General features: G+C 34.6%; 8 protein-coding genes and 1 long non-coding RNA gene across 14 annotated transcripts; 2 read left to right on the top strand and 7 right to left on the bottom strand.

The window, feature by feature from the left end:
* Positions 1-14024: 14024 nt before the first annotated feature.
* Positions 14025-16271, bottom strand: LOC104882132 (hydroxymethylglutaryl-CoA synthase). Its single transcript, XM_010664163.1, has 4 exons — positions 16260-16271; positions 15426-15532; positions 14751-14883; positions 14025-14162 (listed from the first exon to the last, which is right to left on the bottom strand). Exons 1-4 carry the CDS (start codon positions 16269-16271, stop codon positions 14025-14027), a joined length of 390 nt encoding a protein of 129 aa, XP_010662465.1.
* Positions 16272-32848: 16577 nt separating this feature from the next.
* LOC109124225 (uncharacterized) lies at positions 32849-33831 on the bottom strand. Its single transcript, XM_019226059.2, has one exon. It carries the CDS (start codon positions 33829-33831, stop codon positions 32932-32934), a length of 900 nt encoding a protein of 299 aa, XP_019081604.2. The 3' UTR covers positions 32849-32931.
* A 1779-nt stretch (positions 33832-35610) lies between these two features.
* Positions 35611-36584, bottom strand: LOC132255299 (secreted RxLR effector protein 161-like). Its single transcript, XM_059743375.1, has 2 exons — positions 36152-36584; positions 35611-35654 (listed from the first exon to the last, which is right to left on the bottom strand). The coding sequence occupies exons 1-2, from the start codon at positions 36582-36584 to the stop codon at positions 35611-35613; spliced, it is 477 nt and encodes a 158-aa protein (XP_059599358.1).
* Positions 36585-38881: 2297 nt separating this feature from the next.
* LOC104882107 (uncharacterized) lies at positions 38882-40437 on the bottom strand. The gene is made up of 2 exons (XM_010664091.3): positions 39147-40437; positions 38882-39039 (listed from the first exon to the last, which is right to left on the bottom strand). The coding sequence occupies exons 1-2, from the start codon at positions 39901-39903 to the stop codon at positions 39011-39013; spliced, it is 786 nt and encodes a 261-aa protein (XP_010662393.1). The 5' UTR covers positions 39904-40437; the 3' UTR covers positions 38882-39010.
* Positions 40438-43453: 3016 nt separating this feature from the next.
* On the bottom strand, positions 43454-44633 carry LOC109124199 (uncharacterized). Its single transcript, XR_002032113.2, has 4 exons — positions 44594-44633; positions 44394-44468; positions 44087-44187; positions 43454-43828 (listed from the first exon to the last, which is right to left on the bottom strand). It is a non-coding gene; the product is annotated as an uncharacterized LOC109124199 (long non-coding RNA).
* A 1189-nt stretch (positions 44634-45822) lies between these two features.
* LOC100267954 (receptor-like protein EIX2) lies at positions 45823-47205 on the top strand. The gene is made up of 3 exons (XM_059743374.1): positions 45823-46483; positions 46586-46834; positions 46892-47205. Exons 1-3 carry the CDS (start codon positions 45823-45825, stop codon positions 47203-47205), a joined length of 1224 nt encoding a protein of 407 aa, XP_059599357.1.
* Positions 47206-48503: 1298 nt separating this feature from the next.
* LOC100262804 (mitochondrial intermediate peptidase, mitochondrial) lies at positions 48504-76902 on the bottom strand. Its single transcript, XM_002265551.4, has 17 exons — positions 76520-76902; positions 74628-74709; positions 74453-74505; positions 74251-74305; positions 71521-71659; positions 71384-71438; positions 69911-70133; positions 68750-68845; positions 61258-61377; positions 60964-61089; positions 60603-60758; positions 59572-59688; positions 51809-51934; positions 51661-51728; positions 50158-50293; positions 49880-50045; positions 48504-49170 (listed from the first exon to the last, which is right to left on the bottom strand). Exons 1-17 carry the CDS (start codon positions 76846-76848, stop codon positions 48902-48904), a joined length of 2316 nt encoding a protein of 771 aa, XP_002265587.3. The 5' UTR covers positions 76849-76902; the 3' UTR covers positions 48504-48901.
* A 3395-nt stretch (positions 76903-80297) lies between these two features.
* Positions 80298-102688, bottom strand: LOC100249204 (uncharacterized). 4 transcript variants are annotated; one of them, XM_010664092.2, is made up of 6 exons: positions 102521-102661; positions 102305-102397; positions 92548-92651; positions 90266-90629; positions 82574-82762; positions 80298-80659 (listed from the first exon to the last, which is right to left on the bottom strand). In XM_010664092.2, exons 4-6 carry the CDS (start codon positions 90509-90511, stop codon positions 80576-80578), a joined length of 519 nt encoding a protein of 172 aa, XP_010662394.1. In that variant the 5' UTR covers positions 90512-90629; positions 92548-92651; positions 102305-102397; positions 102521-102661; the 3' UTR covers positions 80298-80575. The 4 variants fall into 4 exon arrangements, with proteins under 4 accessions (XP_010662394.1, XP_019081832.1, XP_002265767.1 ...); XM_019226287.1 differs by having other exon boundaries at positions 102305-102384; XM_002265731.4 differs by lacking the exon at positions 102305-102397 and having other exon boundaries at positions 102521-102688.
* A 265-nt stretch (positions 102689-102953) lies between these two features.
* On the top strand, positions 102954-124546 carry LOC100252544 (probable serine/threonine protein kinase IRE). 3 transcript variants are annotated; one of them, XM_059733762.1, is made up of 17 exons: positions 102958-103546; positions 104019-104086; positions 104189-104365; positions 104473-105840; positions 109423-109595; positions 109815-110088; positions 112798-112890; positions 112981-113121; positions 113229-113321; positions 116955-117150; positions 117251-117336; positions 120761-120849; positions 122413-122464; positions 122550-122606; positions 122692-122865; positions 123552-123632; positions 123983-124546. In XM_059733762.1, exons 1-17 carry the CDS (start codon positions 103162-103164, stop codon positions 124070-124072), a joined length of 3597 nt encoding a protein of 1198 aa, XP_059589745.1. In that variant the 5' UTR covers positions 102958-103161; the 3' UTR covers positions 124073-124546. The 3 variants fall into 3 exon arrangements, 2 of the variants coding, with proteins under 2 accessions (XP_059589745.1, XP_010662396.1); XM_010664094.3 differs by having other exon boundaries at positions 102959-103546; positions 109839-110088; XR_009464475.1 differs by lacking the exons at positions 120761-120849; positions 122413-122464; positions 122550-122606; ... (1 more) ...; positions 123552-123632; positions 123983-124546 and having other exon boundaries at positions 102954-103546; positions 116962-117150.
* The last annotated feature ends 2493 nt before the right edge of the window (positions 124547-127039 follow it).

The following is a 127039-nucleotide window of genomic DNA, read 5'->3' as shown; positions in this document are numbered from 1 at the left end:
GTTGGAGTTCTGAAAAGCCTCATATTTTTTTATTAATGTATGGAAGCATGATTTTCTCTTTTTTAAGTATAATAACCAAAAAGTAAAACAAACCTTAACTAATAATATTATTTCTTTTTACCAAAATAAGAGAAATCAACTATTGGAGTAACGTTATTTGGATAAATGCCCTCATAACTAGACCACAATATTCGTATCTCTCTATTAAATGTCATCAAATGCGATATTAAATGGGGTGGATAGAATTTGGAGAAACAGTTGGATAGAGGTCTTGACTTAGATATAAGCATGAATTTTGAGAGTGACACTTTCAATGGTTACTATCACTAAAGAAATATCTTATGATATGTGGATAGAATTTGAAGAAAAAGTTGGATAGATGTCTTGACTTAGACTTGAGCATGAATTTTGAGAGTGATACTTTTAATGGTTTCCGTCATTGAAGAAATATCATAAAATATCTTACGATATGTTGAGTTAGACTTGAGCACGAATTTTGAGAATGATACTTTCAATGGTTACTGTCATTGAAGAAATACTTATGGTATTTTCAATTTACTTTTAAATTTTTCTAAGAGAAAATGTGAAATGTCTTGATTGCCTTTTATTTATTTAATGAACGACTATGGGAAGCTTATTTAGTAAAGAGGCAATAAAACTATGGTTTTATGCAATGTTTTGAAAATTGGATTAGATGAAACATCCGGCTTTCCTTGAATTGGTCAACCATTGATCGACCAAAAATGCTTGGTCTATGGATTCATTTGGTCCAATTCTCCAAGCCCACTATGAACCCTACATTTTCCACTAAATGTGCAAGGATTTTATAAAGAGATGTGTTTTAAACCTTGTATGATGGAGCTATAAGGCAAAATTGTAAAATTGTAAAATCTTACAACAAATATCTATATATCCTCTTTTCAAAATATATATTAATTTCTTAAATTTATTTTAAATTTTAATAAAATATAAATTATATATTTATGACATCATCAGTTCAACTGTGGATCAATCATAAATTGGACCATTGAATTGTGAACAAGTAACTTTCATGTTCAATGACTAATCCAAAAAAACATTAAATTTACTATACTAAAATTCCAAATTAGAAAATTAATTAATTTTGAAAAACAAAAAGACTATGATTTATTGTTCTTCTTCAAATTAAGAATCTAAACATCAATAAAATAATCTCAACAACTAAATACATATTTCAATCACAAATTCATAGATCCAAAATTACATCCCATGGAAATCATTGAATGATCAATGAAACTTAATATAGAAAATTTCTAGCAATCAAATATAATTAATAAAGATTATAGCTACTACCTAATTAAAAATTTCATAGCTAATTAGCTAGAAAACTAACTATTTGTTTTTATTAATATAATCTAGTATATTTATTAGAGCCTTTTGAGAGTAAGGAAGTGTCTGATTAAAAAAGCTAATCACTTACAAGTGAAAAGATATAAATATATATCTTTTTTTAGTTATTTAATATAATAGAATCAAATTTTCAAATAAACTCTATTTAATTTATTTATAAGAACTAATTTTTCATTAAGGGTTATTAAAAAAACTAAAAATCACAATTATATTTCTTTAAAATAATTTTGATAAAAAAGCTAAAAATGATGATGAAATAAATTAAATAATACATTGTCTTTATTTACTATAAACTATTATTTTAGATAAGACTTTTTTTTCCATTTTTACTATATAATTTATGTTTATTGATTTTCTTATTATATACTATTTAAAAACATTTAGTTAAAAAATAGAAAAAAGAAAATGGTGAACAATTTTATTTTTACTTTTATTCATAAACGTTGTGAGTGAAATAAATTTAATTTGTTAACAAATGTACTTTCTCAAACTTCTCTTAATTTAAAAAAAAAAATATTTTAGAATTTGTTCAAAAGCTTTTGAATTCAGAATGAAAAAGGAGACTCAATTGTAGAGTTAGCACTAATAGGAGAGAATTTGATGATGTTAATTTTGAGACTCATGGCATGAAACATTCTTTATTCATATGACTATTTTAACAAAATGGAGTTACTAAAAGGAAAAGATGGAGTACTCACTCTAATAGATGACTTGTGTCATCTACTCACTTTTGGGCAAAATCCCTGAACATTGTTTGTTATGTTATGATCTCGTGAGAAACCGAGGGGCAAGTATTTTAAGGTTTTAAGAAGTGTTATGTCCTTGGAGATAGTTAAAACGTAGGAAAGTTTGATTCAAAATCTAATATTGGAATTTTCCTAGGTTATTCTTCCAAAAGCAATACCGAAGTAGTCTATGCAACTTAGAATGAGATCATACATTATTTTGGGACCTACTTCTAGGTATCCTAGTGATGATGATGTTGTCAACTTGAATATTTAGGATGAGAAAAGATACTTAGATAAATTAGATGATATTTCACTTCAGTGTAAACAGGACTTCTTTTGATTTTTTTTTCTGGGGCATGACAGGTTAAGAAATCACATTAACGGCCTCTACTCATGTGCTAAGAGCTACATTTGCCTCAATCAAATCCCTACAACAATGAGATCTGTTTTCATCATAATAAAGAATAGAAATGCTCTCTTCTTTGTTTTTCAGTGACTTAGGATCAGCTTTACAAGTTCCCAATTGGCAAAATCAGACCTGCTTGCCAATAAATAAAATAAACAAATAAATCCCAAGTAATATATTTTCCCAAAAATGCAGGCAGCAGTCCTCTGCTCTGTCCCCACTACCATATAGCATACCAATCAAACTACATTCTAAAAATTTACTCAAGATGTTAGCAGACCTTCTGCAGTTCCTGCTTCTTTCCGAGCTGCAACTGCTCCTCACTTCAGATTTGTATTTGTGCTTTCTCCCAACAGAAGTGGCTGTTCTTTCTCCCTAATCCTGTTATTCTCTTTTTCCCACCTGTTTCAATTGGTTACAAGACGACATGTAACGCCCAAGTTTTCTTTAAAGGGTAATTTAGGAAATTCTTAATAATGATATTTAATTAATTAATTAATTAATTTAATAAAATGGATGAGGGGTGAAAAGGTAATTTTACGAATAATACCCTAGGTATAAATAGAAAATTCTCTTCTTCCTGTTCTTTTTTGAATCGTATTCCTGTTCGTAGAGAGTTTTTAGAGAACGTGAAGTTGAGGTCAGATTTCAAGATTTGAAGAACAAACTTCTATAGGTAAGTTTCTAACCCCTAGATTATTATTTTAGATTCATTAGTTAATTTCAAGCACATTAGATATATTTTGTTTGGAAAACCCCAAATCTAGATTAGGGTTAGATTATTTTTTTTAATTCATTTTAATATCAAATAGTGAAAATTTAAGATTTTGATTTATTGTTGGAATTGGGGAGATCTTAAGTTTTTTTTTTATTAGAAAAAAAAAATTCCTGTGAAGATTTCGATTTAGATTAGGGTTATTTTATTATTATTATTATTATTATTATTTCGTTTTAATATCAAAATAGTGAAAATTTAAGATTTTGATTTATTGTTGGAAATTGGAAATTCTTAAGCTTTTAGAAAAAAAAAAAACTGAAAGACGCATGTGCACACTGTGGAATTGGAGAATGGCTTAAGGATAAATAAAATAAAAAATAGAGGACGCGTGTGCACACTTGGAGAATGAAAATATATATATGTGTTTGGGTGTGTGTACGGATGGAGGGATGAATGGGGTTTGGTAGTTAATGTATATATATGTATATATATTATTATATTGACAATAATGGATAAAGTTTATGTTTGAAAAAAAAAAAAAGAGAGAATAGAAGTCTTAAATAAAAGAAAGTAAAGTTTTTTTTTGGTATTATAATTATACTAATGATGAGTATAAGTTAATAAATAACATAGAAATTAATTAGTGAAATAAATTATAGTTTAATTAAATTAAGTTGTGTCCCAAAAAAAAAAAATTATTATGAATAGATTAAATTGTCTTTCATAATTAAAAATAATAATTGGAATACCTAAAATTTTAGGATTGTCAAACCTATAATTTTAGGTAAATAGTAATAATTGTTCCTCTTATGTTTTATTAGGTGAAGAGTAGATTTTCAGGATTATTTTTCTTCAAAGTTTTTGAGAACTTCTTTTGAGGTAAGGGAAGTTAATGCAATATTTATAAAATTAAATTATTTTATATGTTATTTTGAATTGTGGAAAAGAAAATGATATTTTGTTACCATGCATGGATCAAACTGTTTTGTACTAAATATTATGTTGGAATATTTTGTTTTATTTATGACACAAAATATGGAGATATTATGTTGTGTAAATTTGAATACTTGAACAAAAACATCACTCTGGTTTATTTGGCCCTTGTCAAAGGGATATAATAGTTGACTATTCGGCCCTGTCAATGGGATATAATAGTTGACCTTTACATTTCATGGTGGGAATGTAATTGATTTGGACCCCAGCTTCTAGGGGTTTGGTTAGAGGTTACTAGTACTAGTAGTGTTTGGTTCCGTCCACCAGGAACAATTTGAGGCTAGCTACCCATTTGAAAAGTCCCACCTAACTGGGCATTTGATATTTGATAACCAGAGTAATGAAACTTGAATGGATTTGATTGAATTTTATGTGAAAGTGTTTGAATTTGATATGAAATTGGTTGGTTGAAATTTGAATGTATTGGTATTTTTGAAACTCTGATATTTGATGAGAAAAAAAAAATGATATCTCCTATTTGAAATGAAAATATTTGATCCATGAACTACATTAATATTCCTTATTGGGTTGTGAGCTCATTCCCAATTGTTGAAAATTTTTCAGGTACTCTTAGTTCGGGTGAGGAGTGATGGCTAGGCTGATGAATGGTCATCATTAGGATTTGACTTAGGATTTTATGTTGGATTTTGTTTAACTGTTAGTTATGTTCATTTGGATCATTTGGTATTTGGAAGTTATTTGGAAATTGAATTTTGAGGATTTTAGATTTTGTTCCGCTACTCTGAACAGGTATTTGGTAATTGGTAACATCCAGTTACAATATGATTGTTTGGGTCAGATTATACTTTAAGCCTTCGGGTTTGAGGTGTGAAATGACCGTCACGCCCTTGGAGTGGGTCTTGGGGCGTGACAGAGTGGTATCAGAGCACTAGGTTTTGATCTTGATGGGAATTTGAATTGGTTTAGATTGGGGATAGATGAGTGACGCATTTGTTTAAGTTTTAGTTTCATTTAGTATAAATTCCAATTCTTTCTTTATTTGTAAATTTTCTAATTGGTTCTTTAGTGACTAATTTAGTTATGCCTTATTATTTTAGGACATCATGCCACCAAGAAGAGCAACTTCTTCACAAAACAGTCAGCCTAATGATGATGTACCTCCAGTTGAGGGTTTGTCTCCCGTGAGTGCAGAAAGGATCTATAGGTATCTTGGGACACTAGCTGGTTTAGTTGAACGCCAAGCTTGAGCTGTTGGGACTAATGTTCAGGGACAGTCTTCATCTTCTAGGGGTAGCTCTTTTGATGACTTCAAGAAATTGGGTCCTCCTTACTTTTCTGGTGCTACAGATCCCACAGAGGCAGAGGCTTGGATCCTTAAGATGGAGAAATTCTTTGGTGTAATAGATTGCTTTGAGGAGCAAAAAGCCTCTTATGCAGCTTTTATGTTAAATAAAGAGGCAGATCATTGGTGGCGTATGACTAGGAGACTTTTGGAGGATCAGGGACCCATAACATGGAGACAATTTAGGGAGGCTTTCTACAAGAAGTATTTCCCTGACAGTGTTAGGCGGCAGAAAGTGGGAGAGTTTATTCGTTTGGAACAGGGGGATATGACTGTGGCTCAGTATGAGGCCAAATTTACAGAGTTATCACGTTTTTCCCCACAGTTGATTGCTACAGAGGAGGAAAAGGCATTAAAGTTTCAGGATGGATTGAAGCCTTATTTGAAGAACAAGATATCTATTCTGAAGCTTGGTGTCTATTCAGAGGTTATTGACAGAGCCCTTATAGCAGAGAAAGATAATGAGGAGCTTCATCAATATAGGGAACAGCAAAGGAAACGAAATAGGAGTGATGGTGCTCATGGTAATCAAGCACAGCGAAGGTCTACATTAGGAAGAAATCAGAATAAAGGGAAGGCAGCGCAAAATTTAGATGGGGCTTGTCCTACTTGTGGTAAGAAGCATGGGGGTAGGCCATGCTATAGAGAGACTGGAGCTTGCTTTGGTTGTGGGAAGCAAGGACATTTGATCAGAGATTGTCCAGAGAATAGGAAGTTCATCACTGGGAAGCCTAAAGAGGAAAATAAGGAGGATAAACAGAAACCCAAAGCCCAAGGACAGGTGTTTGCTATGACTCATCGAGATGCTCAAGTCACTTCTGATGTGGTGACAGGTACTCTCCGAATCCACACCTTATTTGCTAGAGTCTTGATTGATCCTGGATCAACACACTCTTTTGTTTCAGTATCTTTTGCTGGTTGGTTGGGTTTGCCTGTTGCTAGCATGGACTTTGATTTGATTGTTGCTACTCCTGTGGGAGATTATGTTGTGGCCAGTAGAATGCTTAGAAATTGTATTGTGATGATTGGTTATAGGGAAATGCCAGTTGACTTAGTACTCCTTGACCTTTAGGATTTTGATGTGATTTTAGGGATGGATTGGTTAGCTTCCTACCATGCCTCTGTTGACTGTTTTGAGAAAAGGGTGACGTTTAGTATTCTTGGTCAGCCTAAGTTTAGCTTTGAAGGGAAGCATGTGGACAGACCACTGCGTATGATCTCAGCCTTGCGAGCTAGTAGCTTGCTTAAGAAGGGTTGCCAAGGATTTTTGGCTAGTGTGATGAGTAATGAAAGTGATTTGAAGTTGGAAGACATACCCATAGTAAGGGAGTATCCTGATGTCTTTCCAGAGGATTTGCCTGGCTTGCCACCAGAGAGAGAGGTGGAGTTCACCATCGATTTGGTACCAGGAACAGGTTCTATGTCTAAGGCCCCATACAGGATGGCACCTATGGAGCTTAAGGAGTTGAAAGTTCAGCTTCAGGAGTTATTAGACAAGGGTTTTATCAAGCCCAGTGTTTCACCTTGGGGAGCTCCTGTTTTATTTGTAAAAAGAAGGATGGCTCAATGAGACTTTGCATTGACTATAGGGAGTTGAATAAGGTGATAGTGAGGAACAAGTATCCCCTTCCTCGGATTGATGATTTGTTTGATCAGCTACAAGGTGCTTGTGTGTTCTCTAAGATTGATCTTCGGTCTGGTTATCATCAGTTAAGGGTTAGAAGTGAAGATGTACCCAAGACTGCTTTTCAAACTAGATACGGGCATTATGAGTTTTTGGTTATGCCTTTTGGTTTGACTAATGCACCTGCTGCTTTTATGGACTTAATGAATAGGGCATTCAAGCCTTATCTAGATCAGTTTGTGGTGGTTTTTATAGATGACATCTTGGTATACTCAAGAAGTAAAGAGGAGCATGAGGGCCATTTGAGTATTGTATTACAGACCCTCAGAGATAAGCAGTTGTATGCTAAACTGAAGAACTGTGAGTTTTGGTTAGACCGAATTTCTTTCCTTGGGCATGTGGTAAGCAATGATGGCATCTCAGTTGACCCTGGAAAGGTAGGTGCTGTAGCTAATTGGAGAAGACCTAGTACTGTGACTGAGATTCGAAGTTTCTTGGGACTTGCTGGTTACTATAGGCGGTTTATAGAAGGGTTCTCTAAGATTGCCCTACCTTTAACTAAGTTGACATAGAAGGGAGTTAAGTTTGAGTGGTCTGATGATTATGAATGTAGCTTCCAAGAGTTGAAGAATAGATTAGTGTCAGCTCCTATTTTGACTGTCCCTTCAAGTTCAAGAGGATTTGTGGTGTATAGTGATGCCTCTCATCAGGGTTTAGGTTGTGTTCTTATGTAGCATGGGAGAGTTGTAGCTTATGCTTCTAGACAGTTGTAGCCTTATGAAAGGAACTACCCTACTCATGATTTGGAGTTAGCTGTTGTGGTTTTTGCACTTTAGATCTGGAGACATTTTCTTTTTGGTGAAACTTGTGAGATATTCACAGATTATAAGAGTTTGAAGTATTTATTTTCCCAAAAGGAATTGAACATGAGACAGAGGAGGTGGATTGAACTACTTAAGGACTATGATTGTATTATTCAGTATCATCCTGGGAAGGCGAATGTTGTAGCTGATGCCTTGAGTAGGAAGTCAGTTGGTTCTCTAGCAGCTATTAGAGGCTGTCAAAGGCAGTTACTTGAAGAGTTGAGGAGTTTACAAGTCCACTTTCGAGTTATGGGCTTAGGAGCACTTGTAGCAAATTTCAGAGTACAACCAGACTTAGTTGAGAGAATTAAGACCCTACAAAAGAATGATTCCCAATTAGTGCAAGTTATGGAGGAAGTTAAGAGAGGTAGTAATCCTGATTTTGTTTTGTTAGATGATGAGATCTTGAGATTTGGGACTAGACTTTGTGTCCCAAATGATGAAGACTTAAGGAGAGAGCTTTTAGAGGAAGCTCATTGTTCCAAGTTTGCAATCCACCCAGGAGGGACAAAGATGTACAAGGATTTGAGGCAAAACTATTGGTGGTCAGGTATGAAGCGTGATATTGCACAATTTGTGGCTCATTGTTTAGTGTGTCAACAGGTGAAGGTTGAACATCAGCGACCAGTAGGGTCTTTGCAGCCACTTGCTATTCCTGAGTGGAAGTGGGAGCATATTACCATGGATTTTGTGATAGGATTGCCAAGAACCTTAGGGGGTAATAATGCTATTTGGGTGATTGTTGATCGGTTGACAAAGTCTGCTCACTTTTTGCCTATGAAAGTCAACTTTTCTTTAGATCGTTTAGCTTCTCTTCATGTGAAGGAGATTGTGAGAATGCATGGAGTACCAGTTTCTATAGTGTCTGACAGAGATCCTCATTTCACTTCTAGATTCTGGCATAGTCTACAAAAAGCTTTGGGCACTAAGTTGAGTTTTAGTACTGCTTTCCATCCTCAAACTGATGGCCAATCAGAAAGGGTAATTCAGGTTTTGGAAGACTTGTTGAGAGCTTGTATTTTGGACCTGCAAGGTAATTGGGATGATCATTTACCTTTAGTAGAGTTTGCCTATAACAATAGTTTTCAAGCTAGCATTGGGATGGCACCTTTTGAGGCATTGTATGGTAGGAAATGTCGATCTTCTATATGTTGGAATGATGTTGGAGAAAGGAAACTTTTGGGGCCTGAACTTGTGCAGTTGACTGTTGAAAAAGTTGCTTTGATTAAAGAAAGATTAAAAGCAGCTCAAAGTAGACATAAGAGTTATGCTGATCATCGTAGGCAAGATTTGGAGTTTGAGGTGGGTGATCATGTGTTCTTGAAAGTTTCACCTATGAAGTCTGTGATGAGATTTGGGAGAAAAGGAAAACTTAGTCCTTGTTTTGTGGGTTCGTTTGAAATATTAGAAAGAGTAGGCACTTTGGTATATAAAGTAGCCTTGCCCCCAAGCCTGTCTAAGGTTCATAATGTGTTTCATGTTTCGACTCTAAGGAAGTATATTTATGATCCCTCTCATGTTGTGGAGTTGGAGCCTATTCAAATTTTTGAGGACTTGACCTATGAAGAGGTACCCGTTCAAATTGTGGATGTGATGGATAAGGTACTACGACATACTGTTGTCAAGTTGGTAAAGGTCCAATGGAGCAATCATAGTATCCAAGAGGCCACTTGGGAGTTAGAAGAAGAGATGAGAGAAAAGCATCCTCAATTCTTTCAAGATTCAGGTATGTCAAGTTTAGAGGACTAAACTTTTGTTAAGAAATGGAGGATGTAACGCCCAAGTTTTCTTTTAAAGGGTAATTTAGGAAATTCTTAATAATGATATTAAATTAATTAATTAATTAATTAATTAATTAATTAATTTAATAAAATGGATGAGGGGTGAAAAGGTAATTTTACGAATAATACCCTAGGTATAAATAGAAAATTCTCTTCTTCCTGTTCTTTTTTGAATCGTATTCCTATTCGCAGAGAGTTTCTAGAGAACGTGAAGTTGAGGTCCGATTTCAAGGTTTGAAGAACAAACCTCTATAGGTAAGTTTCTAACCCCCTAGATTATTATTTTAGATTCATTAGTTAATTTCAAGCACATTAGATATATTTTGTTTGGAAAACCCCAAATCTAGATTAGGGTTAGATTATTTTTTTTAATTCGTTTTAATATCAAATAGTGAAAATTTAAGATTTTGATTTATTATTGGAATTGGGGAGATCTTAAGTTTTTTTTTATTAGAAAAAAAAAAATTTTCTGTGAAGATTTCGATTTAGATTAGGGTTAGTTTATTATTATTATTATTATTATTATTGTTATTATTATTATTTCGTTTTAATATCAAAATAGTGAAAATTTAAGATTTTGATTTATTGTTGGAAATTGGAAATTCTTAAGCTTTTAGAAAAAAAAAACTGGAAGACGCGTGTGCACACTTGGAGAATGAAAATATATATATATGGGGTGTGGGTGTGTGTACGGATGGAGGGATGAATGGGGTTTGGTAGTTAATGTATATATATGTATATATATTATTATATTGACAATAATGGATAAAGTTTATGTTTGAAAAAAAAAAAAAGAGAGAATAGAAGTTTTAAATAAAAGAAAGTAAAGTTTTTTTTTGGTATTATAATTATACTAATGATGAGTATAAGTTAATAAATAACATAGAAATTAATTAGTGAAATAAATTATAGTTTAATTAAATTAAGTTGTGTCTCCAAAAAAAAAATATATATTATGAATAGATTAAATTGTCTTTCATAATTAAAAATAATAATTTGAATACCTAAAATTTTAGGATTGTCAAACCTATAATTTTAGGTAAATAGTAATAATTGTTCCTCTTATGTTTTATTAGGTGAAGAGTAGATTTTCAGGATTATTTTTCTTCAAAGTTTTTGAGGACTTCTTTTGAGGTAAGGGAAGTTAATGCAATATTTATAAAATTAAATTATTTTATATGTTATTTTGAATTGTGGAAAAGAAAATGATATTTTGTTACCATGCATGGATCAAACTGTTTTGTACTAAATATTATGTTGGAATATTTTGTTTTATTTATAACACAAAATATGGAGATATTATGTTATGTAAATTTGAATACTTGAACAAAAACATCACTCTGGTTTATTTGGCCCTTGTCAACGGGATATAATAGTTGACTATTCGGCCCTGTCAATGGGATATAATAGTTGACCTTTACATTTCATGGTGGGAATGTAATTGATTTGGACCCCAGCCTTTGGTTAGAGGTTACTAGTACTAGTAGTGTTTGGTTCCGTCCACTAGGAACAATTTGAGGCTAGCCACCCATTTGAAAAGTCCCAACTAACTAGGCATTTGATATTTGATAACCAGAGTAATGAAACTTGAATGGATTTGATTGAATTTTATGTGAAAGTGTTTGAATTTGATATGAAATTGGTTGGTTGAAATTTGAATGTATTGGTATTTTTGAAACTCTGATATTTGATGAGAAAAAAAAAATGATATCTCCTATTTGAAATGAAAATATTTGATCCATGAACTACATTAATATTCCTTATTGGGCTGTGAGCTCATTCCCAATTGTTGAAAATTTTTCAGGTACTCTTAGTTCGGGTGAGGAGTGATGGCTAGGCTGATGAATGGTCATCATTAGGATTTGACTTAGGATTTTATGTTGGATTTTGTTTAACTGTTAGTTATGTTCATTTGGATCATTTGGTATTTGGAAGTTATTTGGAAATTGAATTTTGAGGATTTTAGATTTTGTTCCGCTACTCTGAACAGGTATTTGGTAATTGGTAACATCCGGTTACAATATGATTGTTTGGGTCAAATTATACTTTAAGCCTTCGGGTTTGAGGTGTGAAATGACCGTCACGCCCTTGGAGTGGGTCTTGGGGCGTGACACGACATGCTCTTGCCCACACTCCTCAAGCTTCATTTCATCACAAAGGCTAGTGAGGTTAGGGACTATCCCTCCATCATGGGACTGGAGAATCCCATCCCAACTAGATCAGTCAATAAATCAGCAGGGTCTTTGGCTCCCCCATGCTCGAAGAATTTTGTCCGAAGAGCTGTTCCTGTGGCTAAGGATAGTGGATACTCCTGGCATAGCTTTTGCCATATGGTGGCAGCAAAACATTTGGCATACAAGTAACTATAGTAACCTACACACGAAACATGGGTTATCTTACTAAAAGCAATGGACGAATAAATGCAACTCTGAAGTTTATTTTTAAGAAAAGGGAAATACAAACCATATTGCATATATATAATGTCGAAATGGTGAGAAGTAGGTTACATGTAATGTTTTAAATACCAGCACATGCTGGGATAAAGTCATTGCTCATTGGAGGTTATTGGCCAGAACTAAATAAAAAACAGTCTTACCAGGTCAATGCACAATATTCTAGGGGACAAAAATGATGTTTATACATTTCTTGCTTAATTTTTTTTCACGGGTTCTGTGGAAGGGGAGAGGAAGAGGAAGTTTGAAGGAAAATGTGAGGGAAAGAAAATAAAGAATAAAAGTAAAAGGAAAGGAAAAAAAATGATGAAATAAATAAATAAATAAATTTAAAGTCAATAAATTATTTTTATATACTACCTCAAACCCTTGTCATTAATTAAACCTTTCTATATAAAGATTAAATAATTTTAAAATATATGTTTCTTACTAATTTTAAATTATATTTGACTTTTTTTTTTATATTTTTCATAATAAAACCAAACATTAAAAAATGATTTTTCTTAGCATTTTATTTTTAATTAGTACTTTTTGGGAATCAAACATAAGAGAAATATATAACCTTTTATGGTTTTCTAAGCATAATGGGAAGAATACCTGCACCATAATTAAGCAGGTGATTGAATCAGGTTTGCCAATGAGTACCCTCCACATGCTTCCAACTAGTATATTGTCTTTTCAGATTTGCAACAGACGTGGTATCCCTCTGTCAAGATAGTTGTTCCTCTAAAAGTGTCTAATCAATGAAGGCATAAAAGATATAATAAATGATAAACAATCAAGAAAGGCATTGGTCAATACTAATGCTTCATGTAAAAAAAATGACCAACTAAAGAGATTATTTGCTGGCAAGGAGGTTTGGGGATCCCGCGGTCCTCTCAAAACTTGCTTTTTTGCTTGAGAAACAAACCTCAAAACTTGCTTTTTTGCTTGAGAAACTGTTTGGGGGAAGATTTTAACTATAGATACTTTAATAAAGAGGGGATGACAAATGGTCAATAAATGTAATCTTTGTAAAGATTGTAAAGAATTGGCTTATCACATTTTGATTCATTGTGCTTAGACAAGAGAGCCCTTTTTGGAGTGATCTAAGTATTTTCAGATTCAATGAGAAATCTCCTCCTTCAATGGAAAGTTAAGGGGCTTCAAAAGAAGAATATAACAATTTGGCTTTTGACTCCTATTTGCTTATTTTGGTGTATTTGAAAGGAGCACGATCAAAGGACCTTCAAAGATGAAGGGCTCTTCGACCAAAGTTTATAGAATCACTTCAATCGGACACTTTTTGAGTGGTCTAGGGACTCTTTAGAGTTGGATTTTCCCTCTATGTTGAATTTCCTTGATGCTCTTTTTTTTCGTTAACTTTGCTTTGTTTCTTAGTGTGGATCATCTTTGTATTAGGTGTGATTTGGCTTTTTTCTGTGTATATAGTCTATACATGTAGGGCACACCCCCTCCTTTTTGGCTTTTTTTAATGCATGTTCTTTTAAAAGGTAAATTTTTAAGAACCATCCAATCATAATAGTTTAAGAATAGACAATCTTCTAGGGCGGGCTCATCATAAGGCCTAGCAAACAAAACATGCCCCACTGTCCAGTTACAGGGTTTGATAATATGTTTGGGGTCAGAGCCGCACATACAAATTCCCTCCATGACATTTCATAGAAAGCCAGCTTTTTTAGAAGCCATTTGCTTCTCTACTTCCAACAACTAAACCTTTTAAATAAACAACAAATGAAGAAAGTCCAGGCCCATTAAGAAAGAGGTCATACCGCATTGTCGGTGCACACAAGAAGTCCATAACGCCCATCCCATGAACTACTCTCCACCCAATTGATACAAGCAGTCCCACCATAGCATGCATTTGTTGAATCCACTCCTTTAATGTCAGTATTACCAGATTCCTGTTTGTTTACATGAGTAAAGTAGAATATTCTCAAAATTGTAAAATAAAAATTTAAGAATTACAATGTATCATAGATGCGCAAAGAAAAATATTTTGTAGAATATGTAAGGTACATATATGACATGTCATGTCAATAAATTCTCTCTTACACAGAAAGGAGGAGTTCAAAATCAGTCTGACTGCAAACCTGTGGAAGACCAAATGCCTGCATCCTTGCTTAATTGAGTGACACTTAAGTCTCCATGGAATCACAGGCTTTTACCTACTGAAGTTAATGTTAGTTTCTATAGGCTGACCCAGAGTTTTTATGACCCTAAGGCTGCTCACAGCCAACTAAGGTCCAAGTTTTGAGGCAGTGTTGGTGCTATCATGACCATAGTTATAGTACCACATATCCCTTAGCTGATGTCAAATTCTTAAATTTATGGGTTATCCAACTTCATTCCTTGAGCATAAGCCTCAAGGGTCCACAACTATGAGGAGACAACTCTTGAATACCGAAGAGGGAAGTATCTTTGAACCATTTTAAAAAAATCAAAAGGAAAAGAAAAGGATACTCTCAATCCAAAAAAAAAAAAAGGATTACCTCAAAATTTTGCATTAGGAAGGTCTTAATGGACTTGCTTTTGTCTATCACGGTTTCACTGCCAATTTCCAGCCATCCAATTTGCTTTGGATCAATCTCATATTTCTCAAGGAGGGAAGCAACAGCAGTCAAACTGAAAGCCAAATGAAATACAGGAACAAGTATAAGGGGAAGCTATTTTTAAAACTCTTAAGATCATCAACAGATTAATTAACAAACAAGTAAACAATTAAGAGCCGAACGAACGATACAAAGTGCCATCACAACCACCAAAACTGATGCTTTAAAAAACTGTGGTAACATGTCTAGTTCAAGCAAAATTGATGGTTTCAAATACTTTGCTATCCTTGGGCAAAGATTTGAAGGATCACATATTTAAGATTTCTTTTTCTTTTTCAACCATTTCTTAGCATATTAAGAATGGTTATCGATGAGAATCTTCAAAGCCTAATTCCTTTTTTCCCTTGGATTTTGCCTCTTTTAATGCCAATAGATTGCAGATGCTGGGGACACTACTCCTCAGAGCTCTCCCTAGTGATTTTACCACTGTAACATAAACAGCTATGGGGCCAAAATCAGACCCAACAAGGAGCTGCTTCTTCCATTTCCAAAATTAACTATTAAGAATAAATTGCAGTACGTAAAGAAGTAGGAGACTAAGTGATGACTGAGAACCTCATAGAGATGACATCTTCCACCTCTGTACAAAATGCCATGCAATCTTGTCCAAGCCCAATAGTGTATTTTCCTTTGGTGGCACCATCATGAGCCTCCAAGGTTTCCTATATGTCCATCAAGATCATTATAGGAACAAATGACAAAGTCCATAATAGGAAATTAAATTTGAATGCATGCACAGTATATCTATAGTTTTAGTTCCTCAGACCAATATGATATAACATGAAACTCCGTTATGGCTTCCAATAAAGGTAGGAAAAATGAAGAAATTAAAGTTCTGCATCTTAAAATTTTTTCAATTATTTGAACTTTGGAAAAACTAAAACCTCCACTCAAAATACGTATGCTATCAAGCAATTTCAAGTGATTCAGATGTCCAGTTATCTTGAAACTACAGATGTTTTTTCCGCTAAATTTGAAAACTCTGAATTTTCAGAAGTTTCAAATTATTCAGTCATATTTCACCAAATTCCAGAATAATTTCAAATATTCAATCAAATTAGCCAATAAGAATTCAATCCAGGTGTTCCTTCCCAATTTTAAAAATCTGAAAGTAAAGCGACCAGAGTGTAAACAGAGAGATATTTTGGGAAGCTCAAAAGAATAAATTAATGAGTTTGAGGAAACATCTATATATAACATCTAGTTACAACAGAGTAAACAACTTAACCAATCTCTAACTAATCAAGAACCTGTTAAATTAATTAACTAATTCTTGAACTATTTGTTATTCTCTCAAAATATCTGACTTCCTCGACCTTCCAACCAATCAAGATCCTGTTAAACTAATTAACTAATTCTTTAACTATTTGTTATTCCAAAATAACTGACCAGCTTGACCATTTTGTTATTTCATTTCTAAGTTACTCTGGTAAAATGTTTGTAGAGTTGAATTGTTGATATCTTCTTTTGTTATCTGAATTTTATTTTCTTTTGATTTCCTCATGTTTCATGGCACCAAATGCGGGATTACCATAAACTCCCAAAAATCAAAGCTGATCATCCAGCAGGTCAGAAATGTGACCTTCTTTCCCACTTCTTTTTGCCAAGAATAGCTTTGCATTCAATTGCACCAAAAAAAGACACCAATTTTCCCACAGTTTAAATCAAATTCAATAAAGACTCCAAAAAAGAGAAAAAAGAAATAAAAACTAAGCATGGCATTTACATCCTATTCTCTCATTTGTTGTTTTAAGGGTATAAAAATTAAGGAGTAGCCCAAAACACAAACAAAGAATAGAATGAACAACAAGAAAACCTATCGATGATAGCTGAGGCGTGCACTAGGATAAAATTGGTGTGTAGAGAGTGAGGGGTGACCTGCTTTTATAGGTAGGATTACAATAAACTACCAAAAAACAAAGTTGATCATCCACTAGGTCATAAATCTGACCTTCTTTCCCACTTCTTTTTGCCAAAAATAGCTTTGCATTCAATAGCACCAAAAAAAAGACTCCAATTTTCCCACAATTTAAATAAAATTCAATAAAGACTCCAAAAAGGAGAAAAAAAAAATCAAAACTAAACATGACATTTACATCATATTCTCTCATGTGTTGTTTTAAGGGTATGAAAAGAAGGAATAGCCCAAAACACACAAACAAAGAATAGAATGAATAACAAGAAAACCTATCGGTGATAGACTGAGGCGTGCACTAAGGTAAAATTGGTATGTAGAGAGTGAGGGGTGACCTGCTTTTATATGGTGGATTACAATAAACTACCAAAAATCAAAGTTGATCATCCAGCAGGTCAGAAATCTGACCTTCTTTCCCACTTCTTTTCGCCAAAAATAGCTTTGCATTCAATTGCACCAAAAAAAGACACCAATTTTCCCACAGTTGAAATCAAATTCAATAAAGACTCCAAAAAAGAGAAAAAAGAAATCGAAACTAAGCATGGCATTTACATCCTATTCTCTCATGTGTTGTTTTAAGGGTATGAAAATAAAGGACTAGCCCAAAACACACAAACAAAGAATAGAATGAATAACAAGAAAACCTATCGGTGATAGGCTGAGGCGTGCACTAGGGTAAAATTGGTGTGTAGAGAGTGAGCGTTGACCTCCTTTTCTAGGCATGATTACAATAAACTACCAAAAAACAAAGTTGATCATCCACTAGGTCAGAAATCTGACCTTCTTTCCCATTTGTTTTTGCCAAAAATAGCTTTGCATTCAATAGCACCAAAAAAAGACACCAATTTTCCCACAGTTTAAATCAAATTCAATAAAGACTCCAAAAAAGAGAAAAAAGAAATCAAAACTAAGCATGACATTTACATCCTATTCTCTCATGTGTTGTTTTAAGGGTATAAAAATTAAGGAGTAGCCCAAAACACAAACAAAGAATAGAATGAACAACAAGAAAACCTACCGATGATAGGTTGAGGCGTGCACTAGGATAAAATTGGTGTGTAGAGAGTGAAGGGTGACCTGCTTTTATAGGCAGGATTATAATAAACTACCAAAAAAACAAAGTTGATCATCCACTAGGTCAGAAATGTGACCTTCTTTCCCACTTCTTTTTGCCAAAAATAGCTTTGCATTCAATAGCACCAAAAAAAGACTCCAATTTTCCCACAGTTTAAATAAAATTCAATAAAGACTCCAAAAAGGAGAAAAAAAAATCAAAACTAAGCATGGCATTTACATCCTATTCTCTCATGTGTTGTTTTAAGGGTATGAAAAAAAAAGGAATAGCCCAAAACACACAAACAAAGAATAGAATGAATAACAAGAAAACCTATCGATGATAGGCTGAGGCGTGCACTAAGGTAAATTGTTGTGTAGAGAGTGAGGGGTGACCTGCTTTTATATGGTGGATTACAATAAACTACCAAAAATCAAAGTTGATCATCTAGCAGGTCAGAAATCTAACCTTCTTTCCCATTTATTTTTGCCAAAAATAACTTTGCATTCAATTGCACCAAAAAAAGACACCAATTTTCCAACAGTTTAAATCAAATTCAATAAAGACTCCAAAAAAGAGAAAAAAAAAAAAAGAAATCAAAACTAAGCATGGCATTTACATCCTATTCTCTCATGTGTAGTTTTAAGGGTATGAAAATAAAGTACTAGCCCAAAACACACAGACAAAGAATAGAATGAATAACAAGAAAACCTATCGGTGATAGGCTGAGGCATGCACTATGGTAAAATTGGTGTGTAGAGGGTGAGGGGTGTCCTGCTTTTATAGTCAGGATTACAATAAACTACCAAAAATCAAAGTTGATCATCCACCAGGTCAGAAATCTAACATTCTTTCCCATTTCTTTTTGCCAAAAATAGCTTTGCATTCAATTGCACCAAAAAAAGACACCAATTTTCCTACAGTTTAAATCAAATTCAATAAAGATTCCAAAAAAGAGAAAAAAAAAATCAAAACTAAGCATGGCATTTACATCTTATTCTCTCATGTGTTATTTTAAAAGTATGCAAATAAAGGACTAGCCAAAAACAGACAAACAAAAAATAGAATGAATAACAAGAAAACCTATCGGTGATAGGTTACGGCGTGCACTAAGGTAAAATTGGTGTGTAGGGAGTGAGGGGTAACCTACTTTTATAGGCAGGATTACAATAAATTACCAAAAAGCAAAGTTCATCAACCAGGTCAGAAATCCGACATTTCCCACTTATTTTTTCCAAAAATAACTTTGCACTAATTTGCACCAAAAAAAGACACCAATTTTCCATCAGTTTAAATCAAATTCAATAAAGACTCCAAAAAAGATATAAAAAAAACCACAACTAAGCATGACATTTACATCCTATTCTCTCATGTGTTGTTTTAAGGGTATGAAAAATAAAGGACTAGCCCAAAACATACAACCAAAGAATAGAATGAATAACAAGAAAACCTATCGGTGATAGGCTGAGGCATGCACTAGGGTAAAATTGGTGTGTAGAGAGTGAGGGGTGACTTGCTTTTATAGGCAAGATTACAATAAACTACCAAAAATCAAAGCTGATCATCCACCAAGTCAAAAATCTGACCTTCTTTCCCACTTCATTTTGCCAAAAATAACTTTGTATTCAATTGCACCAAAAAAAGACACCAATTTCCCCACAGTTTAAATCAAATTCAATAAAGACTCCAAAAAAGAGAAAAAAAAAAATCAAAACTAAGCATGGCATATACATCATATTATCTCATGTGTTGTTTTAAGGGTATGAAAATAAAGGACTAACCCAAAACACATAAACAAAGAATAGAATGAATAACAAGAAAACTTATCGGTGATAGGCTGAGGCATGCACTAGGGTAAAATTGGTGTGTAGAGAGTGATAGTGACCTACTTTTATAGGTAGGATTACAATAAACTACCAAAAATCAAAGCTAATCATCCACCAGGTCAAAAATCTGACCTTCTTTCCCACTTCTTTTTGCCAAAAATAACTTTGCATTCAATTGCACCAAAAAAAGACTCCAATTTTCCCACAGTTTACATCAAATTCAATAAATACTCCACAAAAGAGAGAAAATAAATCAAAACTAAGCATGACACTTACATCCTATTCTCTCATGTATTGTTTTAAGGGTATGAAAATAAAGGACTAGCCCAAAACACACAAACAAAGAATAGAATGAATAACTAGAAAATCTATCGGTGATAGGTTGAAGCGTGCACTAGGGTAAAATTGGTGTGTAGAGAGTGATAGTGACCTGCTTTTATAGGTAGGATTACAATAAACTACCAAAAATCAAAGTTGATCATCCACCAGATCAGAAATCTGACCTTCTTTCCCACTCCTTTTTTTTTTTTCTTTCCAAAAATAGCTTTGCATTCAATTGCACCAAAAAAGACACCAGTTTTCCCACAGTTTAAATGAAATTCAATAAAGACTCCAAAAAAGAGAAAAAAAAATCAAAACTAAGCATGGCATTTACATCATATTCTCTCTTGTGTTGTTTTAAGAATATGAAAATAAAGGACTAGCCCAAAACACACAAACAAATGATAGAATGAATAACAAGAAAACCTATTGGTGATAGGTTGAGGCGTGCATTAAGGTAAAATTGGTGTGTAGAGAGTGAGGGGTGTCCTGCTTTTATAGGCAGGATTACAATAAACTACCAAAAATCAAACCTGATCATCCACCAGGTCAGAAATCTGACCTTCTTTTCCACTTATTTTTGCCAAAAATAACTTTTCATTTTATTTTACCAAAAAAAAATACCAATTTTCCCACAGTTTAAATCAAATTCAATAAAGACTCCAAAAAAGAGAAAAAAGAAATCAACACTAAGCATGACATTTACATCATATTCTCTCATGTGTAGTTTTGAGGGTGTGAAAATAAAGGACTAGCCCAAAACACACAAACAAAGAATAGAATGAATAACAAGAAAACCTATCGGTGATAGGCTGAGGCGTGCACTAGGGTAAAATTGGTGTGTAGAGAGTAAGGGGTGACCTGCTTTTATAGGCTCAACCAACCCAAAGCCCCACTCAAATGGGCTTTGGCCCTATGGGTGCGCAAGGCTCTCCCACACCTCTTCACAAGCCCATTAGGTTAAGGAAAATGGTCTAGCTAATAAACCTAATAAAGGTGTTCCTCTTTTTCCTATGTGGAACAAGCAAAAAAAACACTTAAAAGCGCTTTTTCACATTCACACTCTTCCAACATCATGTTCACTTCAATTAAACACAAAAAGGAACTCCATCAAAAACCTAATTCAAACAGCATTAACACCTAAGAAACAATAATTGATTCAACAAACCAATTGAAAACAAAACAAAGATTAAACAAGAAAAATAAAATAAAATAAAATAAAATAATAGAATCATCACTTGCTAAACACAAGTTCGAGGAAAATAGATCTCCATAGTGAGAATTCCAACGTTCTTGGGACTAGAAGCCATTCCTTCCCTCTCTAACACTCTGATCAAGACTTTGCCTCTCTCTAAATCGCTCACAGTCCCCGTTTGGTGAGCTAGAAAATGAAACTGGAAAGTGCAAGTAAGCGAAATATGATTTCTCTCCCTCTAGGGCTCTATTCCTCGTTCTTGCTTTAGAGAGAAAGCTATGAATCGTCCAGAGAGCCACTATATATACAAATATGAAGAGAGAGGGAGGGAACAACACTATTTGTAGTTGCAACTAAATAACTACAGAGGACTTGAAGTTCAGGGTTCAAAAAATCGACCGAGTCTGGTACTACTCGGTCGAGTCGTATCCGCCTCGACGTCGACCGCAACGAGTCCAATACCATATACAATTTATACCTAGACTCAACCTTGAATCGGTTGGACTCGGATGACTCAACCGATATTCCAAGTTAACTCAGTCAACTCGGAAAAAAAAAAAAAAAAAAAAAAAAAAAAAACAATCAACAGATTCCTTGCAAAAGAAACCCATCACAACAAGAATCAATTCTTTCAAAGAAATCAGAGATTCCTCTGCAAAAGAAAACCCTTGAAAATTTGAAACAAACCCGTGAAAATTTGAAACAAACCTGTGACCCTTTCAAAAGCCTTTAAAAAAAGCCTTAGTTGAAGAATAACTTACTTAACCCTAAATCCACCATTTCCAGCGTGTAGAATCTTCGTCTTTGGTGCGTTGCCGGTGGGAAGGTAGCAGATCGTGGTTGTATGGTAGCGGTGGGAAGGTCCGATAGTCTGAGAGGCTGCAGATCATGGTTTTTGTGGTGTGTTGGGAAAGAAGATAGCAAGGCTATAGATCGGTGTTCGTGGTGTATTGGGGAAGAAGATAGCAAGGCTGCAAATCGGTCTTCGTGGTGTTGGGGAAGAAGATAGAGGGCAAGGGTTTCAAACCAGCAGGTAATAACTAATAAAGGTAATTCCCCTTTTTTGCTATATAGTTGTGCTTAATGAAGCATGTGAATATATATATACTCCTCTGTATACGGTTTAACACTTTATTGTTGCTATATATAATCTATCATTCCTTTTCAAATATTGGATGGTTATAACAATTTTTTTTTTTTGAGGTGCCAATTAATTTGATTGACTTTCATCCATCACATAAATGAGAAAACATAAATGAATATCTTTAATATTTTAAAATTATTATCACCATTAAATTATACATTTTATCAATTTCTCAATACTCTTAATAAAATCAGTCATTATTTTTTATTTTATACAATGACAAGTGACATTAAATACTAATTTATTTATTAAGTGATTAATTAAAATTGATCTTAGCCCAGTTGGGTGATTGACCATCCTTGAGATGTGATCTATTAGTCTTTGGTTGAATGGTCTTTGATTTTTGTTTTATATTCTTCAACTATGGTATAATCTAATTTTCCATATATAAGCAAAAAAATTATAAGTACTCGTTTGTAATAGATACTAAACCTTCGTTTAGGTTATATTTGATTCCCAAAAAAATTATTAAGAAAATTTATTTATTTTTTTCACTATTTTTATCATAAAAAATATAAAAGAGAATCAGCTGCAATTAAAAATTAGCTAAACATTTATATATTTTTAAATTATATAATCTTTATATAGAAAAATAAATAAATAAAATGAATTAAAAGAGCCATACAAAAACAATTTATTAACCTTAAATTTGTTTAGCTTTCTTTTTTCTTTTTCTCTAATATTCATAAACCAAATATAGCATTAGTAAATGACTTATTTAATTAAAAAGGTTATTGAAAACCCAATTTTGGAAATCTAACCCTTCATTATTTTTTGGCATCATTTTAAAAAAACACTCATTTTTTTCTTATAAAAATAATTATTTATTTTAAAGCATTCATGTAAATACTTAAAATAATCAACGGTATTTATATATATAAAGAAAATGAGTTACTCTTCAAATATAAGGATTATTTTCATCATTTTTAACTAATTAGGTTTTAATAAATTGAGTAAATCTCAAGATAGTTTTAATACTCGATCTTTCGTTTGAATTAGAATTGCCAAGTAGTTACTCACTAACTATAATCACCAATGTTACAACATAATTTCAAAGCGTCTTATCATACAAGATATTAAAATAAATTAATTTTCTTTTCCTAGTTGTCCACTTTATTTTTTATGTTACTAATATTTTTTTAAAAAAAAATCAATAAGGAGAAAAACTGACATTTGACATATAATTAGTCAAATAGTATTGAGTAAAATTATCATCAAAATCTTTTATAATATTATTATTAAGTGATATCATGAGCTCCAAAATGTTACATTGCTTGGTTGAATAAATGTTTTATATTTTATATAACATTTTGTATAATGCTACAAAATATAATGTACAAGAAATTGTATTGAATACTTTAAAAATATCACTCAATTTTCTATTAGTATAAATAAATTTACATTATATTAGTGACAAAATTTCCCTATTACTCAATTACATTAATACTATATTGCAAAATTAAATTACATTAGAAAATTAATAATTATTTAAATTTTTTTTAAATAATCATAAATGATTTAATAATACGGAATGAAGGGTAGGCATTTACATGGTAAATTACATTTATATTTGAATCAATCTTACTTCATTATATCATGTAGATTTTTTATTTTATAATATTCTATAATTAAATTACAATAGGAAATCAATAATTATCAAAACAATAAATTGGTTCACTAAATTATTTTTGTATGGTATAGAAATATAAAGTACATTTATATGGTAAATTTTATATGGTATAGATATTGTATTTTTAATTTATGTTTTTATCTTATAATATTGCAAAATTAAATTACATTAGAAAATTAATAATTATTTAATTTTTTTTCAAATAATCATAAATGATTTAATAATACGGAATGAAGGGTATGCATTTACATGGTCAATTACATTTATATTTTAATCAATTTTACTTCATTATATCATGTAGATTTTTTATTTTATAATATTCTACAATTAAATTACAATAGGAAATCAATAATTATCAAAACAAACTTTTTTAAAAGAATTTTTTTTTTATAAAAATATTCATTTATTTAACTATTATTTATTTTAATTAAAAAACATATAAATAAGTGGAAAACAAAAGATGATGAACTTAGGTGAGATCGTGTTTATTGCTTTTTTAGTAGAATTTATTTTTATATGGTTACAATATGAAACATATAAGTGAGTGGAAAATTGAATATTATAATTCTTATATAAATGTGTTTATATATATTTAATTTGAAAAGTAAGTTGTTTTCCTTTTATACATGGTTAGGTTAAAATTTCAAAATGGCTTCAAAACATGATATTGGTTGGGAGCATGCAGAACCTGTTGGTAGTAGTAGAAGAACCACAAAGTGTAAATATTGTGGGAAAATTATACAAGGCAGTATAACAAGATTAAAGCAACACATTACACATATATCCGAACAAGTGGAAGGATGTCCACATGTATCGGTAGAAGTGTCACATAGTGTTAGACAACATATGTCTAATACTTCCAAAGAAAAAGCACAGTTAAAGAAAAAAAATGACTTTTGAGTTCCTTAAATAGAGAAAATCTCTATGAAATTGAGGACGTTGTTATGGCTAATTTTGAAAGAAGACAAATGAAACAAGCAATGAAAGAAAGTCGTCGAATTTTTTAAGAATGTGGACAAGAGCATCAGAAGGGTGGTAGTTCCTCACAACCTTCTAATGCTAGGATTAAGCGCGGACTGACACGTAGCTTCAGTGTAAGAAAATGAGCTAGCATACCTCCAAAAGGAATTGATCCCTACATGTTCCCATCAAAGCAGAAATCAATAAAAAGCTTGTTTTCTACTGAAAGCGTGAATAAAGTGGGTAAAGTTATTTCTAAATTCTTTCTCTTTAATGCAATACCCTTTAATGTAGCTAATAGTGGGCCTTACTATCAATCAATGATTGATACCATGGCAGAAGCAGGTCCAGGCATTAAGGGTCCCACGAGATACTAAATTGGAAATACATATTTAGAAGATGAGGTGCAAGAGCTTAAGGTATACATAACAACATTGAAGGCTAAATGGCCTATATATGGGTGCACAATCATGTGTGATGGTTGGAGTTCTAGGACTAGAAAGCCTATCATCAATTTCATGATTTCTTGTGATAGAAGTATGATATACCATTCTTCAGTTGACACTACCAACATACCTAAGACAGCAGACTACATCTTTTCCCTTATGGATAAAGTTGTAGAGGAGGTTGGGGAGGAAAATGTTGTTCAAGTAGTCACTGATAATGAGGCAAGTTTTAAAGCAGTCGCTATGTTGTTGATGGAGAAGCGGAAGCATTTGTTTTGGTCTCCTTGTGCAGCCCACTGTATTGATTTAATGCTTGAAGATATTGCAAGCATGAAGCGGATTAAGGAGACATTAGATCAAGCTAAGATGATCACAGGATTTATTTATAATAGCTTGAAAGTAGTGAATTTGATGAAAGTGTTCACCAATGATAGATATCTGTTAAGGCTAGGAATAACCCGTTTTGCCACTGAATTCATTTCACTTGAGAGTCTTATACGTTATGAGGTTGATTTGAAGAGAATGTGCACAACAAATGAGTGGTGTAAATTCAATAAAGATAGGAGTAGAAAAATTCTAAGAGATAAGGTATCCAACCTTATCTTAACTGATCGATTTTGGAAGAAGGCAAGGGAAGTTCAAACCATCATGGAACCTCTCGTCAAAGTATTGAAATTGGTTGATCAAAATAAAAAGCTCACACTATCAATCATTTATGAAGCAATGGATAGAGTTAAATTGGCTATCAAGGCATCGATCAAGCAATGGGAAAAGTATTGGGAAGTCATTAATAGAAGGTGGGAAGGTCAATTGCACAGGCATTTGCATGTTGTAGGTAATAAAAAAATTCTTTATATATTTTTTATTATTTTTTTCGAGTACAAATTATTATAAACTGATCATTATTTAACTTATGGCAGCATATTTTTTTAAATCCAATGTTCCAATATTCAAAGCATTTCTCCAACCATCCGAAAATTAAAGTTGGATTAAAGGAGGTTATCAAGAGATTAGAGCTAGATTTGGATAGACAAGCAAAAGCTATTAACAAGGTATAATAATAGTTTGTGACCTTTATATAATGCATTTTGTATATGTAATGTGCATTAATAAAAAAAAATGTTAATGATGTAGGTGAAATTATTTGTTGATGGCCAATGAGAATTTGGAAGTGCACTTACAAAGAAAGCAAGAAATCAATCTCTTCCAGGTACTCAATACATTTATGTCTCTTAGAAATAAGAAATTATCATCATTTTTTTTTAAATATATCATAGTGATTAATAACTATGCATTTTCTTTATTATAGCTGAATGGTGGAACAACTATGGCGACGAAGGTCCACATCTACAAAAGATTGTTATTAAAGTTTTAAGCCAAACTTGTTCTTCATCAGGTTGTGAAAGAAATTGGAGCACATGGTCATTGATTCACACAAAGTTGCGCAACCGTTTGGCAATGAAAAAGTTGCATAAGTTAGTTTATGTGCACTACAATGTGCGACTTCAAGTTAAGAATTTGATGCAAGAGCGAAGCAATGAAAATTTATAAAATCCAATTGATCGGAATCATATCTTTAATGATGATGATATATTAGATGAGTGGATATGAGAAGGAGAAGAGCCTATTTTATCATCTGATAATTTGGATTAGTTGAATAAAGGTCTTCCCACTAATGAAGAAGGTAGGAAAAGAGATGTTGATTCCCGTCGTAAAGGTAAGGCTTCTAAAACAATTTCTTCAAGTTCTAGTAGTGATGATGGTGACGATGCCCAGTAGGCGGGGTGGTGGCACTAATGGGGGCAATAGAGGAGTTGGTAGCACTAGTGAGGGTACTGGAGGAGATGGTAGCACTGGGGGCGGTTATGTTAGTCAAGTAGATCCTAGCATGTCATGGGCACAAGGAGGTGAAAATTACTATGCCACACAAGATACAGATCATGGATATCGACCAGGGATATGGGAACAACGAAAGCATTTGGAAAGACTAACCACATTTCCCAATGATAATGATTATTCTAATGGGCATGATTATCATAGATCAAATTATCACTGTATTGATGAGCACTTACAAAATTTGGGTATAAGATCAAAGTCGTATTTCAAAGGGGTAGATGATAGATCATACCACAACTTTAGAGACCATGATAGCTCTTCCAGTACTTTTAGTATAAATGATTTTGATCGATTTCTAATGATGCATCCAGAGGGATATTCAAATACTGGAACATGAGCTCGTGACTCATATGGATATGATCAATCTTCTAGTAGCAATAGCATTGCTTATCGAGGTTTTGAATACTATCAATATGGTGTTGATCCCGAATAGCCTTCGAAACCATATTTTCCTGATTATGGATCATCAAGCCAATCATCTCACCCAACATATTTGAGTTATGAACAACTCTTTCAACCATATCCTCACTACGGGAATTGCCACCCCAATTTGTATACTCGTCGTAGGACTGATTATGATGATTTTGAACCCCCTCGTCATTCAACATGGAATTGATTATTGTATTGTATGTTTGTTAGTAAAAATGTTATTATATTTGAAATAAAATAACTTTCTTTTATTAGCATTACTATAAACAACTTTGAGCAGATATTTTTATAACTATTTAAATAATGTTAAATGTGAGACAATTTTATTTTATTAATTTTTTGAGCTTATTTAATTGTATATATTTTTCTAATAATTTACATAATATTTTTATATTTTTTTGAATTTTTGAATTAGCTTATTTTACGTATCGCCTGATACCAAATTGATACACCGAGACCGATACGCCTCGAGACCCTCCAAGTCAGTGATCGATACCGCAACTTTGAACCGTGGTGAAGAGGCTCAAAGGCTGGCCGGTAAGATTTAGTTATAATTTATCACTGTTTCACGTGATTTTTACAGTCTCTGCCATTCTGGTCTCCACAAGGGGATTAGTTGGTTGAATTATTTCATTAAGCTATTTTTTTTAATATATGCTAACATATTTCAATAAACAAATATCTATTGTAGTATGACATTAAGGAGTTCTTCGGTTTTTTAACTTTTTAAGTTTTAAGACAACACAAATTTGTCTTAAAACAAATGATAAATTAAAAAATAAGTAATTTTAGAAATTACTTGAATTTTAGAGTAATTTGTCTTAAGACTTAAAGTTAAAACAAACAAATAATGGTACTTCTTATTATTTATATCACAAAATGATCGAGCTACAAGGCTGATTAAACTTTTAACATACGTAAATAATTTAATGTTAAATTATATAATGAGGTTAAGAGGGTGTTTGTTTTTTTAACTTTTTAATGAAAGTAATTTACTTTCAGACTTTAAGTTGTTTGTTTTTCTACTTTTTTATGACTTATTATAAACTTTTTATTGAATTAAAAAAAACCAAAATATTTAACTGTTTCCAAATAGAAAAAGTAACATGTTTATTTTTCTTTACTTTTTAATACTTAATAGAAATAAAATATTACAAAAACAAACAACTTAATATTTAACACTATTAAACGTTAAAATTCAATTTAGAATTAAGTAAAATAAATAAATACCGCTCAATCTTTTGATCAAAACAAATATCATACAACAAAACAAATTGTAAAATGTAGGGTTTTCCATTCAAACAAGTTGGTTTGAAGGGAATAAAGAAGTCACGGGTTTAAAACATACAAAACTTTACTCTAAGATACCAAAATATAGTGATTTTGATGAGGTCAAAGAAGAGACCTAAGGAAAATTTTAGGGCCCTTTGATTATGTTTCTTGAACTTGTTTTTAAAATTTATTTTTTATTTTTTAACTTAAAAACAGTTTTTAAAAACAAATTTAAGAAAATATGGCTAAATGAACCTATATTTTCCTTTTGTTTTTAAATACTAGTAAAAATAATTTCTAAGTCAACCATTAATATTTTTATTTCATCTCTATTATAATAATAATAAAAATAATTAGAAATTCTATATTATGGATAAAATTAAAATAATATATTGTGTAAAAAAAAAAAAACATGATTCCACCAAATATTTAGGATAGCTATTATAACGGGGAAATAGGGTTTCTAATTTGTGTTAGGAAAGGTTTCTAATTGGTAAGGATACATATAGAAGCATATGTGAACTGGAGCGCATCACCTCACAATCACAATTCTTTTTTAATAAGTTTTTTTTGTTCCTTTCCTCTTGTGAAGATATGAAGGGTTACAAAAATAATGACTACTCGGAAAGGAGAAAGCGCTTAGTGAGAGAGAAAGGTCTCAAGAGGCCCATTGTCGAAGAAGAAGAAGTGATTAATGGAAGGGATGAAGAAGACAAAGTACAAGAGGAATCCAAGGAAGAAGAAAGGCTTGTGGAAGAAGAACCTAAGAAATTGAGCATAGAGGAAGAAGAGAAGCCCCAGATACGGATGGAAATTAGCCATGAAGGAGAAAATGAGCAAAGTGGGAGAATTTTTATGGAAAGTATTACTGAAATTTTATCGGATGAGATGGAAATTCAACGGATGAAACAGATTTTAATTGATCTTCTTGAAGGTTTCAGGACTAGGATAAGAGAGATGAATGATAATATGAATATCGCTTTACTTCATATCAAAAGTGTTATTGCAATTTTATCCAATGAGTTGGAAATTCGGCGAAGACGAATGGTGCACAATGGAGTTGATTTTCCCAAAGATTTCAAAAATTGAAAATTGCAGTATGCTCTTATTAAGGCTAACCAGTGAAAGCACAACAAAGATGAAGAAGAAGAATGGAAACAGACGGATTATAACTTCATGCATATAGTCATTGATATTTTTTTTTTTGGAATTACAATCATATTGTCCTTCTATTCTATGGGCTGATAATAATTAATTACATAATTACTTTCATACTAGAAGTTATCTCCTTTACAAATATATCTCCTACTTTCTAGATATTAATTAATATATATCATTGCCTAAAAATTTAATTATTTTCCTTTAATTATTATTTTAATTCAAATATCAACCTTCAATTCATAGTAGTTTTATTTAGTGAAAATTATAATTTTATTTTTATTCTAAGTGAATTCAAGTATTAAAGCATTTATAATAACATCTCTTTTCTTTATAAGTTATTAAATTAACTAAAAATAAGATCATAACTTGTTTCATATTCTACCAAAATATTTTTTACAAATCTTTTTCGAAGAAAATGGCATTGGAAGAAAAAAAAATTAAATCATTTTTCACTAACTAATATACTATGTGAATTGATATATTTTAAAAATTATAATATAAGCATTGAAATATTAACCCAATATCTATTAGGGTAACCCTTTTACGGTTTGAAATATTAACCTAATTTAAATACGTTGGATATTAAGAATAAACAAAATGTTTAAAATCAAACAAGTATATAAAAGACTCATAATTAAAATCAAACAAGTATATAAAAGACTCATAATTTTTTACCAGGTAAACCTCACACTATTTGTGGAGATGAAAAATCACGGGATTTAGTAAATTTAAGTTCACTGTTTAAGATCCAATCACACAATTAGTGAACTTATTTTCAATAATTTTAGTTTAATTATACTGATTTATATGAATAGGTTACTTTTAGTTAAATAATAAAAAAAAATATTTTTGATTTTTTTTTATTCAAGTCAAAAAATAAACACCACCTAAATCAAATTTTGGAATTAAAATAAATAATTTTACATATTTAATATATATATATAATTTATCAAATAAAAGTGGGAAAAAATCACAATTATATGAATTCTTTTTAAATAGTTTTTTTTTTTTTTTTTTTTTGGTTTTTTGCTATTTGTGAAGATTTGTTACAGGTCTTGCACAGACTCATGTTTTGATTTTGAATGCATGGAAAAGAGACAGCGCTTAATGAGAGAGAAAGCTCTCAAGAGGCCTTTTCTGCAAGAAGATCAAGAAGAACCTGAGATGGAAGAAAGGGGCGAAGAAGACAAAGTACAGGAAGAAGAGAGGCCTGTGGAGGAAGAACCTGAGAATCTGAGCGTAGATAAAAAAGAGCCATGGAGACCGATAGAAATTTATACCGAAGATGAAGAAGACCGAGCACCTGAGAAATACGAGGTAGAAGAAATAGAGGAAGAAGAATGGCCCCTGAATAATATGCTCGATGTACTTTGTGTAGTCGTGAAGCCTGAATTGTGGTCCTTTCGGAACATGGATTCCAAGCTGTGCTTTGCTGTCGTTAGGGTTTAAGGAGGAAGGAGAAGAAGATGATGGCAGCACAAGCCTATAGCACTGCAAATACCAGCTAAGTAGATTTGATGCCATATATACCACCTTCAAGAACAATAATATTCTTAGAATTTTTCATGCAAATGTTCTTCATTCATTCAAAGGTTGTTCTTAGAGTTTCTGATTCTTGATGAATAAACAGTTTGTAGTTTTTCGTTAATTTTCTTGATTCTTGATCTTTGGCTTGTTCCCCAAACACCATCAATGATGTGGGTTCCAGTGATGTTGGCCAACTATGGCAGACCTTTATAAAATAAAAATTATATTGTATTATAAAAATTTTTATTTTAAAAAATATAAAAATATTCATGATTAAAATATTTAAACTTTATAAATAATTTTTTATATTATGTTATTTAAAATATATAAAAATTATTTATATATATTAAATAATACATATATTGATATTATTTTATAATATATTTTTATAAATTTTTGAGTTTTTTTTAACCATAAATTATATTTTATCATAAAAAAATTTATTTTACAAAATAATTAATATAAAAAAATAAAAATTGATAAAAAATAAATAAATTTATGATATATGGATATATATATATATATTATATATATTAAATAATACATATATTGATATTATAATATATTTTTATAAATTAAACTTATGATTTCTATATAAGTTTGTGTATGGTGTTTTTTTTTAATAAATAAATAAGGGTTTAATATAAAATTGAAATCCTACATAGAAGTGTTTTAAGACCATGTTTTGATTGGCGTGACACAACATGAGGTAAGATAAAGAAAGAAAAATACATCATATCCCATGTTTGATTGGTGATGAAATACAATAAGTTATTTCACCACTTATCTTATCATATGTTCAATCAAATATGAGATAAGATAAACGCTGAGATATATTATTTGCTTTATTTTTTATAAATATATTAATCTTAAATTAATCATAAAGGGCCTCTTGAGAGCTTTCTCTTATTAGGCGCTCTTTATTTTCCATGCATTCAAAATCAAAACAAGAGTCTGTCCAATCCTTCACCTGCAACAAATCTTCACAATAGCAAAAAACCAAAAAAACTATTTAAGAAGAATTCATATAATTGTGAAGTTTTTTTTCCCCACTTTAATTAAATCCATGCATTTAATTGATAAACCAACATGAAATTTATATATCCATGGAAAGAAATCCTTGATGAAAAACATGCATAACAAACAAACTCATAGTCTAAAGGTAATTGCATGAATAATAAACAAAAACCCTAATACTCTTATCAAAAACTCTATTAAAAAAGACAGGTCTTCAATGTCTTCAATGTTGCTCATCTTCAGCTTCTCCATTGCTGCTGTTGTGTTTTCATGGGTTAAGCCTAACAAGAGCAAACCACAATTCGGACCCAACCCGAAAGGACCATACTTGAATTCGAGTTCTTGCCTCAAGTGAATTGTCATGTACTATCAACTTCCATTCCCTCGTAAAAACGTAAAGATGACAACTTTCCTTCATCTTCCATTTCTTGAAGGTTACTGTAGTTTCTTCCAGAGATGGTTGTATTAGCTTTACTAGCATTCCTTCCACCACCCTCATCTTTTCGTCTTCACTCAAGAACTCCCTTCGGATTTGGTTCAAGGGCATGGATAATCTGTTTTCACCTTTGTTTATATCAGTCTTAAATAACTGCTTCTCTAAAACCAGAATCGGATGGGTGCCATTCATTTCTCTTATGCGAACTTTAAAATCCTCCGGAAGCTCTGGAGGAGGATCTTCACCTTCATCCATCTCCACCCTCGGAAGATCAAGGCCAACTCCAATATTCTGCTCCATCCTGAGATTCCACTGATTTTCCAAGTCATCGTGTAAATGTTCAATAATACCTTCGACAAAAATTTTCATCGGTCTCCAAGGATCTTCTTCTTCCTCTATGATTGGTTTCTCAGGTTCCTCTTCCACAGGCCTCTCGTCTTCCTTGTATGTCTCAGATACTTGGTCTTCTTCATCTTCAATATAAATTTCCATCTGTCTCCAAGGCTCTTCTTCTTCCTCTATGCTCAGTTTCTCAGGTACTCGGTCTTCTCCATTCCTTTCTTCAATCACTAACGTTCCATTCCTTGATTTTTTCCTCTTTCTGGGTTCTTCTTCCAGAAAAGGCCTCTTGAGAGTTTTCTCTCTCATTAAGCGCTTTGTTTTCTCTCTCATTAAGAGGCGCTTTCTCTTGCATTTAAAGCACTCCATGCGCTCTGGATGCTCCCCCTCCATATCTTCACTTGTTCCAAATCTTCACAAGAGCAGAGAACCAAACAAATTATTTTTGTGAAGCTTTTTTCTCCCCTTTCACTTAAGAGTACTTCCGTATTTAACCTAAGCAATTAGAAACCTTTCCCGACAGAAATTAGAAACCTTTCCTAACACAAATTAGAAATTAGAAACCTTCCCCTCTACTAGTTGTCCTAGATATCAAAATCTTACGTGGAAGTGTTTTAAGGAGCTGCATTTGAGTTAAATTAAACTTTCAAAAATATTTAAATTATTTTCAATTACTTTTTAAAATATAACTAAAGAAGAATCACCATTTGATATGGGATAGATATAAGAAATTCTATTATCCTATTTTTTGAGATGAGTCCTAAATCCTCTGCGTTATCATCTTTAAATAGGTTTATGCATGAATTTTTTTTAAAAAAAAATTAATTAATAAATAAGGGTTTAATTTATAGTTAAAAAAAATCCTCCATAGAAGTGCTTTAAGGAGGTACATTTGAGTTAAACTAAACTATTGTAAAATAATAATAATAATAATAATAATCAATCAAAAAAAAAAAACTTAACTTACTAAAAATAGGACAAATCAATTTTTTCTCGAAAAAACCTAAAAGAAGAAAGCCTAAGAACAACATCGATCCAGTTCTTGTTTGTGAATATATAGATGTAACCGTTGTTTTTCTTCCTTTTGTTGGCGGTTTTATGAGTGTGTTGAAGAGAATGGAGGGCTCTACGAGTCTACGACCTCCACTTCCATTCCTTCCTCCCAAAACATCTTCTCTTCTTCTATTAAAAACTCCATTTTTATTTGTTAATTGAAACTAGGAAGTGGCTCACTTCATCAATCTTGCACATCCTCCTCTAAGTCAAAGAGCTTTTCTGCAACTCTGTTCGACTGTATCTAGAAGTGATTTTAAAAAACATTTCTAACATTTTTAACACTTAAATGATAAAAAATTTTAAGTATTAGAAATAATAAAAGTATTTGTTAGTATTCAACCAAGATGAATACCCGATTTCATATATACTGGAATAGTTAACTGGGTGAATACCCTAACTACATATGTACTGGAATATTTAATAGGGTGAATACCCTAACTACATATGTACTGGAATATTTAACAGGGTGAATACCCTAACTACATATGTACTGAAATATTTAACAAGGTGAATACCTTAATTTATATATACACTGGAATCTCCTGATTAAAAACAATGAGTAGAAAAATAATAGCGGAAGCATACCTGAATCCATTGAAGGAGAAACCTTATAGAAAAAAAAACCCTTTGAGATGGTCTTCCAATTCTAGCCACTAGATTCTGTGTCAATTTCTCTCTGAGAGGATTTTCAGAAATTGGAATGCGTAGTCGTAGAATGGGGACCATAACCCTATTTATAAACTGCTAGGGCAGTTTTAATTTTATCACAATTATATTTCTGCCCCTCATAGAAATAATAATTGTCTAATGGTATCTACACAATAATCTCATGACAATTATACCCTTAAGCCAATTAATCAATTATTAATTAGATCACTATATTTAGGCTTAATTAAATGATAGCACACACATTTTAATTATTTACATGTGTGGCCCAAATTATAGATTAATTACAAAAATTAATCTAACAATCTCCCACTGGGCCACATGCATATGTAATCAAATAAATGTGCTTAACCTTATGAGCACAAAATTTGCTATCATGTCCTTAGGGTATATCCGAACAATCTCGTCCATTAACTATACTGACATAGGATCAAGGTGGCCTTTGTTACATCAATCGTTACTAGACCAATCAATGGTCACATATATCTGCACAGCTAAATGACATAGATCAATCATGAGTGCATAGCATGGAAATTACATGCAATGTGATCTATTCATGCCTATTTCCAACTGGTCCAACTTAACTTTATTGAGATCAAATCTTTAGCATAATTTAACAGAGTGCAATAAAATGAATACTTTATTTCTGCAGAACACAATCCAAATGTATAGATAAAGTCTAAACATAACATAGAGCAATATACAATGAATAATACAAACTCCCACTAAATTTGGATATCCTCAAATGAGACAACACCCATATGAGCAGTGTGCTCATGAAAGACCTTGGGTGGTAATCCCTTTGTAAGCGGATCCGCTATCATGGAGTTTGTTCCAATATGCTCTATGGATATCTGTCCACTCTGTACTTTTTCTTTTACAACTAGGAACTTGATATCAATGTATTTTGATTTTGTAGAACTCCTGTTGTTATTGGAATATAAAACTGCTGATTTATTGTCACAAAATATCTTCAGCGGTCTTTCAATACCATCCAGAACACGTAGCCCAGTGACAAAATTTCGTAGCCATATTCCTTGATTGGATGCCTCATAACATGCTACAAACTCTGCTTCCATGGTGGATGAAGTTACGAGTGTCTGTTTGGCAGACCTCCATGAAATTGCTCCACTAGCCAACAGATAAATATAGCCTGATGTGGATCTTCTGCTGTCTTGGCATCCAGCAAAGTCGGAGTCGGAATACCCAATCAACTCTAACTGATCCAATCTCCTATATGTAAGCATGTACTCTTTTGTTCTCTGTAAATATCTCATAACCCTCTTGGCTGCTCTCCAATGATCCATTCCAGGGTTACTTAGATATCTGCCTAACATGCCAACAATGTACGCAATATCCGGACGTGTACATACCTGAGCATACATTAGACTCCCCACAGCCGAAGCGTAAGGAATCTTCTGCATTTCTTGACTTTCTAAACTATTTTTAGGGCATTGATTAAGACTGAATTTGTCTCCTTTAGCGACAGGGGTATCACCTGGTTTGCTATTTTGCATGCCATACCTTTGGAGGACTTTATCAATATAGGTCCTTTGTGACAATCCTAAAATACCCCTAGAACGATCTCGGTGTATCTGGATTCCTAAGACAAAGGAGGCATCACCAAGATCTTTCATCTCAAAATGTTTTGATAAAAATCTCTTGGTGTCGTGCAATATGCTAATATCATTTGTGGCTAGCAATATGTCATCGACATATAAAACCAGGAAAATATACTTACTCTCACTGAATTTGTGATACACACATTCATCCATAAGATTTGCCTCAAAACCATATGAGACAATAATTTGATGAAACTTGAAGTACCACTGACGAGAAGCTTGCTTGAGCCCATAAATGGATTTAGTCAATTTACAAACCATATTCTTTGAGTCTTCGGACACAAAATTTTCTGGTTGTACCATATAAATTGTTTCATCAATGTCACCATTGAGAAACGCTGTTTTAACATCCATTTGATGTAACTCAAGATCATAATGTGCAACTAGTGCCATGATTATCCTGAAAGAGTCCTTCGTAGAAACTGGAGAGAAGGTCTCTTTGAAGTCAATTCCTTCTTTTTGAGTAAAGCCTTTAGCTACAAGACGTGCTTTATATCTTTCTACATTACCATTTCAATCCCGCTTGGTTTTAAATATCCATTTACAACCAATGGGTTTCGTACCAACTGGTAATGGGACAAGTTCCCAAACTTTATTGTCTTGCATAGATTTGTACTCTTCATTCATGGCTTCAATCCATTTCTGAGAGTTGGAACTTTTCATGGCTTGCTGGAAGTTGATTGGATCATCTTCCATCATTCCACTTTCTACCTCACGTTCCTGGAGATATACGATATAATCGTCCGAAATTGCATTTCTCCTCTCTCTAGTGGATCTCCTTAATGGCATATTTTCTTGAGGTTGTTGAGTTTGTTCTTCAGGAGCAATGTCCTCATTTGCAATTAAGGGTTGAACAATATTGTCTGTTGGTTGAGGATCCAAATTTACTTCTTGATCAATGATAGGTAGTGAAACCTGTACATTATCAAAAGCAATAGTAGATCCCTCTTCCTCCTCAAAGACAATATTCCTAGCCTGATTTCTCCCCCCAAACTCAACATCCTCAAAAAAATGTTGCAGTTCCCGTCTCAAAAATTGACCTAATAGCAGGATCATAAAATTTAAAACCCCTTGATCGCTCTGCATAGCCAATAAAGTAGCTGCTAACTGTTTTAGAGTCCAATTTCTTTTCATGAGACTTATAAGGTCTCGCTTCAGCTGGACATCCCCAAATATGAAAATGCTTTAAACTGGGCTTTCGACCCGTCCAAAGCTCATAAGGCGTTTTAGCAGCCGCTTTAGTTGGCACCCGATTGAGGATATAAGCTGCCGTTTTGAGTGCTTCACCCCAGAGTTTTTCGGGTAAAGTAGAATGACTAATCATACTCCTTACCATGTCCTTAAGGGTTCGGTTTCGTCTTTCTGCTACACCATTCATGCTAGGTGATCCTGGCATGGTGTATTGAGGGACGATCCCACATTCCTCTAGGTATTTAGCAAATGGTCCTGGATGTTGTTCACCTAATCCGTCATATCTACCATAGTATTCACCACCACGGTCAGATCTGACGCTCTTTATTCTTTTGTTGAGTTGTAACTCAACTTCTGCTTTAAATGTTTTGAACACGTCCAATGATTGTGATTTCTCATGTATAAGAAATAGGTAGCCATATCTTGAGTAGTCGTCTATGAATGTTATAAAGTACTGTTGACCATTCCAAGATGCCGTAGGGTATGGTCCACAGATATCTGTATGAATTAATTCTAAGACGTCTGTAGCTCTATTGGCACCTAATTTCTTTGTTTTGGTCTGTTTTCCTTTAATACACTCAACACAAATATCAAAATCTGAAAAGTTAAGTGAATCCAAAATCCCATCGGACACAAGTCGCTCAACTCTAGATTTAGAGATATGACCTAGGCGTTTTTGCCACAATGAGGCCAAATTATCTTTATTCAATTTACGTTTTGTACCTCGTGATTCCACATGCAAGGTTTCATTATAGGACGGAACAGTTTCCAACAAATATAGATTATCATAAACATTAAGTAAACCGGTTCCTACAGCATTTGAATTAATAGATAATGTAAATTTATTGTTTCCAAATGAACAACAATAACCTGATTTGTCCAAAACAGAAACTGAAATGAAATTCCGTCTGAAAGACGGTACAATAAAAGTATCTATTAAATCCAAAAAATAACCAGATTTCAATAATAATCTAAAGTGCCCTATTGCCTCTACTTCTACCGACTGACCGTCTCCGACATAGATGCATCTTTCAGCATCACTTGGTTTTCGGTAACTCAGGCAACCCTGCATAGAAACACAAATGTGAGTAGTAGCACCAGAATCTAACCACCATGTGTTTCTAGATACTGAAGCTAAATTAACTTCAGAACATACCAAAGTAAGAAACATACCTTTCTTAACACGCCAAGCAGCATACTTGGTACATTCCTTCTTAGTATGTCCAGGCTTATTACAGAAGAAACATGTTACCTCAACTTTCTGTTTCTTTTGTTCTGGACCATTAGAAGCAGCAACCTTATTATCCTTATTCTTTCGTTTGCCCTTATCCTTCGAAGTGCTAGCCAGATGAGCACTTTCGGTCTTGTCTTGCTTCAATCTCTCTTCCTCTTGCACACAGAATGAAATGAGCTCATTAAGAGTCCATTTATCCTTTTGACAGTTATAACTGACCTTGAATTGATTAAATTGTGCAGGAAGAGAGATGAGAACCAAATGCACGAGTAAATCATCAGATAACTCGAGTTTCAAAGCCTTAAGTTTTGAAGCAAGATGAGACATCTCCATGATGTACTCCCGAACATTACCCTTGCCTTTATACTTCATTGAAATCAAGCTTGCTAAAAGCGTGCTCGTTTCAGCCTTATCGTTTTTGGCAAAACGCTTCTGAATTTCCGCAAGGAAGTCACTGGCATTAGTAACCTCATCGGTTACCGCACCCCTGAAAGCTTCTGGAATGCCGCGCTTCATGATCATAAGACTTAGCCTATTTGAACGTTCCCACTTACCCCAATAAACATCATCCTCTTGAGTACTTTGCTCATTGAGTTCATCGGGTTTGGGCATTCTCAAGGCTAAGTCTATATCCATGCAGCCTAAGAGAATCATCATATTCTCTTTCCAGTCCTTAAAATTAGTCCCATTTAACATAGGGACATTATTGATGTTGGCAGATATAGAAGTGGTTGATATAAAAGCTGAATCGAGAACAAAATAAAATGAATCAAATAAACCATCATGCTCACATAAAATAAGCAATTAAACACATAATCTTTAAATTTAAAAGCAAATTATGACATTTCAAGATACCTAGCACAACATTAATATCAAGTCTTTGGACAGTAATATTAATTGTAAGTGGTACTCTTGTTGTAGTGATCAAACATTGATGATAAGTTATGTCAAATAATAAATCTATCTTTGGATTGATTTATTATTCACATTAAGTTACCTTTATAATCATCACATATTTATCACCACAAGTATGTATGCAATTTGACCAAATATTAACTTTCCTTTGGGCCAGTCAATACCCGCATGAATCACATACACACAAATATCTAACACCCCGAACAGACTAATCTACACGGAAGATGTCACTTTGGTGATTTTCCGCTTTAATTAGCCTATTTAAAAATGCTAGATCAATAACTTAAATATTAATATCATAAAATGCTATTAAATAACAATAATAATAATAATAATAATAATAATAGTAATAATAATAAAAAAAATTTATCAACTCAATATTTCATAAATCTTAATCCATTGACATATATATATTAAAATAATAACTCAAAGAATTAATCAAGGAGTAGGCTCTGATACCACTTGTTAGTATTCAACCAAGATGAATACCCTGATTTCATATATACTGGAATAGTTAACTGGGTGAATACCCTAACTACATATGTACTGGAATATTTAATAGGGTGAATACCCTAACTACATATGTACTGGAATATTTAACAGGGTGAATACCCTAACTACATATGTACTGAAATATTTAACAAGGTGAATACCTTAATTTATATATACACTGGAATCTCCTGATTAAAAACAATGAGTAGAAAAATAATAGCGGAAGCATACCTGAATCCATTGAAGGAGAAACCTTATAGAAAAAAAAACCCTTTGAGATGGTCTTCCAATTCTAGCCACTAGATTCTGTGTCAATTTCTCTCTGAGAGGATTTTCAGAAATTGGAATGCGTAGTCGTAGAATGGGGACCATAACCCTATTTATAAACTGCTAGGGCAGTTTTAATTTTATCACAATTATATTTCTGCCCCTCATAGAAATAATAATTGTCTAATGGTATCTACACAATAATCTCATGACAATTATACCCTTAAGCCAATTAATCAATTATTAATTAGATCACTATATTTAGGCTTAATTAAATGATAGCACACACATTTTAATTATTTACATGTGTGGCCCAAATTATAGATTAATTACAAAAATTAATCTAACAGTATTTTCTAAAATCACTATCAAACAGGCTCTTTATTAAAGTGTGTGTCAATGTTAATTTTTTTCCTTTTTCTTTTTATGCCCGGTTTCTCAATGGAATTTACAATTTAGGTGGATTTAACTTCATTTAATAAAGATTAAATTAATGTGATTATGTAGAGTTAAGAATTTAATATTTGTAAGTTGAATTAACAAAAATAATAAATGGCAATGTTGATATATTTTTCAACTTTAAATGATAAATTAAATTTAAGTAATTTATTTAATAATATAAAAGTTTAAAAAGGTAAAATTTAATTGAGGGGAATTATAAGCTTAAATAGGTGGATTTTAGGGATATGAAAATATGAAATAAATTATTTAGGGATATTATAAAATAATTGCTTGTAATGGACTTCAACATTTTTTCCTTTTCTCAAACTAGTTAAAAAATATTAAAATAAAAATTTTTTGTAGTATAGCACCTTCTTAAAGCACTTCCAAGTAAAAATTTAACTCTAAATTAAACTCCTGTTTATTTATTAAAAAAAAAAATCATGCATAAACCTACTCAAAGATGATAATGTTGAGGGTGTAGGACTCGTCTCAAAAAATAGGATACGAGAACTTTTTATATTTATCCCATCTCAAATGTTGATTTTTTTTTAGTTATATTTTAGGTTCAATTGGGCTCAATGATTTTTTCATTAATGATGATAAATATTTATTTACAAATAGATTTGAGTTCTATTATAATCTGAACTCTATCTCCTACTATAATTCAAACTAATAATAAATACATAAATATTAATAATTAAATTAAGGATAAATGTTGAAATTATTTATTTTCTTTATTAATAATTAGATATGTCATTTTTCAATCAAATATCTCCAACAGCTAGTAGAAGGGAAGGATTCTAATTGCTTAGGATAAATATGGAAGCCCACGTGAAGTGGAAAAAAGCTTCACTGGTCTCAAATAATTCTTTGCTTTTGTGAAGATTTGTTACACGTGAAGATACGGAGGAGGATTACCCAGACTGCATGGAGTGCTTTGAAGGCAAGGAAAAGAGAGAGCGCCTAATGAGAGAGAAAGCTCTCAAGAGGCCTTTTCTGGAGGAAGATCATCAACAACCCAGAAACATGAATAGGAGGAATGGAACGTTAGTGATTGAAGAAAGGGGTGAAGAAGACAAAGTACCGGAGAAATACGACGGAGAAGAACCTGATAAACTGAGCATAGAGGAAGAAGAAGAGCCTCGGAGGCGGAGGAAAAATGATCTCGAAACTCTTATGGAATTCTTACATGATGAGTTGGACATGCGGTGGAAACTCAGGATGGAGCAGATCGGAGTTCGCCATGAAGAACAGGAACACCAGAGTTTGGATCAGCGTGGAATCAGGGATGATGAAGAAGAGGAGCCATGGACATTGAATGAGGGAGATATTCTCGCAGATTTGAAGGAGATGGGTAAAAGCAATTCTGAGAGGAAACCAAGCAGCACGCAGATTGGAGAAGAGAAACCCTGGAGATCGAATAGGAGGAGACAGAGGTTGGCGATCGAAATCAGCGATGATCAAGAATTCGAGCCGAGGAACGATGAAGAGTTCAACCCGAGTGATGAAGACAAGAAACCCAAGAAGAAGAACAAAGTGAATAATAATAATAATGAGAAGCAGAAGGCGGTGGCTCCTCCGGCGGAGTGGCTCCGACTGTGGAGGTGGGGAAGGAGACCATGGTCTGTGTGGGAATAAAAACTACTTTTATTTACGAAAATTATTTTTGATAAAATTAAAATAATATAATGTAAGCATAAATTTCCTTGGGAGATTTGTTGAAGTATCAGTTTTTGTAGCGGGGCTGGCATTCATGCTCTTGGAGACCTTTGTCTTGGAGACCTTTGGCATGTTGATTGATTCTTGATGAATAATCAGTTTTTAATTTCCATGTTTTCAGTTTTTTTTTTTTTTTCCCTTCAATTAGTCAATTTTATTTTCCTGGGAAAAAGAAAGAAAATCTTTAATTGAACTACATATTCATCCATGGCTATTCATGTCTTTCCTGTTTGATGCATGCATAATGGTCTGTATGCACATAGCCGTGCAAGTTAGACAATATAATGCCTCTTAAAGCCCAAACATGAATCTGATTTGTCCAAGGCCCAGCCCAATATTCAACCCAGGAAGGCTGACCCAGTGCTTGGTCCATGCAAATGCCCAATCTCAAAAAGCTGGGAAGAAAATCTAAGAAAATAGAAAATGAGGTTAATATATTGAGAAGGATGTTGAAATCAATATATACACAAATGCCTGGAGACCAATCTATAGCTTTTATTAAAGCTTGAAAGATTATGAGAACAAAATGAAAGATAAAATACAGGCTCATTGTAGAGAGGAAAAAGAAAGAAGAAAGAAGAAAGCAGAATTAGCAAGACGACTGTGTATTAACTCCTTCGGAGAAGGCGATGATAGGAGGTTAGCGTTCCTTGCGGAGAAACAATGGAGTGTTGTGTGTGTGAATGTAAATACCTAATTCATGAATTTTCTGCAGTTTGGAGCTTTACACAAACAGGGGACCTTGCATTCGTCCGGCTCATCGGGATCAAACAAGTAGTCATACCTGCAAACACAACCCCATACATGGTTTATCACAGCACTCTAAACATGTTTATCTGAAGTCTGAATTTGTTTGAAATCTAAACAAGAATTGAGAAAAATCTCACCCAAGCTTCAAATTTGCTTTTTGTGTTCAAACAAAATATCTGCAAAAGGACTTCAAAACATACCATTTTTCTCTTGTTTAATTGTCTATGAAAATTCCATTAAATGACACAAAGCACATGCACTGAGAGAGACAGAGACAGAGATAGATGCATACGTTAGCTCATCGCCAGCAGCGACATTGGTCTTAGCAATAAGAACAATCCTGCTCTCATCGTCACCCACACTCATGATCCTCGCATAGCAATTGGGGGCACACTGTTTCATAGAAACATAATTTGGATTAATGAAAAATGCATATAAATTAAAGCAGCAAGGCAGATTCAGTTTAAGTCTGGGGAATCCATTGTCCTATTATTTTTTCAACTGTCAAGCTGCCAGGAAATGTTCAGGTAGTTGGAACTATTGGAGGAGGGACACAAACCTAAACAAAAAACTGTCTGATGTGGATAAGAATGACTTACTGAGTGGTTGATTAGGCGGGCAATGTTTCCTTTATCTGTAGCATCGACTACCACTTCTTCACTGATCTTAAAGAGCTGCAAACACAACAATATCAATTTATTTTAATGCTCTAAAGAAATAAGAGGAAATGCAAAAGTTTTGGTTGTTTTTGGTGGTCTTTTTAGAACACAAAGAAAGTCGAGAAGAGAAAGATTCTCACTTAGCAGTCTTTTCCTTCTAATTGGTAGCGCACCTCCCTTAGATCTGCAATACTGCGCCTCACTTGTTCACCTCGATATTCTTAATCTCTCTCGTGCAGGTTTTTACGGTCCCATTCCCCATCAGCTGGGAAATCTATCCCGCTTGCATTATCTTGACATTAGCGGTGGACGTAGAAGTGACCAGTGTGGAGGACCGTCTAGTTCTTATTCGAGTATCAAGGATATTGAATGGATTTCTGGCCTCACGTCGCTAAAATTCCTTGATATAAGTGGAGTTTCTCTAAGCGAGGCATCTAATTGGTCACAGGTACTGAATAAGCTCCATTCTTTGTCTGTGCTGCACTTGCATTCTTGTGAACTTTATACCATCGGTTCTCTTCCACATGTTAACTTTTCTTCTCTTACAATCCTTGATCTTTCATGTAACAATCTCATTTCTTCAAAGTTTGATTGGTTTTCAGATCTGTCTTCCCTTGTTACTCTTGATCTAAGTCACAACAAATTTCATGGTCCAATTCCCAGAGGTCTTGGCAACATGACTTCTCTCAGATTCCTAGATCTCTCTTTTAATGGATTTACTTCCGACATTCCACTTTGGCTGTATCATATACCAGCCATTGAAAGACTTGATCTTTCAGTCAACAATTTTCAAGGTAAAGTACCAAGTGGGATTGAAAACCTTACTTCACTCACAAGATTAGACTTATCAGATGATGCCCTCGAAGGAGAAATACTTCCATCCTTGGGAAGTCTTTGCAATTTCCAACTTCTAAATTCGTCATATAACAAACATGGGAGAAGTCTAGAGTTTTTATATTTAGGATGGAACAAATTTTCAGGTCATTTGCCAGATCAACTTGGCCAATGTAAAAGTTTATTTCATCTTTCCATTCCTGGAAATTCATTCTATGGTCCACTTCCTATGTCAATAGGAGGATTGTCATCCCTAAGTAATTTGGATATTTCTGGAAATTCTTTGGAGGGTGTTGTCACTGAATAGCATTTTGCCACTCTAACAAAACTACATGATTTAAGGGCATATTCCAACAGGTTGACTTTGCAAGTAGGCTCCAACTGGATTCCTCCCTTTCAACTCATGTCAGTAAACTTGAAATCTTGGCATCTAGGGCCTCAATTTCCTGCATGGCTTCAAACACAGAAGAATTTGGAATATGTAAATATATCCAACACAGGAATATCAGATTTCATCCCTGATTGGTTTGGGAACATGTGTGATGGCATGGACGCATTCCCCCCATTCAGTACGTGTGTTATAGATCTATCTCACAACCAACTTAAAGGCAGAATTCCAAGTTTACTCTTTGGAGAGTATATCTATCTTGGTTCAAACAGTTTGACAGGCCCACCACCCCAATTGTCTTCGAGTGCCATTGAAGTAGATCTTTCCAATAATTTATTGAAAGGATCGCTTTCACCCTTGATATGCAGAAGAATTGATGGAGAAAATTCATTGGTAATATTGGATCTATCAGGAAACCTTCTGTCAGGAGAACTTCCTGACTGTTGGGAGAATTGGAAAGGATTGGCATTGTTAAATTTGGGGGACAATGAGTTTACAGGACCTGTACCTACCTCCATGGGTTCTCTAAGGCACCTCTTCTCTTTGCACTTGCACAACAACTACCTCTCGGGAATGTTTCCATCTTTGGAAAATTGTACCCATTTAATGATTATAGACCTTAGTGAGAATGGATTCTCCGGAAGTGTGCCAATGTGGATAGGAAACAATCTATACAATCTTGTGGTTCTAGCCCTTAGTTCGAATAACTTCAATGGCAGCATTCCTTTAGAACTCTGCCACCTTGATTATCTTCAAATCTTAGACCTTGGAAACAATGGTCTCTCGGGCAATATACCAAGATGCTTTGGTAACTTTAGTGCCATGATCAAACAACCAAGTTCAACTAACACCTTCTCGTATTAGGGAAGGAATGGGACATTCATTACATTTGAAACATTCATACCCACAGCATGGTTGGCTGTAAAAAGGATAAGGAATGAGTATAACTATACTCTTGGCCTCCTAACTGGCATAGACCTCTCAAGCAATAAGTTATCTGGTGAGATTCCTGAAGAAGTAACAGCCCTCCACAGTTTGATATTCTTGAACCTCTCTGAAAATCATCTTGAAGGAAAAATTCCAATAGAGATTGGATCCATGAAATCATTGGAGTCTCTCGATCTCTCCATGAACAAGCTTTCTGGCGTTATTCCTCAAAGTATCTCAAGTATATCATTTTTGGGTTACTTAAACTTGTCTTTCAACAACTTGTCAGGCAAAATCCCATCAGGCACCCAAATCCAAGGCTTCAGTCCTCTTAGCTTCATTGGCAATCATGAGCTCTACGGGCCTCCACTTACCAATACTCGCAGTGAAGAAGTTATAGCAGAAGGGACACAAGACCAGACTGATGAAGACGACAGTGGATGGATTGATATTAAGTGGTTCTATGCCAGCATGCCATTGGGATTCGCTGTGGGTTTTTGGGCGGTTTTGGGGCCATTAGCAGTCAACAGAGCTTGGAACTATGCTTATTTTAAATTCATGGATGACATGATCATCAACAAATTTTTGGGATGGTGTTTGTAGTAGTAAATAATTGCAATATAATGAATAGTAGACTGTGTTTCCTCAATCCATTTTTAGCTATAATTCAAGCCATGTAGCTCCTGTTGAACTTAATCAAGACATCCTTCCACTTGTTTTTCTCTTCACAATTGTCTTACAGTTCCACTCAATGGGCTTTAAGTAGTAGAAATAATGCACTATAGGCTTGTTCCCAAGATCACACCCGATCCATATAGCATGGGGCCGAATGTGAGTGAGGGTAGTCAAGCCTCCGGGTGAAAAAAAAAAGGCTAATCATTTACAAGTGAAAATATATAAATATAGGTCTTCTTTTTAGGTATTTAATATAATAAAATTAAAAATTCACAATAAACTCTATTTAATTTACTTATAAGAACTATTATTTTATTAAAGGTTAATAAAAAAATAGATAAGATTTTTTTTTTTATTGAAATTTTTACTCTATAATTTATGTTTATTGATTTTTTTATTATATATTATTTAAAAATATTTGGCTAAAAAAATAGAAAAAAAATAGTGAACAAATCCATAAACATTTTGAGAGAAATAAATTTAATTTGTTAACAAATATACTTTCTCAAGCTTTTCTTAATTTTTTTTAGGAAATTATTTAAAATTTTCCTAAACACTATTCTTTTTCTTTTCTTTTTTATCACTTTCCTTGATGATAATGATTTTCCATAATATTTTTTCTCTTTTTCTAACATTTTTTGAGAACCTAACATACTCTAAATAATTTTTATTAAAAAAATATATTATAATGAAGCAGAATAAATAATTCACCATTTTTTTTATTATTATTTCCTATTTATGAGTTATTTTTAGGGTAAAGTTAAATTATGTTTGATCATACATCAACATATAATACATTTGCTATTTATAAGATTAAAAAAAAAAAAAAAAAACCCAAAGATTTCCTATGAGTTATGATATCGTAAGGAAGTGAGTGTCAAATATTTTAAGGCTTTTGGAAGTGTTGCATCCTTGAAGATAGTTTGATTCAAAATCTAATATTGGAATTTTCCTAGGTTATTCTTCCAAAAGCAATACTGAAGTAGTCTATGCAACTTTGAATGTGATCATACATTATTTTGGGACCTACTTCTAGGGATCCTGGTGATGATAATGTTGTCAACTTGAATATTTAGGTTGAGAAGAGATACTTAGATAAATTAGATGAGATTTCACTTCGGTGTAAACAGAACTTCTGATTTTTTTCTAGTGCATGACAGGTTAAGAAATCACATTAATGGCCTCTTCTCATGTGCTAAGAACTACATTTGCCTCAATCAAATCCCTACAACAATGAGAATGAGATCTGTTTCCATCATAATAAAGAATAGAAATGAGCTCTTCTTTGTTTTTCAGTGACTTAGGATCAGCTTTACAAGTTTCCAATTGGCAAAATCAGACCTGCTTACCAATAAATAAAATAAACAAATAAATCCCAAGTAATATATTTTCCCCAAAATGCAGACAGCAGTGGTCTGCTCTGTTCCCAATACCATCTAGCATACCAATAAAACTACATTCTAAAAATTTACTCAAGATGTTAGCAGACCTTCTGCAGTTCCTGCTTCTTTCCGAGCTGCAACTGCTCCTCACTTCAGATTTGTATTTATGCTTTCTCCCAACAGAAGTGGCTGTTCTTTCTCCCTAATCCTGTTATTCTCTTTTTCCCACCTGTTTCAATTGGTTACAAGACGACATGCTCTTGCCCACACTCCTCAAGCTTCAGTTCATCACAAAGGCTAGTGAGGTCAGGGACTATCCCTCCATCACGGGACTGGAGAATTCCATCCCCAACTAGATCAGTCAATAAATCAGCAGGGTCTTTGGCTCCCCCATGCTCCAAGAATTTTGTCCGAAGAGCTGTTCCTGTGGCTAAGGATAGTGGATCCTCCTGGCATAGCTTTTGCCATATGGTGGCAGCAAAACATTTGGCATACAAGTAACTATAGTAACCTACACACACGAAACATGGGTTATCTTACTAAAAGCAATGGACTAGTAAATGCAACTCTGAAGTTTTTTTTTTTTTAAAAAAAAGGGAAATACAAACCATATTGCATATATATAATGTCAAAATGGTGAGAAGTAGGTTACATGTAATGTTTTAAATACCAGCACTGGCTGGGATAAAGTCACTGCTCATTGGAGGTTATTCGCCAGAACTAAATAAAAAGCAGTCTTACCAGGTCAATGCACAATCTAGAGGACAAAGTGATGTTCATACAGTTCTTGCTTAATTTTTAAGCCTGGGTTTTGTGGAAGTGGAGAGGAAGATGAGTGCAGATCCTTAAGGTTATGTTTGGTTCTCGGAAAGTTTAAAGGAAAATGCAAAGGAAAGAAAATAGAAAGGAAAAGTAAAAGGAAAGAAAAATCAAGGAAAAATAATAAAATAAATTTAACATTAATAAATTATTTTTATATACTACTTCAAACCCTTGTCACTAATTAAACTCTTCTATATAAAGATCAAATAATTTAAAAATATATAAGTTTCTTACTAGTTTTAAATTATATTTGACTTTCTTTTATATTTTTCATGGCAAAACCAAATATTAGAAAATTATTTTTCTTAGCATTTCTTTTTGGGAACCAAACATAACCTAAGAGAAATATAGAACCTTTTACGGTTTTCTAAGCATAATGGTCATAGTGGGAAGGATACCTGCACCATAATTAAGCAGGTGATTGAATCGGGTTTGCCAATGAGTACCCTCCACATGCTTCCAACTAGTATATTGTCTTTTCAGATCTGCAACAACAGACGTGGTATCTCTTTGTCGAGATAGTTCTTCCCCAAAAAGTGTTTGATCAATCAAGGCATAAAAGATCTGATAAATGATAAACAATCAAGAAAGGCATTGGTCGATACTAATGCTCCATCTGAAAAAATGATTAACTAAAGAGATTATTTGCTAATTCATTCAAGGCCCAACTATATACCTGACGTTGCAAGTCTGTTGCAGCAAACATCTTTCTGGCACCCTGCATTGACTCTACCAATTTCTCAGGTATTACTTCACCAGTTGAATAGTGTCTGGCAAATTTCCTCAGGACACGATAGTCCCATGCATAGTACCTAAGAAAATCACCAATCAATATTAGGATGCCATGACTCTGAGATGTCGCTGAAGAGGAGGGGCTTAAGATGATAATGCAGGTAGTGAGGATGTAATACTCATGAAGTTGAGGTTCAGATTAGTATTAGTTCATGCATGTGTGTGGGTGTATGGGTGTGTGTCTGTGTGTGCCTATATTTGCATGTTTGCATGTGTTTCTCTCCATCAGTGGCTTCAGAATAGAAACTGAAGATCTGTAAAACATGAGGCTGACAATTCGTGAAAGAGATGATCATATTCCCACAATTTGATTAGATATGAAATCTACAGTCTCTTTTCACAGTTTTAGAAAAGGTTTTTTACCTTTGGTTTGAATCCTTCATTTCAAGGAATTGGTTGGTCATGCAACAAGTATTATATATTTAGTCTTTGATGGACACAACAAACAATAAAACAATCAGAACAATCAATCCATCAAAACATAAATCATACGCAGACATATATACATGTGTATGATTTCACTGAATTTGAATGTATTGAAATGGCTAAATCTCAGCAAAACAAGTGGGATTTTGTACACAATATATATTCATAGGACATGTCAGGTGGCATGTCTGAATCGATTTTAGTGCTCTAGCTTTTTTCAGTTATTGTACTAAACAGAAAAAGCAAATTGACTGGAAGGAAGTCAAGCCCAATGGCGATTGAACATAAAATATGTTGTAGAAAAGTGCCAAAGAGATGAAACCCCAGTAGATGAAGAGTATACACAGAACAACCAAAGCAAACTTAAAAAGAACCCAGAAAAGGACAAACCAAAGAAACACACAACCTTCAAACTCCTCCAAGGCCCATCCAATCAATGATGTCCATCCCTCCAATTTCTTTTTGTTCCAAATATATGAAGACACAATTCAAAGAACATTAGAACAATGTTCTCCAAATACTTTTCTATGTTTCTATTTTCCTGTGAACTGTTTTTTGGAAAAAGAACCAAACAAGCTAAGAACCTTTTTTATTTCCAAAAACCAAAGAGATTTTTCACAAAAGAAAGGTCTAAACTACGTACAGAAGAGTTAAGACAGACCAAACAAATAAAACAGCAGAAGCTACCAATATCACATGGTAAGTGAAAGCAAGAACTCAGGAAAAGAGAATCCAGCTATGGAGCCAGCAGAGAGGCACATAATCCAAGAGAACAAGGCTCCACAAAACCATATCAATTTAATCCATTCTCCAATTATTTTTAATCCATGACTATATCATAGGAGGACAGGACAATTAAGTGTGTAACTGCTCAAATAGCAGCTAAAACCTATTCATACATTCATGCAGGTAATCCCAGAGTCGAGGGGGAAATCCTTTAGTTATAGCAGAAGTTACTCACTCAAATAGGTTCGAAGGTGTTTCAGCCAAATCAAGAACCACCCTTGTACCTGAAAAATGTTGGTAATCCTACAACAACAAAATATAAACTAAGAGGAGAAAGAAACAGTAACTTAGTTTTGCTTAGTACAAGAGCATTAATAGAATACCGTTCTTGAAAGCAAAGAATGAAGAGCATGTCCAAACTCATGAAAAAGAGTTTCTACTTCCCAATGGTTCAGCTTTGCAGAAGATGAACTGCGTGAACCGGCAAAATTACAAACAAGGGCTACAACCTGCAGTACCACCAAAAGATGGTAAGTCCAAAAGAACTAGATGCATAACCCACAAAGAAGTTTGAGAACAGTCTAATTAGCACAGTTACATTAATACAAGTAAAATAAAGCACATCTCCAGAAACATATAATAAACACATCCACCTTGACAGCAATTCACTAGAGACCTCACTCATTACTTTTACTATTAAGACATGACCAAATTACTCCAATCACAAAGGATCTGTTACATTATGTCATTTTTGTGAATCAGCACCATGTAAGGCCATTCCATTTGTAAAATCATAGCCACCATATCATCTTTTCTGACATTTCAACTGTTCCTTTCAGCCTTTCTCTTTTAAACATATATAAGCAATTTCCACCAACCTAAATTTCTAACAGACGTCCTCAAATGGCAGTCATCCCCAACATGCACTTTTTGACAGTAAGATCAGCACTCTCTCGACTGTTCATGTATTTTAAACAAGCTATTAAGTATCAATATAATCAGTTGTTTTCCAAATCAAAATTTAAAATTTTCCACCCTACACCAAATGCCACATTATTGCCTTCCATAATGATTTTGATACTTTTTTCCCCCTTTGAAGTTATCCTCCATATCTGTCAACAAAACTTGTACTTGGAACTCAGATGCCCAAACAACTTTTGCATAAATTGAGAAGCCGTGGTAACCTTCTTACCAAGGCCCCTGCTTTAACAAGGTTTTCCAGAAAACCTTCGAGGATATTTTGCAAATGAAACAAGGAATGTCGAGAAAATAAAGAAGAAAACAACCAGATAATCACATAATCATCACCATCATCAATAATCTGTTCATGGGCAGGAAAAGGGGAAAAAAGGAATAAAGAAAGAAAAAAAAAACATTGAAGATTAGATAATTATTCTAAATAGAAACAAAAGCCGCTAATTGATAGAATGTTACAAGATTAATGGAGGTCAATTTTGCCTCCAAGAAAACCTACCAAAAAACTGTCAAGCCTCTGTTTCCAGACCTCAACAAAGTTTGGAACCATTATGACATTGCAACCATGATAATCAACAGAATAGTTAAATTTTTTTTTATAGACTTGGGTTATGCCATCTTAATTCCAAAAGTACGTATGTTAGCCTAATAAGTTCAAAAGTTGTTTAGGTAAATATTATATCAAGTAATCAACTTATGTGAAGCTATAACAGTATAGAGCAGAGTCTCATGGTATCATGCACATAATGCCCAAAAGCAGGCTTAGGTTGGCTTCATGCTTGACAAACATATGTCCAAACTCCGAAAACAGCCCAAATAGAATTTTGGGCCCAAGCCAGCCCATTAAAGTATTGGCAAGAGTCCATACCAGGATAGATCAACCTATAGTCCTCCAAAGGTTACTTTAGCCATGACAGTGGTTCAATTTCAATGACAATCTAAAGATGAGTGTATGATTGTAATACATTGAGTGAGCATTTAAGCGATTAAACTTCAATGCTATAAGATGTGCGTGTGAAGATAGCCTATAAAAGATATGCAAAGAATAGATTTCTACACCTTGGACATCATAGCAAACGTGATGCTATAGCGAAGGAATTGTTGACTTAACCATCAACAAAGAGAGGGTTGAACTTAGAGGTAGATAAAAATTACATGATCAAGTTCTTTTTTAACATCAATGGAACACCTCACTGAGGAGAGAGAGAGAGAGAGAGAGAGGTGAAGAACCAAGAGTTTCCCAACATTGGGAGCATGGGAGAGAGAGAGAGAAAGATAGAGATAGATGGAGAATCAAGATCCAAGAGGATCTCCTAATATAGGGAGGGAAGGAGGAAGCAGAGGGGGGAGAAATGAAGAACCAAGAGTCTCCCAACATTGGGAGTGTGAGGGGGAGAGAGAGAGAGAGAAGAAAGTGTTGAGCTGTAAATAAAATAGAAGAATTATTTTCCTATTATGTTAGTTTCTTATTTCTGTAAATAGATAGTTTTGTTAGTTTCTTATTTTTGTAAATAGATAGTTTTATGATTTATGAATAAGTTAGTTTCCTATTATATCTCTTGTTTCCTATTTCTTCTCTTGTAATCTCCTATATAAACTGTGTGTATAATCAATCTAATAGACAGAATTTATTATTTTTCATCCCATATTTCATATCATGGTATCAGAGTTGTAGGTTTTTAAGACCCCGGCATCATTTTGGCCTTCATTGCCATTTCTGACCTTCATAGCTGGATTTTTTTTTTATTCACGTGTTCTTTTACCAGCCTTCATTGTTGCTAATTTTTTTGTTTCGCGATCTGCCTTAATTCTAAGAGATCAGGTTTTTTCGTGGAAGATGTTGGAAAATTCAGGTACACCTTCACTCTCTTTTTGCATAAATGTCTCACACAGAGTTTATGATGACTCTAGGATAATAGACTCCGGTGCCACAGACCATATGACCTCCAAATCTCAACTTTTCAATACCTATACCCCAAGCCCAAGTAACAAGAAAATTGTAGTGGCCAATGGCTCTTTAGCTACCATTGCAGGTTTCAGAGATATATACATCACACCTACCCTTATTCTTAAAAATGTCCTAAGGGCTGGTGAGGTTGTTCTGTTTTTGCGTTTTTAGCTTTGTGGCTGCTTTGTATACTTCTTGTATGTTTTGTCGCCTTCCGGCCTTTTTTAATATATTTTGCGCTCATTTATCAAAAAAAAAAAATACATCACACCTACCCTTATTCTTAAAAATGTCCTCCATGTACCAAAATTGTCGGCCAACCTTGTTTCCATTCAAAAGCTTACCCATGATCTTAAATGTTATGCTATTTTTTTCCCTTCTTATTGTGTTCTTCAGGAACAAGGCTCGGGGAGGAGGATTGGACTTGCTAAGGAAAGGAGCGGTCTTTACCACCTTGAATCATCTCAGAAAACTAGTAATAATTTGTCGTTGTCTTTTCTCAATTCCTCAAATAAAGATGTCATTTGGTTGTATCACTTACGTCTAGGTCATCCATCTTTTAGGGTTTTAAAGATCATGTTTCCTCATTTGTTCCAAGGATTAAATATTTCTGAGTTTCATTGCGAAACTTATGAATTGGCAAAACATACTCGTGTATCTTTTCCTATTAGCAATAAAAGAAGTTCTCATCCTTTTCATTTGATTCATAGTGACATATGGGGTCCTTCGACTATACCTAATGTTTCTGGGGCTCGTTGGTTCGTATCCTTAATTGATGACTGCACTCGGGTTACATGGATCTTTCTTCTTAAACAAAAATATGATGTTAGCATTGTTATACCTAATTTCCACTCAATGGTTCAAAACCAATTTGGGATTAAAATAAAAAGCTTTAGGACAGACAATGCTAGAGATTACTTCAACCAGACTTTGTCAGCCTATTTTCAATCACAGGGCATTCTCCATGACTCATCATGTGTTAACATACCCCAACAAAATGGGGTAGTCGAGAGGAAAAATGGGCATTTACTCAACACAACTCGAGCCTTACTCTTTCAAGGGAATGTTCCTAAGTCCTATTGGGGGGAAGTTGTTCTTACTGCCACATACATGATAAATAGAATTCCCTCACAAGTGTTAGACAACAAAAGCCCCGTAGAGATACTTAAGAGTTTCTATCCACACTTCAAAACCTCAAATGGGCTCACTCCTAGGGTATTTGGGTGCACTGCATTTGTTCATGTCCACAGCCCACATAAAGATAAGCTAGACCCTCGAGCCATAAAATGTGTCTTCCTTAGTTACTCATCCACTCAAAAAGGATACAAGTGTTACAATCCCTCAGCCAGAAAATTTTACATCTCTGCAGATGTCACCTTCACAGAAAATAAACTTTTTTTCCCCAAGTCCTCTCATCAGGGGGATATTTCAATGATGGAAGATAGTCCTTATGAGTCCTTTGAACCTCTTGACCTTCCTCATGTCTCAACCCATGGTGATGAAGAACTTGAGTCATCCGAACCTGAGTCATCCGAGTCAATCACACTTGAGTCACCCAATTTTACCACTGAACCAGTGTCATCCCCTGTTCCAATCAGTGTCACTCGCAATTTTCCACAAGTTCCTAAGGTGTATTCAAGGGAAAAGGTCATTCCAGAACAAAAGCAGGTCCAAGAATCCAACTCAGACCCTGGGAATGAGATCACGGTAAGATCAAACCCACCTTTACATACACAACCTGGTGAAACTTCCACTGACTCAACAGACAACCTAGACCTAGACCTTCCTATTACTGTTAGAAAAGGCACCAAAGAATGCACTAACCGACCACTCTATCCACTATCACACTATGTGTCTCTTAAGCACCTATCACCAGCCCACAAGAATTTTATTGTGAGTCTAAACACCACTATCATCCCTAACACTGTTTCTGAGGCATTGACAAAAAGGGAATGGAAGGATGCTATGAGAGAGGAGATGAGTGCATTAGAAAAAAATATAACATGGGAGATTGTTGAAAGACCGAAAGGGAAAAACATTGTTGATTGCAAGTGGATTTTCACACTGAAATATAAGGTTGATGGATCTCTTGAGAGACATAAAGCAAGATTGGTAGCCAAAGGGTACACTCAAACTTATGGAGTTGATTATCAGGAGACTTTTGCTCCAGTTGCAAAAATGATTACTGTAAGAATCCTGCTGTCACTGGCTGCCCACTACAATTGGCAACTCCTACAGTATGATGTTAAGAATGCATTTCTTCATGGTGATTTAGATGAAGAGATTTACATGAACATCCCACTGGTATTTGAGGGAAACACAGGTAACAAGGTGTGCAAGCTGAAAAGAGGCTCTTTATGGGCTAAAACAATCTCCTAGGGCTTGGTTTGGAAGATTTGCAAAAGTCATGAAAGAGTTTAGGTACAAACAAAGTCAAGGTGACCACACTCTCTTCATTAAGCACTCAGCTTTAGGGGGAGTAACTGCTCTTCTAGTCTATGTTGACGACATTATAGTAACTGGAAATGATGAGAGAGAAAAGCATGAATTGAAGCAGAGATTAACAACAGAGTTTGAGATGAAGGAACTAGGGAAACTGAAGTACTTCCTCGGTATTGAGGTGGCATATTCCACACAAAGGATCTTCATCTCTCAACAAAAGTATGTGACTAATTTATTGGCAAAAACAGGGAAGATTGGGTGTAAACCAGTCTCTACCCCAATGGATCCAAACCACAAGTTGGGAGAAGCTAAAGAAGAACCAGTGGTGGATAAAAGAATGTACCAGAGGCTGGTTGGTAGGCTCATATACGTTGCTCACACTCGGCCAAACATCGCCTACTCGGTGAGCGTGATCAGTCAATTCATGCATGATCCAAGAGAACCTCATCTTCAAGCTGCTTACAGGGTGTTGCATTACTTGAAAGGCAATCCCGGGAAAGGAATTTTGTTCAAGAAGAACAATACTCTTGCTCTAGAAGCATACACCGACGCTGACTATGCAGGTTCCCTAGTGGATCGAAGATCAACTACAGGGTATTGTACTTTTCTTGGAGGTAATTTGATAACATAGAGAAGTAAAAAGCAGAATGTGGTAGCAAGGTCGTCTACAGAATCAGAGTTTAGGGTCATTGCTCAAGGGTTGTGTGAACTACTTTGGCTGAAAATTATTCTAGATGATTTGAGAATCAAGTGGGATGGTCCTATGAAGCACTATTGTGACAACAAGTCAACTATCAATATTGCTCATAACCCTATACAACACGATAAGACAAAACATATTGAGATTGATAGGCATTTTATCAAAAAAAAATTGGAGGAAGGAGTAGTGTGTATGTCTTATGTTCCATCAGAACATCAATTAGATGATATCCTAACAAAAGGGCAGAACAGTTCAATGTTTCACGATCTTGTATTCAAGCTGGGAATGAAAGACATCTATTCCTTAGCTTGAGGGGGAGTGTTGAGTTGTAAATAAAATAGGAGAATTATTTTCCTATTATGTTAATTTCCTATTTCTGTAAATAGATAGTTTTGTTAGTTTCCTATTTTTGTAAATAGATAGTTTTGTTAGTTTCCTATTTCTATAATAGATAGTTTTATGATTTAGGAATAAGTTAGTTTCCTATTATATCTCTTGTTTCCTATTTCTTCTCTTATAATCTCCTATATAAATTGTGTGTATAATCAATCTAATAGACAGAATTTATTATTTTTCATCCCATATTTCGTGTCAGAAAGAGATGGAGAATCAAGATCCAAGAGGATCTCCTAATAAAGGGAGGCAGGGAGGGAAGGCACAAGGAGCCAAGGGGGAGAGAGATGGAGAACCAAGAGGATCTCCCAACAAAGGGAGGCAGGGAGATAGAGAATGGAGAACCAAGAGACAAACACACACACAGATGGAGAACCATGAGAGAGAGAGAGAGAAAGATAGACAACCAAGAAGATCTCCTAACATCTATTACGTTCTTTGTCCAAAACAAGTTCAAATCCACACACTTCCAATGTTTTTGCATGCAAGGTAGGTTTAAGTTGGTTCAAAAATGATGATTCAAGTTGTGTTGCACCTACAATAACTAGTTTCAATGTAATCACCATGATCCAAGTCATGGAGCAAGTTTGGGTAGCTACAACAATGGTGATATACAATGTTATGGAATTGCAACAATTTCAAATTCACTAGTGGCAAAAGAATGCTATGATTTCACTAGGTTATCAGGAAGATCAAGTTAATCCTCTCTATTTGGTATCTATTCTTAATTAGTTGACTTTATCTCAGGCCAACTTTGGCATGGACAGATCTCTTGGCAAATGACCCACACAAAGCACTTGGATTGCAATTATGCGGTTGTTACTTCATTTTTTTTTCTTCTTTTTTTTATAAGCAAGTTCTTGTCCCCATTGGGACTTCAACTTGGAACCTCCCACAAACCTTCACCAACCCTTTACCACTTGAGCTAAGCCTCAAGGGCAGTCATGTGGTTGTTACTTTAATTTTCTCCAATTTTTTTTTCCTTGAACAATATTCCAGTTGCCATTAGAATAAAAGAAACAAATTGATTTATAGGAGAATCCAGAAAGAAATTTGATTTTCAATTTTAATTTCCTTATACAGGAGTTAAGTAGTGAGTTTCATTACTACAAGTACTCTCATGAAAGAACTTCAAAAATCAAGAAGTTGCAATAATCAAAATAAACATCTCATGCTCACCTTTTTTCAATCACCAAGAGAAACAACAGTTCACATTCATATCAAAATTACATAAAATAGATCTAATTGCCGCTTTCTTTATTCCAACTCCTTTTTATAAGTAGGATTGATTGGGCCCAATCAAAACAGTATCAAACATCAATACTATAACTTCTATAGGTACCTCCCAATGTTACAGTAAAGTATCTATTAGATCAGTACTCATCAGGTAAGCATGATGGCTTGGGAAATAGGAATGGAGCATACCCCTCCAACCAAGAGCCCTTGAGGGAAGCCATTAGGAAAGATCAGACCCAATTTACAGTCCAGTTTTCTTCTTATCTTATGAAAATGTTCATGCTAAACTAAAGGAAACATGTGCCACAAATAAAAATAATGGAAAAAAAATTGATTTTCAAATCTATTGAATTGCAGAAGGAAATTAAAAGCCAGCAAAGTAATCAAGTACCACACATTATCATAGTTGAAGTGCAAAGAAACACGAGTAGCACTGAAAATATATTACATACAGGAAGTTGGTATTCTGTTTCAGACAGCCGTCGCCCTCCTTTAATGGCAAAATGAGCACAACCTGGATACTTGTCCTTCCTTGAGCATAAATCAAGGTAAAGATACCCCAAATCACCCTGGAATAAAAGAATAATGCCTCAATCAAGGATGAATATTATTAAGGATAGTAGATCTAAATTAACGACAGCTGTCTAGGCATTAACTCAAGTCCATTTCTGGAATATAATTATATTTAAGAAGAAAGCGGTCACGTGTGAAGTTGGAATAGCAGAATTAGAGCTGTTATGACCAGGGCAGAAGTTGAAAATGACAAGTTATAAAGCACCATAAAAAATCAGAAGTGACAACATAAAATAGTGAACTCTTTCATTCTACAAATTATTTTTGGTAGGGCATAAAATCAGTAAGAAATTACCAACTTTGAATTCAAAGCAAAAACAACCAAAATACTGAAGCTTGAACTTCTTCCATTCTACAAATTATTTTGGTAAGGCATAGAATGCAGAACCAAATTACCAAATTTGAATTCCTAACAAAAACAACCAAAACACTGAAGCATTGTGTGGGTTTGTGCATCTATGAATTGATAACTAGGAAAATTAACTAGAAAAGCCAAAACACTGCAACAGGTAATAGATTACCACAGTAGCAATGGGAATGCTAGTAATTAGGCATTAGACTCCATTCATGGCCTTAATTACAGCCTTCAAGAAATGAAAACCAAGCCCTTGAGGCCTGGCTCAAGTGATAAAGGGTTGGAAACGGTTTGTGGAAGGTTCCAGGTTCAAGTCCCAATGGAGCAAAAAATTATCTGTAAAAAAAAACGGAGAAATCCAAGAAAAAATCAAGTGCTAAGTGTAGGGCCTATGTACAAACCTGAAAGTAAGTAAAAATGTGGGAATATAAAGGAAATTGTTTCTAATTTCAATGACCCACGAGTTTTCAAATATGCAACCAAGTCAGAATAAATATACACTTTTTGCATATCAACAAGAGCTATACATTTTCTGTTTTTTCAATAAATGTGTACCTCCTCAGGATGATGTAGTGACATTTTAAGCACATCTGGATGCCAGGATTCACCTGGTGCAAGAGGGATCGAACGAAAGGTGGCACCAAATAATGATTCCACCAGCACTTTCAAACCCTCAATACATTGATGCAAAGGAAAATATGATGCTACAACCTGCATACAAAATCAAGGAACAATGATTGGATTTGAAAGAAGGGAACAAATAAATGTCTTCAACAAACACAAGAGAACCATATCTAGTATATATTCAGTACAGCATTAGTGAGCATGCATTTACAATTAATAAAAACGCTAGAAACTAGGGGAAACTCTCTACATTATAAATGTCATGCAAAACAAAGAGAAATGGAAAACTTACCGAGGAGTCCAAGTTGTAGGCAGAAGACTTCATCATCCCTGTGAAGTATGCCTCATCCCATGGCTCTAAATCTTCACATATTTGACCAGTTCTCGCCTTCTTGAAATCCCTAATTGCCTTAAACTCCTATAATCAAGGTGATTACTCATTTAATAACAAAAAAACCTAAAGTAAAATCTACAGCTAGAAAAGAAAGTGGCACTACAACTTTTTTTTAATACAGGCAAATAAGGAATATTGATTAAAAGTGTCTAACAAAACGGAGCAAAGCCCATGTTAGCCGAAGGATAATACCTCATCAGCCTTGGGCCTGATCATCTTGCTCATCTCAAACAAAAAGGACATCACAACCTCTGGTGATGAAGCCATGTTTGGACGCACTGCAAATTCAGCATAAGATTTATACCCCATTATCTGCATTCATCTATAAGGAACATCAATGACTCATAATATAATAAAGACAGCTTTCCTACTAAATTATCTGTTTCTTTTATAAATTTAGATAAATTTTCAGGTAGCCTGTGATATAAGAAGAAAAAATGAGCTCATGACAGCTAATCTAATGGCAATCTATCAGTTACTATTTTTAGGATCCACTTTCTCATGCATTCAATTCATCCATTGAAAGAGGTTCATAAACCTAAAAAGCTAACATTACTTTTGTGTACAGCCACAAGACTGTTTAGTCCAGTTCACTCAAGATTGAATTTGTTTCAGGATCATGGTCCTGACTTCTAAGGGCAATATCTTTGAGTAGGTTACAAACCTTAAGCTTTTTCATTCACTATATTTGCATGAAAAATAGGAGGTGAACAATTTCCCAGATCACTTGAAGATATATGAAGGCTACTGCCCCTAAAAAACCAGTTCTTATCATCAGAAATATACCTATCCCATCATAAAGGACATGACTCTCAGTGTTAAAAAAGAAACTAAAATAAAAATCCAATTAGAGTACACTTGCATTTACATTGTTTAACTCAAACAAGTGCTCTAGGAAATTAAAATAGCATTCACTGAACAGACTTGCATCACACCTCCTCCCTTAAATACTCTCAACCATCATCACCTAATGCATACAAAAAAGGTCGAAGAAACACCCTCCAAGAAGAGAAGGAAAAGGACAATTACAAGTTAATGATTGATCATTTTCCTCTTGATATTTGAAAAAATGTTACGACATTAGGAAATCATATGCTTCCTGGTAATCAAATGATCTATCAACCAAAGTTTCCTTCAACATAAGCCTCACCTTCAACCTTCAAACTTAAGACACCCAAACATCTATAAATCTCTCAAAGAGCTAGGCATCACCAAATGCACTTTAAACATTATGAAGAACTATATTTTGGGTCTCTCTAGAAAAAAAATCATACTCTTCACCCTCTCTTCACTCCTTATTTAACTAAATTACATTTCATATAATCTGCCTTGCTCCTGCTTCATCTAAAACCTGATTCTGGAGAACCACTCCATGGTTCTCACTTAGAATTAACTGTAACTCCAGTTTCCTCGATTAAACCATACCATCAACAAACAGTATACACCATGAAATATCTTCATGAATTCTTCTAGAAAGTTCATTCATATCTTAGGGCAAAGGATATTGACTTGTAAGAGTTTATATGCTATTTTTTTATATTATGCTAAGACTTATTTTATTTATTAGCTATTGAGGTGTTATTCTTATCTTGATTAATATTATAAATAGATGAGAAGGTGCAGAGAAATCAAGTCAAACAAATCCAAACATTTTTGTACTTTCTTTTTCTCCCTTGTATTTCTTTTTCTTTTTCCTAACCTTAACCCAAATCTTACAAGTTCTTATTTCTAAGTTGGCACTAGATAATATATCCTAGTGTTTATTTTATACCAAGTAGATCATCCCCACTTTCCCCAACAAAAACAAACCAGAAAAAAAAAAACAAAACAAAAATGTCCGAAATTTCAATGGCTGCATAGACTGATTTTATGATTATGATGGTGCTATTTTCCAGTAATTCTAGTCCTCATGTTTCCATTCTAGAATTTGGGGCTGGCTTTTTTGGCTCTTGCTGGCTTTGATTCTTCCTATATAAAGCATCTAGCCTAGGGAAGAGTGATTTGCTGATTTTTTTAATATTGACATGCTTTCATGGCTTAAGAGGGGTTTGGTAGCTTGCTCTTGCTGGTTCATGTGTTGGTGAAAGTTTGGACAGATTTACTTTGGCATTTAGAAGATTGTTTTCTATGTTTTCTGTGTTATGTGAAGCTTCGACAGGTTGGCTTTGATGTTTTGCAGATTGTTTCTTTATTTTTATTTTTAACTTTTTTATTTTTTTGAATTTTTTGTTTCAGCTAATTCAAGTTTTCACAGTTTGGAGCTCTCATGTTCTTAAAACTAGAGATCATGATTACAAAATTTCCCTGTAGCTGAAAATAAATTAGAAGCCTCAAGAATGACAGCCTACTGAAGTCAATTACATCAAAGAAATCGCATGGTACTAATTACCTTGCTTTGGCCCATGTTTTCCAGATTTTTCCATGTGGACAGAGGAAATTAAAATACTCTACAGATAGCCCACCTTACATATTAAGGCTGAAGAGTATGAAGATTGGACGTGTGAGAACTGCATCATTCTTAGATGACCGTGGCATGGCTTGGAACCTCACATTTCAACAGTATCTGAATTCTTTGATACTACTAAGAAGACTTAGGGCTAAACTTTTTCACAACAAAGTAACGTCTCTCAGGGTTCTGAGCTCTGTGTGAAAATCTTCATCAGAAAGCAGTCTGGAAAACCACTATCTGAATATTAAAGCACCCTTAAAATCTTGTGGGATTAGTTACTGTTATATCAATCTTTCACAGCTAGCTTGGAGCAGTAAGAGTGTCATTAAGAAAGTTTAGGATTACTTCCTCGTTATCTAGTTTAGACTCTAATTTTTGTGGGTATAAAGATCATATTCTTGCTAGTGAGATTCTACTTACTGCAATAGCTATTAATCTCTGCTATTAAGGTCCAGTTTACGACAAGGCTCCATCGTGGGCCCTCTACAATCTTCTGCCTTAATCATTGACATTGGCAGTTGTTGTGGTTCTACTGGTGTCTCATGGCGATCATGGTTTTCATGATAGTGGAGATGGTTGTATTAGTGAACATGATTAAGAGAAGTGTAATTATTGTGGCAATACCAATGATACCGAGCTTTATTGTCGGGTGAAATATGGTGAGCCGGATTGCGTGCATCAAGTCACAACTATATAGCCTTTTGATACATCTGGACATGTGGTTTGTGACTCTAGCTCTCGTGATACATTCACTACTCAACTTAATGAGTTCATTCATATATTCCACATTCCATTTCCATCCTCTTTGGCTGCTACTTTAGCCAACTCAAGTAATAATACATCTGTAGCCCAATCTTTTCCTTCAAAGGTCATTGACTATGGAGTTAACTCTTAGGGTTTCTATGCTCTCCTAAGTTCTTACAGTTACTCTCTAGTCTATGTTCTTAATTTCCTTTTAGTTTGCTTTCTGTAAGTGATTGGCTAAAATCTTAAATTGTTTCTTAACCTTTTGTTCCACTTCATGCATTTCCCAAGACCTCAAGAAGAAGAGGATGATTGGTTCATGCCATTAGAAATATAACTATATTATTGAACCTTTTTTTTTTTTTTTCCTTTGAAAAGAGTGTATTACTGAACGCAAAATGCGTATAAAAGTACATGGGTCATATACAAAAACCAAGCAAAAAAAAGGGGGGGAAGGGGGGGGGACACAAAAATACTCCCTTGGTATGAAGTGTCACAGCCTTAACTCTTTAATGGCATTCTTCTTGTGTCCATATTTGAATGTGAAGCCTACCATATAGTCCATCGGAACATAATAGGTTCTCAAACTAGTAGTTTTGATACATTTCTTTATTTTTATTCAAACTAGTTGTACTAGTTGTCATGGTATCATTCAGATACTCGGCATGCTTTTATTCAAGGTAGACAGAGTTTGGATGCAATGCTCATTGCTAGTAAGGCAATTGATTCTAGGTTAAAGGGCAGCATTCCCAGTCTCCCTTTAAAGATATTTATAATGAGAAGGTTTATGATCACGTCAATTGGGATTTCCTACTGGCAGCCTTGACTAAAATGACTTTGGGCAAAGGTGGATAAGTCGGATAAAATGGTGCAATTCCACAACAAGCTTTTGCGTCCTCGTCAACTGAACCCCTTCCATCTTTTTTCATAACTCTAAGGGCTTGAGGCAAGGTGACCCATCATCCCCTTATCTGTTCATTCTGGCCATGGAGGCTCTTAGCCAATTGTTGTTTAGAGCGAGAAGTGGTGGTTGCATCTTTGAGTTTAAGGCGGGAAGAAGCAATAGAGAGGGAATGGATGTCCCATCTTTTGCACCTTAATCTTCTGCGAGGCCAATAGTGATCAGTTGAAATATCTGAGTTAGGTGTTTATGTGGTTTAAGGCAATCTCTAGGTTAAAAGTGAATATGGATAAAAGTGAGGTAATTCCTGTAAGGGGGTTGCAACAATGGAGGATGTTACTTCGGTGTTGGGTAATAGAGTTGGGAAGTTCCCACCTCCTACTTGGGTCTTCCTTTGGGTGCCTCTTTTAAATCTTCCACGGTGTTGGATGCAATGAAAGAGAGATTTAGAAAAAGATTAACAATGTGGAAGAGGCAATACCTTTCTAAGGACGGGAGGCTTACTTTGATCAAAAACTACTTATCAAGTCTCCCGATTTATTTCATTTCTTTATTTGTTATTCCTAGAAAGGTGAGTTCAAGACTCGAAAATATCCAAAGGGATTTTTTTGGGACAGAGACGCCCTAGAGAAAAAGCCTCATTTTGTGAATTGAAATTTAGTTCATGTAGATGAGGGAGGCCTTGGAATTTGTAGCCTTATTTCCCTAAACAAAGCCTTACTCAATAAGTGGAGTTAGAGATTTGCTTATGAGAGGGAAGCAAATCATTAATGGGAAGTTTAGAGAAGAAGAACGGGGATGGTATTCGAGAGGAGTGAGAGGAGGTTATGGTGTGGGGTTGTGGAAAACCATTAGAAATGAATGGAAGGGTGTAAGAAGTAAATCTCGCTTTATAGTTGGGAACGGGAAAAGGGTTAAGTTTTGAAAAGACTTGTAGTGCGAGGACCAAATTTTGAAAGAAGTTTTTCCTGACTTTTTTTTTTTTGGTAGTAAACAAAGACAATTGGGTTTCAAAGCCATGGGAGGAGGGTGAAGATTTGGGTATCTGGAGCCCTCACTTTTCAAGACATCTTAACAACTAGGAGTTGGGAGAAATGGAGATTTTGTTTCATAAACTACAACCCTTGGTTTTTAGAAGGGAAGTGGAGAACATTCTAAGCTGGAGAGAAAGCTAGAACGGCAAATTTTCAGTTAGATCTCTTTATTGCCCCTATACTAGGGCTTCTAGAGATTCTTTACCATTTAGTATTATTTGAAGGTCATGGGCTCCAATGAGGATCAATTTTTTTGCTTGGAAAGCATCTTGGAGTAGACTTCTCAACTCTTAATCAGTTGAAAATGAGGGGTTGGAATATCCCAAATAGGTTTTACTTGTGGAAAAAAGATGAGGAAACTACAAATCACCTACTATTTTTTTTGTGACAAGGCTAGAATGTTGTGGAACTTGGTTTACTCCCTTTTTGGTGTGCAGTGGGTTATGCATTCCTCGATTAGAAGGAATCTGTTAGGATGTTGTGGAACTCGGTTTACTCCCTTTTTGGTGTGCAGTGGGTTATGCATTCCTCAATTAGAAGGAATTTGTTAGGTTGGCACGACTCTTGTGTGGGTAAAAAACAAGAGAAAGCATGGAGGGCTGCCCCTTTATGCTTCTTATGGACTATTTGGAAGGAAATGAATAGAAGAGCTTTCAATGACATCAAGCAGTCCGACTAAGCAATTAAATCTATTTTCATGTATACTTTTGTGAATTGGGCAAGGGTGTATGTAGAAGATCACACGTTGTCTTTAATTGATTTTGTAGATTGGTTGTTTGTTAGGTAAGGAGAAGGCTTTTTTTTGTCTCCTCACTACCTAGCTTTTTTTGGGCTTTGTTTGTATACTTCATGTGTACTTGTTTCGCTGTCTTTTAGGCACTATTAATGTAAGCCCATTTTATTACCTATCAAAAAAAAATGGTGTTGCTATGGAAAAACATTGTCATTTACTAAATGTTGTTCATACCTTTTTCATATATAGGTATGAAAATGTACTATCATTTACTCTCACATCAAGGCACATCATTAATCATATACCATATGTTGTTATTAACAATCAGACCCCTTTTTGCTTTTTACATCCAGGCCTTTCTTTTTATAACTCGCTTCTCAGGTATTTGGTTGTGTTATCTTAGTGCATAATCTAGACCCTTGTTGCGACAAACCTTCTCTGCATTTTTTCTTTTTATGGGTAAATTTTTATCCCCATTGGGACTTGAACCTAGAACCTCCCACTAACCCTCCTTGACCGTTTACCACCTGAGCTAGGCCTCAAGGGTGAAAAACCTTCTCCTCATACTTACAATTGTGGTTTCTTGGATACTCATACTCAAAAAAGTAACCATTGTTACAATTCTAAGACAATAATAATTTTGTAAGTGATGATATCAGCTTTTTGGTGTTGATGTTACTTAGCGAGTACCAAGACAAAATTTGTCACTGGACCTTATATCCACTTGTTACGGGGAGTGCTTATGTTCTATTACTCTTTCAATTCCAATTGCTCCTTCACCTCCTAAATCACAAGTGCAAGTTCACTAGGATCTAGAAATGAACAATTTTATGCTTGGTTTAATCAATTCAGAGCTGCAGACATTGAGTTTAGCTTATCCATATACAATAATATGGCATTATTACAATCATGGTGAATAATATAAATTGATGAGAAGGTGTAAGGAATTCAGTTAGACAAACCTAAATTTTTCTATGCTTTCTTCTTCTTTTGCATAACCTGAACCCTAAAATTACAATTTCTTACTTCTAACAGGACTCAACATTAATTCTGAGTGTGAGCCTATTGTGTCCAAAAGTCAGTTGTATCTCCTCCAGTGGGAAATAACTAGCATGCAATCAATATGGCACAGATAACTTCCAGTTAGCGTTTGGGGATTTCAAAGCTACTTGTTGGCAGTCACTAGCTAAAACATTAAAGAAAAATCATTATACAACAATATTTTAAGCACTGTATAAAACATGAGGTTCAAAGCTTGTGGTGACTCTTACATAACCAAGCCCTTCATTTCTTTTGGTAGATAAGCATCAATAAATTAAAAGCACATCAAGCCAGAGAATTCTTATTGGTTATGAGAGTGATGCACTTAGACATGGTTTGTATATTCATTTAGATATAACAGAGGAACTCAAAATCCAAATAAAGAGTTTAAGGTACAATAATTAACTAGTTACCACAAGAAAAGAAACCCTGTACAAGATGGACTAATGGACCATCTTCATGTCTGATCATAGATCCCATCTTTCTAAAACCAAACAAACCATATCTCTGGCCTTGTGTATTAGAGTAATGCCTGCTAGAGAGAATCTTCTCCAGGATATTCAGGAGACTCTTCCTCCAGAGAATTGTTAAAATTTAAATAACTTGATTAAAGGGCCTTCTCATAAGTACATTCAGAAGATAGAAGTATTCTAACATATTCACTAAATAATTATCACATAAAACATTCTTCTACAAAATCAAACTACAGCACCTCATCTCATGTAAATTATAACATACAATATTTAATACTAATCAAAATATTGAACATGAAGACAAATAACCTGAGCAATCTCATGTCGGGCAGCTATAAGTTTATCAAGTACAGCGAGGTTTGCATGGGGAACAGAATTTCCTTGTATGTATGCCATTTTCCTAACCTGGGAGTGAATAAAATTTAAAATTAAATTAAATTAAAAACTGAGAAGATGGAATGAGAACTGTTGAAAAAGATACTAGTGTTAGCAATTCAAACAGCTTGAAGTACTCCAAAGTCCCTTAACCAAAGCAAATTTAAATACATCAAGAAAATGAAGTTATTTTAAAATATTAGCAGTTAAAACTAAGATGGTCTCCTCCCATTTTTGTTCATCTTTTAATTCCACAAATATTATATAGCAGTTTTTAAAACCCTTTATACTCTAAGTTCATGAAAAATGATAACATTAAGAGCAACTCAAAATGACACAAATTTTAGCAGGTTCAGGTTTGATATAATTGTGTTTGTGTCATAATCATATCATCCCATATAGCTCTTTCAAGGGTCATGTTCAGATTTGACTACTCAACTTGTTTTAACCCATTTACTTATTTTTATCAAAATAACCAGTCTACTTAATCATGTCAAAATGACCCATTTACCTATATAAATTTATGAATTTCACATATTTAAAATTTATAAAAAAAATTAAGAAAAAAAATTATTATAAATATCAAATAATTAAAAATAAATAAATAACTAAGTAAATCAAATTTTATAGATTAAAAATATTTTATAATTAAACATTAAATAAAATTATAAACAAGTGCAAAATTATAATTTTAATTTACTTTTTATATTATAAACATATTATAAGTAAAATTAAATAATTAAATTAATTATGATTTTATGGAAAATAAAATAAAATTAGAACTGAAAGTTAAAGCAACTAAAATACATTGTAACATAATACATTTATAAATTTAAAATTTTAAATAAGTTAAATAGGTTAGAAGCATATTAATAAGTTAAATGGCTTAAAATCATGTTAAAGGATTTAATGAGTTAAAATTGTGTTAACGGATTATCCATGTCAATTCATATACAATTCAAACTAACCAATTTATTAAGCAGGTTAACGGCCGTATTTGGGTTGAGTATATTTTCACTATTTTTTAGCTCAATGTGAACGAGCCATCACCATCCCTAGCACCACATATTAGCAAAAGAATTAAATGAAAACTACCTCAGCATCTGATGCCCATTGCAGAATAGAGGATAAAGTTCCCGGCTCTGTTGTTATCCGAAATCCCTTTTCCTTGATGTTATCTCTTGATCCTGAAGATCCTCTTAAAGTACTGGAATTTAAACCATAAATAGGCTTGAAAAGATGGTGCAAATGTTTTGGAATCCTTGATGCCGGAAATATATCTACAGAACCTGGGTCTGTGATAATATTTTCACTAAACCTGGACCAAATGAATGCAGAAAGAAACTCACCATCAATCAGCCCGGTATTTGCACATACTTCAACAGATTAAAAACTCTAAACAATGTTTATTTTGGTTTAAGATAGAAGAGCAGAGTAAGAAACAAACAAAATTGTAAAATATGCAGTGCATCAGTGCATGGAACCTCTTTTACGGACCACATTCCAACAGAAGTTAGCAACTGAGCCATCCAAGCATGGGAATTCAAAGGCAACTCAAATAAAACCACTCAGAAAAACGACAGAAATGAGAAACTCTACTGATGAATATTTCTCCTATAAAAAGAAAAGAAAAACAAAAAGTGTAAAATCCACCAATGACTATTAAGAAATTAACTTTTTGTAGAGAAGTATTTACATAAGATCACAACCAACCAAAAAAAAAAAAAAAAGCAAAGAAAGAAAAGGAACGCTCCAATCATGCTTAGAAGTTCCATATACTTCAGGTAATTAACTAACTAATGTGACTTATAAACCACACATACCCATACTTAATATCATAATACTTCCAAACTTCCTTGAGCTCAAGTAACTTCCAGAAACTTTTCTTTCTATAGGTGTCCCTTTTTTTGTATATGAAATTAAACCAGGAACATCCCAAACTTACAACTTAAGCCAGGGTTCAGAGGCTAACTTACAACTTAAGCCAGGGTTCAGAGGCTAAGTAACTTTGATAAATTATTTCACCTTCTACAATGTTCAAAATTTAACCTTTCTTTAATGATTCAAATTTTGGATTCAAAAGAAATGCACAAATGAGTACCCCAGTATGATACAAAAGCAAGCATGCTTGGACTCAGTGAATGTGTTTGCATATATAAATGAATATGGGAGCTATTACAGCACATTCTAATTAATATATCTATGAGAAAAAAAGTCAATTTCTGAATCACATAATAGCCCACAATCTTATTAACATGTCTGTAGAGTTTATTTCCATATATAACACCATTCTTATTTCCTAATTTAAAAAAAATAAAAAACAAAAACAAGGTACATGAATAAGGTCATAAGTTAGACCACATATACTATGAATGTTGTTCTTTAGGTAGGAAAAATAGTAATCCATAAGAACTTGAGAAACCCCATATCCAACAGACAACAAATGAATTCTCAAACATTTCCATGATAAAATAATGGTCATAATGAGCATCAAGAAATTAATGGTTTTAATCAATTATATGGAAATAGGATGAACGATGTCATGAAATAACAATAAGAATTACTTACTCCCTGCACAGATGAGCAATTTCTACGTGCAGCTGATTAACTCGATCAAGCTTATCTGTGAAGCAAGACTGAGATGTTAGTTACTGAAAGAGAAAATATTAACATGCCTAAAGTAAAGAAAATGGCCATGTAAGTACCAGCTGCAAGATGGATTCCACCCTTCTCAAAGTCAACACGTAAGTAATGGGCTGCCCTTTTAGCTTCTTTGCTAAGCAAATTACGATCTTTTTCAACTTTCAACACCGCATGATAAAGACTATGATTTGTGTTGAGATACTGCATTCCATTGAAACAAAAGGCCAAAGAATTTTACTGTCAATAACAAATGCACTTGAAGAGACCCAGAAGCATGAAAGAAATTCTATCAAAAATAGTTATAAACCACAGTTCCTGAAGGTCCTATCAAAGTTGGATTAAATTTTACCCTTGAGCATATGGATTGAAGCTATGTTTTTGAGAACAAAAAAATGGGAAAACTTGTTTGGTTGGTAATTGTTCCCAAAATAGGTTTTTGAGAATTGTTTGAAAAACAAGGTGTTTTCTAAGAATATATTTTAGTTGTTTTCACTTGTTTTCCAAAGCTGTTTTAAAAAATAATTGTACAAATATGAAATATTATTGAAAATAAAGCACTTCATATAAAAGTTATTTTTAAAAAATATTTGGAAACATAAAATACAAACATTTCAAGTTCCCAAACAAACTTTTGTTTTAGAAAACATCAGAGAACTATTTTTGAAAAGCATTCTTAAAAACTATTTTTTGAGAACTATTTTGAAAAACCTTCCAAAACAAGCCCTAAACTTTCTGCATGTAAAAATTTTTTTTTTCTACAGCAGATGAAAGTCATTTACTTGTCCTGATGTACAAAGATCAAATTCCTTTTCAAAAATGAATTATCATCTAGACAACCTAAAATTAATCCTGTTAATAAAAATTCTAAACCATAGTTGTTAAAGGCACACCTAGTCCTATGCTTCAGCAATGCTCCAGCTGTGGAGCATTGGTTGCCAAGTTGCATGCCTTTTTGGAGAAGCACACCTCTCAATCTTTTTTCTTTTTTTTAATGGAAAAATAATGTTGTTTTGGCCTTTTTTGTAAAACAAATTAGAAACAAAAATAGAAGTGCATGTGTTGCAAATGTCGACACCCAAAAAATGTTTATATTGTCCTCTGGTTTGAGTTCTTCAGCCCCCAAACAATGAAACATAGGTTTTTTTTCCTTTTTATTCTTTATTCTTGAAATTTCAAACTTTATACTTTTTTAAAAGTAGTATTGGATTGTCTTTGTTGGATGCTTCATTTAAATGCTTGAACTCTTGATCTGGTTGTTACTTGAACTGAAATTTTGGATCATATTTGATGACATGAGTACATAAAAAATGTTTGCATATCCAATATTTTATAAAATTCTGCATGTGCCCTTGGCTGCATATTTGATGACATGAGTGCATAAAAAATGTTTGCATATCCAATATCTTATAAAATTCTGCATGTGCCCTTGGCTGCATATCACCTCACCTAAGCACACACCTTGGGTTGCGGCTCACTTTTCAGAACCATGACCAAAACTACTGCAAATTATATTTTAGTTGGTGATATATATGGTATCAAAGCTAAATGACTATCTTTTCAAATCTTGGACTACTTAGGACAATATCTTCACTCAAAAAAAATTCATATCCGCAGTGAAACACAAGACCATGTCAAAAAATGCAGTAGGACAGTACCTTTCAGAAAGCAAAGTTAAAACAATAACAGCACATACAACAGATTTTAACCATAAAAATAACCCAAGGTCAGCATCACACAAAAGAAAGATGTACAGAACTTGGTTCAGCCACTAAATGTAATCCATTTTGATGATTTATCTTCAGTATTTTATCAACTTATCATCTATGTTTAAGGATCATAGGTACTTCATCTAAGAAGCGTTCACGTGCACTTCAATTTGGAAAAGCAAATAATAGAAAAGACAACATTTCTCAGCACATGCCCGCAGAAGTTCAGTTTAAGGATTTTGCAATATGGAAACAGGTTGTGTGTGTGTGTGTGTGTGTACTAGCCAAGCAATACGAGAAAATGACAATACAAAAGCAGGTCTTCTATCTGATAGGTCAAGCATCAGCACATGGCTAGCCCCACTAGGGAGGCTTTCTTGCAAATGAAGAGGAGGTTATTAACTCGTCCAAACACCTTTTCTAAGCACATTTTTGTGCATGGGAACAGGTTTTGGCTTCTCTTCAAGTATAAGATTCCATGACTCTTTGCATCATTTGTGGTAAGCTTAATTTTCTTGCTAAGCCCTGACCACACTTGATCAGTAGGAACACGCAGATTGGTGGTAAGAACAAACATGATGACCTATGATTTTTATTTTTAAAAAAAAAGGAAAATGGCATAGCCAACCAAAATAGTTGTTATACAAGGCTTTATTGAGTTGAGCATCTTGGAAGTAGCTCAAACTTACCCAGCAGTATCAAGAGTAATCCTCATGTTCACAGAAATTGTTGATGAACACAGAAGCAAGCAGCATGTTTTAATCTTTTTTTCCAGGAACAGAAGTTAAACTTTGTAACCAATCTTGGTCAGACTGACCAATTACCAGAATTAAATATAGACAAGAAAGAAAAAATGGATCCCATTTTACATTTCATTCCTTCCAATTTCCTTTTCCTTTAACATTCTAGTTTCTATTAAAATCTTTTGTTTCCATTTAAAATTTCTCTTAACTCACATAAAAAATGCACAAGTAAAGAGAACAAAAGGTATGTGGTCATTACATACAACCATGCACATAGAGATATCAAATGCATGATCACTTATCAAGACAATGCAAAAGCCAGATGAATCACTTGTCACCTCACATGTAGATATTCATTAATTCTCATAGATGCCTTGTTAGCCTCCTCAACAAATTCCCTGAAATACACAAACATAAAAACAAAAAAAGTAAATACAAACAAAGATAGAAAAGAAATATCATAATATGTCATAAGAATACACCAAAAGTAGTAGCAATATCAAAATTGATAAATGCAACCATAAATTCTCATAATAACAAATTACCTATCTGGATGAGTATGTCTACAAAGCTCTGCTGAGTCAACAACTGAACAAACCTAACAAATCAAACAGTGCCTTTATCACTAACTGACTCTTAAGATTGGAAAATAACAACCCAACAAAGAATTTGGAGTCTTTGTGTGTGTGTTTGTGTGTAATAAAACTCCAAAAACTTTACTGCATCTGATATCTCATCCATGGCTCTGACGATTTCTGCTGATGAAGGCATTCCAGAAATGTAAGTAACCAGTTCACTGGACCTGCAAATGTAAAATCAGAATCAAAATTGAATCATATAAACTTACTTCCATTTAATGACTAAGAAAACAGAGGAAAAGAAAGGAAAATAACGCTTTCATTGGTTGCTATGAAAATTAAGAGGAGAAAAAGAAAGAGAAGAATTTAAATCTTACATTTCATATCATTTTGTTTTTAACAAGTACAGTTCACCTAGTGCTGAAGATCTAACCCAAGTACATACACAGTTATGGATAAAAAAGAAAAAGTGAAAAAGATAGAACACTATTTAAGCATTCCATTCCCTTGTTTCCATACAGTCCACAACTAGCCTAAAGTTGCAGCCTCCAAAAGACCCCCTTTCTCTTCCTAACTGGACCCTTAGTCATCCCCAAAGAAGAATTATAACAGTTCTCAGCATCATGCAGTGAACTCAGCATCATGCAGTGAACTCACAAAAACACAACAGCACAGCAAAAATACAATGCAAAAGAATGTTGTCTACTGTTTCCACTCCATTCTTACTCGCAGTGCAGAAGGAGTACATTATCCTTCACACTCCAGAGCTGCAGTCCTTCGAAGAAAGATGCTTTATAAGGGACTCTAGTGCCTCCTTCCAAGGAAAATTGCCTCCTTGTGTCTCCCATCAATATCTCCATAAAAAACCGCATCAAGAATTTTCCATCCCTCATCTGTTGCCAAGTAACATTCGAACTTCAACTTCTGCCAACTGCCAAGCTAACTGAATCCATCCAAACCCACCCCTTTCAGTCTAGCCATAAACAGTGCTCCAGTTCCTGGTACAGGAACTGCTCGACAAAGCAAGGTTTCCATCACTCACTCCACTCTGTAACCTTTGTTGCAATCCCAGTAATCAGCACCCTAGACCTCCTTGTTTCTATCTGTGTCATAAAGTTCGGAGATAACGTCCTTCAAGGCTCTTCCCACCAGATAAGCTTCCAAAAAATCTCCCTCTAACCCCTTTCCATGCCATAAAAAGAGACTAACTAAACTCATTTGGCCTAATTCCTTCCCCAAGCCCGTTCCTATGACTGCCCCCTCCCCCAAACTTCCCTCAGTCATAAATCCCCCCTACTCCACAGACTTGGTTTCCACCACCTGTCTCTATACTTTATCCCATTGCACTGCAGATCACCATAGCACTTTCTCAACAATGGCTTATTCAACAACCTAAGATGTGTTGAACCTGATTCTCCATCTTTCTGAGGTTTTGATATTCTATCTCATCCAACCAAATGACCCCAACACTGATCATCACCCATCCTATGATAAATCAGTCTGAAACTTCTCCAGTCATTCTGCCACTGATTCAGGGATGTAATAGGTTGGCAAGTTTACTAGTTCCTCCACTCCGCAATCCAAATCTCCGTTACTTGTTGGCCCAAACACAACTGCACCAATCCTTAAAACAAGCTCAATTAAGTGGCGGCACTACTTCCTCCAGGATTTCTCAGCAACGAATAAAAGCATAAATGAAAATCAAACTTCAAATCATTTCTTCTCTTCTCCTCTTTTCAAACATTAAAAAATAATAATAATAATAATAATAATAATAATCATAAAGTAAAACCACGACGCAAAACAAAACTCAAAATCAGCTAGACTCGATACCTTTTTTCATTAGACCCGGTTAATTGGAAGTTTTCTAGTATTCATTTATAACCTTTTTTTTTTCTCAGGAACCAAACAAACAATCACAAAATAAATCAAAACTTAAAACCAATTCTTTTTCTTGCCTGGGTTTTCATTTGAAAACCCAACATATTGCTTTTCCTTTTCTTTTTTTTCTTTTTTTTCCTTTTATGCAGTTACCGTTCAATGGCTTCGTCAACAAAGCGCTGAAAGCCTTTAGGCGTCTTCAGGAGATCAAATCCGTAGAGGCCAGACGTGTGTAAACGGTGGCTCCCAATACGCTCCAAATTGCATTGGTTGTGAAGAAACCTGAGACAGAGACTCGAGGCGGCTCTGCGAACTAGGGTTAACATTTTTGGGTGGCCGGAGGTAACGCCGCCGGTGACTTGGCTGCTGCGGCGGCTCCGTATGAGCCTCAAAATTACCAAGTTTGTTGTTGTTGTGGTTTTGAATTGCAGATTCAAGCGGACCAAAACAGTGATGAAACGTCGAAAAGGAGTTACTGTCATAAAACGGCGGCGTTTTATGTTGAAAGAACCTCTACCCCTGTATTTTATTTTATTTTTTCCTTCCAAATAATGTTTGATGTGATATGGAAATTTGAAAATAATAATAATAATAAAACATATTTTTATCAAAAGTAAAAATAATAATTATTTTATACTTTAAAAAAAATCTGTTAAAACTTGAAAACACAACCGATCTCAATTTCCTTAAAATATATTTTTAGTGAGTGTTTTCTAATAATATGTTTTAATTATTTCAATTTATTTTCACTTATTTTTAAAAATTATTTTATAAAATAATTCTATAAATATAAAAATTAATTAAAAATAAAATACTATATATAAGATTTATTTTTTACAAATGCAAGAAATAAGTCAAAAATTTTCAATTTTGGGGAAGAGCATAAAACTATTTTTAAAAATTATTATAAAAAATTATTTTAAAAATATTCTCAAAGAACCCTATATTGTATCTTTTTAAAGGATGAACATCATAAAAGAAAATTTAAACATAAACATATGTAAATAGCTTATTTTAGAAGGAAAAAATAAATAGATGTTAAGACTTTATTTGGTAACTATTTTAGTTTTTAAAAATTCTTCTCTGATTTTTGTAAAACAAAAGTTTGTTTCAAAACCTAAAATGTTTTTAACATGTTTTTAATATTTTTAAATATGTTTTAAAAATAATTTTTATATCTAATATTTTATTTTTAATTATTCTACATGCTTATATAATTATTTCTTAAAACAACCCTAAAAAAAAAAACACTATGTTTTCTACTTTTAAAAATAAAAAATAAAGAACAATTTTTTGTTGTCAAACATGTTTTCTTATTTTTATGATATGAAGAACATAAAATTGTTCTAGAAAACAATTGTCAAAAGACTCTAATTATAATACCTAATAGTAATGAATTAAATATGCAATAATGATTATATTAATACTTAACCTTAAACGTGTTTAATTATATACTAAGACTAGTTTAACGTTAATTTTATTTAATTATGAATTAAATCTTGATTAAGGTTAAGTGTAATTAGTTAATAGTTTAAGCATGTATATTAGTTTATTATGGGTTCATTAAAATTATAAAAACCTAAGGGATTAATGGTCAGTTACAGACATAAAAACTCATAACTAGAAGGATTAAACCACAAAAATGGCAAATTGATGATTAGTGGCCGTCTTAAGGCCTACCACCTCATGCATGCTAGTTTAAGAACCCCTTTATAAGGATTGTCAACTCTCATTTACAGCCTATCTCTACAACAAATTGGTGGGTTTAGAGTGAGAAAAGTTAGAGAGCGAAAGTGAAGAATCAAGGTAAAAAAAGAAGATAAATTTAGTAATTTTGGTATATTTGGGTCCCAAATGATCTTTTGAAGCAAATTAATAGTAAAGTTTGTTTAAAAGTTGAGTTTAATTAGGTATAAACATGTTTTAATTATAAATTACGGTTAATTAGGGTTTTAAGTATTTTGATTTAAATATTCATAATGGAAGATTCATCATGATTGTTTGTTTAGTTTGCTTTAATTGAAAAAATATATTAATGAATCATGTGATTAATTAGATTTATTTGAATGCTTGGAGCTGCTAATTGATTAAGTTTAAGGAAAATTAGAATAAATAGTGTATGCTAATTAATTGGGAAACATCGATATGCATAACAAAAATTGTTCAATCCACCTTAAATTAGATTTGTAAACCTATAGGCATAATGATTAGGGAATATGAAAATTTAAGTCATCAACATCAAATTGTTAAAATTAACAATAAGGAAAGAATGTCAAACTTTAATTATGAAATTTTTATAATCGAAAAACCTAAACTATATTGTTTCATTTCAGTTCCTTATAATAGCTAAGGGTGTCCACATAGAAGGATTGCAAAAGAGAAGTTGGTGTAAGGTAGAGAATTTTATATCATTCTATTATGAATCTTGGTTTCATTTCTTGATGCAATTATTTAAATTTTCATGTCATTATTATGATTTCATGAAGTGTTTTAATGTACCATAGTGCTCTCAGTTTATTGTATTAAAATGTTGCAATGACATTTTAAAATGAATTGGTATGAGGATTCATGGGTTTTTGAAAAAATGGTTCATGGTATGGTTGCATTACAAGAACGATACAAGATAATGGCAAATAATATCTAGAGAATAGATTGTTTATGTAGGACCGTGGGTCATTGGGTGAAAGTCCCTAAAACCCTCAAGGAAGACACTCTGATGTGGGTAGATGGGGTTGGTCTTGTCCTTGGGTTTTAGTCCCTAAAGATATAGGGTTGGTCTTGCCATTGGGTTGTAGTTCAAAAAGACACGAGGTTGATCCTGCTCTTGGGTATGAGTCTTAGAAGACACGGGGTATGATTTACCCTTGGGTGATAGTTATAGAATAGTCATTATTATGACCAAGTATCTTTTGGAGCATTGATGTTTGACATGTACATTGGTGGAAGTTAGCAGCTTATCAGGTGTGAGAGGATAGATGAGGCAAAGCAAAGATGAAACCATCAACAATATGCATATGTGTTTGACATTATCGCATATTTGCTAATGATTATAAATTGTTTATTATGCATGTTATTATATGTTTAATTTAAGGTTTTTTAAGAATATGCATAGGATGGTTATAAACTTTCCTATTATGTTGTGAATTTACCCTATCCCTTCCATCTTTAGATGCAAGTTAGAAGACATTAGCTGAGGTTAATGCTTGAACATTGCTTTTGTGTTGATTGGATGCTGTTTTGTTCACGTTGAAAGTGTTTTGAGGTTTTTGATTTTGTATCATACAAAGACTAAGAGTTCATTGAACAGTAATTTTAGGAAGTATTTCTAACATTTTTAATACTTAAAATTTTTTATTATTCAAGTGTTTAAAATATTAGAAACGTTTTTTAGAATCACTATCAAACGCACTTTAAATCATTTTTTGAATGAATGATATAATGTATATTTGTTTTTATACACTTACAATATGACCCACCCTTAGTGAACCATGAGGCTTTGGTACGTAAAAAGTAATGTGGTAGAGGTTTTCTTTTGTGAAACATATCATATTTTGTTAATTAATGGTTACAAAGTTTATCACAAGGCCACATCCTCATTTTGCACAAAATCAATCATAAACTCAATATTTAAATTTTTCGTCTGGACATATCGTCATTTTATACAAATTCAGCCAAAAACTCAATATTTAAATTTTGTCTCCCCGGTTTTTGGAGCACTAATTTTGTATTTGAACATTAATTAGTAAGTCTGAAAAAACTGCTATAAAAAACTATTAAAAGAAAAAAAATGGATGTTAAGTTGGTTGCCTTTTGTTTTTGTTTTTGGGTCATTTTTTGAATTATTTTTTGTACATTTCTTGTCCAGAATTTTGATAGCATCCGGTGGTGGCAGATGCACCCTAATCCTGAGTAAACTCATTCACAACTATAATTGAGAGCAGACATTGAAATGGTTTATATATTTGAAAAAAATACAGGCATATTTGTTTATTATTCTACAATGGAGCTCCGATACTCCCATCTACAACTTATGTGTCGCCTCACCTCCTGTAAAATGATGTGCTAACACATCGTTACCACTTGCAACCATCTGATCTGATTCACTTTGAATGCCCGCCTCACTGCATCATGGGGGAAATAATCTTCCCCCCAAAAAATGGAAAAAAATACCAAAAACAATCTCCCATAACAAATTCTTTCTTAATTATGTCAGTTGGAACCACGTTTAACACTTTCTTCGACACGGGTGAGAGCATCTGTGAGCACATCAAGTGTCCAATCCTTCACGTCTTCCTGCAGATAACAACCAAAAGAATATGTCAAGAAATAAGCAATGGATTGTTCATGTACAATGGGGCAAACACAATGCCTGAGCAAGAAAATTAACGATCCAGCCAATGAATACTTAACCTTAATTAAGTTATTTAGACAGTGACCAGAGTTGTCCTAAACAGTATGAGTTCAATGCTACCTCGGGATGGGAAGAAAAAGTCATGGAAATTTCTCTTATTTTCTTCCGAACAACATTCCCCAGCAAATTCTCAATTTAGATGGCAAGGACTTGGTTAATCATGCTAAATATTAGCACAGAAAATCTTTAGTGAACTGTAAGAAAGCTTAAGTCAGCACCATCAGTCATCAGAGTACAAAATTTCCTTCTTTTTCTTTATTTTTTATTTTTTATTTTTTAATTGGGAGCCAAGGAAAGATTTACTAGGCGACAACCAAAAAAAGTACCCAATTCACAGGGAAGGGGATAAGAGCTATGGCCAGAAGGAGAGGAAATCAAATGAGGACAAAGGAAAACATAAGAAATCAAACTCCCACCCCTAATGCAACGACTGACAAAACAAACAAGGATTTGAGGAATATGTTCACTAGGGAAGACAAAGCTAGAACAACCTGGTCAAGCAAATAGAGATTAAGCCAAGCACACAGACTATACATGATACACCCTAAAAGACAAAATAAAAGGTAAAGAGACATGGTTTCCATATTAAAACATTAGGTGGGAATATTTGGCACTCTATTGTTGATCAACACTGGAATGCATGTTACAGCTTGGCAGCTGGCTTATAACTATGCTAAATACAGATTGATGAATCCCATTGCTTACCCAAAACGGGATATGTTATAGATTTGGGCGAGGCATAAAATAATAGATTATATAATCACCTAATGGTTCTCCATTAAATGTGTTCATGGTAAACCAAAAACTAGACTACTCATGCACCAACTCAATGTATAGTTAATAGAAATTTGATAATTTAAGAAAGGAGATTGAAAATGTCTCATCGCTCATCATGCAACATCATTGCAAACAAAATGAGGTAAAAATTTAAATTCATGAGAAAGAATTAGGGTCCTACAAATCAATATTATGTGAGAACCAACAGTTAAGATACCCAATAGAGAAATATTGTCGAAGAAAAGCAGAAGCAGAGACTTCAATAAAACTGGTTGAACTTTGATTTGCCAAACTATCATGGGAAGCAGATATTAAACTAGGCAGAAATTAGAATCACTTTTCCAAATTCTCATAAAAGTGTTTTTCACAGAAGCGCTATAGAAGAAAACACTTCTAGTAAAAACACTTTGACTACAAGCACTACCAAACAGGCTCTTCACCTCTTCTATACAAAGATTAAACAATTTGAAAATGCGTAAGTTTCTTACTAATTTTAGTTAAATTTGATTTCTTTTGTATTTGTCATGATAAAACCAAACATGAGAACTTGGAACAAACATGGCCTAATGGAAGTTACCTAAGCAGTGCAGATATGTGCTTTCACATTTGAAAGCAATTAGGACATACTCAAGCATCCCGTGGAAACCGAATGGGTTTGCTGTTGCACATATAACATTCTAAGTAAAATTCCAGCAGCCAGATTAGAGCCATTGGAAAATTGGTAGATGTAACTGCTATTTACCATTGTTCAAAGTTTCAGCATCCAGAATAGGGCCATAAGAAAATTGGTAGCTATTACCACTTTTCACCAGTGTTCAGTGGCAATATCAATTTCATCCATCAACTCTAATTTCCCTACTTCAATGAATTTCTATCCTCAAATGCTATGCAAAACACAATCTAGCTTTCAATTTCTCTGGAACCTTTTACTCTACCATCAACAGGACAAAGAAATAATAATTTTGGCCACACAACAGATATTCAAATAAAGTAATAAGAAATTTCCCACTATGCCTCACCATGTGCAATGGTTCTCCAGTTCTGATTCTTGCGTTATGACGAGAAAACTTAGATTCAAAAGGAGTCCTTGGCCTCACTTCTTGGATTGCATCCCACTCCTCACGAGTCAGCATCCTTACAGTCCCTTGACCAGCAGGAGCATTCTTTATTTTGCGCTCGACCATCTCTTCAGATTTTGAGTCATCGTACTGCCAGTATACAAGACCAATTACATTAACCATGAAATAACAATATATATATATATGTATGTGTGTATATATATAGTAATGAGAGTGTATGTTCAATTGCTTAAAAAGGGAAAATCCCAGTACACACGAAATATAGAGAGAGAGCCACCGAAGTAAGGCAGAAAACATAAAAAAGGCTAGCAATAAGGGTGCATTTGGTATGTAGGAATAGGACTAGGAATGGAGGTGAATCAGAATACCATATGAAAGAAACGAGTCAAAATCCTTATGAGAGTGAGTGGGCTTTGGTTCCCATGATAATAATTTTTTATTCTCATTCTCATTTCTATTGATAAATAGGAAATGGAATGAAGTTTTCTTTCTCAATCCATATTCCCATGTACAACACACCCTAAAAGAAAATAAAAGTGAAATAATTCTGATTCAGCCCATGTTGCAAACTGTGAGGGAAAACCTAAGCAAATTCAATGTGAAAGAAGGCATATCATGATCAGAAACAGAACATGAAACCACCAAAACAGAAGTCCTATTTCCACTTGATTTAGAGTTTCCTTTTCTTCCTCCTATTGGTATGAGAAAAGGATGTGAGGAACTTCTCTATTCCACATCAATTATTCACCTAGAGTGCCATTTTGGCATTTTTCTTTTTCTTTTCTTCTCTTTCTTTGGGTGCTACACACCAAGTGGTGGGGGGAAAGTCCTCGACTCCCTAGCTTATGTTTATAGTTGCCCCAAAAATATGCCAATGGATCAGTCTATTTTTTTTTGATAAGTAAAAGCAATTGTATAAAGAAAGCCTGAATTACACCTGACAGTATACACGGAGTATACAAGGCAACTAGGCTAAAGGTAGAGAAAAAACAAAAAAACCCTTGCTTACAACCCAACCAATCAATGAAATCGAAAATGGACCATGAAGCACAATTTACATGCACCCTAACCCAATCTGAGAACATGTACAAAAAAGACCGTAAAATAGCTTGATCCGTTAATTCAGAATCTTCAAAGATTCTTCTATTTCTTTCCTTCCATAATGTCCAAAATAAGCATAGAGGGGCTGCATTCCACGCCTTTTTTCTTTTCTTTCCAACAAAGGTGTCATTCCAACCAAGAATGGTTTCCTTGATAGAATTGGGCAAAACCCAATGAACACTAAAAAGAGCAAAAATAAGGTGCCAAATCATAGTTGCCTTGGGACAATGAATAAGCACATGATTAGCTGATTCTTCATCCGCTTTACACAAATAGCACCTACTTGGTAAGGCCCAACCCCTCCTTTTTAATTGATCCAAAGTTAGAATTCTTCCCCAGATAGCCTCCCAAGCAAAAAAACTGACTCTCTTTGGAACCCAAGGATTCCAAACTAAGCTTGAAGGGAACTCTCTACCAATGCAAGGAGCTAGGGAACAGAAGAAAGATTTAACTGTAAAGATATCTTTCTTTGAAACCCTCCAATACATGACATCCTCAATCCCCCTTCTAAGCGCATGGCCATGTAACCTTCTGAAAAAAGTTTCCACCTCTTCCATCTCCCAATAATTGTTGAATCTTGTGAAAATAGGGTTCCAACAACCCAAATTCCCGGACTAATCCCATAACTGAGCTACCCAAGCATCCTTGGATAAGGCAAGATTGTACAACCTTGGAAAAGCCACATCCACAGAATCTTATCCACACCATCTATCCTTCCAAAAACGCACTCTACTACCATCCCCCACCTTAAAAGCCTCCCTTTTGTTGAACTCCAACCACCCTTTCCTAATCGTCTTCCAAAGCCCCACTCCATGACTCTCCCTTGAATTGCCAGAGCACCAACCTCCATCTTCCTCCCCAAATTTCCTTACAATCACTTGTTTCCATAAAGACTCTTGTTCTGAAGCAAATCTCCAACACCATTTTCTAGGAAGGGCCTTATTCAATCTAGAAAGATTTCTGATACCTAAGCCCCCATCCTTTTTCTCCATGCAAACAATGGACCAATTTACCAAATGCGACTTACTTTGAGAAACTCCTCCCCCCCAAAGGAAGTCTCTTTGAATCTTTTCCAGCCTTAGGCTCACCTTGCGGGGAATGATAAATAAGGACATAAAGTAAATTGGAAGGCTAGAGAGAGTGCTCTATACCAAAGTCAACCTTCCTCCTTTGGACAAATACTGTCTCTTCCACAAAGCGAGCCGCTTTTGAAATCTCTCCTCCACTACATCCCAAACTCGCGATGATTTGAAAGCAGCTCCCAAAGGCAGCCCTAAATAACAAAAGGGAAGAGAACCCACTTTACAACCCAAAACCCTAGCCAAGTCCTCAAAATTAGGAACCACCCCCACTGGAATCAGTTCGCTTTTGTGAAGATTGATTTTTAGCCCAGAAATCGCTTCGAACCACATAAAAACCCAACTTAAGACCTCCACATGCTCCTTGCATACATCACAAAAGACTAGTGTGTCATCAGCAAATAAAAGATGAGAAACAACCACACCCTCACCTCCTCTCCCACCAGCCATGAAACCCTCAAGATAGCCTCCTTGTAGAGCCCTCTTCAATATAGAAGACAACGCCTCCATTGCTATAATGAAAAGGAAAGGAGAAAGAGGATCTCCTTATCTTAGGCCTCTAGAACTTTGGAAAAAGCTTACTGGAGAACCATTGAGCAAAATTGAGAAACGGATTGAAGAAATACACCACCTCATCCAATTCACCCATTTAGTCCCAAACCCCATCTTATCCAAGATTGCTAATAAAAAACCCCAATTCACATGATCGTATGCTTTTTCAATATCCACCTTGCAGATAATTCCACCCTTTGCACTTTTTAGTCTTGAATCTAAGGCCTCATTTACTATAAGGACAGCATCCAAAATTTGTCTACCTTCCACAAAGGCATGTTGGGAGTTCGAAATGACATTTCCCACCACTCTTTTCAATCTATTAGCCAGAACTTTAGCTAGAATCTTGTAAAGACTCCCCACTAGGCTTATAGGACGAAAATCCTTCAAATCATCTGTATCCTCTTTCTTAGGAATGAGAACAATAAAAGTGGAATTTAAGCTTCTCTTAAAACGGCCAGAACTGTGAAATTTAGCAAAAAAGCCCATAATTTTGTGCTTGACTATATCCCAACAAAATTGCCAAAACGCCAAAGTAAATCCATTTGGTCCAGGGGCTTTATCCCCATTCAAACCAAAGACTGCAGCCTAGACCTCTTCCACCGAAAAGACATCCTCAAGAAGCCCCGCCTGGACACTATCCAAGGAAGAGAAAGACAACCCCGAAATACTTGGTCTCCAGTCCCCTTTTTCTAACAAAATATTTTGGAATGCATTAACCACCCCCTCCTTTATCTCAATTTCCTTAGTTAACTTCCTACCATCCACTGTAATAGAAGAAAGAAAATTCTTTCTTCTTTGAGCATTAGCCATCTTGTGAAAAAACTTTGAATTTTTATCACCTTCTTTCAACCACAATTCTCTTGACTTTTGCCTCCAAGATATCTCTTCCAAGACTGCCCACTTGTTGAACTCCTCCACTGCCCTTCTTCTAGCCTCACTATCCTCTAAAGAGAGACCACAGTCTCTTTCCTTGGCGTCCCAGAAACCAATCTGACTAAGAGCAGCGTTTTTATTCAAAGAGACATTACCAAATACCTCTCTATTCCACACTTTCAGATCTTGCTTCAGAGCCTTTAGCTTGCAAGCAAGAATGTGATTGTAGGATCCGCTGAAATTGTAGCAAGACCACCACTTCCTGACCAAGTCTTTGAAGCCCTCCACTTTTAACCACATATTTTCAAAGCGAAAAGGGGTTTTTCTGCCTCTAATTCCTCCTCCATTCAACAAAATGGGAGCATGGTCAGAAATGGGTTTAGGCAACAAGCTTTGAGAAAGGTTGGAAAAGTGGCTTTCCCATTCCTCTGAGACCAAAAAACGATCGAGTCTAGAAGTTGATCTGTTATTTAAACCTCCACACCAAGTGTAAGAACCCCTAACCAGAGGTAGATCCCTCAACTGCAACTCATCAATTACCTCTGAAAAACGCCTCATTGCCGAAGACATATTCAGGCAATTTCTCCTTTCACTGGGAAGCCTAATCACATTGAAATCACCACCAACACACCAAGGATCATTCCACAAACCCCTAATATCCCCAAGTTCAAACCAAAGGAATTCTCTCTCAAAATAATGGACTGGCCCATAAACGCCGGTAAAAATCCAAATGAAATTGTCATCGCAATTTTTGAATCGACATGATATGGAATACTGCCCTGTTTCCATCTCAAGAAGTTCCAACACTCTGCAATCCCAGAAAACTAAGATGCCCCCTGCTTGCCCTCTGGAGTGCACACTTCCCCAATTTACGAATCTACCAAAACCCAAACTTCTCACTACCGAATCCGACATGAGTTTGCATTATGTTTCCTGCAAACAAACTAGGTTTGCCCTTTGAATCCTTAAGAAGGCCTTCACTACCCTTCTTTTATCCTTATCATTTATTCCCATGACATTCCAAGAGAGAATTCTAATTAACATCAACACTTCTTGAACATTCCCCAATGAATTTCCCGCTCCTTTTTCCTGAATCCGAGGGGGACCCATACTTAATGGAACACTCTAACTTCCGTAGCTCTCTCTCGACTTTGGATCTAAGTAAAGAATTCTTTTTTCCTCCTTGCACATAAATTTTGCCCCTTGTTCTACACTCTAAACTTTGAAACATAGTCAAGATTTCATTTTCAAAGCCATCCATCGTCAACCCCACGAATCTACTAAAAGAAAGCAATCTTCCAAAAGTCTCGTCTAAGAAAGTGCCTTCAGTTGCACCTTCCTTGCTTTCGTTGTCTTCGAGACGCCCTAGATGGGAAGACCACTATACCTCCGAGCCATCTAATTGGACAATACGCAAAGGCCCTAGCTCCACGGCATCCCCATCCATCGAAAAGCTTCTCGAGTCCTCTTAACAGACCAATGGACCCAAGCCTTTTCCGTCAGAGGGCAAAGAAGAAGAAGGAGTAGAAGAGAAAAACCCGCCCCCCCGAGAGAAAGGACTGAGGGAATCTGGCTTGTAAAGCGAGCGGCCTCCTCCAACAACGCGTCATTCGTGACGGCTGAACCCAAAGCGTAAAAAACCTAAGGATTTCGCTGGTCAAGAACGAGCCTGACATCTTCCACATAGAGCTGGGGCTCGCGAGGTGTGCCTTCCATTCTCTGCGAGACCCTTTCAACAGAGGGAAGGGTTTGGGCCACTCCTTCTAACCTCCTAAATGAGCCCTCAGAGCCCACTAAGGCCCCTTAGGCTTTAGTCAGGCAACTCAGCTCAAAACTTAACTCTGGATTTGGGCCCATCCCAATGCCTTGGCCCAAATTCTTCTTCTGGACAAAAGCCCCTAAAGGCCTCTCCTTCACCCTTGGACTAGCCCCTCGTTGATGGGCCTTTTCACCACCTGAGGAAAGGCCCAGGTCTGTCTTTTCAATCAGAGACTCAGAGCCATCCCTCTGCGGTGCAGAAACAGAAGACCTGGGCTGCATCACATCACCAGCTCCCCTCCTCTGCTCCAGCTGCAACACACAATCTATACCTTTTCCTTTTGAGAAAGTGGCCAACTCTACTCTCACCCTCGCGCGTGAATCACACTCCAAGTCATCCCCAACCTTCAGCTTACGGCCACCTCTGCTTGGTTCCACTACCGATACCCTAGGGGACATCTCCCACCATAGAGGAATGGAAAAACAGCGCTCTTGCACCACAACCTGCAAGCTACTGAGCGTGCTGTCACCATTTATTCTCACCAAAATCCTCGTCCATTTTAAATTCTGAGACCCAGCAGTATCTTTATCAACTGCTACAAAACTCCCACAAGCATTGCTAAACTGTTTAAAAAAATCATTGTCCCAAAGAAAGAGGGGAAGACCTAACAGTCTTACCCACACTTCTCCCACCTCCGCACCTTCTCTAACACAGCTAGCCTCAGGGACCCATTTATCTAGCCAAAGTCTTTTCCTCCTATAAAAACAAGGTCCTTCTGAGAGAATCCGCTCCACCTCCGAACAGAGTTCAAACTTGAAAAGAATGAGAGACTCTCCAAGAAAAGCAAGGTGAATCTCCCCCTTCAATCTCCAAAAGGCCTTGGCCCAAATTCTTAGGGAAGACAGTGAAATGGGCTCACCCTCTCCCCATTTCCCCACAAGACAGTGTCTTAATCCTGTAGTTAGCTGAAGGAATTTATCCCCCCAATTTGGAGCCACACTTTCTCTTCTGTTCCCCTGCGGCCAATCTTAGCTGCTTCGGCATACGACAAACCTCTAACAGTACTATTAGTCAAACCTTGAGAGGAGATGACCATTTCAAGAACTTCAGGACTAACAGTAGGGGGCACAATCCCAAGACTTCTGAGTTTATTGGCCAGCAAGACCCAACCTCCCACCATTCCACTTCCTTCAGGAAACACAAGGGAAAACCTTCTTCTTTCCGTAGAGCGGGACCAAGCAAAGTAAAAAGCATCCTGCTGTATTCTTCCTTAGTGCCAGACAAAAACTTCTTCCTCCTTCTAACCATGTCTTAGAGTCCTTCTTCCTGTCGGCAATGTTGCAAAATTCCTCTACCCCTTCCAGTAACTGGGACAAACTTTTAGCACCAAATTTAATCCACTCCACAAAACCTCTTCCTCTCTCCGTGATTGTACCCACTAGCCTCCCTCCAGCTTGATCAATCGAAATCTCAAAAGATTTCGATTCAATCGCGAACCAACACTTGCTTTCGGACACCTTCATCTTCCAAGTGATTCTCATTTTATCCATCATCCTCAAAGAATAGATTCATTCAGAAGCAGTGTATAGAATCCTAAGGCATCTCATAGGTACTATAAGTATGGGAGTACTCTACAGAAGAAGTTACAACTCCAACCTTGATGTTGTATGTTTTTCGAAGTCAGATTAGACAGGATCTTCAACTGACAGGAGATCTACTGGTGGGTACCGTACCAATGGATCAGTCTCTCACTGTTAATTTTCAAACTTTCAATTAGATTTATATGAAAATTTGTCAGGTATCCAGAAACTGAAGCTTTTATGGCCTATAGGAAGGAGTCAATAAAATCATGCTTACTGATGAATCAATCTAAATCATCACCACAAGCATACCATATGATCATCATCTTGTCCAGGTAACTACAAGAATTAAGATGAAATATAATTGAACTCCTACACTGAATAACATATTTGCAAACAATGTTGCAAGCACTTCAAAGTTCCAGGACCATATGGTTTAACCTGACTTCTTTAGTTAAAGCAACAAAAAATAGACATAAAAATACCATCCATGAGAAACAAGTGATAGAAAGATCCCAAGGAAACCATAAACTCAATTAGGCAACAGCTAAGCTTCAATTGAAACATGAAAATAAGATCACAAAGTACACAAAATACACAAGTAACAAAGAAAAAATAAATAAAAAGAACAAAAAAGATACTACATTTTTAATGGATAATAGAAAATGATATGGATTGACCATACCATCATGAAGAGCTTTGCAATGACTGCAACTCCAACAGCAGCTATGGTCATTGGCCAAGTGGCTGTGTCAAGGAATTTTTGTGATTCAGGAACTTCTACATAGAACTGATCCTTTTTAGGGTCTCTCCTTTTTCTTATTTTTTCCATACCAGCTATCTTTCTCTTCAAAGTGTCAGTAGGGCCATCATGTGATAAAGTGTTTAATTGTCTCTGAAATACAAATACTCTTCGGGCAACCCCAGACATGATGGGGCTGGGGAAGTGGTCCTCTAGTCCCAACTTATTGCTTCCAGAATAGGAACTAGTTGGATTAGGATAGAATGTAGCTTATAATGAGAACTAACGTTGCCTGAATGATATCAACCTGCACCACAACCAAGCCACCAAAGGCATTTAAAATACAATCCCCCCATACACACTAATCCAATCTGAATCACAAAAATTATTGAACAGCAAAAAGAAAATATCAATTAGATGATAGGGAGAGAGTTCAGACAACAAAAAGAAGAACATCAATTAGATACCTGAACCAATTTATTTTATATAAATATCCAATTTCAAGATCATCTATTATAAAAATTTAAACTTAAAAAAAAGAAAAAAGAAAAGAGAAAGCCTCTACTCATGCGTATTGATACTTAGTTGCATGGGGTAACTACTAAACAAAATTTTCCAAAATTGGTGCAAAGGAATGTGAGAGAAAAAACTAAAAATTATTACGCAAAAAAGCATGTCCTTAGGATCAAAGTTTTATTTCAAGGATGAGGTTTTGGCCATCAAATTAAGCTCAACTCAAGCCTAAATGATCACTCGTAAGCTATTTTCTTTAATGTTTTCTTAATAGGAAGATACCATCACTAGAAAGATACCATCTACACACTCCATTATGTGATAGCTGACATAACTAGACTTCAAAGCAAGCTTTGAAAGGCAAACCACATACATCAAAGCTGCATTAAGAAGGTATCAAAGACACAAATCACAGTAGGAACCCAAACTTGCAGTTGATTCACAAAACAAATCCATTAAAGTAAAAAATACAAACTCTCTTGCATTACATTTTAGCTTGTCAATTGCAATTCCATGTTTTTATTTTTTGATATTTAGGGGGAGCATTCTTATACAACATGTTGATTGGCTTGTAATAGAGTATTTTTCAACTATCACCAGCCCAAGATTCCTTAAAAAGATAAAGACAACATGCCATATTGATGCAATCCCAAAAGATGCCATCTTAGCTTTCCCAAAGAACCCCTTATGTACCATTTGTCCAGTTAATCCCCCAAGAAAGGAACCTTTTCTTCAACATATATATAACAACCTTTTCTTCAACATATAAAACACAAGATTTATGTACAATTTGTGCTAATAATGGCATATTTCAGTTGATGAAAAAAAAAAAGAAATAACTTATTAGTTCTTCTGACTGAAGGAATTAATTTTTTTTTTCTTTCTAAAACAGAATTAAGGAATACTCATGGTAATCATTCAAGCTGACAATTATGGGTTTTGGCCTGTCTCTAGCAGAATACCATCTGTAGTAGCAATACTTCAATCTCCTAACCATGCCAGCACCCAAAACCTAGTAAGGGCCAACCATCTTTACTTTTTCCCTTTCATAAGAATTAAGAACACTTGACCCACCATCCAATACATTAGTTTAAACTCAGAAAAGCATTTTCTGATCTTATTTCAGAAATGATAGTTGTTCTCATCATTTTCCCTTCCCAAATTGTCTAGAACTGAGATTGAAAATAAATTACCAAACCTAGAAAACTGCAAATACATTTCCACAATAACTAAAACCATTCTGTAACTTCAAAATAAAATTTCATGTGTATTTGCCTATTTGGTCCTTTCAATATCATAAAGATTAGCAAAAGTGATCAAATTCCAATTAATCAATGCTTCAAAACCATAGTCGTTTTTACATCTTCAATTCGTAGTTATTTCCCAACAATGCCAAATCAAATCCCAATCAATCAAAACTTCAAATTCACAGCTGCCCTCAAAAGTATTGGGTTGATTGTTGATTTATTCAATGTATGAAGAACTGATCCACGAAATTATTTTAAAAATATCCAAACAAATAAGTTCCATTTAATTGAAAACTAAAATTAAAAGTCTGCTCGCAGAGATGGAGATGGAGAGAAAGATGGGCAAGGTTTTTGGTTGGTGGAGAGGTGGATTTGGGTTTCAAGCATAATAGATTCAATTAAGCAGAATAACATCATCTAAATCAACTGTAAGTAATTCAATAAAGAAAATCATAGGAAAATCACCTGATTCAACTGATCAATGGAGGAATTGCTCCCTCTGTTGTATCCTTCTAGGGCTCAAATCAGTCATGTGGGTTCTCAGCTCTTATCCCTACAAAACTACAAAACTAGACAAAGAAACAATGTTATATAAAGAGAGACTTAGGGCATATAATTTCCATTTGAATCTCAGAAAGAAGGGAGTAAAAGGAAAGAAAATAAGAGGGAAAGGCACAAGGACAAAACACCAGAAAAATAAAAAAATAAGTTTAAAGTTAATAATTATTTTTATCATTTTTCTCTGATATACAAAAAAAAAAATAATTAAAAATGCATTACTTTGGACTTGCTTTGATTCCAAAAAACTAAAGAAAGAAAGAAAATCCTATGAAAAATATTTTTCTCAAAATTTTAAAAATTAAATAAAATTAAAATTAGTTAATAATTCATATATTTTAAAATTATTTAACCTTTATGTAAAACACTTAAAATAAATGAAATAAGTTTAAAGTAGCATATAAGATAATTTATTGATTTTAAATTTTTTATTTTTTTATTTTTCCTTCATTTTTTTCCTTTTACTTTCCTCTTTATTTCTTTCCCTATTATTCTTTTTTCAAATGAAGAAAATATTCTTCTTTTTTCTGTGTCAAAACTGAATACAAAGTGACCTATATATATACAAGTGGGATTCCTAATCTAAGCCATATAATATGCACAATCACTATCTCTAAGGAAACAATAACTAATTAGGAGAGATTCTCTCATCCATAAAAATAGAAAGTATCCTAACACAATCCCTCTAATCTTGGCACTTAATTACAAATCATAATCCCATATTTCCACACTCCCCCTCAAGTTGGGTAGTAGATGTCTAGCATTCCCAACTTGCTTTTCATGTTTTCGTAGGTGGCCTTTGGAGGTGCCTTTGTTAGAATGTCTGCTGTTTGACGACTTGAAGGAATATACATAAGTCTGATTGTTCCCCCTTCAAGTTTCTCCTTGATGAAGTGACGGTCTATCTCCACGTGCTTGGTTCTGTCGTGTTGAACTGGATTCTTTGCAATACTTATGGTAGCCTTGTTATCACACAAAACTGTCATAGTGGAGTTTGATATAATTCCAAGTTCCTTGAGTATTCTTTGGAGCCACGTTCCTTCACATATCCCATGAGCCATTGCCTTGAATTTTGCCTCTGCACTGCTTCTCGCCACTACGGATTGCTTCTTGCTTCTCCAAGTCACCAAGTTTCCCCACATATAGGAACAATACCCAGTAGTTGACCTCCGATCTGTCAAGGATCCTGCCCAATCAGCATCTGTGAATACCTCAACTTCCCTACTTGAGGTTTTCTTGAAGTAGAGTCCTCTACCTGGGCTCTTTTTAAGGTACTGTAAAATTCTGTATACAGCTTTCATGTGTCTTTCAGTGGGATTGTTCATGTAGCGACTTACCATGCTCACAGCGAAACCAATATCGGGCCTTGTGTGAGTTAAGTAGATCAACTTTCCTACTAACCTTTGGTATTTGTCTTTGTCAGTTGGATGACTGTCATTATCTTTATCAGTCTTACCAATAGGATCCATAGGCGTGTCCACTGGCTTACAACCTAGCATTCCAGTCTCCTGAAGTAGATCAAGGACATACTTCCTTTGCGTGACCACAATTCCCTTCTTAGTTCTGCCAACTTCCATGCCAAGAAAGTATCTGAGTTGTCCAAGATCTTTGATTTCAAATTCTCTTGCTAGCAGCTTCTTGCGATTCCCTATCCCTTCTTCATCGTCTCCGGTAATTATAATATCATCAACATAGACAATGAACAAAGTCATTTCACATTCCTTAGAGTGCTTCATAAACAGTGTATGATCTGCTTGACATTAGATGAATCCATGTTTTTTCACAACTCTAGTCAGTCGATCAAACCAGGCCCTAGGTGACTGTTTTAGACCGTATAGGGACTTTCTTAGTTTACACACTTTTCCTGAATTTTCTGGAGTTTCCATACTAGGTGGAATCTTCATGTAGACTTCCTCTTCTAGTTCTCCGTTGAGAAATGCATTTTTGACATCAAGTTGGTGCAGATTCCAGTCCAAATTTACTGCAACTGACAATAACACTCTGATGGAGTTGAGCTTTGCTACTGGTGCAAATGTCTCTTCATAATCAATGCCATAGGATTGAGTAAATCCTTTAGCTACTAGTCGAGCCTTGAACCTGTTTATACTTCCATCCGGATTGTGCTTCACGGTAAATATCCACTTGCATCCAGCAGGCCTCTTACCCTCTGGTAATTCTGAGATTTCCCATGTCCCATTTTTCTCCAATGCTTGTATTTCTTCCTGAACAGCAGTCTTCCATTCAGGTTGTTGAAGTGCTTCTTGGATGTTGGATGGGATACGATCATCTTCAAGAGAAGTGATGAACGCTTGGAAATTCTGTGAAAGCTTTCCATAGGTCACATGATTACTGATTGGATGCTGAGTGCAAGATCTTACACCTTTCCTTAAAGCAATGGGTTGATCAAGATCATCAAGGTCATTACTGGAATTTAAATCATAAATTATGTTACCTGGTTGCGAGTTTGGGTTGCTTGGATCCTGGTCCAATTCTTGGTTCTGCTCAGGTGGAGTGCTGTTCTCGGGCTCCTTTTGAGGAGGTTTCTCGGGCTTTTCCTTTAAATTTTTTCTAGAATAAACTATTACCTCTTTACTGCCTTGTGTAGTTGACTCAGGTGTGACAAAAGGGACATCCAAGGAATTGTTTTCGGGGACAGAAAGAGTAGTATCTGTTTGAGGAGGTAGCGATGAACTCAAAGGAGAAGTAGTGCTGATTTCGGTTTCCCAAAATTGGAATTCATCTGTGGACCAGTTGTCCCCCTGAATTGCAGTTTTGGGGTAGAAGGGTTGATTTTCGAAGAAAGTGACATCCATGGAAGTGTAGAATTTCTTGGTTGTTGGAGAGTAGCACTTATATCCTTTTTGGTTTGGTGAGTACCCGAGAAAGATGCATTTAGTGGCTGTCGGATCAAGTTTACTACGTTGGGACTTATGGATGTGAACGAAAGCAGTACAACCAAAGACTTTGATTGGGATAGACGAGATTATTCGAGCGGATGGATATGTAGCGAGGAGGATTTGACACAGGGTTTTAAATTGAAGAATCCTAGAAGGCATTCGGTTGATCAAGTAGGTTGTTGTGAGTACAACTTCACCCCATAATTGTTTAGGCACGTTTGAAGCTATCATGAGGGATCGTGCAACCTCCATCAAATGTCTAGTTTTCCTTTCTGCAACTCCATTTTGCTGTGGAGTATCAATGCATGAGCTTTGATATACGATGCCATTCTCCAAAAGATATGACCCAAGAATGTTGTTATAGCATTCTCGAGCATTATCTGTCCGATGGACTTGAATTTTTGCCTGAAACTGCGTCTGAACCATGTTGTTGAAGTTTTCAAATTTATAGACAATAGGTTGCAATCCAATTTCGGAACATAGAACACGGAGTGAAGAGTAATATCCTTGGAAATAATAACTGAACCTGTGCCGAATACCCTAGAAAGGGTTCCATCGGCAATTCGAACAGAGGAATTGTTATGGCAAGGAGTATATTCATGAAAAACCATGAGATTCCCAGTCATGTGATCTGAAGCTCCTGAGTCCACTATCCATGTAGTGTGATTTTCCTGTCTAACATTTAGGGCATGGGAAAAAATACCTTTCTGGGCTACAGATGCAGAACCAATAGTTGTTCCAATTGATTGAAGAGTCTGTTGGACCATTTTCTGTAGTGCCTCCAATTGCTCTTTGCTAAACGGTCCAGGATTTGAGCTAGTGCCAGATGTGTTCTCTTCGGCTGCGGCGGTGTAACCCCGACCTTCTCTGTTTTGCTGTGGCCGAGAAGGTTTCCAATCAGCAGGTTTACCGTGTAGATGCCAACAAGTCTCTTTCGTGTGTCCAGGTTTTCTACAATGGTCGCACCATGGACGATTCTTCTTCGTTTGGTGGTTGTTGTTGTTGGATTGGGTTCCTCGTGCAACTAGGGCTGAGTTCTCAAGATTTTTGGAGGAATTTTGGGTACCCAACATCACTTTTTGTCTGCTTTCCTTTCTGCGAATTTCAGAAAAAACTTCCCTAACACTAGGTAATGGCTTAATACTTAGAACTCTTCCACGTACCTCATCTAAATTCTTATTAAGGCCAAGTAAAAATTTGTAGATGTGTTCCTTTTCAATGACCTTGTATAGGAGTCCATCTTCGGGACACTTCCAAACCAATTCTTCATAAATATCGAGTTGTTGCCAATACCGTGTAAGGATATTAAAATATTCGGTAACAGTTGAATCTCCTTGTCGAAGATCTTGGAGAATACTCTTGATTTCGAAATTTGCCGAGGTATTATCGATGTTGGAGTAGGTCTCTCTAGCTGCATCCCATATCTCCTTTGCTGTGCCATAATACATGAAGTTTTCTCCTATGCCATTGGTCATAGAGTTAATTAACCAAGACATCACCATACTATTTTCCAACTTCCAGGTTTGGTATCCTGGAGCATCTTCCTTCGGCTGAACAATGGCTCCTGTAAGGTATTCTTCCTTACCTTTCCTGCAGATGAAGATCCGAGCAGACTGAGCCCATTAAATAAAATTCTGCGCATTGAGTTTATGACCTGTTATGGGAAGAATGATGCCATCTGTGGTGCTGGTACTGCCGGAGTGAACTGCTTCAGGTCTGGACGTCACCTCTAAGTTTAATCCTTCCGTTCTGCTCTCCATGGAAAAAGATGATTTTTTTTTTATACGTGGTTCAGATCTGAATGCTCTGATACCATGAAGAAAATATTCTTCTTTTTTCTGTGTCAAAACTGAATACAAAGTGACCTATATATATACAAGTGGGATTCCTAATCTAAGCCATATAATATGCACAATCACTATCTCTAAGGAAACAATAACTAATTAGGAGAGATTCTCTCATCTACAAAAATAGAAAGTATCCTAACACAATCCCTCTAATCTTGGCACTTAATTACAAATCATAATCCCATATTTCCACATCAAATTTGCTAGAACCAAACATACTCTTTAAGTTTCTTAAATATTTCACATTCAATTTTATTTTGATCCCCTATATGGATAATACACACTGTAGTTGATGGACCTAATTCTAATTGTTAATATAAATTCAAGACATTATCCTATGTCTAACTACTTAGACTATCCTTAATTACAAAAAGATAAAAGAAGATAGCTCTTCTTTTTTATGATTTTAGTCATAAACATAAAAAACAAAAAAATAAAAAAATAAAACTAGAATTTCATTTTTAATATCAATTAAAAGAAATAGTGGAATTAGATTTTCTAAAAAAAAAAAAAAAAAAAAAATTCTATTTGTTGAAATTCTTTTTCTTTAGAGAGAGTTCAAGATGAGGTGAAAGTGAGGTGCTCACTCACGATCGTCACTCTTAATGAAAGGGGGTCCAGGGGGCCTCCCCTGGGAACCAAAAGATAAGAATATAACCTCTTGTTCTTCTCCCTCCAATAAGTGAGTGAGCATCGGGTGGTGCGCACGAACGCTTAAGAAAGGGAGTTTACTAAAGTAGAGTTATAGAGTAGCTATTCTTTTCTTGTATTAAATTTACTTTTTATCCTTCCTCTTCTTCTCGTCCCGCCATTTAGGATGAATGGAAAAAGGGATGCCCTTAGGAAAAGCGAGAGTCTCCGTCGTGAGGTTAGGTCCAGCTCTACCGAAATTTGAATGCCGTAGCTTAGCTGCTAAGGTAAATAAAGTATCCGTGAACGAGTCAAGCTAAGCAAGGGGGCAGGGGTACCTATATCTACCCAGCCAGGTGTGAAAGCAAGCTACCCTTGCCTACCTCCCATCTATATCTATAGGCGGCAATGGTAAGAGCTGGTAAGCATGGTAACAGTAATATCGGAAAAATATCGGTAATATCAATGAAATATCGACGATATATCGGTTTTGAGGCGAAATAATCAAGCGTGGAGTAACGCGCGGAGCAGCGGAGGAAGCCTATCAAAATATTGGAGATATATCGACGAATATATCGAATATATCAACGAATATATCAAATATATCGTATATCAGGAAATATCGGAGATTTTTTTGAAAGTTTTTTTTTTTTTTAAATATTTATCCTTTTTTATTTTTTAATTATTCATTTTTAATTTATTTTTTATTTTAAATCTATATTATCATTTTATTTTATATTGTCTTTTTATTTTTAACTACCTTTTATATTTATCTCATTAATGCTATTTTAAAAAATTACTATCACTTCATTCTTAATTTATTTTTATTTATCCGTTTAATTTTATTTAATTTTAAATGTTTTTATTTTAAAATATTAAAAATATAATTTTACTCAAAAATTGCTACAATATAAAAAAATTATGAAGTCCTAATATTTTATAAATTAAAATTAATTTGATAAGATAAATTATTAATAATTTTAATTATTTAAATAAATTAATGTTAATAGAAAAATTGTCATCATATATTTGTAATAAATTTTTAGAAATCAAATCTCAAATAAAATATTTCATATAAATCAATTTAATTTTTTATTTAAAATATAATAAAATATGTTTTAATAAAAGTATTTTTTGGTTTTTAAAATAAATGAATATAAATATATTAAAGGAATTTATGCTAATTTTTTTATAAAAATTTGATAAATATTATCTTTAATTGTACTTATATCAATTACACTTACAAAATAACTTTAATATATATATATATATATTTATTTATTTATTTATTTATTTTATCACTTTTTGGAGTTTTTTCAAGCATTCTCGTGAATTTTGAATAATTTTTACCTCATCGATATTTTTGTCAAAATATCCACCGATATTTCTCCGATATATTCGATATATCCATAAAATCCAAGTACCGATATATCCATATTTACCGATATTTTAAACTTGACCACAACAAACAAACGAAACTAGTTGATTGAAGTGAAAAATGGTATGGAAATATCAACTTGTCGATTTTTCGATCATTTTTCAACATTTTTGGCAATATTTCAATGTATATTGATATTTTCACCAATTTTTTTAGGAAATTCTAGATATTTTTGGTCAGTCAACGCACTTGACTCGATCAAGCAGCCTACCGCTCATGAGGTATTTGCTAGGACAAAGCTCAATCAAACTAAAAAATTGGTTTGTCTTGCAAATGGGGGGATCTAAACCCAAGACAAAAAGGTCATATCCATTGCCGGCTTCCATTGGGCTAATTGGCCCTTAATTATAAATGTGCACATAAATATATAAATGTTTTTTTTTATAGGTAAATAAGAATTTTAGTAGAAGAAAGAATATGAAGAAAAAGGACAAAAAGGCGTGAAGACTCAAAAACCTGCTACCATACCCTATTGTGAGCCTACCCAATCCACAAAGTCTAACAAAGATAAATACATATATGCGGAAGTGCTTTATAAAAAAATATTAAAAGAATATTTTAATAAATAAAGTAATTCTAATTATTTTATTTTTAAATTTAATTTAATTGATTACCAAAATATAAAAACTATCATAATAATTTTTTTAATAGCTCTTTATATATATATATATATTAATTAAATATAAAAAATATAAGTATTAATTTTTTTTAAACATATATCATCAATTATTTTATATCATTGAATTCATTTGAATTAAATAAGTCATAATTTTAATATTAAATATATTTTAAAGTTAAACACATTATAATCAAATATCACAATATCATTTTTGAATAATATTTAATATAACTTAATAATGAATGTACATTTACAAATTTCATATTTCTTATCGCCCTCATATTATTGTCAAATGTAACAAATTATATCATACATGTATCAAATTTTTTAACAAAACAATTTCAAAATGTCTATTATTACTTCTTATATTATTTTTTAAAGTTTTTCCTAACATTTTTATAAGTTTTAAACAATTTTTGTCCCACCGACATTTTGTGTCAAAATATCCATCAATATATCCATAAAATCATGTTACCGATATATCCATTAAAATTAATATTTTTATCCTTGGCTGTTATAAAGGATTGAGGTTTCAAATTTTAAGGGAACTTTTATCGAATTTAACATTATCACAATAAAATTCCAAAACCTTGAGCTAAAACCAATAAAAATTTTGAGTTTGATTACAGCAATGCAAGTAGCAACTATCAGTGCACCAGCAAACTGAACTCAACATGCTAACAGAACATATCTACCATCTACACATGGGAGATCATGGGTGATCAAAGATCTGCAGCTTGCAATTTCAGTCCTTGGAAAAAGGGCCCAGAGCCAAAAATGAAATGAATAGTGGCATTGATATTAAACTCAAACAAGAGAACTCACCACAGTAACATCAACTTTGGATCAGTTAAAATTTATCATAGCAAAATCCCAAGAACCTAGATAAACAGCATTCATGTGAAGCAATTTTGAAATTCCAAGAACTTATGACTGTTTCCATTTTCAAAATCCAATTTTTATTTATTTATTTATTTATTTTTAAAGAAATTTTCATTCCCTAAAAAATTTCTACCTGATACTGTTTCCTCCTAATCTTCTGTTTATTCTTACCTTTACTTTCTTTTTCATTGTCAGTAACTCTAATTCCCATTTCACAAGGTTATAAAACCAAAGCCCTATCTTGCTGTGATTTGACTGAAGGTAGCAACCTTAAGGTTATTCTACAGTAGGTTTGATATTGAAGGAAAGGTTTTGAAGCTAGTGGCACAATTTATGCAACCATGACTTGAGGCTATAATCTTATAATGCAACAATAATAGATTGTGCCACAGAGAAGGATCCATATAATTAGTTCTCTCCTTTGGTTTGCTGTGAGTACCCACAAACTCTCACCAAGCTTTTCTTGTGGTAAGTCTGATAAGTAGATTTTTTCCTCAGTATGTGTCACTAATTTGACAAGTTGGTTTGTGGCTGCCAAATGCCTAGAAGTGAAAGGGAGAGGTTATATACATTGCCTGGGGGAACTTGTGTTTTAGTGACCTAGAGAAGAAACCATAGAAATAATGTGCTTGTGGGGTACTGGTGGTTCTAGGAAGAGGTCTGGGATCGGTCTTTGAAGTGGGGCTACTGATTTTCTAGGCATAGGGAGATAAGACCAACCCAGATTCTCATACTTATTCCTCCTTGTGCTCCTACCACATTTAATGACAAAAGGTAATATCCAGCTCTAAACATCCAAAGCCACAGAGACCTACATCTGTGTGCGTGTGTGAGGGGGTTGTGGGTGGGGTGGGGACGGTGGTCATCTTCAGAGGTGGTAGAGATAGTGCACCATGTTCAGAGTCTTGGACCTATATGGACTAACCATTGAACCACATCCTAAACAGAGTGGGATTCTGCATAACTACTACTTTCCTGTTTACCAAACAATTCTATGTTCTAAAGAGGAAAAAAACAAAAAGAAGTGGAGAAAGATAACAAAATGTTGACTAGCAAAATGTTGACGAGAGAGCTATTCTCAAGAAAATAATATGACAGCATAAAACGAATCATTCTAGAGCTACAAACATAGTAATTAAATCACTCGGATTGCAGTAAGCTGTTAATATACTGATAACACAATTAAGGAGAAGCAAACCCAGATGTCACAGAATATAAATGGCGGGTTTTGATTCTTTTCTGAATAGTTGGCCGGCCACTCCATTTCCTCTTTGCCTTGTATGAAAACCCAGATATCACAGGGGAAAAGTATCGAACAGGTGATGCTCAACACATTAAACCGAAAATATACCATGATTCGTGGCAAGAAAATGCGCTCCAAAGAAAGCACCCTAATCGATTAGACCAAAATGGAATCGTGGAGTCCGGGGTCTAGAAAAATTTTCTGGAATTATTTTCCGTCAAAACAAGCAGAACCCAAAACCCGGAATTTCTTGGATGAGAAATCTAGATGAGAAGTCTACTTGAGAAGACCTAAATAAAGAGAAAAAATGGAGAAAAAATCTACCTGAGAAAGTTGGAAAAGCCGCAGCAGCGGGCGTGAGGATGAAGGTATTCAGATCTTCATATCGTCGTGAGGCGGTTGAGGGTGAGGGTGAGGGTGCCACATGCAGATCGTGTTTTTGAGGTTTCCTAATATTACTTTCACGGTATTTCGGCTTGTTCTATTTAATTAAAAAATAATAATAAATAAATAGATTAATTAATATCTAACGTCTAAAAATAAATTATTTTTAATAAAAAATTAAAAAAAAACTTATATAAATATATAGTCTACAAAATTAAGAAAAATAAGCTTTTTCAATCGGTCCGTGGATGGTACACCGTACACCCCCTACTACTTGCCATTTGTCCCGAAATTCTGAATTTTATTAATTAATATCAGTTTTGTAAAACACTTTAATTGACAAATGAGATGGTGAGTCACCCGGGGGTGACCGAATCACCACGAGAAATCAACTGCCTCAACCTTCAAAAACACGCACTGTAGAGAATCGCGGGAACCACGTTTAAACCGAACACCTCAACTGAAACCCGCGAAAACCTCTCTCTCTCTCGCTACAATCCCATCTCTCTCGTTCGTTCTCTCTCTAACGCATCTCTCTCTGTAGGTTCTCTCTCGAGCCCTCCATCTACACTGATGATGCCATGCATGACCCACCGCCACCTGCCGTTGACTCCTCCCCCACAGCAGCGCCGTCGGCGAGTCTCAAGGCAAAGTTGAGGAAGATTCCTCCCATTCCCGTTCGGCGAAACCCTAGAGACGACTCTGTTGACGATAAGGAGGAGGAGGGCGATGGAGAGAGTGAAAACGACGACGTTTCCGATGATGATTCCGAATTCATTCTGGCTTCCTCCCTAGGCCTCAATCAGATTCGGACTCGCTCCAGTCCTTCGCCTCTTCGGTTCACCTCTCTGGCCGGTGAGCCTCCGAACCTTGGGAATGATGCCAAGAAGAATAAGGATGGAGCCGAAGCTCGCCCGAAAAGGACGAGTCCTCTGTGCCGGGCAACCTCCATGGAGCATAGTCAAGGTTCGTTCTGTTTGCGTATTTGATTTTGAGATGTGGATCAGAATAGAATTTTGGATGTTTCAGAGTATTTTGGTTTGAGCGAATTGATTGTTAGTAGCTATCCTCTCTTCGGTTGAGAAAGCGGGGAGATGAAAGAAAAATACAATTTCGGATTTGGTGTTTTATGTTTAGTTTAACAAAAAAACTTAGAAATATTTTCATGTTGGGTTTTCAACATATTTATGGATTTTGGATATCTGAATTATTTTAATTAGAAACAATTGATTTAGTCATGAATTTTGGACATTTTGAAGTACTTTATTTGGAACGATTAATTAACTGAGAATCAGTTATCCTTTGTTTGGTTTTGGAAAAAAATTGGAAATGCAACATGGTTATTTTAGTGTAGTAATGAATACTTGTGCATTTAGTTATTTTAGAAAATTTACTTGTTTATGGGAAGAATTTCAATAATCTTAAAATTGTTTTGAAGGTAAAAAGATATCATGGATTCAACCAAAATCTTTTAGAGTGCCATCACCACTTAATCCAGGATTGGAGGTATGGAATTGTATCATATTGGGTTTTATTTAGTAATTGATTTATTTAAGTTAGGTGGAGAAATTTAGGTAGTTCAGCTCCATATCATTGTGCTTTTTGTAGGCTCATCATGCAATTCTTGCCAAAGAAATTCAATCTCCTCGTTTTCAAGCTATATTGCGAGTCACAAGTGGGCGTAGGAAAAGAACCTCAGATATTAAGAGCTTCTCTCATGAACTCAACTCTAAAGGAGTGCGGGCTTTTCCATTCTGGAAGTCTCGTGCAGTTGGCCATATGGAGGTAAGCTCTCTCCCCTTTTAATGTTTCACTTGTTTAATTTTTTTTGACTAATCAGTGCTCATATCCCACTGATTAATGCTTTTCTAACTTTTTTTTTTTGTTTTCAGGAGATTATGGTTGTGATCAGGGCAAAATTTGACAGATTAAAGGAAGAAGTTAATTCTGATTTAGGCATATTTGCTGGAGATTTGGTGGGCATACTTGAAAAAACTGCAGAAACTAAACTTGAATGGAAAGAGGGTTTAGAGGACTTGTTAATTGTAGCCCGGCACTGTGCAAAGATGCCACCAAATGAATTTTGGTTGAAGTGTGAAGGCATTGTTCAGAATTTAGATGATCGGCGTCAGGAACTGCCAATGGGCACTCTCAAGCAAGCCCACACTCGCCTTCTTTTTATCCTTACTCGATGCACTCGCCTTGTGCAGTTCCATAAAGAGAGTGGTTATGAAGAAGATCACATTCTGGGTCTTCATCAACTCAGTGATCTTGGAATCTATTCGGAGCATATACTTGGGGCCATGCAGCAAGAAAGTGGTGGTCCTGTGGATGTGAATGAGAAGCAGTCAAAGAAGTCACATGCCCAGGAACACAGCAGTTTGGCTCCAAAGCAAGATCAAGTAGATCATGATTTAGATAGTGGAGTGGAAGATCATGAAGTTGGCACTGCCAAAAGTGCTGATTCAATTACAAGCAGCTACAAAATGTCATCTTGGAAGAAATATCCATCTACAGCAGAGAAAAACCACAGGAAAGGCAATGAGGCTGTTGATATGACCTCCAAGGTTAAACTAGATCCCTTGCCAGTTAAAGATGAAAACAAAACTGGTATCAATGATAATACTGGAAATATGGTTACTCCATCCTGCCTTTCTGAAAATGCAGAGGCAACCTCGAAAGTACACAGAGTTTCTTGGGGATGCTGGAGTGATCAACAACAAATAACATATGAAAATTCAATGATCTGTCGTATTTGTGAGGTTGAAATACCGACTGTGCATGTAGAGGATCACTCCAGAATATGTACAATCGCGGATAGATGCGACTTAAAAGGATTAACTGTAAATGAAAGGCTTGAAAGGGTTGCAGAGACTCTTGAAAGGATACTGGAATGTTGGACACCAAAAAGCACTGACACTTCAGGAGGAAGTCCTGATATTGTGAGAGTGTCCATATCAAGTGCGTCTGAAGAGTTAGATGATTTTTCCCCTAAAAAAAACACCTTGTCTCGATCGTGCTCTACGGACATGCTTGATTGTGTAAATGAAGCTGATAATGAGTTTGTCATGGATGATCTTAATGTTTTGCCTGAAATGTCATGTGATACTCGCTCTTTTCTGACAACTGATCAAGGTACCAGAGCTTCATCATCTGGAAGCTTAACACCACGATCACCATTATTAACACCACGTACCAACCAGATTGAATTGCTTTTGAGTGGACGAAGAGCAATCTCAGAGCATGAAAATTTTCAGCAGGTATGCAACTTCGCAAAATTATCTTTTAAATGTTTGTATGTTCTTTTAACATAAATGTTTATATATTTTTTGTGATTAAAAGTTCTTGGTTTACTATAATATTTCCTTTTTGTAATTAGTTTGTATGTCATTTTTGGTAATTTATTAATATTAAAAGTGTTTTTTTTACTTATGCGACATATAATAAAAAACGCTATTAGAATCACTTTTCCAAATTCTCATAAAAGTGTTTTTAGCAGAAGTGCAACAGAAGAAAATACTTCCAATAAAAACACTTCGACTAGAAGTACTACCAAATGGGCTCGAAGTGAACACCGCTATGACATGATATAAGGTGATTTGCATCCATAAGATCTACATCCTTGGAATAGGTTAAATTTCAATTGGTGAGGCTTAACAATAACACAGATGTGTCTCAAGTAATTTCAAAACTATCCATCTTAAGTGTTGGACAAAGATTCAAGTGTCATGCATGCTCATATACATTAATGTATCGGGACAACTTTTAGGATGCATTTCATAAATCTTTCTTGTTCACACCCTATACCTTATCTTTATTATAGTGGTTCCATGGAGATTTGTGTCTTCTTAAGCATATTTAGAAGCTATGAATTTTGATGATCATGTGACTTGCAAAATTTTTTCTATATTATATTAAATTTTATAATTTGTGGAGTGATTGCATTAAAACAACTAAGAAAATTTGAAAAGAATGAATTCTGAAAATATGTAGCACCAAAATGATGACATTGTATCTATGCACTTCTTTTCTTGGGCTTATATGGAAATTGTTCCTAGTTTACCACAAAATATGTCAATCTTTGTAGAGTTTTTTTGTTGTTAGAAAATTTGTTCCATAGTTTCTAATAACCTATTGTCACATATTAATAGAGATCATGAGCCCCCTATTTCAAGTCTAATGTGGTAGATGTTTCTTCTAAACTCAATCGCTTGGGCATCTAGGCTTTGCGGGATATATACTATGGTTTACCAAACACTGTATCTGCAAAGTGGTTTAACACATTTTCTACTCGTTTAATTGCAATTAAATTTTGTTTCCTTGTAAAGTCTACTACTGTTATCCTCATAGAGGGAATTTTCTATTTTAATCTTATGTTTGATGTTTCTCATTTCCCTTTAGTACTAGAAGTTACACTTGTACTTAAATTGCCTGTCCTATGCCATAGGTGTCCATATCAGGAACATCCACTTTTAGATAAGCAACACGTGTAAACAACTTCATTTCTTTCCTCTGCCTAACATATCATTGAACAGTCCCCAAATAGTGTTTATACAGTTATTTTAAACATGGAATAAACCATTTTCACACTTGACTAAAGGATGTAGAGTTCAATTGCACACTCCCCTAACCGTGCTCATACATAGTGTTTTTTTTTTCTGTTCATTTTTTTTAAAGTTTTTTTATGAAAGCATCCATTTTCATCCATCAACAAAATGATAGAGATTTAACTGTGATTGGGAACAACATTGAAAATATCCTTTGAAGACTTGAAATAGATGAGCAATGGTGGTTCCACTGCCCAGGCCTTAATTTGGGACACTAATGATGTTTTAGATTCCTCTTTGGACTTACATAGTAATTTGTTAAGTTTCTATTTTCATACTCTTGCAAGGAAAGAAAAAGAAATGGGAATGTTGTTGTCCTCTTAGGGAATGGTCATAAAAGTCTACATATGCCTAGTTAGTCTTTCAAGATGGAGAATTAGAATTTTAATAAAACTTATTATTATTTTCTTTAAGGGTGTGATTGCCTTACTCTGTAATAGATTAGGAAACCCTAGATGTGATTGTTTGTGAACCTTGGTGTGATTTCAAGGATTTTTTTTCTTCATTTTCAGCCATCCATAACCCAAGAAAATCATATAGTGCTGGAAATTTTAAGATCCTGCATCAAACTGAGGGAGGCAACTTAGATGAGCAGGAAATTTGAGATAAGGTTAATCATCTTTAGATTTTATAAAAGATTAGCATCCTTTTTTATTTTTTTTTATTTTTTATAGACAAACAAAAAATATATTAAAAAGTTCACCAAAGTACACATGTGGTGTATAAAGGATGCTAAGAATAAAAGAGGAAAAAGAAAAAATAGGTAACTAAAGATTATTGAGACCCAAGGACTTTTGCACTTAACTTGAATTCTCTTCATTTTCAAACAATCTGTAATCTCTCCTCCCACAATCTTCTTCCATTGTTTTCATGTACAAGATCCATGTCAACCTAAGAGAGTTTCTCCTAGTGATGAAGATGTCACCCATGCTATCCCAAACAAAGGGAACACCAACTACTATAAAACCTTGCTTTAGCATAATGCAAGAGAAGGTGATCAACCAACTTTTCTTCTTCTTTGCAAAGAAAGCATCTATTCACCAATAACTATCATCTCCTTTGCAGTTAATCCAGAGTTAGGATCTTACCCAAGTTGATATCAAGCATAAAAGCTCAGTTTTGTCAGGGCCAACAAATTCTAAATAACAACCACTGGGAACCACTTAGATCTTTCTTGCATCAAAAAAAAAAAAAAAGAAGGATTTACTAAAAATTTACCCTTCCTCACATCCATGCACTCTATCCTACTCTCCTCCTCATCTCTTTCCAGAAACTTTTCTTGAAGCTTTAGGAGAACTGCTTCTACCCTTTCTATCTCCTAACATTCAATTGCCCTGAAATCCAGTGGTTCCAATAGCCTCCCTCACCTAGCTGTTCCCAAACATCCATCACCCATGCAATCCTTTGTCAAAGCTATGACTTACAATGAGGGAAAAGACACTCCTCCCCACACTGACTATCTTTCTACATTTTCACCTTCCTTCCATTTCTTATTATTCCAGCCTTTCCTAATGGCCTTCCACAACCCTACCGCAAAACCACCCCCATCTTCCCGAGAACACCAACCCCATGCCCCCCACTCTTCTTCTCTAAACTTCGTAACAGTAACCTGCTTCTAAAGAGCCTTGTTCTCCATAGTAAATCTCCAACTCCACTTGCCTAGTGTAGCCTTGTTAAGGATAGAAAGATCTTTGATACCAAATCCCCTATTTCATTAACAGCAAAAATCGCTGTTTAAAATTTGCTTTACACAGGCACATGCAGTTTATGTCTTATTGGTTACTGATATCACATTGATACTTTGTTTTAAGTTTGTAATTTTTCTCCTTAATCGAAACATTCTGGATTCAGATATATTTCTAGAATGGATAATTTTTTTCCTACTTAAATTCTAATTTTATGCCTTCAATGTAGATTGCTGTTCCATACAAGTTTGATATGCTTCTTCTGAAAAATTATCCTCATGTTATCTGGCCTTGTTATTGCCTCCTCTCAAAGATGGTTTCTATCGTCCTTCTTGGATTAATAATTTCTGGGGTAATCTTGTTACTATTTTCAAAACTAGGTTGTAACAAATGGTTCCTTTTTTAACATGTTTCTTTATCTGTAATGTGAAGGTTTTACTAACATTACTTTTATGGATGGTTTGCATCATTTGGCTACTTTATGTTGTAAATTTTGTTGGAGAACATTTTACAAAAAATGTTAATTATTTAATCATACCATTGATTGCAGATAAGCAAGCTACTGGATATTGCTCGTTCAGTTGTCACTGTTAATTCAAATGATTATAGTGCTTTGGAGTATATGCTTGATCGTCTAGAAGACCTAAAATATGCAATCCAGTATAGAAAAGTGGATGCCCTTATTGTTCAGACTTTTGGGAGGCGTATAGAAAAACTACTACAGTGAGTTTAGTTTTTCACTTGAACTTTATCTTTAAATATTTCTCTTGGCTTATACAAAGTAAAGAATTTTATTGTCAGGTTCTCTTCATATTATTTTATAGGCACATACTTCTAATTTGTAAGCTAAATATACTTTGTCCTTTACTCGCATCATCCCTTTCATGTGTTTCTTCCTGGTTGGTTTTACTTAACATCTAATTATTCTCTCTTTGAATTTAGTTTACATGTTTGTGAACTATGCAGGGAGAAATATGTTCATCTTTGTGGACAGATAGAAGATGAAAAGATAGATTCATCTAATACCATGGCTGATGAAGACAGTCCAGTGGAAGATGATGCTGTTCGCAGTTTGCGCGCTAGCCCCATCAATCCATCTTGTAAGGATCGAACATCTATAGAAGATTTCGAAATATTGAAACCAATCAGTAGAGGAGCATTTGGACGAGTGTTCCTTGCCAGAAAAAGAGCAACTGGTGACTTGTTTGCAATAAAGGTCAGAATCTATAACTCCATGAAATGGCAAATGAATGGAACTAATTGGTATTATATGATTGTGATCGCTATATGCACATCTCCTCTTTCATGGTAATGTGAGCCAACTTGATATACACTATTGTAACACTCTGCAAGTAAGCTTTTAAGGAAAGTAGTAATTTGATATGGTATTCGAGATATGCTTACTAGAGGCCTCGTCTTCAAGCCTCTCTGTCAGTTTTCTTCTCCATTTGTTGAAACCATGTTCTGAAGGGGACTGTATGTATGGCTGAGTGTTAAGTGTTAGCTATCTTGATATACATTACTGCCTAATGCCAATGAGCTTAAGCTTTCAGGATTATTAGTATTCTAAAATTTAGACATACATTTATTTGAAATAAACCAGTTAGGGCAAATTTGTAGTCTCATAGTATACATTTATGCCATGGAGGATAAGGGCCCGTTTACTGTTCTTTATGAAATTGATCATCAGGGATGCTAATTTGAGATTTCATTATCTAAGACTACTGTTTCCCTCTAGTATTTAGAATTTTGAATATAAAGTAAATAGAAATTTATCACCCATCACTATCTATAAATGAGATTGGCCTTTCTAGAAGTTTCTCAAGAAAAAAATAAGAATATTTTCAACTTCATTTTGGATTGTTCCTTATTGGTCTTGAACTTCTTTGCCTTTTTATATGGAAATTGAATAAATCCTGATAAAATTGTATAACTGTAGGCCAGCCAAGGCCCAAAGGTTTATTCCCCACTATATTAGCCCAACTAACTAACTTTAGATTTATCTCTAAAACCTCAAGGCTATTGAAAAAGGTGAAAATATTCCAGCAAAAGGAACATGGAAAATTGTATTAGAAAGATGTGTCCATGCTAGCTTGGTATTTTAGATGATATAAATCATCTAACATTTAAAGGCAGAAATGTTCTAGATAGAGCTGAATGGTGAAAAAAAATGCGCGTCATCATCCCCAAGTCGTTGGATAAGGCACTAAATTCAGAAGATTCTGATTGGATGAAGGAAGAGGAAGGAAGACGCTTTAGTATCTTGCATCTGATATCAAACTAAAGTGCAGGTCTATATATTGGGGGATGGGTTAGTGGCCTCACTGTTTTGGATGCTTGTTTTGTTACTTCTTCAGGGATAGCACATATTGGCTCAATTTGGGTTTAATGTGATTTTAACAAATGTGATGCATCTGCTTCTTGTCTGACAACAGTTCCATAAGACAAAAGGGTGATAATTGTGCAAATGGTTGAAAATCTTGATTCATAAGCAGACTATTGAAGCAAAAGGAGGATACTTGCACAGCAACTATTATCAGTGTGAACATTTTGGAGGTTAGGAAAGGGATTTTGTGTAAGTCCTTACTAACCTGTGGAGCTTCTTAGAAAATTGAGGCATGAATAAAGATCAAGGTGAAGAAGATTACCTATTAAGTGTTTGGTGTGTGTGTGTATGTCTGTGTGGAAAGTGACATTGGCCACAATAGGAAGTTGGCATATTTGATGCAGTTTTTGGTGGTCCTTTGACAGAAATAAAACTAGTATTGGCAAGCTGTACTACCGCATCAACGCTTGATGATGTTATTTTACAGCCAGCTTTTTATTTGAAATCTACCTCTTTGAATTGACACCAACCTGGGACACCAATTGGTAGCTGGAGAGGAGCCTGCCTTATTTTTTACCCAGGCTCATTTCAATTTAGCTGTACCTTGTCCTAGACCAAGAAAATGATTAGGCCTTATTTTTATGAAATCAAACCATGTAATTACATGTATTGTGAGTGCTTGGAATGAAAAATTTTGCAACTAAAATAAGCTAAAAATGTGGTTAATTTTTTTTAATTTTATGGAAGAGATTGACATGACATGAAGGTCTTTGTGGCCACTTGAATTAAGAAAATTTTCTTTTCTTTTCATTGTTGTGTGTGTGTATCTGAATTTTTCTTTGCAACTCAAAAATTGTGATATACCCAAATGTCATTAACAAACCACATCTGCTGCTGTTCTTCCTTTTATTTTGCCATCTGTACAATACCTCTCTTAAATATTTGGGTTGGTACCATATTACTGCTTCAACAGAACAGAGGGTCAGTAGTCATCTTTTCATCTTTCATTTATCATTCTTCTTTTTCCTTTTTAGCTTTAATCCATTTTTTTACTCTCTACTTTTTTGCTTCATACCATCTTTATTGACATTGGCCCTCTTTGAAGGTTTCTGAATCATTTAGGGTAACTCTATTTTATCACTTACTGGCACTTGGAGCAGGTTGCATGAATGGGCTTATTTTTATTTGTATTTAATGGTACTTCCTCTTATCCATTTGAAACTCCCCATCTTGGCTGCATTTATGAGCCAGTTGTTTCTTAGACACCTACTATTTCTTTGCTTTTTTTTTTTTTTGTTTTTTTTCTCCTTCTTTTAATAATATGCCTTGAAGCTGGTTTTAGTGGAGGTTATGAACCTCAAGTCTTTAGTTTAAGGACATCTGTAGTTCATCCCCTGGGTCTATGGGAAATATCCTTGATCCTTTCTTATTAATGGACCTTTTAGAAGCGTACTGAATATGGGCATTTTAGCCCACCTGTATTAGCATGTTGGTGTTCGCATGTACATAAGTGTATAGAATATGGAAATGAATTGTTTGTAGTTAGCTCAAAATAGTCTTTTTCCAGAAGTAACTAATATGGTATGAACAATCATACAGGTTTTAAAAAAAGCTGATATGATTCGTAAAAATGCAGTTGAAAGCATTTTGGCAGAACGTAACATCCTAATATCAGCCCGCAATCCTTTTGTGGTAAGTAGGTCCCAGCATATAATACTTTCAAGGATACTTTGCTGATGGAAATCCTTTACTAATGCTGGCTCATAATATGACCATGAACAGGTTCGATTTTTCTACTCCTTCACATGCAGGGAAAACCTTTATCTGGTGATGGAATACTTAAATGGAGGAGATCTTTACTCTTTGTTGAAAAATCTTGGCTGCTTAGATGAAGACATGGCACGTGCGTATATTGCGGAAGTTGTAAGGACATGTTAATATCCTTGCTTGTATCCAGATTTGCCTACTGCTTGTGTCTTTGTCTAAACATCTTATATAACATCACAAGTATCTTGTTTCATTTTCATCAGGTTCTTGCTTTGGAGTATTTGCATTCCTTAAACGTGATTCATAGAGATTTGAAGCCCGACAACTTATTGATTGGTCATGATGGCCACATCAAGGTCAATAGTTTGCAGTTTTATTATTGTTTAGATAATCAAATCCCTTTCCTATATGGTTAGAGTTTTCACAGCATATAAGTATTTTGGCATTTATCATTCATTGACAGTTAGGTTTTTAATCTGATTGGAGAGAGACACATAGAAATGCTTTCTAACATTAAAGAAAAAAAATCCTATTACCTGAAACAAAGTGGATCATTCCTCATGAATTTGATGGTACTTATAATTTATCAGTCTAAGGTGTTAGTTTTTCCCTAGAATCAGTGTCTATTTATCATTTCCTCGTTTGAATTTTTCTTTGCAAATGGATATCTGTAATGTAAATTTATCATTGGCTACCTTCATCTCTTATTTTCCATTGGATGAATGTTTCATGTGAGAATGCTTCTTTTATGGTGGATTTTCCTCATCTTTATTGGCCGTGGGATAATTAAAGAAGTTGGTTTAAGGACAATGAGATATTGGTGATGACAGGTATTGGAATGCAGTTGTTATTAATATTTGATTGTAAATTATTAAGTTCTCTTGTTCTTACAAGAACTCTAGTCCATAAAGCTAAATAGAGAGGTGGAGGATTAGTTGAGTTGCCAATGTAGTGCAAGTGAACTTTTCTTGTATGTATCTCTTCATGATTTGTTGGAAATTGTAATGTGGTTGGGTTTCCTTCTACAATGCAATACTCAACAACATGACATTCTGACACGAAATATGGGATGTAAAATAACAAGTTCTATTTTTTAGATTGACTATACACATAGTTTATATAGGAGATTACAAGAGAAGAAATAGGAAACAAGAGACATAATAGGAAACTAACTTATTCCTAAATCATAAAACTATCTATTTACAGGAATAGGAAACTAACATAATAGGAAAATAATTCTCCTATTCTATTTACCCTATCACCAGCCCACAAGAATTTCATTGTGAGTTTAAACACCACTATCAGGGTTGTGTTGAGTAAATGCCCATTTTTCCTCTTGGCTACCCCATTTTGTTGGGGTGTGTTAACACATGATGAGTCATGGAGAATGCCCTGTGATTGAAAATAGGGTGACAAAATCTGGTTAAAGTAATCTCTAGCATTGTCTGTCCTAAAGGTTTTTATTTTAACCCCAAATTGGTTTTGAACCATTGAGTGGAAATTAGGTATAACAATGCTAACATCAGATTTTTGTTTAAAAAGAAAGATCCATGTAACCCGAGTGCAGTTATCAATTAAGGATACAAACCAACGAGCCCCAGAAACATTAGGTATGGTCGAAGGACCCCATATGTCACTATGAATCAAATGAAAAGGATGAGAACTTCTTTTATTGCTAATAGGAAAAGATACATGAGTATATTTTGCCAATTCACAAGTTTCGCAATGAAACTCATAAATATCTAATCCTTGGAACAAATGAGGAAACATGACCTTTAAAACCCTAAAAGATGGATGACCTAGACGTAGGTGATACAACCAAATGGTATCTTTATTTGAGGAACTGAGAAAAGACAACGACAAATTATTACTAGTTTTCTAAGATGATTCAAGGTGGTAAAGACCGCTCCTTTCCTTAGCAAGTCCAATCCTCCTCCCCGAGCCTTGTTCCTGAAAAGCACAATAAGAAGGGAAAAAAGTAGCATAACATTTAAGATCATGGGTAAGTTTTTGAATGAAAACAAGGTTGGCCAACAATTTTGGTACATGAAGGACATTTTTAAGAATAAGGGTAGGTGTGATGTATATGTCTCCGAAACCTGCAACGGTAGCTAAAGAGCCATTGGCCACTGCAATTTTCTTGTTACTTGGGCTTGGGATATAGGTATGGAAAAGTTGAGATTTAGAGGTCATATGGTCTGTGGCACCAGAGTCTATTATCCAAGAGTCATAATCATAAAACTATCTATTTACAGAAATATGAAACTAACATAATAGGAAAATAATTCTCCTATTCTATTTACAGCTCAATTACAACCTATTTACAGCTCGACACATTCTTTACTTGGTTGGCCTCAGATATTAATGCTTGATGGTCATTTGACTAGTTGGATTGGGTAATGGCATACTGCTGAAGATATGTAGTAATTTATTATGTATTAAAAAGTGGCAGAGGCAGATGATCATCTTTCCTTGCACTGTCAAGCAGAATTGGAGTTCATTGGATTTTGCTTTCTCCTTTTTTGGAATTAGTTGTGACATGCTGCTTGGTTATTGATTTGCTATTGGACTAAAGTTGGGAACCAAAGCAAGTATGGATATTCAGAAATGTGTTGTGCATGCACTTTTTTTTTTTTTTTTGATGGGCAAACGACCAATAAATATATTAAAAAGCCAAAAAAGGCTACACCAAGTACATAGTAAGTATACATGTGTGCACCAAAGAAAAAAAGGGTGCATGCACTTTGAAAGGAATTGCTAAGAAGAGAAATAGAAGATTTAATGATGTTTATCCTGATTGTTAACTGAAGACAATCTTTTCAAGAAGCTATAGGTATGGGCAATCTCAGGGCTTTAGAATGATTTTTCTTTTGTGGATGTTTTAGATTCTTTTTGTTTTTGAATATTTTCCTTTTGTATACTGTGTCTACATGGGATATGCTCTCTCCTTTGCTCTAATAAAGTTGTTCCTTAAAAGAAAAATAACTTAGCAAAATGTAGGGCAGATGGGGTAGAACATCACAATACTTGACTTGATTCCAATAGATAATTGCTCTTAAATAAATACAAGGTTTCTGGCGCTTTTTTCCTCAATCTCCCACCCTTTATCACAAATTTTCATGTATTATTTCCACACAGGACAGAGGATATATTACTTAAAGCCATGAGAACTCTAAGCAAGTACGGAATTGTAATATGCTATCACTCATATGTACCAAAGATCATGTCTCTTAGAAATCAGATGTGTTGGAATATAAAAATTAAAATTTGATGCTATTTCCTTCCATATATAAATTAGTTCACTCTTCTCTATATAAACCAAGGTAAGGGACATTGTTAGCTTTTAAGTTAGATTAGTAATATGCATACCTCACTACCATAAATTGCATTACACTTCAATGCTTTGACATCTACACAGTTTGAAACTGGCATTTTGTTGCAATTTTTCTAACAATGAACATGTAGTATTCAATAGAATTTATGAGTTTTGGGGAGGGGGTAAGGTACCCTTCTTTTTTTATAGGCTAAAAAGAAAAAGAAAAAGAAAAAGAAAAAGAAATTGAAATGATATTTGTTGAATTTGTTTTATTGTATGAAGAGAATTTTGAATTTGCATTTACTCATTGTTTTATGCATTAGCTACACCTTTAGGGAGATATTTCTCTAGTACTTCTCATACTGTTAATCTGACCAAGGACAGGTTACTCTTGCATACTGATCTTACTCTTGCACCATTTAGAATATATAGCTTCTCCTTCTGAATTCCCCTTTTTAATGTTGTCTATGATGTGAAATATTTCCCTAGATCGTTTTACAATAGTAATCAGAACCATCATGATCCAATCTAGGATTTGGTTATTTGTGTACATGGAATTCATATTCTGTTACAGGAAGAGTTTAAGTTAAGCAGGAATTGCTTCCTCTTTTTCTTCCCATATTTTTTGGCACTGTAGTCATTTCTCACAAATCTCTAATCCCTTCTGGTACAGTTGACAGATTTTGGGCTTTCTAAGGTTGGTCTTATCAACAGCACCGAGGACTTATCAGGTCCTTCAGTACTGCTTGGACATGATGAACCAAATACCACTGTACAAAAACCATTGAAAAGAGAACAGCGTCAAAAGCATTCAGTTGCTGGAACCCCTGATTATTTGGCACCTGAGATACTTCTTGGCATGGGACATGGTTCTTAATTTATTTCTTTATCAATACTGCATATTCTGTGAATCAATGGGGTTCTCTTCTGGTCATATTATTTAATCTTCCCATGCTATTCTTCTTGTAGGCACAACGGCAGATTGGTGGTCTGTTGGGGTTATTCTTTTTGAGCTGCTTGTAGGTATTCCACCATTCAATGCAGCAAATCCACAGGTAGGGTGTCTGTCATTAATACCCTTAGACTCAGATGTCCTGGATAATAGTATTTCATATCAACATTGTCATGGAATGTTTCCATTTTCTTTTCAAACGTCTTACTTTTTCTTCACAAAATCATCTATTAAAGCTCTAGAAACTTACTTTCTTTATCAATCTGAGTTAATAGGTGCAAGTTCCATACTTTTACAGAGAACATTAATTGTAAATTTCATACAGCACCGTGAACATGTGCATAGAATTATTTATATGCTGGTTTTAATTGATTCACTTATTGAAAAGTCAACAATGGAAATTGCACCTTAAGACAATCATCTGGCACACAAATTGTCGTTAATATAAAGTTTGGCTTGTTTGTTGCCAACTGGTCATGCAACAAATTGGATTTACTTTAGCTGTTTTTGATTGTTAATGGATGTAATGGCAAGATTTGTTTATTTAGCAATATAAACTAGTATCTGACTTTATATACAATAAAGTAGCTATGACAGGCAATCCAACCATCTTTTCACCTTTTCTGTAGCCCTTGTTGATAAGTTGCATAAAGAAATAAATGTTGCAAAGAAAACTATGGCCAAGAAGGAAAATTTTAATTCTTATAAACAGAACCCTAACTTATTATTATTATTTTTTTATAAATAAAAACTCCAAAAGAGCGACCTAAGGTATACAAAAAACAAACCTCCCTTCACCACCAAAGCTCAAATAAGAGAAAACAGAGGGAAAACCTCAACAAGTGCCCAACGATTCAAAAAAAACTTACTAAAGTCAGTAGACAATCATCTATAAGCAACTTAGACAGACCACAAAAAGCAAATAAAATCCCTTTTCAGCTTTTGGAAAAAAAACCTCGTTATCAAATGCAATGTTGTTCCTTGCCTTCCAAACCATCCAAAACAAACACAAAGGACTTGCTCACCAAACTTTCTTGCGCTTTTTGCTCACAAAAGAACCATGTCATCCCAATAGAGTATTTCTAACCAATGAAGATAGCACGTAAGATACCCTAAAAAGCTCAAAAAGTAGTTCCCATAAAACCCTTATCTTTTCACAATGGAGAAGCAAATGATCTATGAATTGTTCATGCTCAAGGCACAAGTAACACCTATTTGCTAAAGACCAGCCTTGTCAATGAACTTGATCCAAAGTTAGAACTTTACCCTACATTGCCTCCCACGCAAAAAAGCTAACTCTAGGCTGGACCCAAGAAAGCCAAATACCACTAATTGGAAAAGACCTACTAACGTCTAGTTCCAAAACATTGTAAAGGGACTTAATTGTAAACTTGCAACTCTTTGTCGTTGACCAAAGCAATGTATCATTCACATCCTTGCACACTCTTTGACCCTGCAAACATGCTGGACATCTCTCCACGCAATCTATCTCCCAATCATTTAAGATCTAGAGAAACAAGGATTCCAACCCCCTCTCCCCCTTTCAACTGAAAATTTCCAAACATCCTCCACCCACACATTCTTAGAAAGAGCTCAAGCAAATAAAGAAGGAAACAACACACACAAAAGATTATCCCCACATGACTTTATCCTTCCCAAAAAGCACCCTCTGCCCATTACCCACCAAAAAAGAGGAGCTAGATCTCACAAAATCTCAATCCTTCCTTATTGTTTTCCACAACCCAACCCTATGCCCTTCTTTTACCTCCTAAGTTGCCCACCCTACTCTTGCTTCCCATACTTACCATAGATAACCTTATTCCAAAAGGCCCCTCTCTCATTTTCAAAATGCCAACTCCACTTGCAAAGGAGAGCCTTATTAAGAATTGAAAGACTTTTAACACCCAAGCCCCCTTTTCTCTTATCTTGGCAAACAACCGCTCACTTAACAAGATGAGGTTTACGCTCTAACACCCTACCTCCCCATAGAAAGTTCCTCTAAATCTATTATAACCTCAATCTAACAGCCCTTGACATACAAAGCAAAGATATAAAATAATTGGGCAAGCTAGATAAAATACTTCGAATAAAGTTATTCTCCCTTCTTTGGAAATATATTGTCTCTTCCACATAGACAACCTCTTGTGAAACCGCTCTTTTACTCCATCCCAAGCTGCTGTAGACTTAAATGGAGCACCTAAAGGAAGACCCAAATAAGAGAAAGAGAGACTACCCACCTTGCACCCAAGCTCAACAAGTAAATCATCTAAATTCTCCACCCTTCCTACTGGAAGGGAGAACCCTAACTTATTATTCTTTGCTTACTTTATATTTCTGTGATTTTCCTAGGTCTGGCACATGAAAATTTGTTTTAGAATAAGTGATTCAGTCAATTTAATTCATTAGATTGAACCCCTACCATAATGTTCAGGAGATTCAGCCATTGGGTTTCTAGTTTTCTTTGGGATGCCTAGTTTGTTTTTCTAAACAGGAGGACAACAAGGCAGAGTTGTACACTATTATATTTGCTTAAACTCAATGCTATCACTCTAGTGGCTACTATAAAACACTGGGATGACAGTGGGTATTATTGGAATAATGGGAAATTTGGACCACCAGTTTGTAGGTTTTAGGCTCTGTTTTTCACTGCGATGGCACAGGGTGTTGCACTATGAATTTCAATACCAGCAATAAATCCTAATGGGCAAAGGTTTATATTTGCCTTTCCTTGGGCTGATCTTCTCAAATTTTTGAAATTTGGTCAAACTTTGTCTCTTTCTGTGAATTATATTCCAGATTTCCCTTGTATTCGTCTAAGCTGTGATTAAATTAACCATTCTGTGGTGCATGTTAAAATTATATCCTATGTAAATAAGCCACGAGATACTCCCCAAAACATTAATACTTTATATCAACTTGATTGAGGGTTTTCATTAATGCATATAGTAATCCCAAAAGAAAAACAATACTAATACAAGGAGTAGTAACAGAACATTAATACTATTTGTCAATTTGATATTGAGGGTTTTCATTAATGCATATAATACTCCCAAAAGAAAAATAATAATAATAAAAGAAATAGTAACAATCAATCAGATTCATCCAATGATTTTTGTTTGGATTCTATGTGCATTATGTATGAAGTTTGATCATTCTCCTTAGAAATTCTTTTTCCTAATGTTTGTGGTTTTCCCTTTTGGTCTGCAGTCATGTTTTTGCTCGGTAAGGATTAGACTCAATACTTTACAAAGACATGGACTTTGTGATCCGATCTTTATAGATCATTTTTTTCTTATAATTTCATGAAGTATAGTTTCTCTTGTTTGTACATTATCATTACTTCAAATTCTTGGGTTGAGCCACAAAGGAAATCTATTTTTAATATCTATCACTTGTTTACCATATACCTATTTGGAACTTTTGAATTCAAAATCAATAAATCACAGTGTATGCTTGATTTTACATTATTGGATATCTGAGGACACTGAATTTGAAAATTGTTTCTAATGAATCCTCTTTTATTACAGAAAATTTTCGACAATATTATGAATAGAGATATACCCTGGCCGAAAGTACCTGAGGAAATGAGCTTTGAAGCACATGATTTAATTGAAAAGTAAGATCTTTGTCTAGGCATCTATATGTTTGATGGATGTACGAATTATGCAACATTATTTTGGTAGTATCAATGACTGCTTACTTTAATTCTGTTGATGTGCCTAAATCTGTACTAGTAAATTAGAGAACTCTAGAAGATCTTCAATCACCACCTTAGCTACTACCATTCCGGAACAACTCAATTATAGTTTTAAGTGAAATTAGAGCAAGGTATAGGATTAGGATGGTTAGGGTCATCTAGTAATTATTGGAATATAAAAGGACGTTTAAGCCACTTCTCCATACCTCCTCCAAACCACCTTCTCTCTCTCTCTCTCTCTAATTAGTGGCAACTCCTTAGGCCATCAAGTTAAAAGCAATAAAATCTTTCTATGGCTACTTTATGTGAAAAATGCTGAAGGTTAGATCCAGTATCAATTCATCTCTTCCTGGGGTAATGAAATTTGGATAAAGGTAATTATAAAACCACTTTTCTCTTCCTTGGTTCTTCTTTTCTCTTTTCAGAACTACTGGTTCCTTCACCAGTCTTCATGTATTTCATCCCTCTTATCTCTTTACTCTCAGTAATTAGTGGAACATATAATGGTGGTAACTTGGTGCAATGGTAACTTATTGGGCTGTCAAGCACAAAAGCACTTGAGTTAGCATGTGGCATCTTCATGCAGAAATGCCAAGGATTGCATCTTCCAGTTAACCGTCCTAGAAGCCCCCAAATGAGAATTCTAGAAGTGTCATTGGAACATTGGAAATATCTAATATTGTTTTTGAGTCTTTTCAGGGACATAGAAAGCACACACTAACTATAATGATTCTGATGAGAATGGGGTACTTGGAGAACAAATGATTCTTTGAATCGCGACTTGGATGGTTCTCATTCTTCATGGGTGTTTACTTAGACTAAAATTGCATGGTTACTTCAAAACAATACATGATTGTTCAATGAGAATACTGAACTGTGAAATCTCAGAGAGATGCTTCAGGCTCTTCTAGTAGGAGATCAATACTGACTAAGAAAACGGTTTTGAATTGTGTATGCAAGAGGTGGTTGCAGTAAATCATTTCACTGCCTTAAAGTTTCACTAAGTTACTGTTCCATAGATCTATCCAAATAACAAAATGGATCTAGAAAATTTTGGAAAATTTATTGGTGAGAAGTTTAGGAATGTGAAGGAAGTAAAATGTTGAGGTACATGCTCATAAAGAGGAGTGAGGACAGCACTTGCAATGGAAGTAAGCTAAAGGAATTGTATTTGCTGTCTCTATTTTTTGTTGTGGCAGTGTAGACTTTGATATCTGGAAACATCTCCTGATATTTCTCTGGAATTTTGAAACCAAGCATTCTCTCTTTGTTAATCAATATGACTTTTATTTCTCTGCGGATGGTTTGGGTTGCATATTATATAATCTCTCTCAATTCGGCATTATGAGATCGTCAATTGAATTAATACTAGTGGAAACCATATATAGATTCTGTTAGTTGATTATTTTTTTTAATGATTAAATGAAATAAGGAGAAACTACCTGCTTATGGATAAATTAAGAGTAGTTTATTTTATTCCAGATTGCTGATTGAAAATCCATTTCAAAGGCTCGGAGCTACAGGGGCTAGTGAGGTAGAATCATATTGGCTATAAAACCTTGTTTGCAAAAAATGTTGGAAAATGTAAATTGACCCAAAACTGTAAATTATTCTGGCAGGTGAAGAAACATGTGTTCTTCAAAGGCATTAATTGGGACACATTTGCAAGGCAGAAGGTAATTTATTTGGACTTCTTGTAATATTTGAAATTTAACAGTTGAAAATTTTGTGGTACTTTTTAAATTCCCCTATTGCCTGCAGGCTATGTTCATACCATCGGCAGAAAGTGCATATGACACAAGTTATTTCATGAGCCGATACATATGGAATCCTGAGGATGAACATGTCCATGGAGAAAGTGACTGTGAAGACACGACTGAAACATGCAGTGGTACATGCAGCAGCGGTTCATTCAGCAATGTACAGGATGAAGAGGTATGCGGTTTTTTTTTTTTTTAATTTTTTATTTTTGTATAGTAATCTGTTGGTCTCTCTGCACATCAAGTTGTTAATGTTAAGACTGCAAATTAATATGGAAATTTAAGCTATTAGGCAAAAGACCTATAATATATATATCAAAAGTAACTCTTAATTCCCTGCTCACGTATGACCTCACACGTGGGTTCAATAAATGAGGGAATAAACACATAGAGGGGTTCAAACTTAAGACCTCCAGAAACCAAAGCTGAGATACTATGTTGAATTATGAATTAAACCAAAAGCTTAATCCATTGCATAATATGCCAATAATGTATATCAGCCCAAATAACGCTAAAACTGTCCATGGTTATCTTACTTGATACCTGTGGTTCCTGGAGAAAATTTACTGCTGAAATCTACATATATGATCATCTGGCTAGTAGCAGATTGAATCTTCGTTATGAGTTGATAAGATTTGGAATAATCCAATCTGATTAAATATGCACTTCTTAAAGTAATGTCTGAATCTGTATTTGGTGACTTTATCTTCAAAGATCTGATAAGGATCTAAAAAATTGGGCTTGTTCAATAGGATACAACTCTGAATACCGTTTTGTGATTGGACTTTGCTACATATATCTGATTGTAGCTTTATGTGCATACGACCTCATCTTTCTAACCATTGTGTGCCTGTCAAGCAGGGGGATGAGTGTGGTAATTTGGCAGACTTTAGTGCTCCAAACCTTGCTGTCAATTACTCATTTAGTAATTTCTCTTTCAAGGTGAGACTAGCTGGACTTGTATACTTTAAGGAATTTGTAGATGACAAACAGAAATGAAATCAGGGGTCCTGTTGCCAAAAGCTTTTGAAATGGGCTTATCATGTTTCATAATAGTTGAAATCAGTGTATTTCAAAATTTCTTTACATGTGTGAGTATTGTATTAGGATTTTAAGAAACGAAGATCTAATTTTTGCTTTCCAGTTTTATGAATTACTGTTTTCAATAATGAAATTGTGCCTTCAAATTTGGAATATAATGGCCCCCGATCATTTCTGTGTTATACCAGAGACCCGCTTATTAATTCAAGACATCACAGTCCAATCTCTGAAACATCTTATTTTGTTATCAGAACTTGTCTCAACTGGCTTCCATCAATTACGATTTGCTTGTGAAGACTTTTAAGGATTCACCAGAAACGTCCAGATCGTCCAATCCATGAGAAACTCTCCCTTCTGTCAGCTTAATCTCCACCTTTGTGATAACCAGTCTTCTATCGAATTCTTTGACGAGGAGTGAAAGTTTTTAATCTATAAAGGAATTTGAGAATAGGCTCAGCTGGTACAATATGGATTCCATTTCTGAACTAGAAGTCATTTGACTTCTTGTTACAGAGTGAAAAGATGGGCTATCTATACCTTGTGGGAGAGATCTTGAGCATGCCAATCAGATAAGATTGATCTCAAACTGTTGAAAGCCCGGGATAAATTTGCTCTTACTTTGTTTTTAATCTTCATAATTAGAATTGTCATTTTATTGCAATAGAAGAACACTATTTATTCTACTTCCTCTGCAAGTTCCCTTTGTACATATACACGCTCTTTTCAATAGATGTAATTTTCTACTCCCTCAGTTGAATTCCTTCCTGTAGCAAGTTGTAAATTATGCTTTATGGAACCAACTTTCATCAATGTGTCTTGGAAATATTTCTGTTGCTTCCATTTTTTCACTTGCATTTAAGGTGAAAAATATGTGCATGAATTAGTGAATCACATATCCATGAAAAATATAGGTACTAGCAGCATCTTTTTCTACTTTTCACACATTTGAATATCAGTTAGTATGACACAACCTGATCTTGGCACCATGGATATTCATGATTTGTGCGTAAGGAATGCCTAAAGCCATGCTTTTGGCAACCTGCAGGTCTATGGAACAACCTTGGAGACCTTCATTTCTTTAAATAACTAAAAACCATTATATAATTTCAATTTAAATATTTTTGGGATTGGGGGACACAGTGATAGTAGTTGGGGATACCACACTCAGCTGGGGGAGAGTTAACATTACTAAGGGATAGGGAACACCAGTGGGGGACAGTTAACAGGGCAAAACCAATGTGTTTCCCTTGCACAAGTCCAAAATTCTCCCACAACAACTATAACAGCAGCACAACAAGAACAAATAATAATTCAAGGACGTATCAGCTAGGTGACACCAGAAATAACGTGAAAAAACGCTTCTAAAGGAGGTAAAACACCATGGAGAAAGTTTATTTCATTATAACAAAAATGGGAATATAAGTTGTCACTAACTTCAGTGACAATGGAAACCAGTGGGAAGTACACCAACATTTGACCCCACTTATCTCCGAAACACAAAGTAGAGTAAGAGAGTGGTGACCCCACTCATCTCATAAACAAAAAGTTGAGGAAGAAAGTCAAGAGTTATACCATTAAAGGCTTTTACGAAGATTGAAGTTGAAGGAATCACCCATAAAGCTTCACTTTCACACTGGGAACAAATGCCTTGAGCTGTAGAAATGCCCAAGAAACAACCCCCTGGTTTTCTCCCTTTTTCTCTTCTTTTTCTCTTCCCTTTTCACTCTCCATATTCTTTAAAGATCTAGTTCTCTAACCACCAAACACAACCTTAGATGTTGCCAATATTGGGCTTAAAAAACCAATTGCTAAAGAAGCCCAATATGTGGGCTTAAGAAAACGACCCTTTGATGGGCTAGACCCCATATGCGAGCTAGCCCAACAATCTCCTCCTCAAGTACATGAGGGAGGTATGCCAACATGTAACTCCATCACTTGGAGTTCAAACTTACCATGCCAATGCACATTTGAAACTTCTGCTTGGGAGTAACTTTAGTCAACATGTTTGAGACATTTTTGTTTGTGTTGGCATCTTAGATCTAAGCAATGAAAACAATACCGATTTTTCAAAAAAATAATCTTTAGGGTTAAAATACTAACCTTTAGGTTTACATGTTCCCAAACCTTGAATCAAAGTGTTGAAAAATCAAATCGATGCCATTGGAAGTCTTGTAGACTCAATATCTTCCACCCGATGGCTCTTCCTTGATCTTATCACACTTTTGATAGGAGGGAAGAGAGGGTGGAAGCTATGACTCTCTTTCTCTTTGGAGGTGGAAGACGATTCTATGAAAAAGCTATGGGTAAAGTAATTGGAGCCCAGTAAGGGCTTAGGTCACTTAATCTAGCTCAAAACTGGTCTTAATTGATTAATTAACCTAACATGACCTATTAATTAATCAATTAATCCAGAGACCTTGTTCACTGCCCTTATGCAACATGATGTAATTATCAAAATGCCTTTATGCATAAAAATGAATCTAAAGTCAATCTAACCCTCATAACTTGTGGCAACAAGGTATATGAACTCAAATGGGGACCATTGAGACCCATAGGATAGTACTGGCTCCCTCATAATCCACTTATGAAGCTGATTCAACATCCCACTACAGAGAATCAACTACACTTCAATATCCTATGTATATAACAATGAAACACTAAGTGTTCGAGTCCGTGACCTGCTATCCATTGTGTTCAGTCTTCCAATGAATTGGTATTCATAGTTTAACAAGGTGAAAGTTACCAGTCTTTCAAGACTACTACTATCCTTGAGTTACATATCTTCTTATTGTGTGTTTTATTGACATGTCTTAGCTCTCAAAGAGCTTATGTTAGGTTCCAATTAAGAAACTAGTATGCCCATAGTTTACATGAACAAACCTCTTGTATTATGTCTTAATCCCATGAGATATCATGGTGCCTCTATTGAGAACACCTATTATTATTGGCTTCCATCAATAATAACCTAATTCATAAGGAATGTATGAACAAATTACAATCTCATCCATAGGTCAAACCATTGTTAACTTTAGAATAATCTTAGTATTCTCTCAAGGTTGAGAAACAACACAATGAAATAGTTTGATGTAGTCATGACTACTTGATAGCCTCATATCATGACTCTCGTAGGTCTTGTCTAATGTGTAACTATATACACTAGTGCACTCACCATATGAAACCCATCCCAATAGCCAACACCGACCATTCCTCCAATTAGGAGGTAGTGTATTATAGCCACTAATAGATTGCCTAAGTCTATGAATCGGTTGTGAACAAGTTATCTACTTGTAAGGAACTCATAACTTAGA

The sequence above is a fragment of the Vitis vinifera genome, chromosome 16 (genome assembly GCF_030704535.1).
Source record: "Vitis vinifera cultivar Pinot Noir 40024 chromosome 16, ASM3070453v1".
Taxonomy (NCBI): domain Eukaryota; kingdom Viridiplantae; phylum Streptophyta; class Magnoliopsida; order Vitales; family Vitaceae; genus Vitis; species Vitis vinifera.
This window is presented reverse-complemented; position numbering and strand designations above follow the sequence as displayed.

Bases quoted from the DNA above. Each gene is read 5' to 3' on its own strand.
- LOC109124225 (XM_019226059.2), bottom strand. From the start codon at position 33,831: ATGGAGGGGGAGCATCCAGAGCGCATGGAGTGCTTTAAATGCAAGAGA.
- LOC104882107 (XM_010664091.3), bottom strand. From the start codon at position 39,903: ATGTTAAATGGGACTAATTTTAAGGACTGGAAAGAGAATATGATGATT. The intron at 39,040-39,146 runs GTATGTTTCTTA...GTTTCTATGCAG, and splicing joins TGCTTGGCGTGTTAAGAAAG to GGTTGCCTGAGTTACCGAAA.
- LOC100252544 (XM_059733762.1), top strand. From the start codon at position 103,162: ATGCATGACCCACCGCCACCTGCCGTTGACTCCTCCCCCACAGCAGCG. The intron at 104,366-104,472 runs GTAAGCTCTCTC...TTTTGTTTTCAG, and splicing joins GTGCAGTTGGCCATATGGAG to GAGATTATGGTTGTGATCAG. The intron at 123,633-123,982 runs GTGAGACTAGCT...TTTTGTTATCAG, and splicing joins TTAGTAATTTCTCTTTCAAG to AACTTGTCTCAACTGGCTTC.
- LOC100267954 (XM_059743374.1), top strand. From the start codon at position 45,823: ATGTGTGATGGCATGGACGCATTCCCCCCATTCAGTACGTGTGTTATA. The intron at 46,484-46,585 runs GTAACTTTAGTG...TCATACCCACAG, and splicing joins CAATATACCAAGATGCTTTG to CATGGTTGGCTGTAAAAAGG. The intron at 46,835-46,891 runs GTATCTCAAGTA...ACAACTTGTCAG, and splicing joins TTCTGGCGTTATTCCTCAAA to GCAAAATCCCATCAGGCACC.
- LOC104882132 (XM_010664163.1), bottom strand. The intron at 14,884-15,425 runs GTTCTCAGTCAT...TTTGGCTTTCAG, and splicing joins GAAGATGTCATCTCTATGAG to TTTGACTGCTGTTGCTTCCC. The intron at 14,163-14,750 runs GTAATCCTTTTT...GTAAACAAACAG, and splicing joins TCCTAATGCAAAATTTTGAG to GAATCTGGTAATACTGACAT.
- LOC100262804 (XM_002265551.4), bottom strand. From the start codon at position 76,848: ATGACAGTAACTCCTTTTCGACGTTTCATCACTGTTTTGGTCCGCTTG. The intron at 60,759-60,963 runs GTAAGTTTTCCA...TTTTGTATGCAG, and splicing joins CCTACAACTTGGACTCCTCG to GTTGTAGCATCATATTTTCC. The intron at 59,689-60,602 runs GTACACATTTAT...CTTTTATTCCAG, and splicing joins CACTACATCATCCTGAGGAG to GGTGATTTGGGGTATCTTTA.
- LOC132255299 (XM_059743375.1), bottom strand. From the start codon at position 36,584: ATGCAGAAGATTCCTTACGCTTCGGCTGTGGGGAGTCTAATGTATGCT. The intron at 35,655-36,151 runs GTATTGAAAGAC...TATGTCATTTAG, and splicing joins TGGGCTACGTGTTCTGGATG to CTGTGCAGATATATGTGACC.
- LOC100249204 (XM_002265731.4), bottom strand. From the start codon at position 90,511: ATGTCTGGGGTTGCCCGAAGAGTATTTGTATTTCAGAGACAATTAAAC. The intron at 82,763-90,265 runs GTATGGTCAATC...GTATACTGGCAG, and splicing joins TTGCAAAGCTCTTCATGATG to TACGATGACTCAAAATCTGA. The intron at 80,660-82,573 runs GTGAGGCATAGT...TGTTATCTGCAG, and splicing joins CTGGAGAACCATTGCACATG to GAAGACGTGAAGGATTGGAC.